This window comes from Marmota flaviventris, chromosome 2, assembly GCF_047511675.1.
Source record: "Marmota flaviventris isolate mMarFla1 chromosome 2, mMarFla1.hap1, whole genome shotgun sequence".
Lineage (NCBI taxonomy): Eukaryota > Metazoa > Chordata > Mammalia > Rodentia > Sciuridae > Marmota > Marmota flaviventris.
The window spans coordinates 203302701-203438752 of NC_092499.1; the positions used below are offsets into that span (position 1 = coordinate 203302701).

The following is a 136052-nucleotide window of genomic DNA, read 5'->3' on the forward strand; positions in this document are numbered from 1 at the left end:
AAGAGCAAGGAAAGGTGCCCTTCTGCACTCACAAAGGGAATATGATTTAGTCTTCAGAACTGAATCCCTTTCTCCCTTCTGATCCAACACAAGGCCTTGAGCATGCTAAGCACACACTCTACCACTGTGTAACCCCTAGACTCTGAATCAAAGTTTTCTTTTTGAATTCACCCAGTGGATGCTTCTTTGTTACAGGAACCTCACACACCACATATCTGGGCTGTTGCTCTGAGCATGTCAGGAGCCTTGTGTCCATCACTGGGTGCCATTCATCAAGAGTGCCTACCTGATGCCTCTTGTCCCAGGTGCCCTGGGGTTGACCAGCAGCCCCTCCAGGAAGGGATACCACTGCCCCCTGGTGGTACCAGAGCCAGGCTGTTGGGCTGGACACCCCTTCCTCCCAGACCTAGTACTGTTGGCACTTGAGAACAGGTTTATTTCTGATTTTTTGTTAGAATATAAAAAAAGTGAATGAAAAACAAGGAAGACAATACAGGAGCACAGGGTGGGCAAGACAGGAGGGGAAAAGGCAGAGATGGGCCTTCTGGCTGAAGACTGATAGCACAAGGTTTGGGGGGATACTCAGGGCAGCCAGACATGACAAGGAGGCTCCCTGTGGGTGCAGACACATGGGATGGGAGGCACCAGGCCAGTTGCCCAAATTCACTCAGGACCTGCAGTGACCAATCCTGAGTCCTGAGGCCAGCTCAGGTCACAGAGAGAGGACTGGAGGCTTAGCCTCAACTGTCCCTGAGATTTTCAGAGTCCCCGTGGTTGTGGGAAGGGGCAGAGGAGCAAGAGGTTGTGGGCTGCTCTCACTGTCCCTCTGCCGGGCAGCACCAGCCCCAGACTACCCAGGGAAGGGTTGCTTAGGCGTCTGGCAGCAGAGGTGGAGCACAGCCCTCAGGACAGTCTCTCCTATGAATCCAGGTTTCCTTGGGAAAGCAGCAAGTGCGATGGTTTCTTGAAGATGTTCTCTTAAGTGCAAATACACAGAGGCGATGCTTAATACCAGACTTTCCCAAAAGTGGGCCCAGAGCACACTGACTCCAGCAGGCTCAGGGCGAGGAGTTGCTTGCACAGGGCTGCTGTCCTCACTGTTCTGTGCTCTGTCTTTGGGGCTGAGGCAACCAGGGCCTCTCAGACTCAGTGCTCATAAATAGATACAGGTTTGGCCAGGGTGGCGATAGAATTAGCGAGGTGCTCTGCATGGGTCCCTGCCTGGCCATGCTGATGACTGTTACTCTGGACATAGGTTGCCTGCTGGGTTCTGGCAGGGGCAGGGAGAAACACAAGTCAAAGGGAGCCAAGGCAGTTTGTCCCACAGTGTGGCTGGCCTGGCAATGCTGTGAGGATATGGAACTGGACAAGTGAGCAGAGATGCATGACTCAGGCAAAGGGGGACAGTCACACAGTAAAGGGAACATAAATAAAAGACTCCCTGGGAGTCTTGGGGTCATTTGAACCCCACTCTGGCTCCAGGCAGCTGCCCCACATGTTGCCAGCAGTGCCAGGGAGTGGGCTCATGTCCCAGGAGGAGGGGTCACAGATAAGCAGCCCAGGCCATGGCCTGGCTGCCCAACCACAGGTGCTTGAAGGTGGAGATCTGTCCACTAGGCTGGACTTGGCCACCATGGTATCCTGTGGGGTTCGAGAGGGTCTGTGGGGCCAGCTTGTCCTCATCCTTGGCCGTAGGCTCTGGTCACAGTGCTGGGGTCTGGTTCAAGCCTTGGCAGCAGCTAGGATATGTTTCCAAAGGAAGCTGTAGGATGCATGGAAGTAAGGGAGAGGCAGGTCCCTGCCACATCCCAGGATGGCCCTTACTAGGGCTCCCAAGCACCCTCCTGCAGTCAAGCCACTTACCTGAACTCTCAGTGCCCCCCCATGCTGGCTCCTCCCACTGACCTTGGCTGAGCAGCTGCAGGCTCCGACCCTCCTCTCGCACCTGCAGGCGGAGCACCTGTTGCAGCACCTCTTGCCTCTGGGCCTCCTGCACCAGCCCCATCCTCTGTAGCTTCTCTGCATTTAGCCGCAGAAGAGCTCGGCCTGGGGGAGGGAAGAGGGTCCAACAGAGGCTATCAGAGGCTGAGGCAGATCACAAGTTCCTGGTCAGCCGGGATAACTTAGCCAGACTTTGTCTCACAATAAAAAATAAAAAGGGCTGGGATGTAGCTCAGTGGTAGGGCATTTTAGGGCTCAATTCCCAGTACCAAAGACAAAGACACACACAGACACAGAATGAAAGGAAAAGAAAGAAAGAAAGGGCACAGGGAGTCTCAGAGAAAGATTCAGAGAGAATTAGAGGGAGAGGCAGAGAGAGAATCATGATAAGCAGCAGATGGAGGCCAAGTGGAAGATGCCAGAAGACAGTGCAGGTACAGAGACTCCGAGGACCCCAGGGAAGGTTGCCTCAGAGGAGCACCGATAGGTGGAGAAACAACTGCAGACTGTAGGCACTTGGTAGGGAAGGAGGCTCTTTGGGCATCCATCTCCTGTCCTGTCCAGACTCCACCGTACCAGTGATGGCATGATGGGAGAAGGCCTCGACGTAGACGAGGTAGTTGTGGGGACAGTGTTTCTTAAGCCACTTGCAGACGTCCTGCTGGCTCCAGAGGACCACAGGCCGCGTCAGGCCACTCAGCGAGGGGCTTGTGTGGTACAGGCCATAGTGGTCAGAGTACAGCCGGCCCTGTAGGGGAAGTGGGTGGCAGATAGAAGGAGCGTGGCAGAGCAGGGAAGGCAGGGACTGAGGTGGGTGGGGTAGGTGGGTGGGTACCTGGGGGGTCTCTGTGCCAGGCTGCTGCAGGAGTTTGATTGGCCTGCTGCTGGAAGCCCTCTGGCTACGGGAATCATGCCATGTGAGGCTGGTGCCTGGCGTCCGAGGCAGGTGGCAGGGGATGCTTTCGGCTGACACTGTGTGCTCCAGGAGAGTCCGGCAGAAGCTGAAGTGAGCAGTGGCTGTGTGCAGGGGTGCCTGGTCAGAGTGGTCAGGAGCAGGACCAAAGGCTCTTTCCCCAAGAGCCACTTCCTTGCCTAACCTATTTCCCCTCTACCAAAGAAGGAGCCAATTCTCAAGGAGGACAAATCAAGTCCCCAAAGGCAGAAGAATATGTGCAAAATAAGGATCCTCCTCCCTAGCCCCAAGATGGAGAGCTGAGAATACTGCTTCCCTTGCAAGCCTGCAGCCCTCACACTGACAGTCAGGATGGGTTCTGCTATATTGGAGGACATGCCTCCCAGGGAGCCTGAGACCTATAACCAGGTGAGGGGCGATCCCAGGACCACCTTGACCTTATGCACACAAGCCTCATACATGTCACACTAGACCAGCATACACACAGGACATATCTTTGAGGAAAAAGCCTGGCTCCTGTGTCATTGGAGGCACTCTGTGGAGAAGTCTGGTTAAGGTTCCTGCCTGCCCATCGCCACTGAAGGCACCCAGTTTATACAGCCATATCTGGCATTTGAGGCTTGTCCCCTGCCTGGCTGAGCTCACCAACTATGACTCATGGTCAAAAAGGCCTGAACTGGGAAAGCTGGCAACTGGGACTCCCAGGTTTTCCTGCTCTGCTGCTTCCACAGGGCCCAACCAGGACAACAGTGTGACTGGCAGGTGCTCACCAGAAATGGCTGGTCAGCACAGCCCTCTTCCCACACCAACTTTGACACATCCTATGTTTTACTGTTACAACCACCTCTGGGGTCACTGCTGACAGAAGTCTGGGGAGGGTGACTGGTCTTGATAGGACCTCTCCCACCTGGGGTGGGATCCCTAAGGCACATGAGGGGCTCCATAAATGTGGCAAATGGTGTCTTGGGGAGGGGAGAAAGGAAGGTGGGCTCAGGCTCTCCTAAATCTCTGCACACATCCAGGCCCTGGGTGGGCAGGCAGAATGAGATTCCCAGGGCCCACCCCAAGGTGTAGCATGAGATCCTCTTTCCTTGATAGCCATCCCCTCTACACTGGGGCAGGGTTTGGTGGTGTCAAGGAGATATAAGTAATGGGTGTACCCATTCTACTGAAACCTTGGTAAGACTCCTGAGGCTTAGCTTCTTCCTCCCCCATTTTTGGAATTTTGAACTGGACCCTTGGTGACTTTTAATTTGAGGTCTAAGGTCAGACAGCGGGTGTGTGGCTACTGCCCCAAAGTGATGTCTAGTACATGGGGAAAGATTGATTCTGAACCTGCACCTTCCAGGAGGCAGGCCAGGTCGTCTCAGGTTTCCACAGGGCCTTTGCCCTAGGGTAGGAGCAGCTCTGGGGAACCAGTCCAACGCCTCTGCCGGCACTGCACCTGCCCGGCCAGCGGAGCCCCGCCCATTTCCTGCCGGCAGTACAGAAGGATGGGTTCCTCCCTGCCCCAACATCAATTCCAAAAGGAAATCTGAGGTTGTGATCTCAACCCCTTGTCGACCCCACTGCCAGGGCTGGGGAGGGTTTTCTATGCATTCGGAAGGAAGGGGTGACCCCAGTGTGCCTCCAGCATGGACACAGAAGCCCTGGCCTGTCATCCCCCGCCCCAAGCCAAAGGCGCGCTGATATCGAAGGCCTGAGGTTGGCCAACCAATCCCCCGCGGCGCAGGACAAAGGCCACCGCACCCCGTTAGGTCAGGTCGCCCCCCCCCACCCCCCGCGTAGTTGCCGATGCTGGAAGCCCGCAGGGTCCAGCCCCCCACCCCCTTGCCACTTGGTCCCATGTCCCGCAGCCCCGCGACATTCCTGCTTCCCAGTCCAGCCCGGGCTCACCGTCCACATCGCGGCGCTCCCCTAAGCCAGCGCGCACAGCCCCGGCGCGGCCTCGCGGGGGGCTCAGCTTGGACCTCAGCTCGGTGAACATGGGGCCGGCGGGTGCCGGGCCCGCGCACACGCCCCTCACTGAGTGCAGGGCGGCCAGTGTGACCGGCGGGTAACGCGCGTCGCCGTCCCACCCCGCCCCGCCCGCGCCGGCCCCGCGCCCGAGCCGGTCCCTGTGGCCGGCGAGTCTGCGCGGCGAGGCACCTGCTGCCGAGCCCAGTGCGCCGGGCGCGCTCCGGGAGCTCGGAGGTGTGTCGGCGGCGCGCGGGCTGTTTTTGCGGAGGGTGTCGGCCAGGGTAAAGGGCTTCCGTTCTCACCTGGGCACTGACCACCTGCTGAAGGTCCTCTGAGGCAGGCAAGCGAAGAGCTGTGGGTCTCCTATGTGTTGGGGGATTCAGGACCCCCTACCTACTCTTGGTGTTTTCTACCCGCGGAGGTCCTGGCCAAGGAGAGACGAACACTTCGCGCTCTCCAATCTCGTGAATTGGCTGCCCAGCCTCGGTACTAGGGAGTAAAATCAGGGTCAAGCTCCCTACCACTGGATTACACCCCAGCCCTTTTAATACTTGGATTTTGTTTTTGGACTGGGGAGGTAGTTCAGGGGTTCAGGTTGTCCTGGAACTGATGATCCTCCTTCTGCCTATGAGTAGCTGGAATTACAAGGGGTGCACTACCGCCCTAGGCTACTGACTTTCTTTAGCGGGGCACACTCAGAGGTTTCTCCCTCAAATGCGCTCTTGCTTCCCCAGAGAAGCCAGGTTGACCCTTACCCCAATCACATCTGTAGACTCCCTTGTGGCTCTCCTCTTCCCTGTGTAACCAATTTCTGAATCTGGCTCTGAACTCTATAACCGAAAATGGGGTTGGCTGGGGAGGTTAGAGAGGAGCTCCAAGGACTGACAGTCAGGGCTGAAGTGTTTGCTCTAGAACCGCACTGAGAAGGGCTAACTGTGTTTGCCAGGTCCAGCAAAAGGCCAGGTTGCCACCAGCAGTTTTTGCCTGTTGTGCCCAAGAGCCTGGGTGCTCTCCCCAGGTGTTGGTAGGGTTGGCGTCTCGTAGCAGGGGCAGAATTGCACTGGATAGGCAAAAATGTGTGCAGAGGAGTGGAGTGCATCAATCCAAGGCAAGGGCATAGAGGAGTCCACACGTTTGTGACGCCAGCCTACACACAGGGAGAGGTGCATTCACTTCTTTTCCTCAGCCTTGCAGGAGCGCGGACGTTCAGGCCACACCGGGCCGGGCAGGACCACAGGGGACGGTGCCCTAGGGGGGCCCAGGATCCGGACGCGAAGCGCGCCCGCTGTTCCCCACCAGCTCTGCACAGCAGGACAGGTGCGACGGGATCTGCGAGGGGCAGGACGGCCCCAGGGACCGGCCCCGGCCCTGCACTCACAGGACGCGGAGCGTCTGCGGTCCCTGATCGCTCCGGGCCGCCCACGCCGCCACCGCGCCACAGGCAGGCTCTCGCGAGCCCGCGCCCGCCGCAGGCGCGCCCCGCAACGCAACCGGAAGCGCTGCGGCATGGACTTCCGCCCGAGAGTCAGGAGGGCGGGGCCGCGCGCTCTGCTTCCGGGGCGCCGGTGACGTGACGGACGCGACGCTTCCTGCGGCAGCGACCGAGACGTCTGCCGTGTTTCGCGCCCGGAGGCTGCTTTTTTGCTCTGCTCCGCCGCGGGCACCTCCGCTGCCATGAACAAGAAGAAGAAGCCGTTCCTGGGCATGCCTGCGCCCCTCGGCTACGTGCCGGGGCTGGGCCGGGGGTGAGGCCTGGGGCGGGGCGTGGGGCGCGGGAGGGGGTCCCGGAGGAGGACCGTGCTGGCTGCCCGCGTTTCTCCCTGGACGCAGGACGCGGAAGATACACCGAAAATAAATTAGGGTCCGCCGCCAGTCTGCAGCCTGCTGGACCGTCTGGTTTAATCCGTGTAGGTCGCAGACCTGGCCGTGAGCCTAGCCTGCCACTAGGAGCTGTGACTTGAGACTTAACCACCCCGGGCCCTGAGCCCTCGTTTTGCTGTCTAAAGTGGGTATTGACGGCATGCAAGTCAACCCTGAGGAGTAGATAAGGTCCTGATGTGAAGTAGGAGCACGTTAGCCCTTTCTTGCTTTGAGCACGACTGATCTTTTCTATTTAGTATTGGTCCCTTTAGGTTGTCTGTTCAGTCTCAGCTCCTGGGGGCAGGCGGGCTGGTGCCTGGGTGACCCATGCCTGCCTCACAGATGACCACCGTTACTTATTGGATAAATAAGCAGTTCTTAGAGTTCTTCTTGGTTATCTGAAGCAAAAAGTGGGTCTCATTTGGTAGTGGTGTCAGAAACTGCCCCAGGGGCACACAGAACACAGATGTGTCACCATTTTTCAGAGGGCCAGCAGTTTATCAGAGGAAGTTTGATGCTTATATAACTAAGTGTATGAAGAGGAACAGATTTAGAACGTGGGGATTCCAGAGATTAGAAAAAGGTAGATTTGAATGTATCAGATGTGGCAGGACTAGAAGAGAAACTGGCATTTTGTGTATAGGCAGTTAAAGGGTTAAAAATGGAAGGATCAAAGGAAAACCAGGGGACAGCAAGGAGTCCAAAGTGAGTGAAATGGAGCTGTAGGAGGTCAAAGAGGCCTGTAGGCTTCAGAGAGCCGGTGATACCAAAGAATGCCTCAGTCAGAACTGTGTTTGGGGAAGAATCATCTGGTAGAGCAATACAAAGATTAGGAGTAGGTATGGCCAGCTGGTTTGCCAGTTGTGGTGTAATTTGAGGAGGGGGGATTTGGAGGTAGCATCAGTAGTACTTGAGGGTCGGTGGGGTGGAGAAGGCTGAAGAGGGAGGTTAAGATGATGTTTTGATGCCTGGGACTACACTGCTGCTATTAACAGCTGAGAGTAGCTGCAGGGTCCAGAGAGGGCCTTGGTTTGACCTAGTTGGATGGGGGTGCTCAGCAGGCTGTTGGAAATGTGAGGCTGGGACTTGGGAGGAATGAGATCTGAGACCTGGTAATTCACATGGAGGAGAAAGGGACAAACCTTGGGGTGATGGTGGGGGTTGGGGTGGAAACATAAGGCAAGCAGAGAAGATCAGTGGTGCTCAGCATGGTTAGAAAGCATGGTTTACTGCCAGCAGAATGTTTGGAAATTCTCAGAGGTGTTAGAAAAAGAGATGTTACTATAGGACCATCTAGGTAATGGGCATCTTCCTGCAGTGCCACTGGTTTCACCACCCGGTCAGACATTGGGCCGGCCCGGGATGCAAATGATCCTGTGGATGATCGCCATGCACCACCAGGCAAGAGAACAGTGGGGGACCAGATGAAGAAAAACCAGGCTGCTGATGATGATGATGAAGATCTGAATGACACCAACTATGATGAGGTGACTTTTGTGGGGCTTCTGTGCTGCCTTCCACCAGTCAGAAGGGCTGACTGGCTTCCATGATGAGGTGCTCTGATTCATAGATTCCTTTAACTGTGTGAGAAGGGAACAGTAAAAACAGACATGAGCCTCTTTTTCATCTTTTCAGTAGAGATGTACTTACAAATGTCTGAATGTCCTATTGGTACATTGCCCTGCTGGTCATTAATGATGGTATTGGTGTTTACTTGATCTGGCTTCAGTGCCTGCCCCTTAGCTCGTGGTTCAGTTGAGTTTTTCTAGATGGCTTCTAATAAATGATGTCTTTCCTCCTACGAAAATATTTTTTTTTAAGATGGATGTGATTTTTTTTTTTATACCTTTATTTTGTTTGTTTATTTTTATGTGGTGCTGAGGATTGAACCCAGTGCCTTGCACATGCTAGGCGAGCACTCTACCACTGAGCCATAGCTCCAGCTCCTAGGAAAATAATTTTTATGGAACTTTAACTTTGAAACCAGTCTTTTCTTTTTTCCTCCTTCCTTCCCTTCTTTCCTTCCTTCTCCAGGGGTGCTCTACCACTAAGCAACATTCCTAACCCTTTTTATTTTTTTGAGATAAGGTTTTACTAAGTTGCCAAGGCTGGCCTTGACCTTGTGATACTCCTGCCTTAGCCTCTTGTGTCACTGAGATTATAGGAGTGTACTACTGTGCTTGGCAGAAATAATTTTAAACTTTTAGGTTCTTGCTAAAATAGTACCAAGAGAAGTAAAAAAAAAAAAAAAGTTCCTAAAACTCTTCACTAAGCTCCTTTTCGTCCATGTTCCATTATCTTAATACAGCTACTGAGACCTGGAAATTAATGTTGGCCCCATAGTGCTCACTCATCTACAGCTCTTGTTTGAATTGTACGCTGTTTCCATAAATGTCCTTTTCCTGGCATGGGACCCGTTCCAGGATTCCCCATCACATTTAGTCTTTTTAGTCTCTTCCAGCTAGACCAGCTCCTCTGTCTCTCACGCCCTTGGCACTTGAAGAGTATTGATCAGTTGGCTATAGACTGGCTCTCAATTTGGGATTGTCCTATAAAAAGCAGTTGGCAAGTAATTTACATCTGGAAAGTCCTTTGAGTTGGTGGGATTATGCTCAAGGGAGCACTGACTCTTTTAATGTATTGTTTGGTTCTTAGTTTAATGGCTATGCTGGGAGCCTCTTTTCCAGTGGGCCCTATGAGAAAGATGATGAGGAAGCAGATGCTATTTATGCAGCTCTGGATAAAAGGATGGATGAAAGAAGAAAAGAAAGAAGGTAAATTAATGCTGTTTTTATCTGACAGAATAAGTTTTGCACTGACTTTAGACTAAGAGAAGAGTTGTAGGATTAGTATGTATCAGCTTAGCTTCAAGGCAGCATGGGTCTTGGTCTGGGGGCTACAGTGAAACTTAAGAACTCTATAGCCTGAATACCTCTCAAATCAGAATTTGGGGTATTACTTTGACTAGACATTAGAGTTATCCATGAAATGGAGAGTGATGTTGATTAATCCATGTTAAATAATTTGAAAATTAATATACAGATTTTATGGTAGTTGTGGTTTGAAAACTTGTTCCACATGTCAGTGTTGTATGTGGCTATAGGGTTGGGAGTAATTTAACCAAGTTGGGCTGGTGGGAGGGGCAGACATCAGGAAGTCTATGAGAAGCAGGCTTTGGATATAGGTTCCTATGGTGACAACTCAGGCAAGCTCTGTCCTTGGTACCTGTTGGAGAGGAGACTTTCTCTGCAGGCCTCTGAGGTGGGTGTTCTGCATCTCTGTTGTTGATGTTACTTCAGTGTGCCAATTGATGTGGCAGCTTTCTGAATCCTTTGTCCTTATTCTGGGGAACTTAGTGAAGTAAACATAAGATGCTACAATGTATAAAAAGGCATTATATTGGTTTGCAAGTTTCTAATTTATTGTAATAGGAAGTTACATGTTTTACCTGTGTTTGGTGGTACATGCCAGTAATCCTAGGTGCATGGGAGGCTGAGGCAGGAGGATCATAAATTCAGGGCTAGCCTGGGCAACTTAATGAGACCTTGTCTCAAATTAAAAATGATTGGGGGTGTAGCTCAGCGGTAGAGTGTTTGCCTAGCTTGGGTTCAATACCTAGTGCAAGGGTAAAAAACAAACAAACACCCCCAAATTTCTCATTATAGAGGATTAGAAAAATGAGATGAAGTATGTTTCTTTATAAGCCCAGAAAGTAACTATTAATACTTTTTTTTTCTCTTTCTATTGCTTTTTGTTTTTGATGGTGCTGGGGATCAAAACCAGGGGTTTGCACATGCTAGGCAAGCACTCTGCCACTAAGCTGCACCCCTTGCCTTTTTTGTTGTTTTTCTTTCTTTCTCTCTCTTCTTTTCCCCCCAGTACTGGTGATGGAACCCAGGGCATCACACATGCAAGGCAGATCTCTACTGTTGAACCACATCCTTAGCCCTTTTAAAATTTTTGTTTTGGGATAGGACCTCACTAAGTTGCCTAGGCAGGGCAACTAGCTTTTGGGCTGGTCTCGAACTTGTATTCCTACTGCCTTAGCCTCCTGAGTAGCCAGGATTACAGGGTTCTGCCACCATGCCCTGCTCCTTCAGTCCATTTATCAGATTACATATAAATTCCTACCAATTTATGTTCCTACCAAAGGATGTTTTCCTTTTTCTTTATAGAGGAAAATTTAAATCTCATTTTAAAAAGTTGTAGCTAGTTGGTTCATATCAACTCCTGGTAGATTGATTTGGTTTGTCTAAGCTTAGTTCTAAATGATCCATAGCCCTGTGTCCCTGAAAAAGTTACGTGGATGGTGATACAAACCATCTGACCTGGCAGATGGGGCGAGATAAGTTGAAGGCTTTATATATATAGGGACCTCTCATAGTGTTTCAGTTTTGCTTCTGAGTTGAACATTCATAGGCTGGCCTTAGGGAATTTGTGAATTTTAAAGCAGTGAATATACTTGTGTTCAAATGGAAGAATTTATAGATGGTTGCCCTCTAAAAAGGTTTGACTCATGATTTTCAACATTACAGATGATATGAAAGCAGTATGCATTCAACAGAAACTGTACTTTGAATTTTGATCTTTTCTAGAGCTAGCGATAGGTGGCAAGATACTTCCTTGCGATGCTGAGCAGCTCCTGGTTATCCATGCAATCTAAGGAACGATGCCTAGCGCTCTGTGGTGTGTTCTGCAAAGCTCATGTGTTCAGTAGAGTAGGGGTATTACACACTTTTTTTTTTTTTTTTGCATAGGCAGGTTTATTTAGGAAGGTAGATAGACTTTCAAGGGAGAGTGCGGGCTATCTTGAGAATGAGAAGCATCCATTTACATGGATTTTTGACTTGGGAAATTTTCAGCTTGTGATGGGTTTATTGCTACAGAACTCCATTGTAACTCAAGCAACTGTATATCAAAGTAAGATAACTTCTTTTTATTTTATCAAATTTTTGCCTATTTTCATTTGGTAGATAGTTGAATTATTATGTATATAAATGTTTCCATAGTTGCCTTAATATGCACTTGACTAAGCAGCTTAGTATGAAAGTATTCTTTTTTGGTGATTTAATTAGGTATATAACTAGCCAGCTTTGTTTTGGAATGGACACAGTGTTTCTTTCTTTCTTTCTTTCTTTTTTGAGGTGGGGTGCCAGAGATTGAACTCAGGGGCATGAGTTCAATCTTTAGTTCAACCCCTAACCCGCATCCTAAGCCCTATTTTGTATTTTATTTATTTAGAGACAGGGTCTCACTGAGTTGCTTTTGCTGAGGTTGGCTTTGAACTTGTGATCCTCCTGTCTCAGCCTCCCAAGCTGCTGGGATTACAGACATGGGTCCCTAATATTTCTAATGCAGGTACATATTTTATTTCATAGAGAGCAAAGGGAGAAAGAAGAAATTGAGAAGTACCGGATGGAACGCCCTAAAATTCAGCAGCAGTTTTCAGATCTCAAAGTAAGCAGATGGTGTGGCATGCTGTTTCTTTCTTCTTTTTTTTTTTTGTAGTGCTGGGAATTGAACCCAGGGCCTCATGTCTGATCTAGGTAAGCTCTCTGCCATAGCCACACCACATCCTCCACCCCTTTTTTGGTAATAGTCTTGTTACGTTGCCCAGACTGATCTCTTTAACTCCTCTCAGCCTCCTGCGTGCTGGGGCTTCAGGTGCTTTGCCTGGCTGGTGTGTTTCTGATATACGTAGCCTGAGCAAAGGGCCTGGCTGCTTTGCTGTGGAGTTGATGAGATTTTACTAACTGTGCTTTACTTAATTGCTTAGAAGGTTTGTACTTTAGTACATTTAATTATGTGTATGTTTAAAAAACAAAACACCTTTCCTTCACCTATTGCAAAAGGTGGGAACAGTAAACTTATTTTTGTGTAATTTTAACTTCATTTGAATGTAAGATTTTCTTTTTAAAAAAATTATTTTTAGTTGTAGATGGACACAATACCTTTTTTTTTTTTTTTTAATTTTTAGTTGTTGGTGGGCCTTTATTTTATTTATTTGTATGTGATGCTGAGAATCGAACCCAGTGCATCACACATGCTAGGCAAGCACGCTACCACTGAGCTACAACCCCAGCCCCAACAATACCTTTATTTTATTATTCATTTTGTGTGGTGCTGAGTATCTGCCACTGAGCCACAACCCCAGCCCTGTAAGTAAGGTTTTCTAAACTGTGCCTGTTGGGCTCCCCACTGCCTCCCAGTATTGGGGATCAAACCCAGGGGTGCTCTAACACTAAGCTACATCCTAGCCCCTTTCTTATTTTGAGGCAGGGTCTCCCTAAGTTACCCAGGCTGGCCTGGAACTTTTGATTTTTTTACCTCAGCCTCCTGAGTTGCTGGGATTATAGGTGTGCACCAGTGTACCTATGCTTTGATAGAATAATTTATATTTTAATTCCATAGAACAGATCCAATAAATGGATTTCTCTTAAGTGCAGTAGAAGGCCATTTCTGCATCAAAGTCCTCTCTAAGGCCTGCTGCTCTGCAGGTTGTAGGAAGGTGAGTGTAGCCCTACCTGAGCCATGAACTTCTGTTGATGATTCATGCTTTGGACTGTGTTTCCAGAGGAAGCTGGCAGAGGTCACAGAGGAAGAGTGGCTAAGCATCCCAGAAGTTGGTGATGCAAGAAACAAACGCCAACGGAATCCACGTTATGAGAAGCTGACCCCTGTTCCTGATAGTTTCTTTGCAAAGCATTTACAGACTGGGGAAAATCATACTTCTGTGGATCCCCGGCAAACTGTGAGCATCTGAAAAGAAGGCAAATGGGGCTCTGGGGTCTGGACAGGTCAGGTGGGATCAATGGGTTGAGTGTGTGTGCAGCTCAGTAGTTGTGCTGTGGCTGAGTCTGCACAGCTGGGCCTGTGAGCCCCTGTGGGACTATTTCAGGGAAGATGAAGTTCACATGAAAGTGCAAACCAGTGTTTTATCCTTTACCTTCCAGCAATTTGGGGGTCTGAACACGCCATACCCAGGTGGACTGAACACTCCATACCCAGGTGGGATGACCCCAGGACTGATGACGCCAGGCACAGGTGAGCTGGACATGAGGAAGATTGGCCAAGCAAGGAACACCCTGATGGACATGAGGCTGAGCCAGGTGAGTGGCCCTGGGTGTTTTTCTATGGATAACTTTGAAAATCTTGTTACCTGATTATAAAGCTATTAAGATTGTTTTAAAAACCCAGCTGGGGCTGGGGCTCAGTGGTAGAGTGCTTGCCTCACATATTTGAGGCACTGGGTTTGCTCCTCAGCACCACATAAAAATAAATAAATAAAGGTATTGTGTCCATCTATGACTAAAACATAAATTTTTAAAAAAGATATTTAAAAATGTATGTTATTTAAACAAACAAACCCAACAAGACCAGGCACAGTGAGACCCTGTCTCAAAATAAAAAGGGCTAGGGATGTAGTTCAGTGGTAGAGCACCCCTGGGTTCAATCCCCAGTACCAAAAAGGAAAAGAAAAAAGTAAAGAGTCTTTTTTCTGTTACAAAAATAGATAGAATTCTGTGTTCAGTTGAGGACTGCGTGTACCTATAGTCCAGGCAAGCACAGTGCACCCAGGGCCGCATCCAAAGGGCCAGACCTATGTGACATTGCCTGCCATCCTCTTCCACTCTGGACCTAGGGCCAACTGAGATGATGAGGGTGCTTGTGACAAGCAATATGTCTCAATTGATAGAGCTTAATGTCTTTCTCTCTTTTTTTCTGTGGTGCTGGGGATGGAACCCAGGGCCTCGTGAATGCTAGGCAAGTGTTCTACCACTGAGCTACACCCCCAGACCTGTCTTTTCTTTTTATTTAAAAATTAAATGTTTTCTTTCTGTATTTCACTAAATTGCCACCCAGCTCTAAAGTGAATGGGCACTCCACTCTAGAGACTACTGGGTGCTGGACCTAGTGCAGTAGGGAACCCTTTCTGGTTCTGAAACACACATTAAAAACCCCGAAGGGAAATGTTTCAGATTTGTTTATGGTGAAATTCAGAATTTTTGCATAATGGAAAACACTGTAAAGTCAACAAAAGACCCAGTAAACTAGGAGAAATAATCATGCATATGAAAACCAGTTTCAGGGGCTGAGGCTGTAGCTCAGCGGTAAAGTGCTTACCTCACATGTGTGAGGCACTGGGTTTGATTCTCAGCACCACATAAAAAAATAAAGATAGTATGTGTGTTCATCTTCAACTCAATAAATACTTTAAAAACATAAAAGATTAAAAAAAAAAAAGAAAACCATTTGCAGTTGGGTGCAGTGGCACACGCCTGTGATCCAATGGCTTGGGAGGCTGAGGCAGGAGGAATCACAACTTCAAAGCTAGCTTCTGCAACTTAGCAAGACCCTAAGCAACTTAGTGAGACCCTGTCTCTAAAAATATACAAAGGGTTGGAGATGTGGCTCAGTGGTTGAGTGCCCTTGGGTTCAATCCTTGGTACCAATAAAAAAAAAAAAAAAACAGTTTCAGAGTGATGTGTATAATCTTCCATTTGTGTTTGGAGAATCACGTGTGAATATTTCACAAACTTCAAAAAAAATTCCAAGCTAGGTAGGTGGTTCATACCTGTAATCCCAGCAGCTCAGGAGAATCCCAGTGACCTCTGTAGACTGAGACAGGAGGATTGTGAGTTTAAGGCCAGCCTTAGCAACTTAGTGAGACCCTAAGCAACTTAGCAAGACCCCATCTCAAATTAAAAAATTAAAAGCTCAGGGCCTGGGGATGTGGCTCAAGCGGTAACGCGCTCGCCTGGCATGCGTGCAGCCCGGGTTCGATCCTCAGCACCACATACAAACAAAGATGTTGTGTCCGCCGAAAACTAAAAAATAAATATTAAAAAAAATTCTCTCACTCTCTCTTACAAAAAAAAAAAAGAGAGAGAGAGAAATACCTACATTGTTGTGGGCTTCCCTTAAAAAAAAAAAAAAATTAAAAGCGGGTACTAAAACCCAAACCGAACCTTGCAATCACCAATCTTTTTTGATTTCTGGGTTTCGCTCCTTATTGGTTCTTTTTTTTTTTTTTTTTGGTACTGGGAATTAAACTCAGGGGTACTCAACCACTGCGCCACATCCCCAACCTATTTTGTATTTTATTTAGAGACAGGGTTTCACTGAATTACTTAGCGCCTCACTTTTGCTGAGGCTGGCTGACTTTGAACTTGTGATCCTCCTATATCAGTCTCCCTAGCCTCTGGGATTACAGGTGTGTGCCACTGCTCCCAGCCATTCTTTTTTTTTTTTGAGATAACTATCCCAGGGTTTTTTTTTTTTTTTTTTTTTTAAATATCTTTATTTATTTATTTTTTTTAAAGAGAGAGAGAGAAAGAATTTTAATTTTTTTTTTTTTTTTTAGTTTTCAGCAGATACAACATCTTTCTTTGTATGTGGTGCTGAGGATCGTACCCGGGCCGCACGCATGCCAGGCGAGCGCAATCGTGCTACCGCTTGAGCCACATCCCCAGCCCCTTAATATCTTTATTTTTATGTGGTGCTAAGGGTGGAACCCAGGGCCTCATACCTGCGAGGCAAGCGCTCTACCACTGAGCTACAGCCCCAGCCTTACTCCTAGCCATTTTTAATGTGTCTTTTCCATGTAGAAAAAATTCATCATCACAAATTGTCATCTGAATTAATGTTATTTTCCTCTTTTCATGACTCCCCACTGGGTCAGGGCTCTTGGTAGGACTTGTTCCAGGGGCCCTATGAGCATTTGTTCTGCATGGGCCTGGTTGCGTCCAGCTGATTTTTTTGCTTGTCCTGTGTTGCAGGTGTCTGATTCAGTGAGTGGACAGACTGTTGTGGACCCTAAAGGCTATCTGACGGATCTCAACTCCATGATCCCCACCCATGGCGGGGATATCAAGTGAGTGATGTGCAGAGTTGGTCATTTGGGATGGGAACTCCTGTTGCTTAGAATGTTTTAAGGTTTGTTTTTTGGTTTTTTTTTTGACAATATGCAGTCAAAATATGGGATAGATGTTCTAAGAAATGACATAGTTTGGTTTTCCTTTTAAAGTATATATTTTCCATTTGAGTGGGTGTGTTAAGTGTTTTACACATATCATTCAAAGTCAGTGCCTTGGCTGAGCCAGAAAGTGGTTTTTGATGTTCAGAATTATCTGCATGGACGTTAAACAGGCTTGGAGTAGTGCTGTTGGGAATTTTGGTTGGCTTGCATTGCTGAGTCGATTGCTTAGTACATTGTGACATAGACACTTTCTTCCTGGTCTTGGGTGCTCCCCTGGCAGTGTGGCTCAGTACTGCATTTTTGCTCTCAACAGTGACATCAAGAAGGCACGACTGCTCCTCAAGTCTGTTCGGGAGACGAACCCTCATCACCCGCCAGCCTGGATTGCGTCAGCCCGCCTGGAGGAAGTGACTGGGAAGCTACAAGTCGCTCGGAACCTCATCATGAAGGGAACAGAGATGTGCCCCAAGGTGAAGCCCATTGTAGGGTATTTTCCTGGACAGCGTCAAGATTGCTACCCCTGAGGGACTGTGTATGTGTCTGTACCATGCAGGATACCTATAGGAGTAGACTGAAGCTAGCAAGTCCTTTTCCTTAAGTACAGAGGGTAAGGCAGCTTAGGGGAGGGTGTTGGCTTCTCTGGTTTCTACATGGAGTGAAGCTGATCCCCTTTCCCTTTAATGGCAGGTAAGAGTGAAACTGGGTAGTTTGTTGTGCCACATGATGTAAACAACCTAAGGACGATGCTAACACTTAGGAGAATATTAGAGTATGCTAGTGCTTTTTTTTGGTACTGGTGATTGAACTCGGGCACTTGAACACTGAGCCACATCCCCAGGCCTATAATATATTTGTTTTAGAGACAGGGTCTCACTGAGTTGCTTGTGCCTTGCTTTTGCTGAGACTGGCTTTGAACTCGTGATCCTTCTGCCTCAGCTTCCTGAGCTGCTGGTATTACAGGCTTGCTCCACCACGTGTCTAGCTTGGGTTTTTTTTTTTTTTTTCCCCCTGGTTCTGTGATTGAACGCAGGGACACTTGACCACTGAGCCACATCCCCAGCCTTTTTTGTATTTTGTTTAGAGACAGGGTCTCCCTGAGTTGCTTAGGGCCTCAATAAGTTGCTGAGGCTGGCTTTGAAATTGTATTCCTCCTACCTCAGCCTCCCGAGTTGCTGGGATTACAGGTGGACTCCTGGACAGTGCTTGCATTTTTGAAGGTGGAATGACCAGACAAGCTTAAAAAGTTTTATGAAAGGGGTTTGGGTTGTGGCTCAGGGGTAGAGCGCTTGCCTAGCATGCTTGAGGCACTGAGTTTGATCCTCAACACCACATAAATGCAAAATAAAGATATTGTGTCTACTTAAAACTAAAAAAAAAAAAAAAAAGGTTTCATGAAGCCCTATTGAGTGCCATGTACTTTATTGTGCAGACTGATAGTGAAAAAGGATCCAAGGGGACTTACCCAAGAATCAGGCACAAATTTCCATCAGATACAGTCTCTGCTTTGTGGGGTAACCCTGCAGAATGTAATTATACTCTTTTTGAGAAGTGTTGTTGCACATGTCTTTCGTTAGACATGTGGCAGCCATGTTTCTATGCCTTGGTGTTGCAGGGAGAGTCCTGGTGTAGGTGTGTGTGGCCAAGCTGACTGATCGAATATGTGCCCCGAGTACCTACTGCTCCACTGTGGCTCCCAGTCTGCACATGCCCTCACTGCTTTTTTTTCTTTTTCCTACCCCAGAGTGAAGATGTCTGGCTAGAAGCAGCCAGGTTGCAGCCGGGGGACACAGCCAAGGCTGTGGTGGCCCAAGCTGTCCGCCATCTCCCACAGTCTGTCAGGATCTACATCAGAGCTGCAGAGCTGGAAACAGACATTCGAGCAAAGAAGCGGGTTCTTCGGAAAGGTGAGCCTCCCTTGGGTAAGGGCAAAGCCTCCTTTAGAGGGCCCTCTGGTCTCTGCGTCCCTATAAGATGTATAGCTTCCATAGTCAGTGTCCCTACTTCCCCTCCATGGTCCCTGTGCCCTATAGGAGGTGTCCCCATGGTCTGTCCTCTACAAGAGGTATCCCTGTGGTTTTCATCCCAAGGTGGAGCTGTGCTTTCTTGACTCCTGGTACTCTGCTCCTTGGCCCAGGATGTTTAGTGTAGTTTTATTTTTATCTTTTTTGGCTAAGGTTTATGCTGAGAGTAAGGAGCTGCTGATATTTGCCAAGCTTTTTCCTAGCTGGATTGCCTCTGCTCTTGGTTTCCTCCAGCGCATAAGCTGGCCAGTCTGTCCTCCAGATACTCTTCATCTTCCAGATGAGGACACTGTGTTCCAGACCCCCTCGGGGGCTCTGGAGGCTGGATGGGGTGCCTGTGGGAAGGACTGTGCTGTGCTAGGGTGAGGAGTGCCTGTGGGTAGGATGTAGCTTGGTGTAAGTCTGAGCTGACTGCGTGGTCTACCCGAGTTTGCAGTTATGGCGCTCCTTCCTGCGTGGATCAGGCTGTGCCTCAGGCTCCTGGAAGGTGGCCTTTGTTGGCAGCTTATATGATGCTCATCACTGGGAATTCATGAAAGGAGCACTCTTGCTCCCTCTACCAAGGCTTCTCCTACCACCACATTTTTTTTTTTTTTTTTTTTGTACCAGGGATTGAACTCGGGAGCACTTAACAACTGAGTCACATCCCCAGCCTTGTTTTGTATTTTATTTAGAGACAGGGTCTCTCTGAGTTGCTTAGTGCTTCACTGCATACTTTTTTATTGATGCATTATTGTTGTACATCGTGATGAGACTTGTTACATTTTTGAACATGCATACCATATAACAATATAATTTGGCCAATTTCACTCCGAGTACTTGCCCCCTTCCCCTTGGTCCCTTTCCTCTGCTGATGTGCTTTTGATTTTCATGAGATCTGCCCCCAACTTCTTTTTCTTTTTTCTTTCTAGTTTCTATGTGAGAGAAAGCATAGGACCCTTGACCTTCTGAGTTTGACTTCTTTTGCTTAACATAATGGTCTCTAGTCCTAAACATTTTCCCGCAAATGGCATAATTTTGTTTTTCTTTATGGCTGAATAAAATTCCACTGTGTATATGCTACATTTTCTTTATTTATTCAGCCAGTGATAGATACCTAGGCTGGTTCCATATTTTGGCTATTGTGAATTGTTCTGCTACAAACATGGGTATGCATGTTTCACTGTAGTAAGATGACTTTAATTCTTCAGGGTAAATACTGAGGAGTGGGTCATATTATGGTTCCATGCCTACTCTTTTGAGGAACCTCCATATTGATTTAATAGTAGTTGTACTAGTTTACAATCTCACCAATGGTGTAAAAGTGTCCCTTTTTCTCCACATCTTCTCCAGCATTTATTATTGTTTGTATTTTTTTTTTTTTTGCTTAATATTTGTTTTTTTTTTTGGTACTGGGGATTGAATCCCAGGAGTGCTTAACCACTGGGCCACATCCTCAGCCCCTTTAAAAAAATTTTATTTTTAGTTGTTAGATGGACACAATACCTCTATTTTATTTATTTATATGTGGTGCTGAGGATCAAACCCGGTGCTCACACATGTTAGGTGAGCACTCTACCGCTGAGCCATAACCTCAGTCCTCCCCAGCCCCTTTTTATATTTTATTTTGAGGCAAGGTCTAGCTGAGTTGCTCAGTGCCTCACTAAGTTGCTGAAGTTGTCTTTGAACTCACAGTCTTCCTACCTCAGCCTCCTGAGTCGCTGGGATTACAGGCATGTGCTACCATGCCTGGCTTATTATTTGTATTCTTTTTTTTTTTTTGTGGCGCTGGGGATTGAACCCAGGGCCTTGTGCAAGCACTCTGCCAACTGAGCTACATCCCCAGCCCCTTATTATTTGTATTCTTGACGGCTGCCATTCTGCCTCATGTGAGATGAAATCTCAGGGTAGTTTTGATTTGCATTTCCCTAATTACTAATGATGTTGAACATTTTTTCATGTATTTTTTTTGCCATTTATATTTCTTTTGAGAAATGTCCATTTAATTCATTTCCCTATTTATTAATTGGATTATTTGATTTTTTATATAAATTTTTGAGTTTTCATATATTCTAGATGTTAGTCTTCTGTCAGAACAGTAATAAGCAAAGATTTTATCCAATCTGTATGTTCTCTGTTAATATTCCTAATTATTTTCTTTGCTGTGCAGAAGCTTTTTAATTTGATGCCATTCCATTTATTAACTCCTGGCATTATTTCCTGAGCTTTAGGGGTCTTATTAAGAAAGTTATTATACTTGTGTGTTGGGAGTGTTGACCCTACATTTTCTTGTAAGAGTTGCATAGTTTCTGGTCTAGTTCCAAGGTCTTTGATCCATTTTGGGTTGGTTTTGTGCGTGGTGAGTGAAAAGGACTCAGTTTCATTCTTCTATATATGGATAACCAGTTTTCCCAGCACCACTGGTTATAAAGACTATCTTTTCTCCAGTGTATGTCTTTGGCACCTTTATCAAGGATCAGATGACTATCTGTGGGTTTGTCTGTATCTTCTCTTCTGTACCTCTCCTCTACATGTCTGTTTTTATGCCAGAACCATGCAGTTTTTGTTTCAGTAGCTCTGTAGTATAATTTGATGTCAGGTGTTGTGATGCCTCTAGCTTTGCTTTTTTGGCTTGAATTTGCTTTGGCTACCTCCACCAGACCTTATAGTCCATGCCTACCTGCCTGTCTTCTTTCTTTCTTCCTTTCTGTACTAGGGATGGAACTCAGGGCCTAATATATGCTAGGTAAGTGTTCTGCCATTGAGCTACATCCCCAATTCTTTTTATTTTGAAGCAGGGTCATACTAAGTTGTCCAGGCTGGCCTCAAACTTGCCATCTTCCTGCCTCAACCTCTTGAGTAACGTGGATTGCAGGCGTGTGCCACCGTGCTGCACCGTGCTGTGTAGGTGTCTTGTTCTGCCTGTATTTAGTCTAGGTGCAGTTGAGTCTGTCTTGCTCTCCATTTTCAGATGTGAATTTGAAGGAGAATCAGAGATGTCTTAGGACTGTGTGCTGATAGGTCTGTGCAGGCAAGGGCTTTTGGGTGGGACATCCCTTATCTAACATGTGTAGTCTTCGCCCTCTTACTGTCTGCTGTATGTGTCTTCTATATCCTAGTTCTCCCTGAGTATGTGACTTGTGCATTCCAGCATGTTTCCTGTTGGGTCTCATGGTCTATTTTCTTGTGTGTAATGCTTAGAGCCTGTCTTAAAATAAGGCCAAGAGCAAAAAGTTAACACTGTCTTCAACTTCTTGTCTATTTCAGCCAGGAAAATAGTTCTTTGATGAAAAGTACATTAAGTGCTGGATAATTAGTGTTATTTATTTAGGAAAACTCTTACTGAATATCCCCTTCCAGTCTGATGAGGGTCACAGATGTGTTTTTAGTCACTCCCTGTTCACCACCAGATTACCTGGATGATGCCATCCCATTTCTGGTTGGCTTCAGATCTAAAAGGGGAGTGTGTTCATGGAGATGAGACCTGAGGAGGAGTGTTGGGGATTGTGGAGGGATTGCCTTTCTAGGGTCCTCTTGGGCCTTGCAGGGAGGGGCCTTCTGGCTCTGCTCACTTAGACAGTTGCTGCACCAGAGTGAAGGAGCTTCAGATCACCAGGTTTGCCGTTGCTGCTTCTCCCTGGTCCTGGTCCTGGCTGGCCCCTTCTCCTGGAGAGTTTCTGAAAACAGCATACTTTATCTGAGGTAACTACAGCAGAGCCCAGAGCTGCTGCACTGAATTGTTGGTGAGCTTTTAAGACAGGTCCCACTAACGAGCTCGGCAGTGAAAGGGAGGTGACTGCCACTGCACTAGTGCTTTAGGACCGTAGTCTTTTATTTGGAGAACAACAGTTTTAGTTTCTGGGCTGAGACAAGAGGATGCTGAATAACTTTGGGCATGTGGGTGACTTCCAAGTTTAGTGTCTTCCATCTGGGAAAAGAGGGTTGTCAGAATCAGAAGAGGTGTTGTGGCCTGTGAGTCCTTTGGTCAAGTGGGTGTCCAGTGAGCACAGTGCCCTGGAGGGGTCAGACCATTAGTTGTCTTCCTTTAGCTCCCTAAGACAAGTCCAGCCCTGGTGTGAGGGAATCACTGTCACAGCCAGTTAATGTGGTGATGGAAGTGAGACCACAGGCTCAGGTCTGCAAAGCAGGCAGCCTCTGGTGGCTTCACTGATGTGGCCTGAGAGCACAGGAATAGCACAGCCCTCAGTACACTGGGTGTCCTCCCTTAGGGTCAGATGGCCACGGGATGGGAGGTTCCGTTGGCCACTGTGTGGTCATATCTTTTTTAAAAAATATTTATTTTTTAGTTGTAGTTAGACACAATACCTTTATTTTGTTTATTTATTTTTATGTGGTGCTGAGGATTGAACCCAGGGCCTTGCACATGCTAGGCAAGCTCTCTTACCACTGAGCCACAACCCCAGCCCATGTGGTCATATCTTCATATTCAGAATGCTTTTCCATTTCTGGCCCACTCGTGGTGTGTGGCTTCATCACCTGGGCCGACTGCACTCAGTGTTTCACATGCTGCTGCTGCGTCAGGCTTCTGTGGGGTAGTCTTAGCTTGTGGAGGTATTTAGCCTAGGAGCCCTGTGAAGAACTGAGTTGTTCAGCGGGGATTGGTCTTAGCAGCTCCTGTGGATTGCTCTTGAACCCCTGATGAAAGGTGCTGGTTTTCCCAGAGGTTGGAGACATGGGGTCTTGGGATTGTCACACCTCCTCTAGGTGAAGTTAGGGACTCCACAGTTCAGTCCCACCAGGATGCCCTGTTCTTGAACGTGGAATGGTGAAGTCTGGAGTCAGGAGTGGTGACACTTGTGTGTACGTCCAATGACTTTGGAGGCTGAGGCAGGAGGATGGTAAGTGTGAGGCTAGCCTGGGTAACTTAGACACTGTGTCATAGTAAAAAGAGCTGGTGGTGTAACTTAGTAGTAGAGCATCCCCGGCCCAGTCTCCAGCATCCCCTCCCACCCACACACAGGGAGAGGTAGTTAGTGTATAGGCAGCCTTCCCTTGTGTGGAGAATCCTTTTGTGCCGCCTGCTGGAGGTAGGACTTCCTTCTTCTTCCGTTCCGCTGTGCCTGGCTGAGTGCTGTGCCTACAGAGGTGACCCAGACTTTGCCTCCAGCAAGTCTGCATCTGAGCTGGTTTTGCCTGTTCTGGCCACTGTAGTCCTATTAACTTTTTTTGAGGGGGTGGGTGGGTACAAGGGATTGAACTCGGGGGCACCTGACCACTGAATCATATCCCCAGCCCTCTTTTGTATTTTATTCGAGACAGGGTCTCACTGAATTGTTTAGCGCCTCACTAAATTGCTGAGGCTGGCTTTGAACTCACTGTCTTCCTGCCTGTGCCTCCTGAGCTGCTGGGATTATAGGGGTGCGCCACCGCACCCAGCCCTCTCATTAACTTTTATACCTAGAAATACTAAACCGAGACTCAGGACCTTCTAGACCTTAGACATGATCTCCCAGTGAATCGTGGCATCTTGGTTTCCCCCTGGGAATCAAGGATGGTGTATGAAGAAACCAGAGAGACGGTGGAGCTGTGGCCATGTGCCTGGTTAGCACCTCCTGCCTTGGGATGAGGCTTCTGACAGCTGGTGCACAGGGTGGAAGTGGGATTCAGGGCCTCGGGAGCTGTGCAGGCAGCACTGTGCCTTTGAGACTGGTGTTCTGCTATGTGGCTGGCATCTGTGCACAGGCATACACTGCATCTGATAGTGTTGGGGCCTGGCTTTGGGGAGTTTTTCTTAGTGTTCCTGCTGTTCAGGAGGATTGGCTGCCACCCTAAATAGGAGACTGTGCCCTACAGGAGTCAGTCAGGGTTGTTTGGTGCCAGTGTACCATACAGAATCCTATAAACCTCAGGGCTTTTTCTTTCTTAGTTCCCAAAGCTGCAAGTATGGGCCAAGGGAGGCAGATGATTGAGCAGCCCCAGTTATGGGCAGTGTCATTCTGTGGCTTAGGCAGCTTAACAGTGCTGTACCTGCCTTTGGTCCACTCCTGTCTCTTTCTTTCCATTTTACCTGATGAGGCCACTGCCACATCCACCCAGCCTTGAGGCTTGGTCTACAGGTAACACTGAGTTCATGGTGAGGGTGTTTTCTGGTCACCTCATGCCCCTTAATCATATGCTTGCTGCTCACCAGGGCTGCTTCCTTCAGCAGGACAGCAGGCGTTTGCGGGAGGGCAAGGCTTTCTTCCCCTGGAAGAGTGCTTAGGCTCTCCTGTTAGCCTTCCCAGAGGCTAGCATAGTCAAGTGCTGTTGGGTCTCTGGGGTTGGAAGATCGTGTGCCTGCTGAGCTGTCTGTTGCTTTAGGCCCACCACACCAAGAGCCTGGGTGATGGGGAACTAGGTAGAAGGTTACTCTGAGATGGCCCAGTGCAGGGCTAGGGCCTGGGGCCTGAATGTCATCTTCCATGTCCATAATAGGTTCTGTGAAAGAAGCAGCTGAGTTTCATCATATAAGAGGTGTTTCAGTGTATCCCAGACCACAGGACCCTGCAAAATTCCCCTTGGAGTGGGTCCTTGGGGTTTGTGGGGTATGTTGCTCTGCTACCTCCAGGGCCTGTACATCTCAGGTGCATGCTGCTGCTTGCTTGTTGGGTCTAGTCAGCATGGCAAAGTCCACACAGGAACTGGTGTGTGTGCTGTGGAGCAGACTGGTCTGCTTGGCTGTGTGGGCCTCACAGGTACTTACAGGGGCAAAACTCTGGCTCCTTAGACTTGGGAGAGCACCTGTTGCCACTAGTGAGTGGGCTCAGAGTGGGTTCTCTGGGTTTGTCCAGTTCTCCAGATGGCACCAATGTCATGTGAGAAGGTTTGTGGGTCTGCGTATTCTGCAATATTAAATTTATGTCTGTTTTCAGCAAGGAGGGCCCATGAGTTTACAGGAAAGAAGATACTCTCAGGGCGTCCTTGGAAGCATTCTGGTTTCCGAAGTCCTGAGTTGTATTCTGTCTGGGCTGACTGGGGCTCAGATTTCCGCCTTGAGGTGGAGCTCTGTTTCTGCTCTAGCCTCTGGGCTTTTGGGGAACAGTGTCTGAAGAGAGGGTCCTGCTACCTGCAACAGACTGGAGGCTCCTAGAAGGCTCCGTTCCCCTCCCTGGTGTTGCTCAGTTCCTTCTCAAAGCTGAGTCACAGTGGGTGGAGCTGCAGAGTGCCCTGTGTTCTTACAGTTAATGCCCAAGCTGCCCTAGCATGTGCACAGCCTCCCGGGGGGGGGGGGGGGGGTTCTATTTTCTGTGATATCTGTTTGCTCATCACAACCTGCCCAGGAAGTCCTTTCTCATGGAGGATGGTGGTTGCCTTCTCTGTATGCAGGGTTTTTTTTTTTTTTTTTGCTTTTTTTTAAATAGTGCTGGGGAGTCTAACTCAGGGCTTTGTATATACTTGATAAGTGCTCTATCACTGAGCTACATCCCCAGTCCCTGCAATTTGCTTTTTTTTGGTACTGGGGATTGAACTCAGGGGCACTTGACCACTGAGTCACATCCCCATCCCTATCCCTTTTTCCCTTTTCTTTCTTTTTTTTTTTTTTTTTTTTTTGCATTTTATTTAGAGACAGGGTCTTACTGAGTTGCTTAACCTTTTGCTTTTTTGCTGAGGCTGGCTTTGAACGCATGATTCTCTTGTCTCAGCCTCTCGAGTGGCTGGGATTACAGGCATATGCCTGGCTGGAATTTGCTTTTTTTTATATATTAATTAATTTATTTTTAGTTGTAGTTGGATATAAAACCTTTATATGTGGTGCTGAGGATCGACCCCAGGGCCTCGCACGTGCTAGGTGAATGCTCTTCTGCTGAGCCACAAACCCAGCTCTGCAATTTGCTTTTTAATGCTGATTTCCAATGTCCAAGAAGCATGAACCTTGTGGTGTGGTCTGTGCCACCTGCTATTCTAATAAACATACACTTGGCCCTTATAGAACAAACCCTAGGTTTTAGCACGTTCCTCTAAAAAGTGAAGGCATGTTTTACAGTCAGAGTACCATGCTACTTCTGAGTCATAACAACATAACAGTAATAATTTATTGTCTCATTCAGTGTCCACAGTGCTAAAATTTTCCACATGTCAATACATGCCACAGGCACACACACACACACAGTAGGTGTGAATCAGGCCTGAGTGGCGCCTTTGAATGACGTGTCCTTTCTAGGTTGGTGTCTGGCTTTTCCTGTGGGTTCCGCTCACTTCAGCCATGAGGCTTAATGTGGATCTGTCATTTCTTGAGACTTCTTGAAATCAGGAGGTACATTTGGAGGCTCTGCAGAATTAAGCTTGATTTTCCCCCTCTGCCTTCCTTTGTAAAAAGTGTTGGAGTGCATCAGGAAACATTCAGGCCCTCTGTTCCTGTTGACAGGTGAGATGGTCCAATAGCTGAGTGTCCTTCCTGAAGCTCTTCACAGTCATTGGGCTCCTGCTTTGAGCAGCAATTGACAGGTGCCTGTGCCCATTAGGTCATGAGGGTGTGCACAGTGGTGATAGTACAGCTCTCCTACTGTTTTTTTTTGGCGGGGAAGGGGTACCCAGGATTAAACTCAGGGGCACTTGACCACTGAGCCACTTCTCCAGCCCTGTTTTGTATTTCATTTAGAGATAGGGTCTCACTGAGTTACTTAGTGCCTAGCTTTTGCTGAGGCTGGCTTTGAATTCACCATCCTCCTTCCTCAGGCTCCCGAGCCTCTGGGATTATAGGTGTGGGCCACCATGCCTGGCTCTCCTACTGGTTTTGATTGTATTTTTAGAAGTATTCCAAAGAGAACTTCTATCAGTATTGTTTACTCTGAGTTTATTCAAGAAAGAATAGGTGCTGAATTTGTTCTTTTTGTTTGCTAGCTTTCAGAATAACCAGTGGCTCTCCAAGATGACTGGGAAATTTGTTCATTTTCTAAAGATTTAAAATCAGGGTGTGTGTGTGGTGTGTGTGTGTGTGTGTGTGTGTGTGAGAGAGAGAGAGAGAGAGAGTTTGTTTGTTTGCTGGGAATAGAAGACAGGGCCTCATATACTAGGCAACTGCTCTGCCACCGAGCCACATCCTCAGCCATTTTATTTAATTTTGAGACAGGTTCTCACAACTTGCCCAGGCTAGTCATGAACTCAAGTTCCTTCTGCTCAGCCTCCCGAGTAGCTTGGACCTTAGGACCTTAGGACCGCAGCGGTGCCTGAATAATGGTCTCTTTTTTTTTTTTTAAGCATTGTTGTATTTCATGGGTCTGAGTAGCACTTTAGCACTGCTCTGAGCTCCTGCACATTGCCTGTCATGCTGAGCACTTGAATAATACTGCAATTTGACAGTGATCCCTTATCCTTGATGTCACTTTCCCTGGCTTAAGTCACCCACATGGTCAACTATGGCCCAAAAATATAAATAGAAAATTCCAGAAATAAATAGTTTATTGGTTTTGAGTTGCTTCATTAATGGTGTGACTTAATCACATGCTTTCCTGCCTGGGACAGCATTCGTTCCCCTGTCCAGCCTCCAGTGTTCCAACTGTGTATCCCGCCTACTTGTTTGCTACTTAGTTATCATCAGGGCCTGCTGCATATTATTGCAGAGGTTACAGTTGGGTATGGTGCTGTCCACAGTTTCAGGTATTCGTTGTGGTCTTAGACTGTGGCTCACAAGTGTACAGGTGTCAGCTGTGTTCTCAGTGACCTTCAGAGTATCCCGTCTTTATCCTATACGTTGTTTTATTTTGCTCTTGATTTTTTTTTTCCCTCTTGTTTTAAAGTTCCATGACTTTTGTTTTAAGGGAAAATGTGATTCTAAGGTCTTTCTGAGGCTAGTTGTTTTTTGATTTTTTAACATTGTTTTTAAGCAAGTAAGGTGTGCCATCTGTGGTTCTCCCAAATGCTCCTGTGCCCTGTCAAGATGTAGGCATTGCCTCCCCCACCAGGTCTATAGACTGTCCTGGCTTACTGCCTCATCTCTAGCAGCCACTCTTCTTTATTTTTTTGATACCAGGGATTGAACCCAGGGGCACTTATCTGCTGAATCACACCCCCAGCCTTTTTAAATTATTATTTTTTTTTTTAAAGAAAGAGTGAGAGAGAGGGAAAGAGAGAGAGAGAATTTTAATATTTATTTTTTAGTATTTGGTGGACACAACATCTTTGTCTGTATGTGGTGCTGAGGATCGAACCCGGGCCGCATGCGTGCCAGGCAAGCGTGCTACCGCTTGAGCCACATCCCCAGCCCCTTAAATTATTTTATTTAGAGACAGGGTCTTGCTGAGTTGCTTAGCACCTCACTGTTGCTGAGGCTGGCTTTGAACTCGCTATCCCCCTGGCTCAGCTTCCCAAGCTGTAGGTGTGGGCCAGTGTACCCAGCGCAGCCAGCCTTCTGACACCTACCACCAGGACCAGTTCCACCTGTGCTCATCGTCATTGCAAGTGGGGCCTACTGGTGTCGCTGCCCTAGTACTGGCTAGCATGTTGTTGAGGTTCATTCTTCCTCCTGTGTCCTGACTCCTGCCAGTGTGACCAGTGCCTTTGATTACTCCCTTGCTTTCTGGGGTGCTCAGGTGCTCTATTTGTCTTGTGACCTGACTTGGCTGAGATCTGTAGCCCTTGGCTGTGACCAGGGGAGTTCAGCTTTTGCTGGAAGCAGCATGCTTCTGCATGAACCCCTTGCTTTTGTTTCCCCTTTCTGTGACCTGCTTTCGTGTTTGCCTTTCCCAGCCCTTGAGCATGTTCCAAACTCGGTTCGCTTGTGGAAAGCGGCTGTTGAACTGGAAGAGCCAGAAGATGCTAGGATCATGCTCAGCCGAGCTGTAGAGTGCTGCCCCACCAGTGTGGAGGTAAGTGTGCTGGGCTCAGGAAGACCCAAGCCTTTCAGTGTCTGCAGCAACCCACAAGGAGCAAGGTCTCACCTGGGCTCTGATTTCTGGCGTAGAAGGCAGGGTGAAACCCAGTTTCGTTGCACAGCTGCCAGGCAGGGTGGTAGGTGGCTTCAGTTAGGCATATGCTGACAGAAGTGCAGAGCAGGAGTGGGTGCATGAATTGGGGAATGGGCATGCAGAACTAAATCTTTGCTCACCCCAGACCACTACAGAAAATTGCACTGGGCACTCTTTCAGGGATATTACTTCTAATGCACCTCAGAGTTTATAGGTGGGAACTGAAGGGTGGCAGGTATGCAAAGCAGTGTGCTGTTCTGCCAGCCCCTCGTGGCTCATCTCCTCACCTCATGGCTGGTGGGGTTTCTTTAGTTGAAGCATTGCAATTCACAGCATTCTGTGCAGTGATTTTTGTCTTGGTTTTATGATATCCAGTATGTCTTTAATTATTCTAAGGGACATTGTGAAATTCTGCAATTAATCTTATTTTATTGACATAAAAATAAATAGAGCCCATACACATTTTGGGATGGAGTGATGCAGAATTAACAGATCTAGGATGAGAATTCCAGAAGGCTGAGCAGCCATCTCTCCTCCAACCCACCCTACTCACCAACTGCCCCACCATCTGATGTCAGGCTGACATACTCTATACATTTATCCAGGGCTTAGGACCTCTGATCAAGAGTGCCATCAACTTTTCGTGTACCAGTCGCTGAGTCAGAAGCACAACCAAATGGTCAATTGATGAGAAATGTTGCTGTAAACATTTTCTGGGCTCTTGTTTAAATGGTCCTTAAAGATTTTTTTCCCCCTCAATAGTAGGGATTGAACCCAGGGTCTTGCACATGCTAGGCAAATGATCTTCCACTGAGCTGCATCCCCATCCCTTTGAAAATTTTTGTTCTGAGTCAAGATCTCACCAACTTGCTCAAGCTGGTCTCCTGCCTTGGCCTCCCAGGTAGCTGAGATTGCAGGCATCTGCCAGTGTGCCCAGTTTAGTTTTGAGAAAGCAGGTGCTATGGGGTCCTTGAAGTTGGCTTATCCCAGGTCTGGAGGGTAGTGCTCCATGCTAGTGGCTGTCAGCATACTGTCCTCTTTCTGATATCCTCTCTAGCTCTGGCTTGCTCTCGCGAGGCTGGAGACTTATGAAAATGCCCGCAAGGTCTTAAACAAAGCACGGGAGAACATTCCTACAGACCGGCACATCTGGATCACAGCTGCCAAGCTTGAGGAGGCCAATGGGAACACACAAATGGTGGAGAAGATCATCGACCGAGCCATCACCTCACTGCGGGCCAATGGTGTAGAGATCAACCGTGAGCAGTGGATTCAGGTAGGCTACCCTGTGTCCTGTGTTCACATGAAAGCAGATGTGTTCCCCAGGCTGAGGCCTCACATAGGGTAGGGGATGTTCCACTTACCTGTAGACTTGGGGCTGGAGAATCCTCTGAAGCTCATGTAGATCACCCCTAGGGCGTGGTCTTCCGTTGTCCCCTCCAAGGAGCCACAAGCAAATGAGGCTTCTGCTGTTTGGCTCTACTGAGCAGAAGTGCTTTGTAATGGCCCTGTACCCTAACTCCCCAGAGCCGTGTCCTGTCAGGAGGGCCCTTCTGTGCTGGAAAGTGCTCACACTGCTTTGTAGCCTGCCTTCTGTGCCACAGGCAAATGGCTACTCACTGGTCATCTGTAGCCGGCTGCTGCTCCAGATGCTCAAGAGTGTGCTATTCCTTTCCTCTGTGAGACTCCTGGGGAGATTGTGTCAACTCTGCCCCAATGTGTTCCTAGGTCTCATGACCCTCCTCTCACTCAGCACCTGTCCTTTGTTTCATAGGATGTTATTCGGCCATGTGGCTCCTTTCTGTGTTTGGCAGTTTTATGGGGAGAGGTATTAGGTGTTGAACCTGGACCCTTACTCTTGCTAGGCAAGCACTTTACCACTGAGCCACATCCCCAGGTCTTTTTGAGACAATTGTTAAGTTGTCCAGGCTGATCAGGAACTCATGACCCTCCTGCCTCAGCCTCCAAAGTAGATGGGACTACTTGTGCCCCTTTCCTTGAGGCCTTGTTACTTTTTTTTTTTTTTCTAAGATGCAGGGTTGGGGTTATGGCTCAATGGTATTGTGCTTACCTAGCATGTCAAAGCCCTGGGTTCAATCCCCAGCACTGCAAAAAAAAAAAAAAAAAAAAAAAGAAAGAAAGAAAGAAAAAGAAAAACTCAGGTGCAAGACCTCAGATTGTATGCCTCTCTGAACTTAACCCTTCAGCCCAGGCTCCTTTGGTCCTGCAACCTTGTTGCTGCTGTTTCTGAGACTTTTCTGTGCTTCTCTGTGTGCAGGTCTCCAGCAGGTGTAATTTTCTCCTGCCTGCATTTAATGTTTGTTTAGTGTAGGTCTGCCTACGGAAATTTTTTCTGCTTTTGTGTGTCTGGAAACAGTCTTTATTGCACCTTTGTCTTTGAAGGATATTCATGGTTGGTGTAGAAGTCAGGGTGATACCTCTTTCTCCAGTGCTTCAAGGATGCATCTCACTGTCTTCTCAGCTACACTATTCCAGTGAGCAGTGTGTTGTTGTCTTGTTTTGAATTCTGGCAGTGTTTAAGATTTTTTCCATCTGATTTTGATTGTGACAGGCCTTAGTGTAGTGTTCTTCATGTTTCTTATGCTTGAAGTTCATCAAGCATTTCCCAGATTAAGGTATGATTAATATTGGATAAAATTCACTCTTTTACAGTGTATAAATCAAGTCAGCTGTGGTGGCACATCTCTAATCTTGTGAGAAATAGAAAGTTTGGTGGTCCATTTTCAGAATATAGCATTTAACTTTAGTTGGATCTAGTTATAACCATTTTAATTACTAGTCCTTATCTTTGTTATCCCAATTTTAAAATTAGCTAATCATGTAGATTGTACCTACCCCTGAGCTCCTCCAAACAGCACTGTGTCGGGGATGAAAGCTGCCCACCAGGTTCCATTCACGCTCTTCTAGCAGGAGTAAATGCCTTGCCCACCCACTTTCAAGTGTCTGATTTCTTTTTTTTTGGGCGGGGAGGGGGTAGGAGCACCAGGGATTGAATTTAGGGGCACGTTACCACTGAGCCACATCCCTAGCCCTATTTTGTATTTTAATTTAGAGAGAAGGTCTCACTGAGTTGCTTGGCACCTTTTTTGCTGAGGCTGGCTTTGAACTCACAATCTTCCTGTCTCAGCCTCCCAAGCCACTGGGATTACAGGCATGTACCCTATGCCCAGCACATGTCTGATTTCTTGTGACACCTTGGTATTTCTAACAATCCCAGTGACTCAGGTGACTGAGGCAGAAGGACCACAAGTTCAAGGGAAGCCTGGGGGACTTAGTAAGACCCTGTATCAAAATAAAATAAGAAAGGTGGTGGGGCTTGTAGCTTAGTGGTAGAGTACTTGCCTAGCATGAGTGATTTCCAGCACCCAAAAAAAGGGGGGTGGGGAGCACTGTGGTAGAATGCCCCTGGGTTCAATTCACAGCACCACAAAATAAATAAAGTATACTGTTGGGCAGTTTTTAGTATGTTCCTGGCTTTTCAGCCCTCACTGTAATCTTGATATTCTCCTGTTACTAGTGAGGAGATGCTGTGCCCATCAGCCAGCCATCCCCGATTCCCTGCCCTCCCTAAGCAAGCTCTTTTTTTTCCTTTGAAGACTTGGTTTTCTACCTTTTCCCTTTCTACTTTCCTCTCTCTGGAAATTAGAGGTAAATGGAGTATACAGTGTATGGTCTTCTGAAACTTGGCTTTCACTTGGTATGGGACTTCCATGTTGTACTATAGATGTACTGAAATCGTTTACCTTTTATCTTATTATTATTTTTATTTTTTATAACCAAAGATTGAACCCAGAAGTGCTTAACCACTGAGCTACATCCCCAGCCCTTTATTTTTTGCTTAGAGACAGGTTCTCGTTAAGTTGCTTAGTGTCTTACTAAGTTGCTGAGGCTGGCTTTGAACTTGTGATTCTCCTACCTCGGCCTCCTAAGCTATTGGGATTACAGGCATGTGCCACTGCACCCAGCTCTTTCACCTTTAAAATTTTTACCTTTTTAAATTGGATTGTTTCAGTTGTTACTGTTGTCTGCTGTTTTATTACTATGTTGTATCGAGTGGTTTTTTTTTTTTTTTGAGGGTGGGTATCAGGGATTGAATTCAGGGACACTTGACTACTGAACCACATCCCCAGCCTTATTTTGTATTTTATTTAGAGACAGGGTCTCACTGAGTTGCTTGGCATCTCACTTTTGCTGAGGCTGGCTTTGAACTCACAATCTTCCTGTTTCAGGCTCCCAAGCCGCTTGGATTACAGGTGTGCACCATCGTGGTGCTGGGGATTGAACCCAGGGCCTTGTGAATGCTAGGCAAGTGCTTACCACTGAGCCACATTGAAGCCCTAAGTTCTTTATGTATATTCTGGATATAAATCCCTTATCAGATAGATGATATACAAATGCTTTCTCACATTCTGTGTGTTGTCTTTTCACTTTCTTGACTATATTGCATATAGCATAAATGTTTTTAATTTTGCTTGTTAAAATTATACATCAAATTGATCTTCTTTTTGTGATCATGCTTCAGGTGTCATATCAGAATTTTACCCTGACTCAGTGCTGTTAACATTTGCTCCTGTATTTTTTGAAGTTTCATTGTTTAGGACTGTGGCTGTTTTTTTTTTTTTTTTAAATCTTTATTTTATTTTATTTATTTTTATGTGTGATGCTGAGGATGGAACCCAGGGCCTGGCACATGCTAGGCGAGCTCTCTATCACTGAGCCACAACCCCAGCCCCAGGGGCTGGTTTTAAGTTAGTGCTTGCACATGATATGAGGTGGGGACTCACCTCATTCTTTGGTGTGTGCACATCTAGTTGTCCCAGCACCACTGATTCTTCTTACCCCTCTGAATGGTCTTGGCATGCTTGTTGAAAATCTGTGGATCGTCATTGTGAGGGTTCGTTCTGGACTTGGATCTTCTATGCTGGTCTGCATGTCTTTCTGCAGTTCCACACTGTTCTGACAAATGCAGCTGTATCTGTTTTGAAGTTGGGAAGTGTTAGTCCTGTCTTCTCCTTTTCCAAACAGTTTTGACTATGCTTACTTCTTTGTAAGTAAATTCTATATGAATTTTAGGATCTGCCAAAAAAACAGCTGGCATTTTGATAGGGCATCGATTCAATTTGATCAATTTGAGGAATGTTGTCATCTTAATATTTAGTTGTCTTATCTGTGTGGGTGAGATATCTTCTATTTTTTTAGAAGATATCTTTAAAATTTTTCAGCAGTGTTTCAGTATGCAAATCTTGCACTTCTTTTGTTAAACTCATTTCTAAGTGTTTTACTTTTGTTGCAGTACTGGGTATTAAGCCCAGGTCTTTGTGTGTGCCAACTCCACCCCTGAGCCCTATTTTATTATTTTTGGTTGCTATTTTAAGTGGAATTATTTTTAAGTTGTTGATAATGTGTGTGCATGTGCACCATACTGATAGTTTAAAGCAGGGGCACTTTACCACTGAGCAACATACTCAACCTCTTTTTTTTTTTTTTTTTTCTTAATTTTGAGACAGAGTCTCACTAAGTTGCTTAGGGCTTCACTAAGTTGCTGAGACTAAAAAAACTTGAACTTGCAATCCTCCTGCCTCAACCTCTCATCTTGCTGGGATTATAGGCATGCACCACCATGCCCAGCCCCAGTTCTCCCTCCCCCCTCCCCTCTCTCCCTTTCTTTCTTTCTAACTCAGGGGTACTCAATCACTGAGCCATATCCCCAAGCCTTTATTATATTTTATTTAGAGATAGGGTCTCACTGAGTTTCTTAGGGCCTGGCTAAATTGCCGAGGCCGGCTTTGAACTCATGATCCTCCTACCTTAGTCTCCCAAGCTGCTGGGATTATAGGTGTGTGCCACCGAACCCGTCTAGTTTCTCTATTTCTTTAAGATCACTTACCTTTTTTTTCGATAGTGTCTAACCTGCTCTTTATTTCTTAAGGTGTATTTTTCATCTTGGATCTTTTGGTGTCCATTTCTAGAAATTTAGTTTTAGTCTTTTCTTTCATGTCTCTGCCTGATTCTGGACACATGGAGCGTAGTCACAGTGCATGTTTCAGCATCCTTGTCTGCTGCTTCTGACAGCTGTCATATGGCTTAGTTTTGATGGATCTTCCCCTTCTTGTTGTGGAATTACGCACGCCTGGTTTGTTGCTAAATATTGTGAGGCTGACCTTGCTGGACCCTAGACATATTTACGTTTCTTTAAATACTCTAGAGCTTGGTGTTGGAGTGCAGCTTTATCACTGGGAGTGACTTCGATTCTTCAGGTTTTGCTTTTACGTGTTGTAATTCAGGACCCAAGGGGTATTTAGCCTTGGGCTGACTGCCCCACCAAGCCTGGCCCTCTCTGTGTCTTCTCCCAGTGCTTTATGCCTCTTGAGATATTTTAGTGTGGCTGGGTACAGTAGGCACTGGTTGGGGCCCTGTGTGTGGTCCCAGGGTTGCTCTTGTTAATCCTTCCAGTGGTTCTTTTTGGATGGTGGTGCCCTGGTTAGACTCATGGGTTCTCCCTACAGGGCAGAGCTCTGGGATTCTGCTGTGTATCCTAATATTTGGTACTGGATGCTCTGTCCTCCCTGTTTTCCCTGGACTCTCCACCACCTCTGCTCAGGGAGTCCCTTTGATCTGTGGCCTAGAAATTCCCAGACAGTGGGCTTGGGCACCATGCAGCACCCTCAGCCTTTTCCTGTGTCTCAGTCCTCACCACGTGTGGCTCCAGCCACTGCTTCTATGTTTTGTCCTGGTTGTCTGCTTGTGTTGGGAGAGGGTCTACCTACGCTAACAGTTGCGGTGCTTTCCCAGCCCCAGGGCACCATGAGGGCTGGTTCTGGCCCTCCTGAGGGCTCACTCTGCCAGTTCTGTGAGGTCCTCATTGCAGTCCTGGTGGTGGTGGTACATGGAGCCGAGCCAAGCCAGGGTTCCCCAGTCCCCCTCTGGTGCACTTCCTTGGCCAACAGTGAGTCCCATTTGCTCTACTAGCTTGCATTCTCCACCTGGCTGAGAAGAATGCTATATAAGGTGAGGGAGAACCCTGAGCCTGTGCCAGGGTGCAGGGAAACTTGGCTTGAGCTTGGCTGTGCATGTCCTACTCTCCTCACTGGCTGCCTTTCCTACCCAGTCATTTTGGGTCGCTGTGTTTCCACAGTGCCCTGCAGGGAGTGCTGTGACATCCAGGTGACTTGCCTCCTGAGCAGTGGTCACCATTACCAACTTCCTACTATGTGCCAGACTTTAATTGCTTGTTGTATTGTGATATCTCCTTCAAGTGCAGCTTCTAGGCACCATACTCCTAAAAATCTTAGAGATGCCACTTATGGTCATCCCTGACCTGAGCCAGGGGGCTTTCTTTCACAAATGCTGTGTGCTCCCTTCTCTTCCTTGGTTTTTCTTTTTGTCTTGCTGGACCTTCCTCCACCACCTTTGTTGGTTTCCCTTTTCTTTTCAGTTTATAATAAGTGCTGGCAGTTTAGTCCTTAGCCCTTTTGTAGACTTTTCTGTGCTTGCCCATTGCTTGGAATGTTGTTTAGTGCCAGGAACCCTCAGGTGTGCTGTCACCTGTCAGGGTACATGTGGGGGTGACTCCTGCGGCTTTCTACTTGCAAGCCATGTTGTGAAAGTGTGCTGTGCACACAGGGACATGCTTGTTAGGTGGACCCCTGGAAGTGGAGGTGCAGGTCAAGTGCATATGCTTTATTTTGATGGAGGGTGTGAAGTTGCTAGCTGTAGAGGTCATTGTGTGTGCGGAGTAGTGTGAGGTATGTACCTGCATTCACCAAGTGAGCCAGCCAGCACACACCTCAGTGTTACTCATCCCAAAAAGATGCTAAAATTCTCATCAGAGTGAGAATGGTCAGGCATGGTGGCACATGCCTGTAATCCCAGTGGCTCAGGAGGCTGAGGCAGGAAGATCCTAAGTTTAAAGCCAGCCTTGGCAACTTGGTGAGGCCCTAAGCAATTCAGCGAGACCCTGTCTCCAAAAAAATATAAAAGAGGTCTGGGGATATGGCTCAGTGATAAGTGCCCCTGGGTTCAATCCCCAGTAGTTAAAAAAAAAAAAAAAAAGTAAGATTGACTTTGGATTTCTTTTCCAGTTGTTTAAATTTGTTTTCGTTTTTATTTTTTGGTGTCTATGTCCTTTGCAGTGTTTCTTTATTGAATCAAGGGATTTTTTTCTTTTTCTTTTTTTGTGGTACTAGGGATTGAGCCTAGGGGTGCTCTGACACTGAGCTACATCCTCAGCCAGCACCTACATCTTGAGTTGCAGCCTTTTTTAATGTGACAGGGTTTCACTGTGTTGCTGCATCAATGTTCTGTTTTTTAATTAATATGAAGGTACTTATTTTATCATCTCAAATCTTCAGTCATCATTTTTGTGTCTCCTGCTATGAAGCTTGGTTGGTTTCTTTCTGCACATCCTAAGATCTGCTTTCTTTGGGCTGGGGTTGTGGCTCAGCGCTAGAGGGCTAGCCTTACACGTGCGATCCTCGGCACCACATAAAAACAAATAAAAGAGGGCTGGGGATGTGGCTCAAGCGGTAGCGCGATGCGAGCGGCCCAGGTTTGATCCTCAGCACCACATACAACAAAGATGTTGTTTCTGCCGAAAACTAAAAGAAAAAAAAAAAGATTAAAAATTAAAATTCTCTCTCTCTCTCTCTCTCTTTAAAAAAAAAAAAAAATAAATAAATAAAAGAAAAATAAGGGCTTGTGTCCAACTACAACTAAAAAATAAATATTAAAAAAAAAAAAAAAAAAAGATTTGCTTTCCTGAAGCAGGAGTTCTTTTCTGATGTTGGTCTACCTGGTAGAAGGCTCTGTGATTGGTTGCCCCTGCCCCCTGGGTGTTCTGTCACACCCCCTATGCACCTGGCTCCCTGCCAGTCATATTTGCCTGGCTGGGTCAAAACATTTCCTTCTTTTGCCTTGAGTTCCAGCCCAACAAATACAGTTATTTTGAACTTGTCTTTCACTCTTCCTACTTTGAAAGTTTCCTTAGTATAGGAAACCTATAGCCACTGAATGGCCTAATATAATTGCTTGTGCATAGTAAGTGCTCACTTAAAGTTCATTGCATGGATGAGTATGCTTGCATTCAGTCATTTCGGTATTTATTTATTTTTTAAATATTTTTTATTAGTTCTAATTAGTTGCTCATGGCATTTGAATGCATTTTGACACATTGTACATACATGAAGTATAGCTTCTCATTTGTCTGGTTGTACATGATATAGAGTTACACAGATGTATGTAATCATATATGCACACAGGGTAATAATTTCCAATTCATTCTACTATCATTCCTACCTCCACACCTCATTCAGTATTTATTGTATGGTAGGTGGCAAGGACAGGTGCTTAGGAAACAGGGCAGACGTGGTGTTTAGTCCGAGCCCTGAGCTATGCCTTGTGACACCACCGCCCAGCAATAACGTGCTCCTTTTCAGGCGATTTGACTTCAAAATTCAAAAAACAGAATTTCTGTGTCTTTTTCAGGATGCTGAGGAGTGCGACAGGGCAGGGAGCGTGGCCACCTGCCAGGCAGTCATGCGCGCTGTGATTGGAATCGGGATCGAGGAAGAAGATCGGAAGCACACCTGGATGGAAGACGCTGACAGTGTGAGTGTGGCCTGCAGGTGTTTGTACAAGACCTGGAGCCTCTGAGAGTGACATCAGGCCCTAGCACTAGTAGGCAGTTCTAAAAGTCTTTTTGACATTCTCATCGTAAATGTAGTTGCAGTTGAACGGAAGGATTTCCTGTGAACCTGAATTTCTGTGAAGAGCGTTTTTGTGTGTATGGGTGGGAGGCACTGGGGATTGAACCCAAGGGCCCTCTACCATCGAGCAACATCCCCAGCCCTTTTTATTTTGGGATAGGGTCTCATTGATTTGCTGCCTGGCCTGGAATTTGCATCCACCTGCCTCAGACTCCTGAGTTGCTGGGATCACAGGTGAAGAGCTAATGAGGCTAAGTGGCTAAGGAACCCAGTGTGTCACCTAGTGTCACACAGCAGGTGGCAGCATGTTGGCTGCAGTGCCCTTAGCTGACTACCTCAGTGACATCAGGTGCTTCCCATTCCCTGGTTTCTGCTGCATGTTTCATTTCAAAACATTCCAAATACAGAGTTTTGCCTCCTTTGGGATTATTTTCCTCAGAACAAGTTTCCAGAAGAAAGATCATAGGGCCAAATTGATAAGCGTGTTTAAGGCCAGCCTTAGCAAGACCCTGTCTCAGAATAAAATAAAAAGTGGTAGAGCATCCCTGGGTTTAATTCTCAGTAGTAACAAAAAAAAAAAAAAAAAAAAAAAATATATATATATATATATATATATATATATATATATATATATATATATATATATATATATATATATAAAGTATTAATACAGACATGGCCCTCTGTTTTTAGCTTTTCATTCGGAAATAATAATATCAGATGTACTTTAATGTTGCAAAACTGCAAAGAGTTCTTCCATGCCCCTCGCCTCACTCCCCCAAGTTACCACTCTGCCAGTGTGCCTTGATGTCCTCATTCAGGGGCACACGCCTGCACTGTGCTGCCGCTCCTGAACTGCTAGGGAAGCTTGTGCAGACTTGCAGTCCTTTGCTCCTCAACACTGTGGCACAGCACAGCATGTGTGCTGTTGCCTACCCTATAGACCTGGCTCATATCTCACCAGGCAAAAGAAAGAGGCAACTATGTTCTGCTTAGAACTGTTCAGGGCCATGTGCTCAGGCCAGTCTGGACCAGGCCTGGTCTGTCTGTGTGTTTCAAGTCTGAATCTTGATTACAGGCTGCAGTGTCATAGGTCCTTCTTTGACCTGGGTCTCTGCACTATTTGCTCATGGCTGGGTTGAGGTCCTGTGCCTGGCAGGGTCTCCTTGTGCTCACTGACCAGCTGGTTCAGGGCATGGTGCCAGGTCTCTCCTCTCTGTGGCTGCTCTTTTTTCCTTTGGGACTAGTAAGCATTTGTGAGGAGAAACCTTGAGACTGTGTGAATACCCTGTTCTCCCCAGACTTTGACCCATTATTTTCAGGAGCTGATAATGGCAATTTTGGCCAAATCATTTGTTTCTATGTAGTGTTTGCCAGATAATCAATTTGGCTGGGTGTGAGTTGGCGGGAGAGGACAGTTCTGGGGATTGAATTCAGGGTGACTCTTCCACTGAGCTATACCCCCTACTTCTTTAAAACACATTTTTATTTTGAGAGTGTCTAAGTTGCCCAGGCTGGCCTGGAACTTGAGATCCTCCTGCCTTAGCTTCCCCGGTTACTGGGATCACAGGTGTGTGCCACAGCCCAGGCAAATAATTGGTTTCCTTAATACTATTTGTTGTACATGTTGTGAGCTGCTGCTATGTAGTCATGGAGAGCAGCTTCCCACACTTTGCTATGTGAGTGCTTATCCCTTTCCATCTGGGCAGGCTAAGGACTTTTCCCCAGCCTGTGGGGTCATGCTCCAAGGCCAGCATCTCTGAAGCCTCTGAGCCTGTATTTTCAGGTCCCAGTGTGGCATGACCCAGAGCACAGGCACTGGCTTGTTGACCTGCATATGGAAGTTGAAACCTAGGTTAGTGGTGATGGTCTTTCAGAAGATTTTTTATCATGTTGGAGCTGTGGTTGCAGGTCAGTGATAGGGCGTGTGCATGTACCAAGCATTGCCTTTGATCCCAGCACCAAATAAATAAATAAATAAAGTATAAAGACTAATTTAAGGGCTGGGGATGTGGCTCAAGCGGTAGCGCGCTTGCCTGGCATGTGTGCGGCCCGGGTTCGATCCTCAGCACCACATACAAACAAAGATGTTGTGTCCGCCGAAAACTAAAAAATAAATATTAAAAAAAAAGACTAATTTAATCCGAGCACAATGCCTGTAATCAAAGTGACCCAGGAGGCTGAGGCAGGAGGATTGCAAGTTCCAAGGCTGGCAGTAATTTAGTGCCAAAATAAATTAGAAAGGGCTGGGGATGTAGTTCAGTGGTTAAGCATCCCTATGTTCAAAAAAAGACTAATTTAACAAACTTTTGTAGTCTCTGTATTGAGTGAAAATTCCTTGGTTAAATGAAAGAATCCAGTACCTGGTGTCCAGCCCTCTTTATTCTGGACATAGAGTCATAATGCTTTCCCCCTTTATCCTTCTCCTTATGGCTTTTGACCACTTCAGAGGCCCTTGGTGGATGTCACTGCAGGTGATGCCTATCTTGACTAGAGTAAGTACAGTTACTTTTCAACACTTTGTGATGTAAGAGTCAGAACTGAAGTTTCTCTTGTACTAGAAGTAGGGAGTGTTCTCTAGTGTCCTCCCCACCCTGGGACTGGCTCATCCACCCCAAGACCCTGGACACCTAATTGATCCTGTGGGGTGTCCCAGCTGTTCTGCAGACAGTTGTAAGATCAGACAAGGAGCCGGGCACAGTGGCACATGCCTGTAATCCCAGCGGCTGGAGAGGCTGAGGCAGGAGGATCGCGAGTTTAAAGCCAGCCTTAGCAGTGGTGAGGTACTAAGCAATTCAGTGAGACCCTGTCTCTAAATAAAATACAAAATAGGGCTGGGGATGTGGCTCACTTGTTGAGTACTCCTGACTTCAATCCCCGGTACCTCTCACACCCCCTCCCCGCCAAGATCAGACAAGGTGGTGGAGGATGTGAAAGCCTTGTCACTGGCCCCATCTGCTTTGGACAGCAGTCACAGGGGAGACAGGGGAGACAGGCTTGCTCTGTCCATGTCTGACACAGCATGCAAGGCAGGTCTCTCCCTGATTTCTGTGGAGGTTGAGTCAGAGGGAGACTCCATGACAGAGGAGGTCACATCTGCTCCTTGTCCCCTCCCATTTCCACACACTGAGTGTCCTTTCTCTGGAAGGGCAGCTGTCCATCTGGGAAGGGATCTTGTATGGCCAGGTACCTCCCCTGTGGCATTTTGGCATTCATGGCTGAAAAACTTTGTCCTTGTCCCTTCTCCCTAGTGGCCTTTTACTCACCTCCAGATTTTAATCCCTTCTTGGTACAAGGGTTCCTTGGATGTCTGCATGGTATGGAAGGCAGTGATTTCTCTTGGGGATGGTTCCCGTGGTCCTGTGTGCAGTTGCTAGAGGACAGATGTCTGCGCCTGTGCAGTGAGTCTGGTTGTCACGGCCACAGCGGCAGATGCATTCAGCTGGCTGCTGGGTACTCTGTCACTGCAGGTGATGGCTAGGGTCTCACTCAGTTCTGTTGTTTGAATCTACCCAAGAAAGAAAAGCTCCTGAGCGTGGGAATACCTGGAAGCAGGCTGCACAGTGGTTCTGTTGGAGTGGGAGCTTTCCTTCCTCTTCCCTCTCATCGTTGTCTTCAGGTTTTCAGTGTCACTTTTATAAAGGAAAATATTTACCTTAATCTTAAAAAAGGAAACTAATGCTGGCGATGTGCAGCTATGGCGCGTGCGTGTGCCACATGGTGACTGGTGCCCTCATAGGCAGCTCCCAGCTGGCTTCAGCGCTAGTGTCCATCTCTGCTGTCCCTCTCAGATCACATTTCTGACTAGTTGGCCTGCTATGGACTTTCTAGCAGATGTCATCTAGAATCTGGAGAATCATGGGGGCTGGGCAGGTGTCAGCACCCTCATGTCCATCTCTCTGTTCTAGTGTGTGGCCCACAATGCCCTGGAGTGCGCACGGGCCATCTACGCCTACGCCCTGCAAGTGTTCCCCAGCAAAAAGAGCGTATGGCTGCGAGCTGCATACTTCGAGAAAAACCATGGCACCAGGTACGAGGTGATCCACCTGCCCCTGGCACTGACTGAACCCCTGGCTCCTCTCTGTATGGCACTGGAGACCCAGGAGTGCTTCCTTTTGGGTGAGGGGCCTGATGGGGGTGGTGTGTGTGACGAGGACAGGAGCTTTATGGGACTTTGCAGTTGGACTGATTTTTATGGTTCCGTCTGAAATAGGATCATAGAGTTGAGAAACCAAGGCTTGGAGGAGGCTTGTCCTGAGGTGCTGTCTGGGAGCTGAAGCCAGCACCGTTGGTGCAGCAGTGGTGCAGCTGTGTCTCGTCCACGCAGGCTGTTTTCACTTAAGCTGTGCTGGCTCTGGGTTTGGGCTGGTTTGTGCTCAGAGGAGGTCCTTGACAATTTTCTTTAATTGTACTCTTTAATTAAAAAAACCTTTTGGGTCTGCCTTATTGCCTGGAAGTGCTGATTAAATTAGGCATCGCAGTTTCTTGTTTTAAATGGGGTAGTGCCCCAGGGCATCAGGCTCCTGTCCCCAGGGACCCTCCATCCATCTCTTCCTGGGGCCTCTGCCCCGGTGCTGGGGTTGTGCTTGGCTGCCTCAGTAAAGTTGCAATGCAAGGGCTCAGCCCTTGTTTCTTCTCTGTTCTGGCATTGTTGAGTGTCAGTCTCTTCAGGGCCCTTTCCTGTACTGCTGGAGCTCCCTCCCAGCACTGCCAGCTGTTTTGGTGTTTCAGAGTTAACCCCTTCAGGGCCATGGGACATTTTGAAATGATCCTGATGACTCACATTGTAGGTCACCTGGGCAGGGTAGTTGTGGGCTGAGACCTCTTGGCCCCCATGGCCTGAGCATACACAGCTGCCCGCTTGGTGCTCAGGTGCACTTGGTCCTCCAGGTCCAATGGGCTTCAGGGGCTTTTTCCAGGGTGTCCAATCAGAAGGATGGGAGGGCAGTGATGCTGGGGTGGGAGTTCTAGTGGGGCATGGCCTTGCCCTCAGGCCTCACACAGTGTGGCTTTGTATGTTTACTGTGACCTGCTGCTGAACCCCGCAGGGGTCATTGGTAAAGGGGATGTGACCCAGAGGCAGCAGACCAAGGAGAGGTACTCAGTGCTAGAAGTGTTCTTGTTCAGGAGGCACCTAAAAATCACTTTTTTGTAATAAGGCCAGAAGAGTAGACTCTTGTCAGTGAATCCAGCGTGTCCTCCTGTTCGAGGTGAAAGGCCTTCCCTGTCACCTGACAGGGAGTTATCACTGCCTCCAGGCCACACACTGTAAAAGGCCCTGCTGTTCAAACAATGCATGCTTTGTGGAGCCCTCTTCAGTAGTTGGATTTAGAACCTTTATAGAGAGGAAAGATTTCCCCACACTCTCCCCGTTGTAAACTCTGGTAAATCATTTATAGTGCCGAACTTTGGAGTAGTAACTGTCTTTTTGCTGCCCGTGCTGTGTCTGTGAGTGCCTATGTGCTCTGGTTTATGGCCCTGGCTCTGGTGATCCTGATCTCTGTCTTTCAGGGAGTCTCTGGAGGCGCTCCTGCAGAGAGCCGTGGCCCACTGCCCCAAGGCCGAGGTACTGTGGCTTATGGGCGCCAAGTCCAAATGGCTGGCAGGGGATGTGCCTGCAGCGCGGAGCATCTTGGCCTTGGCCTTTCAGGTATGTGAGGGGTCACCTGTGTGGCAGACCCCAACCTCTGCTGGCTGGTGCCTGAGTACTTCCCATGTATGTGTTTTGGGATGGACAGGCCATGATCTAGATGCCCTGAGGGGCCCTGTGAGCGTGAAGCCCAACTGGGGAACTCTTACCTCCTGTCCCTATTACTCAGTGTGACCACAGGTTGATGTTTCAGATCCTAGAACACAGGGTCACATATGGGCTCTGTGGAAGCCCCAAGGCCCCATCTGAGGGGAACCCTGTTGAAATTTCTGCTCTTGCCAGTCTGACCATCCAGCTGCCGTGTGGTGTGCAGTATTTTTAAGTATGTTTTTATTTTTGTTGTCATGTATAACATCCTAGTGACAACAGGGTATTAGATGGTTTTACAGCACACTTCTTAGTAAACCATGGAGTACCATGAAAATGCCATGCACTCTTGCAGCCCAGGCTGCCCCCAAAAAGTGTGTCCTTCCACCAGAGGGCCTGGCTGGGTTAACACTTATCCCAGCTGCCTCCTGGAGAGAACGCAAAAGAGGCAGTGTCCTCCCTACCACCTGGTGACTACTGCCCACCACCTCACACTGTTGCATGCCAGAAGCCCCAAGGTGGCTTTCCTTGCCTGTCTTGGGGGCTGCTTGTCAGGTGTCACTTGACTCTTGCTGGTTAGACTTTGTCTGGCTACCAGCTCTAAGGACACATCGAAGTCACAGTTTGCATGTCCATTAGACTCTGGATTGTTGGGGGGCCCTCTCCACGCAACTCAAGGCACCCTGCACCTCTGTCTGCTCACGTGAACACACTAGGGCAACAGAAAGAAGGAAAAGTAAGGTCATGTGTAGTAGGTTCACACATGCAGAATGTGAATGACCTACTCAAGAGTGTGAGAGGGCTGTGAAGGATTCGGGTGGATCCTGGATGTGCCTCTGAAGCCTTTAGCATTGCTTCAGTGCTGTGGGGCCTTCCTCTGCACAGAATAAAGGTGGAGCATGTGCTTTCAGGTGAGCTCAGTTCTTGCCTGGAGTCTACTGCCCTTGCCTTGCCTGGGAAGGGCTTGGACCTACCAGTCCTGCAGCAGAGCAAGGCCTGGCCCCATCCCAGGCCGTCTTTAATTATGTGTGCACCAGCCCTGCCACTGGTTCTGAACCCATCTTGACATGCTGTGCTTGCCCCATAGGCCAACCCCAATAGTGAGGAGATCTGGCTGGCGGCTGTGAAGCTGGAGTCTGAGAACAACGAGTATGAGCGGGCCCGCAGGCTGTTGGCCAAGGCGCGGAGCAGTGCACCTACGGCCCGTGTGCGTAGTGATGGGCAGGCAGGGTGGGGCCATTGGGATGCTGCATGTGCAGGCATGGACCTGGCACCTGGCTTGCATGTCAGTGAAGAGGGAGAGGAGGAGAGCCCAGGCTGCAGCCCAGTCCTGTGTAGCTATGCTTCTTAACTCCCCTGCTGTGACTCAGTTTACAAGGCACATCACATCCCTCAGGATAGATATAGAGGGATGAGCCACAGTGTGCAGGGAGTGTCCCGGGAGTGTCTTCACTGTGACTCACACATGTCTGCTCACAGGTGTTCATGAAGTCTGTGAAGCTGGAGTGGGTGCTAGGGAACATTGCAGCTGCCCAGGAGCTCTGTGAGGAAGCCCTGAAGCACTACGAGGACTTCCCCAAGCTGTGGATGATGAAAGGGCAGATCGAGGAGCAGGGAGAGCTGATGGAGAAGGCTCGGGAGGCCTACAACCAGGGGGTGAGCCTCTGCTGGGACACCTGGGCTGCAGCTGGCCTGCCTCATGGAGCCAGCACCTGATACTGGCTGTCGCCCCCACCTCCAGGGAGAATTGGAGGGCTGGTGGTCAGTGACTCACTCAGGCCCCAGTTGGTGGGATTGTAGGCTCAGGACCAAGCACTGGTCCGCGCTCTGAATTTAGTGCTTTTACCTCTGCAGAGCTACACACCCTGTGCCCAGGACCTGTGGGGTGTAGTGCACAGAACATGTAGTACATGTGCCCCCGTGTGCATAACACAACCACAAGTGTAGAACACATGCTCTGAACACACCTGTACATCTCCCACACACCCCATACACGTGTATGTCTGTAACCCTCAGCATGTCTATAGAACCCTCGGGGAGCGTGAGGTGCCATCTCTGGACACAGCTGTGAGGTTCTGTCAGGTGGAGCACGCCTCTGCTATTTTGCAGTCCTTCCCGGACACCGTCTGAGCGTCTCTCTTGCTTGGTTTGTTGGCCACAGTTGAAAAAGTGCCCTCATTCCACACCCCTGTGGCTCTTGCTCTCCCGGCTGGAGGAGAAGATTGGGCAGCTGACCCGAGCTCGGGCCATTTTGGAGAAGTCTCGCCTGAAGAACCCCAAAAATCCTGGGCTGTGGTGAGTGTTGGCTGTTGACCAGCTTGCCCTTTAGAGGGCTGTTCTCACAGTGGGCCTAGACAGCAGGACCGGCCTATGGGTGCTGTTCAACGTGCTCTGATAGAGGGTGCCCAGGGAGCCAGGGGTTAGTGATGGGCTGGGGAGTGGAGCTGAGCAAGCACACTGCACAGAAGAGGGGACACAGGCAAGGGTTTGCCAGGGGAAGGGTGGTGTCCTGTCTGGAGAGCTGCAGGGCTCTGCTCAGTGTGAGAAACCTGAAAGGACCCAGGGTGGGCACACACTCCCTAGTCTTTGTCCTATCCTGCATCTTCACTTCATCTGGAGCAGTGGGAATCCAGGGCTCGGCAGGGACAGCCACCTCTTGTGGATGAGCTCTGCCCTGCAGCTGATTCTGTTCCTGAGCCTCCAGGGGCCAGCAGGGGTTTGTGCTGCAGGTAGATGGGGCTTGGATGTCCCTGGGCTTGTCTCTTCAGGTTGGAGTCTGTGCGGCTGGAGTATCGAGCAGGGCTGAAGAACATTGCCAACACACTCATGGCCAAGGCGCTGCAGGAGTGCCCCAGTTCTGGTAAGGGGCTCCTGGCTGGCTCTCGGGGCCTGTATATGGCTTACTTTGTTCAAGTTTCTCTGGACTTGGTAATTAAGATGTTTGGACTGAATTCCCAGTCTCAACATGGAAGAGTTTGATTTCATGTTCTGAAGTGCTGCCGTTTATTTTTCTTTCAGGATTTAACTTACTGTTGGGTGCGGTGGTGCATGCCTGTGATCCCATAGACACAGGAGCTGAGACAGGAGAATCACAAGTTTGAGTCTCAATACAATCAAAGGAGGGCTAGGATTCAGTGGTAGAGCACCCCTGGGTTCAAGCAAAAAAGATTTTAACTTTTATCATTTTACTCCAAGCATATAAGGAATACATATGCGGCATAAAGAAATTTGGAGCTGGGTCTGGTAGCACATGCCTGTCATCGTAGCAGCCTAGGAGGCTGCAACAGGAGGATTGAAAGTTCAGAGCCAGCCTGGGCTACTTAGTGAGGACCTAAGGACTTAGCAAGACCCTGTTTGAAAAAATAAAAAGGGCTAGGGCTGTGGCTTAGCAGTAAAGTATCCCTGGGTTCAATCCCCAGTACCAAGAAAAAAAAAAAAAAAAAGAAATTTGGAGCTAAAAGGAGAAACTAGAAATCACCTCCAGGTCCACTAGTCTAATCAGGAATCCCTACTCTTACTTGTTTGTAGGATTACAACCTCTATGATGGTGTACAACTAAAGTCATATTGGGTATTGAGTATTTTACCTTTTTTTTTTTCTTTTTCTGGTGATGATGCTGGAATCAGACTCGGGGTCTAGCACATGCTAGGCAAATGCTCTACCACTGAGCTACACCCCAACCACTTTGTAATTTTAAGATAGGGTCTCACTAAGTTGCTGAGGCTGGCCTGAAATTTGTGATCCTCCTGCCTCAGCCTCCAAGTAGCTGGGATTATAGGCATACGCCACTGCACCTGGCCTGTTTTACCTTTATAAAGCTGAAAGTTTTGTGAGAATTTTTGGTTCTTGTTGAATGTTCAAGAATGCAAATTTCGGTAACATACCCTCAGTTCTTGGTCATTTGTTGGTTGCTTAGGTCATCTTTAGTTTTTGTTGTTGTTGTTATTTTTCCCTTGTGGTACTGGGAACTGAACCCAGGGGTGCTCTACCACTGGGCTCCATCCTAGCCCTTTTTGTTTAAGTTTTTTAATTTTAACGTTTTTAGTTGTAGTTGAACTCAATACCTTTATTTTATTTATTTATTTTCTATGTGGCTCTGAGGATCAAACCAGCGTCTCGCACATGCTAGATGAGCCTTCTACCTCTGAGCCACAATCCCAGCCCTCCTGTGTGAACCTTTACTAGGATTTTTGATTGTCTTGTTATAATAAACCCTTAGGTGTGCAGTTGCAGAGTCTGCAGGACTGGAGTCTTGGCAGTGGTTGATGCTTCTGGCCATCTCCCCCTGCGGGTAGAGGGGTGTCCAGGCTGCTGCTGTGCAGGGTGGCTGTGGCAGATGGAAGCTCAGCCTTTGTGGCTGGCCCTGAGGGCCCTCACGTGGCCTGTGTGGGGCAGGCAGATGTGCTTCTGTAACCACAGGCAAGGCTGAGGCGTCTCTCTCTCAAACTTCAGGGATTCTGTGGTCAGAAGCCGTCTTCCTGGAGGCAAGGCCCCAGAGGAAGACCAAGAGTGTGGACGCCCTGAAGAAGTGTGAGCATGACCCCCATGTGCTGCTGGCTGTGGCCAAGTGAGTGGGTGTCCTTTTGGGTTACTGGCCTTGGGTGCCAGTGGGGCCTTGGCGGCGCGGCTGCCTCTCCCTAGCTGTGCCAAATGAGCAGGCAGCAGGGTGGGCCATCCTGGTCCTCAGCTGGGAAGCTTTTGCTTCTGTCTTCTGGGGCAGTGTGTCTCCTGGCAGAGTCCCACAGCGTGCACTGTCCAGTCACCTGGACTTCTGTCCAGGTCAGTCCTTCTCCTGGGCCTTCTGGTTGCTTGAGTTCTCCTGCAGTCCCGGGTGTCCTGTGGGCTGTACTGCATGTGGCCTGAGTCACTCAGCAGAGACACATCTGCTAGCGTTGGTCCACCCTTTGGCTTAAGGGGCTTCATTATGTCAGAGCAAGAAATCGTGCACTTGTGGCTCTATGGTCCTGGGATCAACCCCAGTCCAGTCTGCAAGCCTAAGAGCGTGGAGGTGACTGACTAGAGACAACCTCTCAGAGCACATGGTCTTCAGGGGAAGAAGGAGTCAGGGAGGGACCTCAACACGTGGTCGACGCTGGTATGTGGTGCTAGGTCAGAGGCTGCGCCTGGGAGGCGACTGGAACCTGAAGGACCTCAGGATGATGGCACCAGGTTTTGGTCAGAATGTGCTGTGCCTTGAGAGCCATCCTGACCCCACAGGCGCTCTGCTTCCTTCTAGAAAGGATTGGGCTGGGTGTGGCAGAAAGGCCAGCAGGTGACTGTGCAGATGGGACTGAAGAGGGTCTTCAGGGAGGATTATAGCTGCCCCAGGGAGGTGTTTTGTGTTCTCCAACCCTGGTTTGTTTTTTTTGGTTCTGGGGATCCAAGAGCCTTGTATATGCAAGGCAAGCACTCTACCAACTGAGCTATATCCCCAGCCTTCTTCAACCCTGTAGTGATGCTTAGAGGCAGAGCCTTCTTGGGACTGGCCTTTACTCTGCTCCAGGTGGCAACGGTCTCCAGGGTCTGATGTGGCGGCCCTTTACCTGTGCCCCTCTTCAGCTCCTGGGCCCCTGCTGACAACGGAGGCTTCTCAAAGCCTGGCTAGTACCTGCCTGGGCTTCCTCCTCCCAGAGTGACTTATATGTGGCCCTCAGATAGGGCAGCCATAAAAACCTTATAAAGGCTTTGCTAAAGTAAATAAGTCACTCCTTGCTGTTCTGATATCTGAGTTTGCACTCTTTAAATCACAGTTTATCTAACACCAAGCAATTAAGAGTGCCACACGGCTTAAAAAACAATCAGGTTATCAATGTGAAGTCACTCCGTATGGTACCTGAAACTGGCCCAGACGGTAGTGGAGTGGAGGCCACTGTGCTGGCAGCTGCTTGGTGCCTGTGTTGTGGGGTGCTAAGCTGAGGGGTGGTGGGAGCAGCCCCGAGTCCTGGGCCTGCCAGAGTGCCCACCGTCTAGCATGCCCTGCACCAGTGGGAAGGAGGAGGATGCTCATGAAGACCCTGATCTGGCTTTTGAGGATCCACATGTGTGGACCCTGTTCGGCCTGGCTCTTGGTGTCTGCATGCCTGGCAGACACAGCAGCCACTGTGCTGTAGTCCTGGGGCTGGGAGCTACAGCCCCAGCAGGAGTCTGGAAGCCTGCCTTCATAGTATTTGCTTAGTTTGCTGCCTGGAGCTGGACAGGCAGCAGATATCCGTCTGAGATGACAGTTTTCCCAGTCATCCTGACACTTCTTCTTTGTTTGACCTGGAGGAAAGGAAGTTTTCAAGAGTTGGGAGTGTTGAAGGAGCAGTGTGATTAGATGCTTCAGGACAGTTGTGGTTGATGACCCAGATGCTGCCTAGGCAGTCCAGGACCACTGCTCAGGCCTTCCCACGGCATATGCCAATGTGGGTGCAGATGGGTAGGGGAGCCTGGGGTCACACTGCCAGTCACTGCCTGCGCTGGGGTGTACCCTCCCTCTGAGTCCTCCTGCCCTCCTGCCACAGGCTCTTCTGGAGTGAGCGGAAGATCACCAAGGCTCGGGAGTGGTTCCACCGCACGGTGAAGATTGACTCCGACCTGGGGGACGCTTGGGCCTTCTTCTACAAGTTCGAGCTGCAGCATGGCACTGAGGTGAGGCCACACAAGCCCACCAGTGTGCCATGCCTTCTTGTCTGTCCCCAACCTTCTGGTACTATAGGGAGCTCCGCCAGCACCCCTCAGTCCTGGGTCTGGAGAATAGGGTTGGGGCACAGTGATTAACTGATCACAGTTGTTTTCTTATTATAGCCTGAAATTTATTTGCTTGGTTCATTTTAAGTGGTCTGTTATTTTGTTTTGTTTTGGTTCTGGGGATTAAGCCCAAGGGCAGTTTACCACAGAGCTACATTCCCCATTCTTTATTTTTTATTTTGAGATATGTTGCTGAGAGTCTTGCTAAGTTGCTGAGGTTGGCCTGGAACTTGGTCTTCCCACCCCATCATAGGCATGTGCCACTAAGATTGGCCCTGTTAGCATATTTTGAGTTGTTTAGTGATTGATGGGGTTTGGAGTCTCCTTAGAAATGAGACTGGAATTGGTTTGTCCTCTTGGGCCTAATCCAGGGGTGGTATTCCAGGGGAGCCTAGACAGCAGCCCCTCCCCAGCCAAGCCTTATCAGAGGCATATCCATGGGGTAGTCACCAGGGTGTCCTGGGGTCTTCCCCAGAGGTAGCAGGCAGACTGCTTTGAATCTAGTGAGTGCCTTATTCAGACAGTGGACCAGGAGCCTGACTTAGGTCGGCACACAACCACGTTGGCTGGGTCTGGGCTTCTAACAGTGGGGAGAGGCTGTCTTGAGGGGCCCAGCTGAAGGCTCACCCTGCTTATCCTGGAGCCACATGGGTACCTGCCCTGCCCACAAGCTGGGACCAAGTCTGCAAAGGGGGTAGGTGTTGGACAGGCAAGGCTTGAGACGTCCCAGGAGAAGCCATGCCTGAGTGCTTTGTGGTCCCTTCTGCAGGAGCAGCAGGAGGAGGTGAGGAAGCGCTGTGAAAACGCAGAGCCCCGGCATGGGGAGCTGTGGTGCACCGTGTCCAAGGACATCGCCAACTGGCAGAGGAAGATTGGAGAGATCCTGGTGCTGGTGGCTGCCCGCATCAAGAACACCTTCTGATGACCCAGTCTGGGGCAGGGGTGGGACCATAGGTGGCTCATGGATATACATGGGCAGGGTTGACTCTCTGCCCAACGTTCATTAAAGATCTTCATGTCGTGGGTAAGGGTGGGACCTGCTGTCTTGTGCTTTTGCAGCCCCACCAGCCTCCCACACAGGTACGGGGTGGTCCTAGTTCTTCTGGTTGGGGCAAGGCCTCTTGCAGACACCTGTATCCTACAGAGGAAGCATAGTGGGGTGCCAGGGCTTGTTGAGGTTTTGTGGAGAAGGTAGTGGAGTCAAGACTCTGGAAAAAGTGGAGACACTCGGTCACCAGTCTGTAGCACAGGTTGGAGGCCACATAGGGACTGAGCTGTGAGTAGGGGAAAACACTTACAGGAGCCCCCATGGTCACATCCATATGGTCAGAGACTTTCCCAGCTGGGGCCTCCTGGAGTGCTGAGTGTACCCAGCAGAACCTGCCTGTGCCCAGGCCTCTCCGTGCTGGCCAGGCCCTGTGGAGATGTCCCCCATAGGAGCTTGTCTTGCTTTTGCTAGTTCATGATTAGCAGTTTTATCCTGAAGCACTGTGCCTGTCCTCATTGTTAGATGGAATTTTGTATTGCAGAGACATGACTTCTTTCAGCCTTTCTGCTCTGTGGGGATAAAAAAAATTCTTGGACCTTGAATCTATGTGTGTGTGTGTGTGTGCGCATTCAGTTGAGAAATAGCTCTCAGGAGTGGTGTGTAGCCCATGCCAGGTGGCTGGCTAGAGAAAATGGCTGTTCTGGAGGGCAATGGACAGTCTTCCACATTGGCCCAGCAAGAAGATAAAGTGCCTCTGGGGATGGTGAAGGACAGCCTCTGACACCTACTTCCTGTAGAACAGCTGTTCTCCAGTCTTAAGTGGTGCACCCCAGGGGGCTCCACATCTCTTGTGCCTGTAGCAAGGCCTGCAGTGGTAGTCACAACACAGCTCAGCCTTCCTGCAGACAGGGCCCTGCTGGCTTGGGGTGCCTCTCCCCCTCCTCCCAGGTGAGAACAGGGAGCCCTAAGGAGTGCTGGCCACAGGACCTCAGCTTCAACTGTGGGCATCTGGGGTGGATGAGGCCGTGCTGTGGAAGCCATGGGCCCAACTCGAAGATAGCAGGCAGGGACCATCTTCAGCATCTTCAGGGTGGAACCAGAGATGCTGGTTGTTTGGTACCAGGTAGTCATATGGATGTGCCAGCTGACCTGTGACCTGTGAAGTTGTGGTCAGTTGTTGCTGCCCTGTCCTGAGGGGTGGCCACAGAGCTTCTTCTTGTCTTGCTGGGAACTTCAGAAGCAGCCTTGGATTCACTGTAAGCAGCCTCCTTTATTGGTGGGAAGGGGCAAGGTGGCCTCTACTTTGAGTGGCCTGTCCCTTTGGTTCCTCCGGGGAAGAGTGATTGGCATGAAACTACATACAAGGCCCTTGGAAGGTTCCAGAACACCTGCATGTCCCGAGGTGCATCTTCTCATCTGCAAGGGGATGGCTTTCTCGCGTGTCACCAGCTTCCCTCCCTGGGAGGCTTAATGTACCTTTTCTTCAGCTGAAGGTTTTTAGCCCAGACTGAAGGTAAGCCATGTTCCAGAGGCAGAGCAGCAGCCCCTGCCCATGAGAGGCCCCTTCAGTCCAGGAGGAGCAGGCTGGGCCAGCAGCATGGGAGTCTGGGAAATCCCAGATCTTGACCTGCGAGGGCAGGACTTCCTGGGAGTTGGTACAGGGGCTTGTAGTCATGGGGCAGGGAGTTGAGTCCTGCACATCAGATTCTGTCAGCCAGTTCCTGGGAGGGGCAGCACTTGGTGACCACTGAGGGGGACCCCAGTCAGCCTTGCCCACAGCTGGGCCCTGCTCACTAAGCACCCTCACTCCTTGACGAAGTGCAAAGTCTCCCTGGGGCTGACAACTCCCTGTGGGTCAAACCAATACCCTCAGTCTCTGAGCACCCTGGCCTGCGGGACAGGCCACAGTGGGCTCCAGGGCCAGACTGACTGAAGCAGCGGGGTAGAGGCTGGGAGAGGGAGGGGCAGGTTGGCTGTGGGCCTCTCTTTCCCTCCGCCTGTCTCCTCCCTCCTCTGCTGGAGGAGCCAACTTCAAAAGCCTCTCCGCCTGCCCTGCAGCAAGGCAGTCCTGTCCAGGGAGCCCCGTAGGCTGGTGTTGGACCTGGAGCAACTGCCAAGTGCCAGCTGCATTTACCACCATAGACCCAGGACCATGTGCGTGGTCGGCTGGAGGGAGTGAGGGAGGGCAAGACCCTGATTGACCAATGGTGAGCAGCTGGGCATGGGGGTGGCTGGTGTAGGCGGGGGGGGGGGGGGGGGCTGGAGTGCGCATTGGCCCTGGAAGAAGCCACTAGTGGTTCCCAGCAGCTCACAGCATTGGGACCAGCTTTTGAGTGCATGCACCACAGCCTTCCTGGAACCCTTTCTTCCCATGCTAGGCTAAGCCTGCAACTCCCTGGGTAGCCAGCCTGTCCTTCCAGCACTTCCCACTGGCCTGTCCTGAATTGGATGTGCTGCACTGTGACTGCAGTCCATAGAAGGTTTAAGCCCTCAAACAGTTGACCATGGTGTGTGGTGGGCCTCAGGAAAGGGCACAGTGAACTGTCTGCTCTTCTGATTCCTGCTTGGTGCTGTGTATAGGAGCCCCCCCCCCCCCCCCCCCCCGCTTTAGATGAAGTTTGGGTACATGCAGTCAGACTCCCCTGCTGGGGCTGGGAAGCAGAGTCGAGTCCTGTGGTCCGGCTGGGTTCACATGATTAATTTTCCAGCCCGGGTCGGCTGTCTTGACTCTAGCCCTGACTCTAGCCTGAGGGCCTGGGAACCGTGGATTGTCTTCTTTTTTTTTTTTTAATTTTTTATTGTTGGCTGTTCAAAACATTACATAGTTCTTGATATATCATATTTCACAATTTGATTCAAGTGGGTTATGAGCTCCCATTTTTACCCCATATACAGATTGCAGAATCACGTCAGTTACACATCCATTGATTTACATATTGCCATACTAGTGTCTGTTGTATTCTGCTGTCTTGAGAAGAGGGGAGGATTGTCTTCTTGATGCTTGGGTTTCCCCTGAGAGCCAGTTCCCACCCCCACCCCTGTTCTGGGTAGGAAGGGACCTGTTGGCTGACTGCTTGCAGTATGATATGGTGGTTCCCTTTCTCTCCATCATCTTTGGGGGTTTCTCTAGCCTTTCCCTTTCCAATGAGGTGTAGTTTGCAGCTCTGAGTCTGCCTCTCTCTAGGTTGACTTGGGGTGTGCGTGTGAGGACCCTAGTTCTCATGGCTCTGTGAGCTGGTTAAAGCACAGCCATGGGTAGAGGGTGGGAGCCACCCCGTCACACAGGGCAGAGTGGTTCTACTCCACCCTCTGGGATGGCAGAGCTTCAAGTGGTGCCTATTCTGTGGGCATCCAGAGGGGATGAGGTGGGGGACTTGGCAAGAGGAAAGCCTGATCCAAGTGGTAGATTGTAGCTGGTGGATATGGTCCTGACCCTGGCCAGGAGTGAGGCTGTGCCCCTGCTGTGCAGAGCCCCTAGACCCTGCCCTCCAGCCTTGCAGGGGGTCCATCATCGTCTATCTTTCCCAGATAACCACAGCGTCTGGCCCTGTTTTGGAATAGCTCCTTTATTTTCTTGGTCCTTCAGGGATCAGTGGAAGGTGCCCCACCCCACCCCACATATACCCCAAGGTCTTTGCACAGAGCTGTCTGGTTTGCAGGCCTGTCTAGTTTCTCCATCCTTGAGACAGGGACTTATCCTTTCAGACCTGTGTCCAGAGGCTTTGTTGGACAATGACATCTGTTTTATACCAGCTCAGATTGGGGCAGGGGTACATCTTCTCTGGTAGCCCAAAGTGCCTAAAAGGATGCCCCTTGTACTGGAAGGCACTCCATAGGCTCACATCCCAAGCCCAGACCTGGTGTCCCCTCCAGGTGCCCTCCAAGCCCACACTCTGCGCCCTCCTGCTGGCACTGCTGTGGTTGGTTCCTGACTGGGCTAGGCCCAGTGCCTGCAGCGTCCCAGAGGTGCTCCGCCACTATCGCGCAGTCATCTTCGAGGATCTGCAGGCGGCAGTGAGAAAGTTGGGGCCAGAGCCAGGCTCTGGATACCACCATCTCCTTGAGAAAAACCTAACTGGAATGGGCGGAGGGCGGAGACGACCTAGTGTCTCCTGCGGTGCCCAGAAGGTATGGAGTAGGTGTACCCCATCCACCTTCCCTCGCCCACCTACACCTTCCCTCGGGACCTCCCCTAGGACTCCCTGGCCCCAGCTTTCCTTCCCTCCCCAGGAGCACAGTATCCTTCTGTCTATCGAGTCCCTGGGCCAGACTCTGCGCCGGGCAGTGACTGGGGGCCGCCGTGGTTCCCTGGAGAAAGCTGCATGGACTGTGGCCCTACGCACCGAGGCGGTGATGAGGCGCCACTGCTGGAAGCCTCGCCAGGTGTGTGTCCCTAGTGCATGCCCCTCCCCGCCACAGAGCTGCCCTTCGGTCCATGGCTCTCCCAGCTGGAGGCTCACTTCCGGCCCACTGGGCGGGCGCATGGTCAGGGTGCCTTCACTGAGCATGGGTCTTGGACAGCAGAGCCGGCGGCCCAGGATGCGTCCTGTCAGGCGCCGCGGTGGTCGGAGGCGGCTCCTGCTACGTGCCCTGGACACCGTCGCCACCTGCTGGGAGAAACTCTTCGCGCTACGCGCCACGGCCACCGGGGAATCCTAGTCGGCCCGCCCTGCCCCCCGACCCAGCAAAAAACTTGGGGATCCGCGGCGGAATCAGGGAACAAGCCTCGTTTGATTGATGTCCCGATGGCAGCCTCTTCTGCTCTCTCAACCAGCCCGCCCTCTCCGAGGGCCCGGGACTTGGAGAAGCGAGCCATGGCGGGTCCCGGAGGTGGCCCGCCCTCAAGCACCGAGCGAGGCCTCAATAAATGGAGTTGGTGCTACGGGTCTGAGTCTTTCGCTGGTCAGGCTGTGGGGCCCTGGGCCACCCATGGTATGCTCCTCCGTGGCAGGGCCAAGGGATTTGAGCTTCCCTCCACACCTGGGCGCGGGCGGCAGGGGGCGCGCGCGGGGCACTGGACATGGCTCCCTGTGAGCCGAGCTGCTGGGTGGGGCACTTGCAGCCCGTTGGGGGCTGTAAAACGTCAAATATCCGTCCTGCTCCTTTCTGGACCGGAGGCGGGAGGTGGAAATGGAGGGGAGGGGAAGCTAAGCTTGGTGAGTTTGGAGCAAAACAACCGGATAAAGGAAACAGGTCTGAAGGGAAACCAGCACTGCCGCCCCTGGCCGCGAGCTTGGCCAGGCCATTTCCTGCGGCCTCAGGGGGGTGGTCACTGCGGGGGGCCTCCAGAGACTGCCCCAGCCCTGTCCGCGGGACCCGCCTGGCTGGTCCCTAGTACCGCCCCTAGCCCATGGGAAAGAGAGGTAATGCCCATGGGCTGGGCACCTGCCTTTGCTCTGGAACAGGAGGAATGGAGGCAGGCCTTGCCCTGTGCCTGTAGGACATGAAGAGACTGGCCTTGGTGAGGCAATCAGCCACGAATCCCATCCCCACCAGCTCCCCATCACACACATTGGGTCTTCCAAAGGGAGCTGTTGTCCCTGCTTCATGGGTGGGGAAGCTGGGGCCCAAATCACACAGGAACTGTAAGAGCTGGCTCTACCCCACCAAAGCACTGTGGACAGGGGGCGGGGCTTCCTGGACTTCAGATTCAGACCTGTTAACAGTCTTCCAGGCCACCTCTGAGCACAAGTACAGAACAGTCCAGACCTGCTTTCTGCATTGTGTGCTCCATGGGGGGTGGTGTGGGCAAGTGCTAGAGGTGTTGAGGTGGGGATGCCAGGCATGGCCCAAGTGCTGGAACCTACCTGGGGCTTCCTGCACCTTAGATGGGAGCCTACAAAGACCCAGGCCTGTGTGTAGATGGGTGCCAGACATGAAGGGGTAATGAAGGAGAAGACATGAAGAAGACCCTGGGATCCCAGGACATGGAGGAAAGCCTCCTCTTGCATTGGGGATGATAGCGGGGAAGTGGAGGGAGTTCAGCAGCATGAACCTGGGCTGAATGTGACTCCCTTCAGTGACCTCTGCTTTACATACTCAAGTGTGGCCAAGTCCAGGTGGGGAGAAAAAGTTCCAGTTTGTTGGAGCATAGGGTGTAGTGCAGCATGACCAGGGCAGTTAAGTGGGGGTTTGGAGAAGGTCAGTAGGAACTGGGAGGTGTGTCTGGGCTGGGTGCAGGGACAGGATGAACAGGCTTAACCAGGGCTCTCTTGGACCCATTTTCCCCACCCTGGGGAAAGCAAGAGCACTGCTGTAATAAACAGCTGGGAGTCAGCTCTGAGTGTTCCACCATTGCTTCTACCTGCCCACAGTGACCCCCTGTTCAGAGCAATCTGGCTGGGAAGGTGGGTGGGCAGCAGGGCAGCTCCCCGCCCTTGTGACTGAGGAAAGATGAAACAAACCACAGTGTTCTGGGGGCTGGCTGGAGGACAGGCAGAAACCTCAGAGTTTTGGGGACACAGGTTGATGCCTGAGTTCTTGGGCCAATGGGAGAGAAGCCCAGTCCCATAGTTCCTCTGTAAGGGGGTATGCCAGCATCAACCTGGGGGAGAGGGGCTTCAATCCACTGTAGGTCTTTTTCTTTTAGAGCAAGACCAGGTGCACAGCCACACCAAGACTCAGAGCTGCCAAGACATGGAGACCAGAGGAGAAGCTGGGTGCCTGCTTAGACCCTGAGAAGCTGAGCTCTTCAATCTCACCATGGGGACCCCAGGGGCAGCTTCCCTGTATTCTGTTTGTAGCTCTGAGAGGACAGGTCATGTTGTCCTCACTCTCATCTGGCACAGACCAGCAGCAGGAGCTCTTCCACAGACATTTGCTGGCTGGAATTAACCAGAACCAGCCCAGAGACGCAGGGACTCAACCATGTATGGGGCTGGAGCCTGCATACAGTCTTGCTCTGTCTCATGCATGCCTTCTCAAGGCTCAGCTGTTTCCAGGGATGTAGGAGGTATGGCCCCGAAGGAGGGGGCTGTGCCAGGGTGGCAGATGGGGCCTGCAGGGCACTGGCTAGGATTGTGCAATTTCCTGCAGCCCAGGAGCAAGGCCCCCCATGTGCAGCACTGGGAGGAGGGGGCCTGGCAGGCTTTGAAGGGAGCCTGGGTTCCATGGCCTCCCAGACTGGGAGCCTTTGAAAGAACATCTGGAACTTGGGCAACAGGCAAGCCGGTCTCTGGATTTGCAAAACCAAAAGTTAATCCTGACTTTGCCACTTGTGTGTTCCCCACCCAGCCCCACCTCCCACCTCTACCTCTACCAGGGTGACAGCTGCAGCCTCTTGTGGACTGGGGCAGCACCTTCCCCCCCGCATCCCACTACCCACCACCAAGCCCAGGATTGTTGCTGAGCTGAACAAGGGAGGGATGGGAAAGATGAGGGCTGTCTTCTCTGTGACCCCTTTGCATGGAGACTCAGCCAAGCAGACTCTGGGCAAATAAGCTCTGCTGCATGCCTGGTGTGGGTGCTGAATGGGCTCAGGGCTGCAGCCCAGGCAGGGAGACCAGGGAGGAAACACCTGCTCCCAGACCTGGAGGATGCCTGGCTTTGTGGGCTCTTGGCCCTTTCGTGTGAGTGTGAGTGTGGGGTCCCAAGACCTGCAGGTGTGCAAGGAGGCTGCCTGCTCCAGCTGTGGTGGACTTGGAACAAACAACCCCCACCCCAGGAAGCACATACTCACTGGGGGCCAGTGCCAGGTGCTGAGACCCATTGTCCCTGCCAGTGGCCTTCAGGACCTTGGGGGAGGCCCAGGGAAAGCCGCCATCCTGCCCCTCCCCAGGAAAAGACTCAGTTTTGTAAACACAGAAACAACCATTCCCTCCATTAAAATCCGGAAGAACCAGCAAGCAGGTCGCACCTGCTGTGGGAAGTGAGTCCTTGCTTGGGGGAAATTAAACGGTCGGGCCCTCAGGGGCTGGGGTGGGACACCATGGGGTCAGAGGCGTCTCCTGGGGACATCTCCTGACCGTGTTGACTGGACTCTGCTCCTATCTGCGGAGGGACTTCAGTCCGAAGTGCCCTGGGGGACTCGTTGACATCAGTGTCCACCTTGTCGCTCCCTGACCCCCGCATGGCCTAGTTGTGGCGCTGGGGAGAGGCCGCCAAGGCTCCCTGCCAAACGAATAGCCCTGTCCTTGGGCTGCCCCAGGCGCCCCCTGCCCGGCGTGAGGCCAGGGGTCGAGGCTGCGGCCCGAGATAAGCACCGCTTCCTGCACTCGCTCCCAGCGCCGCCGCGCGACGCTTCCTGTTTTCTCACGCTGGCGGAGGGGTCGTGGGAGACGGGGCGCGCCGAGAGGCGGGGTCCCAGGGAAGGGACACCCCGGGAGAGCCGCGCTAAGGGGTGCGCCGTGCCCTCTTGCCTACCCTGAGCACATGCTGGGCCCCGAACCCCTCCCAGGTTCTCCTCCTGGGCCCTCCTCCGTGGACTGGTTCGCAGCAGGGTTACAACAGCCAGAGGATAAAACCGCGGGCGAATAGGTAAAGTGGCACCACGCAGACTATGAGCAGCGAGAAGGAATGACATTCAGTCGTATGCTACTGCAAGGGCGGTGCCCGCACCTTGATTCCACATACAGCCGCCCCTTATAGGGCACACTTCCAAGACCCCAGGGCTGCCTGAGTCTTCAGCCCAATACTGAGTCCTGTGCACTGCTTTCTCTAGACAGGGACCTATGATAAGGGTTAATTCACAAATTAAGCACATTGAGACCGACAACTGATAATATAGAACAGCTACAACATTGCTATAAGAAAAGTATGTGAATGTCTTCTCTCAAGATACCTCATGCTGTGCTCACCCTCTTCTTGTTAATCTTAAGTAACAAAAAGTGATTGGGTGGATAAGGGGAGTAGTGTGTATGAAATGTCCAGAATGAGCAAATCCATAAGATGAAAAGCAGGTTAGAATTGTTTAGGGGCAGGGCATGGGAAAAATGGAGAATATTGGGTTTCTTATGGGGGTGGGGGTGATGAAAAAGCTCTAAAATGAGGCAGTCATAATGGTTCACAACTCTATGAATATGTCATGTAGGCTGGGCTCAGTGGTGCACACCTATAATCCCAGTGACTTGCAGGGCTGAGGCAGGAGGACTGCAACTTTAAGACCAGCCTCAGAAACCCTGTCTCAAAATAAATAAAAAGGGCTGGGTATGTAGCTCAGTGGTAGAGCACCCTTGGGTTCAATCCCCAGCATCACAAAATAAAATGTGTGTGTAGGTTTTGTAGAACGTAAGTTAAGTGGTTGAGTTTTCTAGTGTCCAGGTGAGTGGAGGAGGAGGAGGACATAGACTCCAAACACACCTGCCCCCCTTGTCTGCCCCAATGTGTATCTTCAGGTGGCATGTGTTGGTGTCCTTAGGGTGCTCAAGGTAATAAGCATGCCTGCTGGGGACAGAAGTGCACCTTATCTTCTCTCAGCACCCCTTTCCTTGTTGAAGAGGTTCGACACTTCATCCAAGTGAGGGAGAGCCTGGTTCTGAACATGGAGAAGGAGAGGGAGATCAGACCCCCCAGGAAGGAGACCTATAGAGCAAGGAGGGAAAGACTAGCCATGGTCTGGGGTCCAGCTGGAGGGTAGCTCCATCCTTGGGGGAGAAGGAAGAGGTGCTGGGAAGAGGGTCCTGCTGGGAGGCCACCCAATGCTGCTGAGGAACCATTGTTGGAGCTGCCCTTGGTAGGCACGATCCTGCTCTCAATGTTACAAGCCCCTAGGACTTGCCCCAAACAGGGCCCCTGACATTGGAGATCTGCGGTCTCCTCACACAGACTGTGGGCTAAACTGCCACCCCATTGGCCTAGAGGGGCGGCCCTTCTGGGGGGGATGAATGTCACTCTGGCCTGCTGCAGCATGTCTGTTCATCACTTCTGTGTGTTTACAGGTGTGGCTGGGGTGAGTTCCTTGGGAGCATGCCCCACCCCAAACAGGGAGGCACTTGGGCACCTTTCAGTGAGTTCAAACAGAGGACAAGCTGAACCCTCTTTCTCCTTCTCCCCCAACTTGTCTGTTTCTGTCCCCTCTGTGTGTCTCTGTCCTGTTTCTGAGTTCTCTGGGCTCTCCAACTGATAGTGGGTGGGGGCCATACTGAGAGTCTGTCCCACTCCCAGGCTGTGTGCTCACACCCCACATCTGACACTAAGCTGTGATGACTCTTAAAGTCCATCTGCACAACCCCTGGTGTATGCCATGGGGGCACTGGGGTAAGACAGGCTCCTTCCCCAGGTAGGGAAAATAGGACCCCTTCTCTAGGCTGAGAAGAACTGGGAGGTCTTGGGGGTATGAGTAATCAGGATCCCCACTGGGGGTGATTGTTATACCCTTCCCTAAAGGAGACCTCATTCAGTGAGAGGCTTTGAAAGGACTTGGGAGGCCCAAGGAGATGGTATGGAAAGTGGGGTCCAGACCTCCTGGGAGGGGCCCAGGGATAGTATGATTGGGGTTCCACAGTTGGAAAGCTTGAGGCTTGATGTCTGGGGATCTTTGGTCATCAACACTGTGCAAGCAGAAGCTGGATAGTTCACTGTGGGGAGCAGGGTGGGCACAGCCTGGGTGGGTGCTGCCTTTCTTTGGGATGTGGGGGTGAGTGGAAACTCCTGCAGGGGCCCTGGGGTGCTGTGTCTGTCCATAGGTGTCAGGCCTGTGCTGGCACTGGGCAAGGGATGCTGTTCTGGGCAGCCAGCCCCTGGGCTTGACAGTTTTAAGAAGCAGATGAGCATGATGGGGTAAGGGCCTGGGGGGTTGCTGGCTTGTCCAACTCACTCCTTTGAGTCACAGTGGGGTTGGGGCACATTAGAGCAGGCTGGGAGGGTGACCTGTGACTGCTGTCAAGGGGCTGCTGCCCTGGACCCATGGGGCTCATCTGAGGTCAGCTCCCTAGGGAGATCAGGAGGACGGCAGGTTGAGGACTCTTGCGGATGATACTCTTCCTGCCCCAACAACCAAGACACAGGTATGCAGAGGGAAGGCCCCGCACTTTATTTGTGGCCCCTGAGCCAGGGTAACCCAGATCCTGGTCCCTCTTTTACAGCAAACCAACATTGTTATTCCTTGTTTTTAAAAGCCCTTGCTACATAGATGCTGGTGATCACTGAAACCCCTTGGAAAAAAAAGTTGAAAAGTTTAATTAAAAATTAAATATATTGTATTATGTATATAAAAAAAGGGAAAGTAAAAAAAAAAATCTGGTTCTAAAAGATACACTGCAGGGAAAGAACTAAGTGCTTTGAAAAGCTGAACCCTGGCAGGGCCAGCCAGGAGGTCCGAGACTCCGGCTCCTGCAACAGCCCCAACTCCTGGGAGAGGCCCTCAGGACCCCCAGAGCCAGGATGGTGGCAGGAAGACAGGCAGCAAGCTGCCAGCGTCCTGAGGCTGTGGCATAGTCAAAACATATATCTGCAAGAAGGAGAGGGCAGCGGCAGCCGGCCATAGGGTCGCAGTGGCAACAGGAGGAAGCGGACAGCGGCTTAGCCAGAGATGCAGGCGCTGTAGTAGACAGCGCTGCTAGCATCTGACAGCGCTGAGATCAGGCTGCTCTCCTCCGGGCAGGTCATGGTGCGTGGACCCAATTTGGCCAGAGCCACGTGGTATGGGAGCGCAGAGGCGTCAGGCCGAGTCCGGCTGCAGTTGAGGTACTGGTCGAACTCGGTGAGGTCCACGTCTGCCCAGAGGTCAGCGGCGGGCCCCAGTGGCTCAGCTCCCTCCAACGGTGGAGCCTCCGGCGGCGGCGACAACGGGCTGGGGTATGGGCCCGGCGTGCCCAGGGCACCGTAGTAGAGGCCAGCGAGGGGTGTGGCGGGCGGCGCGGTCCTGAGCGCCTCGGCCAGGGGAGCCCCAAAGCAGCTGCTGGGGTCCCGGGCCAACTCCGGGGCATAGGGCGCACGGAAGGCCCGCAGCGTGCAGTCTTCTGGCACCGCAGGCGGCGGAAAGAAGGCGGCCTCGCCGGGCTCCAGGCCGTCCAGCGGTGAGCGCTCGGGTGTGGGCAGCCCCAGGCCGTCGAACTCGGCACCCAGTGGGGGCAGCTCGCGGAAGGCTCGCGCCGAGCCAGGCGCCACCGGGAAGGGCTCAGGAGGCGGCGGCGGCGGCGGCGGCGCCAAGCCTGGGAGCAGGAGGCCAGGTTCCAGCCTTCGGGCCTTGCGCGCCTGCTTTTTCCGTCGGGGTCGGTACTTGTAGTTGGGATGGTCGCGCAAATGCTGCACGCGCAGCCTTTCGGCTTCCTCCACGAAGGGCCGCTTCTCTGCTGCGTTCAGCTCCTTCCACGCTTTGCCTGCGGGCCGCGCACACAGGTGAGTGGACGGCCGTCGGGTGCACGGCCCATCGGACCCTGCGTGCCACCTGGGCAAGCTGCGAGGGTATGACTCGGACCCCTCTGCCCGGGCCCGAATCTCCAGCGCCCCAGCCCAAGTCCCCCAGCCCTCCTACTCCCTCCCCTCCCCTGCTCCGCAGCTTACCCAGCATCTTGCTGAGCACCGCGTTGTGCAGGTCCGGGTTCTGCTGAGCCAGCCGCTTGCGCTCGTCCTTCGCCCACACCATGAAGGCGTTCATGGGCCGCCGGATGCGCGACTCGTCGGCAGTCTGGCGTTCCCCGCGGCCGGCCGGGTCGAGGCCATAGCGCCCCGGCTCGGGGCTGCGTGGCGGACTGCGTGGCGGGCTGGGTGGCGAAGCGGGCGCTGCGGGCACGACGGGCGCGGTGGGGAGACCGCGCGGCTCAGCGGCGGCCCCGGGGCCCGGGGCCCATGCACAGTCGCGGCGGGCGGGCGGGTCGTCTGCGCCGTAGCCGGGCGGCGATCTCTGCATTCCAGCTGGGCGCGGCCTGGGCAGAACGCAGCGCGGAAGCGCAGAGGAAGGATGGTGGGCACTGTGGGGCAGGACGCGGAGGACAGACCTGCAGCGGGCGGGCAACGGTGGGGATGTTGGTGGCCTTGTGCCGGGCGGGCGCCCAGATATAGCGGCGAGGGGCCAATCGGCTGCGGGTCTGGCAGGCTGGGGCGGGGCAGGCTGGGTCCAGGGCCGCCCCCTCCCCCGGGGGCTCCCTTTCTTCTTGGGCTGGGCCGGATCCCGCCAAGGCCTCCCCTGAGCAGAGCCCCCCACCCCCCCGCGCTGTCTCTGAAGGAGAGACCCCCAGTAGGAGAAGGCCGCTGGTTTGGGCTGGGGTTTGGAAGGAGGGAGTCCTCATGAGGTTGTAAGGCTTTCGGAGCCGAGCTGCCGCCGCCCCACCCACGGAGAAAGACCCCCAGGCAGTATCTGGGGGAGTGGGCAGTGCCATGAGGTTGCGTTGGAAAGAGGCAGATTTATTTTAGCACAAAGTTCTTGGGAGGCCGCCTTCCCTAGTCAATCACCGTGGGAAAAGCGCCTGTGTTTTGAGGTGTTCCTTTCCCCACAACCCTCCAGCGCATGCAATTGGAATTCAGCATTGGGGACTTTCAACTCCAAGCCTGTCCCAGGGATTAGAGGAGAAGATGGGCCTATTTTTCCCTCCTTCACTTCCAAACCCTCCACTGTGGAGCAAGGCTAACCCTACAGGGACCCCAAGAAGCAGGGAGTCTGGGTGTGCAGGGACCCTGGCCGCATTCCCACTCTCCAACTCTTGCATGGTGGAGCTGGAACCCATGGCATCTAGCTCCCCTGCTCTGCAGAGGCCAGCAGGACAGACAGAGCAAGGAGGCTGGACCAGGTGGGGCCAGGGAGGCAGGGGAGCACTGGGTCTTCTTTGAGGTCTCCCCCCTGGGGCCCGCAAGCCTATGGGGGCGGTTTCAGAAGAACCTCCAGCTTCACTAATGTTCCCTGTGTCCATTGATGCACATCAGGAAGGGATTGAGCTCCAGAAGCTGCTGGCTGTCATCCAGGGAACTTCTCCCTTCTTCTGAGAAAACTGAGTATGGTTCCTTCCTTCCTTCCTTCCTTCCTTCCTTCCTTCCTTCCTTCCTTCCACCAGGGATTGAACCCAGGGGCATTTAACCACTGAGCCACATCTCCAGACATTTTTAAAATTTTTATTTAGATACAGGGTCTTGCTAAATTGCTGAGGCTGGCCTTGAACTTGTGATCCTCCTGCCTCAGCCTCCTGAGCCTCTGGGATTACAGGATGGCTACCACACCTGGCTCCAAGTATGGTTCTATTGGAGAAGGTGGACTGTTGTGGGCAGCCCAGCTGGGGTCAGGATCTCCATCCTAGCATCCACCTGGATGTTCTACACCTCCCCTTATCATGCCAGAGTACCCCTCCCCCTGAGCACCATGATTTGAGGCCACAGATGTCAGGCACTCCAGGCATGTGTAGTCTCTGGTGGTTTCCTAGACCACATGCAGTATCTCCTGAGGAATGGGGTAGGTCCTGTATGAATCCCTAGTGGCTGTTCCTGAGCTGCCCCCAGGGCACTCCTGTCCCAGGGAGAGGCTGGAACCCCAAGGGTCTTTCAGCCTGAGGACTGTCCCATGTCCATCATCCCTGCCTCACAGATTGTCACGTAGGCCAATAAAAGACTGGGTTTCCCAGGCTGCTTCCTAGATCTCCCCAGTCCATCACTGGCCCTAGTACCTCCTGCATGAGGAGCAGTTGGGGCCCCAGGAGGGGGGCTTCTGGCATTTCTCACGAGATAGGCGGTGGTGGTGGGCATGGAGGTGGACCAATCCACAGGGCTCTACAGTGGTGCCAACTCTCTTGGCCAGGTCTCATTGCGGGTAGGTGGACTGGGCAGCCAGTAGGGGGCATAGTGGAGGATGGAAAGCTTTTCTAGTACTCCAGGTTGGGGAATGGGTCCAAAGAGTCAGGGCCACCCTGGTCTCCCACTGGGAAGTGCTGGACAGAGGCTCTCTCTACCCAGAGCTGGTGCAGCCTGGGGTCACCAGGGAAGGCTGGGGTTGCCAGGGCTTGACTCAGCAGGGGCAGTGAGTGGTCTGCAGTGATGGTCCCTGGGGCTCCTGAAGACGGCCTCCAGGGTCCTTTGTAGTAGGCCCCCCCAACACTGGGTGGATTTAGAGTTCCCTTGGGGCTCTGCCAGACACTCTGCAGCCCCTAAGGACCCAGAGTCATCCAAGTGCTCTGAACATAGTGGCCTGCTGTGTCCGGCATTACCTCATCACCCCCTCCTCCACCCTGCACATGTCCCTCCAGTAGTCACCTCCCCTGGCGCCAGCCAGTGACCTTCTTGGCTGAGCTGTGAGACTCAGGTGTCCGGCTGTCATGTCCTGTGAGCTGGGCTCGGGGAGCCTGGTAGGGTGCTACCTTCCTTCTGCAGGGTCAGGCTGCCCTCTCTGTGCTGCCTGGCAGGGGTGAGGATGGCAGCCCCGCCCACTGTCCAGATGGGACAATAATGGGGGAGGGCACTGCCGTCAGCTGGGTGGCCCTGACCCTGGAACCTCAGGGTTGGAGGGCCTCCCCAGGGCTGTAGGAGGGCTGGTGTAGGTGTGGCTGGCTGTGCTGGGGGAGTGGCATCTGGTGGAGAGACTGCTGTCTGTGTGTGGTCTGCGTGATGCCTATCCGCCTGGCTGTGGGGTGAGGTGGACCCCAGTGCTGGAGGCTACCCAGGGTCTGGGGAGCCAGACAAGCTGGACTCTCCCATAAGAAGATGAAGACTTGTGGGTTGAAGACCAAGGGTCCTGCTGAGGAAAATATGGCCCTCAATTCCCTGAGCTGCGATCCTAGCTCTGTCCAAATGAAGGCACATTTATCTTTAGAGCCCACCTCAGCCTGGCCTGGCCAGGTTTGCTGCTGCCCACCCTAATGGGAACCCTTTTTCTAGCCCCAGCCCACAGAAATGGGGAACGAGGGGCAACATTTCTCTGCAAGTGTGGAGCCAAGGTAGACACCGAGTGGACCCTGTCCTCCCTGTCCTTTACCTGCGCCTCTCCCTCAGTCTGGGCTGGATCCTGGCTGCTGGGAAGCCTGCAGAGGATGCTGGGTACTCCCTTCAGTGGTTCTGGGTGGGGGATCAGCTCAGCTCTGGGCTGGGGGTAAGGGACCTCCCAGGCGCTGCCTGGGCACAGACCTCCCAGGCTCCCACCAGCCGGGCCCTGGCTGATTCAGGAACAGTGAGGCTGGGACCAATTAGACTTCCACTCCCAAAGGATGGGGTGGGTCCCTGTTGGATGGGGCTCCAGGTGGAGAGTGCCTCTGGTCCTCTGATACCTTGGCTTTGGAGCCAGCTGCCCAGTTTAGACCCTATCCACCTCTGCCTTTCTGGGCTCCAGGTCCAGCCTCCAGAGGATGCAGCAGGGAGAATGTGAGAATGGGGTCATCCTTGACCTCTCTCCTGTGGTCAGGGCCTGCTGTCTCAGAACCAGTGGGTGTGTGTGACTCTGCCAGTGACAGGTCTGGGTCAGGTGGACACTCAGCCTTTTCTGAGGACAGTGTGACTTTCTGCTCTGTGCCTTGCTTTCAGTCCTGGAAGGGCAAGTGAGGCAGGCAGAAGCAGCCTGGGCACACCTGGCATGAGGGTGCAAACAGACCCAAGTGGGTACAAATGCTTTAAAAGGCTGGGTTTGGGATCAGGGTTCAGTGCACAATTCACCACATTAAGTGGACTCAGTTGCATAAGTGCTAGATGGTGGTGTGGGCACTGGGATGTGCTTGTGGGGTGTTGGACTGGTGGGGCAGTGAGGGTATGGTTATGTGGGGCCTGCTAGTGCGCGAGACCAGTGGGTGCTGTTGTAGTCTAAGGAGTGACACTCAGACTGTTGTGTGGGGTGCATCTTACCTACCCTGGGTGCTCCAGGGCAAGCCAGACAGGGTGGGGACTTTTCTGTGTTGCGGGGCACAGGCTGTGTTGGAGTGTCCGTGTCTGTCTTTTCATGAGGTGGGGGTGTGAAAGCCAAAGGCAGCCTGGAACATGTCCTATGGAGTGAGTGAGCAGGTCACAAGCAGCAGGGTGCGTCCAGGGTCCCGGTGATGTCTGAAGACTGCTCCAGAGTTTGGGGTGTTGTGCTGTGGAGGGCATGCAGGTGCGGAGGGTGCTATCCCAGCTTGTGCCCACTTCCAGGGGTGTCCCATGCTGCGCACGCCTGGGGGGGGTGCTGCTGGGCAACCCTCCAGGGGTGTTCTGCCCTGGGGGCTGCATGGATGTGTGTGTCCTCCTGAGTGTTGCCGCGTGCTGTGTGGGCCTCCCCAGCAAGGCGGCTCCGCAGGGGCTCCGTGGGAACCAGCCTGGACTGGGCTGCTCCGGGTTTCCGTGGCAACTGTAGGGCGGGGCCAGGAAACCCACTCAGGAAGGAAGGCTGGCCGGCCTCAGTGCGGCGGAGCAGGGAGTGGAGGGCCGCCTGGGCTGAGCCGGCGCCAGACCTTCTGCCCAGCGCCCAGGCCCCTGCTGGTGGCTGCTGGCTTCACCCTGGCTTTGCCCCAAGCCTCCTGTGGCCCCCTGTGCGTCTGCGACTGCATTTATTGGGCTCTGTGTCCAGGACCTGTCTGTGGGCATTGCTGGTCCTGTACCCGTATGTGCCCTGGTCTGTTTGGTGTTTTTTGTGGGGGCATAGGTGGGCTGGTTCCCCTGGGTCCCTGGAGGGCAGTGTCCAACCTGACTGCCCTGCCTTCCCCTGCCAGACTGGGAGATGGGAGAAAGGGAGGCCAGGAACAGAGAGGAAGAACACTGCCTTATAGCCAGTGGACACCTGGAATCTGTTTGTCTCTCTGTGGCTGGTCCTGGCTTTGTAAATGGCTTTGGTGGAAAACCAGCAGGGCTGCACGTGGGCCCAGGGGACTGCCCACCCTCTTTGGTCACAGACAGGAATGGCTGTGTCCACTTCTTGGGGACTGAGTACCAGCTGGTACCAGGCCATACTCTAAGAGGTAGGAATTTGGTAGACAACAAAAAGACCCAACTCCCTGCTTGGGAATATTTTATTCTAGTGTGGAGAGACAGAAAATCAACAGAACCCTAAACATCACAATTTAGGGTGTCAGGCCTGAGGAGGGCTGTGTTGGGGTGACAAGTTTGTCTTTTCATGAGGTGACTTTTGAGCCAATGTCTGAAAACCTGAAGGGAATGTGTGAAGGAGACGTAGGAGCCTGCAGAGGCCCTGGGGAAGGGGCTGCAGTGTGCAAAGGCGGGGAGTACAGAGGGCCAGGGCCCAGCGGGGTCTGGGAGGGTCTTGCCAGTTTCTCTGAATGAGCCTTGGGGACTTGAGGGTTTGAGCAGAGGGTGTGATCTGACAGCTTCCCACAGCCTCAGCACAGCTGAAAGGCCAGGGGCTCTGCTCCTGTAGGGGGCCTGGCCATGGCTGCCCTCACCCAGGGCCATGCTCTGGCTGGCCCAGGAGTCTCACTGGTCTCTGCAGGAGGGCAGGGCAGGCTGCCTCAGGACTCCTTGGGTTTGCTGCAGGGACTCAGACCTCCATGCTTCACCCATTGCCCCTGACCCTGTGGCCGTCTAGGGCCCCTGGGGAGGAGGAGGGTGGAGTGGCCGCCGGGCTGGCGGGCTGGCAAGGCAGGAGGGCGGCATTTCTGGGAATTGTGTGGGGGAAGTGCATTGTTAGAGTGAGCCTGCTGCAGGCAGCCAGGGCTGACACTGGCCTCTGGGGGATGCCTCTTGCCTCCCCCAATGCTGTCTCTGGGGGAGGGAGCTGGGCCCTTGGCCAGGTTATGGGCTGGCTGGGGACTTTCCAAGAGATACTGTCCTGAGCTGGTGATTCTTCCCATTCTGCAGACTGGGAGACTGAGGCCAGATGGCTAGGACCTGCATCAGCAAAGCCAGCAGCAGCAGGGGTGGGAGACGAGCTGCATGTCAGTTCTGGTCTCTGTCCTGTTTGACTTCAGAGGCTAGCATCCAAGGGAGGCTTATGTGGGATTGGCTGGGATCACAGCTCCATAGAGCCCTGTGGCAGAGACCTTGAAGCCCCACAGTAGGCTGGAGGGTCTTATGGATTGGAATACAGCCCCTACTCCAGGGTAACAGAGGGGTAGGGCTCCTGAGGCTGCATCATCCCCCCCACTTCCTGGTGATGGGAAATAAAGGGGGGCTCCATGTGAGTTTGGCAGTAGGAGCCTTCCCACCACCGCCCTGCCTCAGTCAAGAGGGGAAGCACTGTGCTGGTCACTGGGGTCATGGCCGGCTTTGGGGGAGGCAGCGGAGGAGGTGGGGGGACACAAATAGAAAAATAAATGGCCTGAGCTTCCGCTGTTTCCTGGCCTGAGGAGGGGGAGGGGTAGGCTGGGGGCCAAATGTGCTGCAGACCTGGTAGGGTAGACCCTGGGGGATATTCCTAGACCTCCTCAGGGCCATGGCCACCCCTTAGAACTCCAAGCTGGGATATCTCCCCCTTAGAGGCCCCAGGATAGTGCTGGTTGCCCACCAAGGGGTCCTGAGGGTAGACCTAGGTGTGTCTCTCTTGAAAAGCACCAAGTATGAAAGATACCTTGCAGGAAGGGGCAGAATCCCTAAGGAAGCTGGGGGCTCAGCCTCAGGGAGTAGGGGGCAGGTGTGGACCTCTGCAGGGGCTCCTGGTGGGGTGAATCTGAGTCTGGGCATCATGGGAAGTGGAGTGGGGGGCCTCCTGTGGTGGCTGGGCTGGGAGGGTAAGCCAGGCTCCTACCAGGAACACTCTACCTGTGTGACACGTTGTTCTTGTCCTGGTTCCTAGGTTCTGGCAACCTGGGTAGTGTGACATCCCTCCCCTCCCCCTGTGCTGAGTTAAGGTGAGGCCTAGGGAACACAGGGCCCTGTTGGGGCAAACATCCCCAGGAGAATCCTCCTGTCCTGATGTCATACCTGGTTGTGGCTTCCTGAGGGCCTGGAGGTTCTAGGGGCCCAGGAAGTTTTGGGGGTAATATGCTCCAGAAAAGAAGTTTCCCAGATTGATGAGGCCCAGCCCAGGGGGGCCTCTGAGCAAGGGCATAGAGGTTAGGACCACAGAAGGGGCCTGGGAACAGGGATTCTAAGACTGGGATTAGGAGTGTTGGAGTTGGTCGGTGCCACAACCTTATAAGCAAGAGCCATTCAGGATGGGCCACATTCTCATCCTGGTTGCTTAGTGGTCCTGTCTGGACAGTGTGACTCCTGCTGGGAGCTTGCTGGACCTCCCTAGGGAAGGATGAAATGTCCAGGCCCGTCTGTGGCTCGTTCCTGCCACCTACAGGCTGTTGCTGCTCATATCATGGGCCACTTCCAGCCTCAGTGGGACCCACCCAGATGGAAGCCTCTAACACCCCATCTGCCTGGTCTACTCCTTCCTTTCCTCACCTGTTCCTGCTGTGGGCCAGGCTATCATGCTTCTCAGCCTGTACCCTGATGCAGCCCACAGGCTGGACCCACTCAGGAGACACCTCCTGCACAGAGACCCAGCCTCCCAGCCTTCTTCCTCAAGGGCTATACCAAGGGAGCCCAGGGGAGACCCCCTAGATATGGCAGACTCCTTTGAGCCATCTCATATGGCCCTACTGCAGCCCAAGGAGGGACGCTATCTGGCCTCTTCTGGAGGAGGGAAGTGAGCCCAAGACTTGCAGCCCAGCACCGCACTCTGCTCAGCAAGCAGCCCTGGTGCTTGGCTGGAAGCTCCTCAGTTCCCTGTCCTTGTGTTGGTGCCATGCAAAACGACAGTATCTGAGTGAAACGCACGGGACTGTAAAGGAAACTGATCGATCGTATCAGCACACAGCTATGAAGCATCTCCCCACAACTGTCACCCTTAAAACTCAAGTGCTGATTTCCTGACTCACTGAAGGGCAAGGTTCACTCCTGGGTGAAGTGACCATTGGGGTTCCCAGCAACAGTACACAGAGCATGTGGGGGTGACGTGATGATGCATCCTGGTAGTCAGAGGTTCCCTCAGCTTGGGTATGGGCTTCCTTCAGGTGGCCTTCAAATCAATTCTGTCCTGAGAAACCTGTGTCTCCAAGGGCTGGCTGGGCAGTGTTCATGGACCTGACACCATGGATGGCGGGGAGCCAACTGTGCAGCCCTCACAGCCTGGAGCTCTGAAGCCATTCTTCTGGGGTTCTCGCACAAGGGTAGCCCCAGAACTGGTTTTATGGGATCCTGACAGCTCGTTGGTATGGTTGGTATCAGCTCTTCAGAAGGTGGTTGAAGAGTATGTGGTTCCAGCCTCTCTTGGAGCTCATGGTGTGGCTGGACACTTAGCCTTCACTCCTGCACACAGGATACTGGCCACAGAGGATTAGCTTGGTTAGGCTGGGCTGAAAAATAGACCTGGCTCACAAAAAGGGGCAAAATCAGTCCATGTGGAAGCTGGGACGGCTGTGTTCACCCATCATGGGGTGCATTTGTAAACACTGTTACCTATAAGGAATCCCATGCTTTTTCCTCGTGATAAAGGTGACTCTCAGGCTGGGATTGAGGCTCAGCGGTAGAGCGCTCACCTAGCATGTGCGGAGGCCCTGGGTTCAATTCTCAGCACCACATAAAAATAAGTAAATTAAATAAAGGTATTGTGTCCAACTACAAGTAAAAAATAAATATTAAAGAAGATGAATCTCATAACTGACCATGACCATGTTTCCATTTGCACAATAACTCCTGGGAGTTCAATCATATCTAATTAATGACACTGAGAGCCCAGGGCTGGTCAGCCCAGGGTGTCTGGTCAGCCCAACCTGCCACCTGGCCTCATGGTTCTTTGGCTTTAATTTCAGTAACAGTAGGCCCCATAAGAATATAGTCACCAGTCCCTTGGCCTGCACTCTCCCCCAGATTTGTGCCCCTCCAGTACACCACCCAGCATCTGCATCCTGAGCAGGTGGAAGGCAGTGGTGGAGATGCTGGCCCTGTGCCTCTTCTCTCTCTGACCTGGCATCCTCTGGCTGAGGGCAATCTGTCCCTTCCTGGAAACCTCCGTGGCAATGCCACGAGAGCTAACCGCCCTGTTCTGTTCCCAGTATGAGTCAGTGCACATCATCCTGACAGTAGTGCTGTGAGGGGACTCTATAGTCCCAAGTCACAGGTGGGGGGACTGAGGAAAAAGCAGTCAGTGTGCAGAGCTTGGGATCTGTGCCCTGGAAGGCTGACTTCGGAGGCTGGACTTGTCCTCACAGCCTCTCCAGGATTCCAGGGCGTCTTCCTCAAGGGGCCGGCATCCTTCCAGGCCCCACTTCTGGCTACTGCCCCTCACACCGCCCAATGCCCGCAGGCTTCTTGGTGGAGGAACCTCTACCAGAGGCATGAACAATTCAAACTATGCCCTAGGACGACGAGTGCAGGGGTCAGCGGAGCCACAGGACAGGGAAAAGGGAACCAGGAGAACATCTGGAAAGTGGGAGCGACAGGGAACAAACGTAAAGAAGTCATCGTGGCCGGCCCAGCGCCTCCTCCTTCCCTAGCCCCTCCCCGTCCCGCCCGTCGCCCCTCCTCCTCCCCTAGTTCCTCCCTGCCCCGCCCACGCCTCCTGCTCCCCTAGTCCCGTCCCACCCCGCCCGCGCCTCCTACTCCCCTAGCCCTTCCCCTCCTTGCCCGTCGCTCCTCCTCCTTCCCTAGTCCCTCCCCGCCCCGCCCACGCCTCCTCCTCCTAGCTCCTCCCGCCCCGCCCGTCGCTCCTCCTTCTCACCTTAGTCCCTCGCCGCCCGTTGCCCTGCTCCCTGTTCGCCGCTCCTCTTTTCATCCTAGCCCCGCCCCCACTCCGCTCCGCCCTGACTGCCCCGCCCCTCCCTCCTCCCACTCCTTCCCCGCCCCGCCCTCTCGTCCTCTGCGCAGGGTATTGTGGGCTGGGTCATCCGCTGGAGGCCTTGTCAGGACTACTTTTCCCAGGAAGCTGTGTGCGCCGCTGGAGCTTCTGGGAGTTGTAGTCCGTGGGGCGGGGACTCCGCATCTCATCATGCAGTGCGCAGCCGCCGATCGGGGGGTTTGGGCCGAGGGTCGCGGCGGCTGCGGCCCTGGTCCGGCCGGGCTGGGTTGCTGAGCTGAGCAGGGTGCTGGCCCCAAGGCGATGATGGGCAAGGAGGAGGAAATTGCGCGGATCGCCCGGAGGTTGGACAAGATGGTGACCAGAAAGAGCGCGGTGAGGGGCGCGGGCCGCCAGGACCCCGGGTCCCGAATCCCGCCGAGACCCCATCGTGCCCACCGCAGGCGGGACGAGATGTCGCCCTGGCCGAGACCCCCGCCCCGGGCCCGCCCTCCACCTCGTCCCCGGACCACCGCTCTGGATTAGACGCCGCCCCGCCCTGCCGGCCCTCCGGCCCGAAGGCGGCGGGAGGCGTTCCTGCCCTGGCCCGGCTTCTCCTTGTCTGTCACAACCCTTAAGAACGAGGTTCCTCTAATAAATTCTCTCCCTCCCTTAGCCGGGCCTCAGCCAGCAGCCAGCCGGTGTGGGCAGGTGGTGGAGAGCGGAGTAGGGCCGGCTCTGCCCCTGCAGCCAGACCGCTTGACTGCGGATGCTGAGCCTCAGAGGAGGCGTGCGAGGCGTGCGAGGCCTCCAGGGTCCAGCCCAGCTTCATACGTTGGCAACCCGTGCAGCCTCCAGGGAGCATCCTTTGCGCATCCTGCATCCTGCCTGGCTCGGGTGGGGAGGGGTCTGGAAGGAGCCCGCCAGCGCACTGAATGGGACCGCGCCCCCACGGGACAACTCCGGGTGGTGAAGGCGGCTGAGTCACGGGCTTTTCAGGCCTGTGTAGCCTGCCCAGGGCTGTGACTTCAGTGTGGGTCCGGGTAGCTATTTGGAACAAGCAGGGTTGGGCCTGGGCTCCCGTTGGCCATGGTCGGGCCTAGGGTGTACACCAGGAAGGGGGCAGGCTCCCACACATTTGTTTAAGCTGGAAACAACCCCTCCAAGACTGTGCTTACTTATCTCTGGGTTATGGTGGGCAGCAGAGAGGGAGTGAATAATGACCTGCTGACCGTAGAAAGGTGTTTTGTTCCTTGAAGGAACCCTAAGTGGGAGGGGGCTGAGATGGGGGAATGTGAGGGGAGGTAGATGGGCTTGATGGGGGAGAGAGGACCACTGGCAGGAGGACCTGGTGGCCTCCTGGCACTTTGTTGGACAAGGGCTGGTGGTCATGAACTGAACCTTGATGGTGACCTGCCCCTGAGCAGTCTGTCCCTCTGTTTTCTGACAATGGCAGATGCTTCTGATGGCAACACATGAGCTGGCAGGAGGGGTGACAAGGCATGGATGGCTGGTGGAAGCACAGCATGAGAGGATGCAGAGGAGGGGCCTCCCGGGTTCTTGCAGCACTTGAGAGGACCCTTGGGGACTTGTGGCTTTAGTGTGGTTTTTATGACTCTCTGGAGCTGTGTCACCTGGTGCACATGGCTGCAGGGGAGGACTGCCTTTGCCTCTGGGGGATCACCTGTCCTCCCAGAGGTCACCTCAGGGCTGGTCTTTGCAGGGCCAGAGGGGTAGGATCTACCTTGGTGGGGTAAACAGGGGGTGCCTTAGCATAGAAGTCACACATACTAGGGCAGGCCAGCTTCTCTACCTGAGTGGCTGGGTGGGTTGTCTTGGCCCCCTTGTAGTGTGGGGAGACACAATGTGAGCATACAGCAGGATAAAGTGATGTGGTTTGTGGAGGACAGCAAGGCAGGGGCAGGGTAGGGTATTACATGAGGTGAGTCCTAAGTAGGAGAAGGTGTTTGAACAAAGCTGGGGGGCATGAAATCTGTCAATGTGCTGGGGAGGGTATTGGGCAGAGCATCTTCAGGAGCAAGGGTCCTGGGGTGGCACCCTTAGGGAATATGGAGGAGCTCGTCTGCTGTGGAAGTATGATGAAGATTTTAAGGAAATAAAGATCTTGGGCAGGGATGGAGCAGAGGAGGGAGACCAGGGGATTTGTTGCAAGGTCCAGAGGAGGGATGGGGGCTGTCCTGGGGCGATACATGAGGAGTGGGACTATGAGCCTTGTGGGTGCTAGTTGTGGTGTAACCAGAGTGAGGGTTCCCTAAGGGTTTGGCCTGCTGAGCACTATAAGGAGTGGCTATCCTACCCACCAGGGCCTGGATGGGACAGGGGGCCAAGGAACTTGGGGTATACCTTCATCTGGGTGTGTTCCTTACTACTGGGAAGGAGCTGTGGCCTTTCTACTCTTCTTGTTTGGTCAATGACCTGATGTTGAGTGAGGTCAGGGAGGTCATTGCCAGGGATATGGTTGGGAAGCCATGTTACCTGTGAGGAGTGAGACTACAAAGCCCTTCCTTCTCCTACCCTGAGATAGGGGCAATAAAGCCCCCCTGACATGGGGCAGAAACTCTCTTGGTGCAGAGCTCTGAGCATCTCCTGGTGGAATAATTATGGTTTCTTTCTGATCTCCAAATTGTTACTGCCTTGTGTCTTCCCTCATGGGCAGGAGGTAAGATTGTCTGCTGAGGTCTAAAGTTCCTTTATGAAGGTCCTTTCTCCTTCCAGGAGGGAGCCATGGACCTGCTGCGGGAGCTGAAGGCCATGCCTATCACTCTACACCTGCTCCAGGTAGGCCCTGCCTGCTGCAGCCCAGCACAGTTCCAGGAATAGTCATGCCGCTGGCATGTGGCAGGGCTTCCTATGCCTACCCCCACCCTAGGGTTTGGTTGGCACAAACACCAGTTTTGAGGAGAGGGTTCCTGCCTTTCTCTAATGCTTGATGAGGCAGGGAGGGTACATCTCAGAATAACTCACTCTGTCCTGAGTTCCAAATGGGACAAGAGCCACTAAGAGAGGTGTCTACTTCCTCATGACTTATCCCCAGACCCTGCCTTATGGAAGCCACCAAGGGTCTGCTAAGAGGGTTTGACTCCTGGGATGGGTCTCCACTATCTCCCAACCTAGGCCACTTGCCTTGCAGTCCACCCGTGTTGGGATGTCTGTCAACGCCCTGCGGAAACAGAGCTCGGACGAGGAGGTCATTGCGCTGGCCAAGTCCCTCATCAAGTCCTGGAAGAAGCTCCTGGGTGTGGGTCAGGCCACATGCTGGTTCAGGGGACACTTGGCCTCTTGCTGGCTGTGCTACCCTGAGCTGGCCTCCTGGAAGTGGGCTACAGGAAGTCTGGAGCCAAGCTCAGGGTGGAAGTGGACCAATGGGTGCCCATCAGTGATGGGTGGGATAGTCTGTAGGGCATGACTATTGGAACAAAGGTGTGTGTTGGGGAGTGATTTCCATATAGAACAGGTAGAGAGCAGAGTCCAGTGCAGAACCTGGACTGAACATTGAGGACATCCAGGAGCCCTAGAAAGAGGGAGTTGGGCTGTTTTAGATCACACAGAGGAGAAGGGTAAGGCCAGGATGCTCCAGGTTCCCAGTGATGGAGGAGGAGGAGATGGAGCTACCACTAGAGAAAGTTGGGTTGAGGGAAGATGGTCTCCTCCTGGGGACAGGATGCCTGGGCGGCACAGATCCCCCATGGGGTAGGGAGGTAGCCTTGTTTCTGGACCTGGGAAGGACCAAGCCTCTCCTGAGTTCTGTCCACACCCTTGAGAGACGATCATCATCTCTTGAGACTTTCCAGTTGTGTGGCCTTTGGGAGTACCATATTCATGTCCTAGTCCCCAAGGCAGGCCCTGGATGGGCAGGAGGGGGCCCTGGAGGGGCCTCACAGTGAGCTGCTTGAGTGGGGGAATGTGAGGGGAGGTAGATGGGCTTGATGGGGGAGAGAGGACCACTGGCAGGAGGACCTGGTGGCCTCCTGGCACTTTGTTGGACAAGGGCTGGTGGTGATGGACTGAACCTTGATGGTGGCCTGCCCCTGAGCAGTCTGTCCCTCTCTTTTCTGACAATGGCAGATGCTTCTGATGCCAAAACCAGGAACCGGGGGAAGGGCACACCTCTGCCCACATCATCCTCAAAGGATGGCTCAGAGGCCATGGATCCCAGGTAGCATACCTGAATTCAGGTGTACACCCTCCTGCCTCAGCAGAAAAAGGGTGCTGATGCTCATGTGCTTAGGCACTGCACTGAAGAAGGGGCTTTCTCTAAGGATGTTTGTCAGCCTCATGCTGGGCACTGTGTCTCACAGCTGAGACTCCCTGCCCCAGCCATCTGAGGTGGGTGGCCATGTCTTCCCAGATGTCAATGAGACCCCTGACATACATCTTCCTCAGCAGAGAGCTGCTGCACATCTGATCCTCTGTAGGAACCCTCTGCCTGCTTCCTCAAGACCCTGTCCTGGTCTAGTTCTCACTGGCCTGCTCTGGATGTCCCCTTCAGCCTGAGGCTGGAACCCCTTCTACAAGATCCTGCTCAGAATCAGAAGCAGGGTGTCTGATTCCCCTCTCCTGTCCTGAAAGTATATGTGGCCATCACTGTCCCCAGGAGGGAAGTCAGGCCCCTGTTGCTATGGAGACTGGGAATTCTGCTGGTGACAGGCTGTGGTTGAGGGTCGCTTTGCCCTTGACCAGTCTGGGCAGTAAGTGAATGGAGGCTGGGCCCTGGTCAGGACAGGCTGAACTTTGGGCAGCTCCTGCGTCATCTTTCCTCCAGGCAGCTATAGGTCACTCCCTGTCCTTGGTTTGCCATCAACAGAGGGAGGTATTTGTAAAGTGGCCCATGGTTGGGTCCTCTGCAAGGGGAACATTTTAGAGGTGTCAGGAAATCCCCAGCTCATTTTGAGCAGCTGGGGATGCTGCACAGATCATTCTGGGAGAAGAATCCAGCATTCTGTCCCCATTTGGGGCGTGAGCCCTGATCACTAGGGACTTTACAGTCTACTTTTCCCTCTGGGGAGCTGGGCAGGCTGCATGGGCATTGACTGAAGATAGGCCATTGCCAGGGCCTGTCAGGGTACAGCAGACTGGCTTTGAAGGTGGGGACAGTGCCATGACATTTACTTTCCTGGGGACCAGCATCCTACTAGGGTGCCTGTGGCCTTAAGTCTAACCCTGTCTCTCCAGCCGCAAGAGGCCGGAGCTGCCCAGGATGCTGTCCACCCCAAGGATTACCACGTTTCCCCCAGTGCCTGTTACCTGTGATGCTGTGCGCAACAAGTGCCGGGAGATGCTGACCGCTGCCCTGCAAACAGACCGTGAGTGCCTGGCAGGCCCTGGCTGGATATGCACCCAGACTCACAGGGTGGCCTGCCCCTGCCTGCTGTAGAGGCCTGCTTCAGGGATGTGGCTCTCTTCCCCCAATCTGTTGTGACCCTGGAGGAGGCAGGAGGTGTTTGGGGTTACCAGGGAACCTGGATCCTGGGCAGTGACCCCAGGGATGTGAGTGTATCTCCTCGCTGCCAGGGTTTGGTGCAGGCAGAAAAGCAAGTGGGTGGCAAGTGAGGGCTCCCTCTTGCAGATGACCATGCGGCTGTTGGTGCAGACTGTGAGCGACTGTCGGCCCAGATTGAGGAATATATCCTTTGTGCAGGGATTTTGGGGCCCAGGGCTTCTGGTGGTCTATAGGCTACTGGCCCCAGGTCCTCTTGGTGGCTGGGGGATACCATTGCTGGGCTGCCCTGTGCCTCTCTGGATCATGGGGTGGCTAGCCCTGGGAGGGCCCTCCCTGGAGGAGCCAAGAGGCTGGCATGGCCTGCTGGTGGGGCCTAGATCTCAGTTAGGAATGTGTCTGGGGGAGGTGCAGCACTGTGGCCCCTCAGCTCCTCACCAGGCCTGGGTGGGTGGAGTGCTCCTGTGTAGCTGGGCAGAACATCCCCACATGGCCCCCAGCAGGGCAGGTGGAGCACAGTGGCCTCATGGGTCCTTAAATGCCTGCACGCATCTTCCGGGATGTGGGAAACACAGACATGAAGTACAAGAACCGTGTGCGCAGTCGCATTGCCAACCTGAAGGATGCCAAGAACCCTGACCTCCGGCGGAATGTGCTGTGTGGTGCCATAACCCCCCAGCAGATTGCGGTGATGACCTCGGAGGTGAGCCCCACTGCAGGGGCTGGGGGCTGCTTCTGTGGGGCTGCAGGCTGAGTGCTTGGCCCCTCACCCCAGGAGATGGCCAGTGATGAGCTGAAGGAGATCCGCAAGGCCATGACCAAGGAGGCCATCCGCGAGCACCAGATGGCACGCACAGGTGGCACTCAGACAGACCTGTTCACCTGTGGCAAGTGCAGGAAGAAGAACTGTACCTACACGCAGGCGAGTGGCTGCCACTTCCTGAGCCCATGTCTTTGGGCATTCATACTCTCCTTGGAGCCCACACCTGTCACCGCCTGGCTGGGTGGGGGCTGCTCTCATGCCTGGACTTAGGCCAGGGCAGAGGCCCAAGTGTGGATTTCTCCTGCATTTTCAGGGCCCTCATTTCCCCAGGACTCCCAGCCTAGTAAGTAGTGTCCCACTTGATCTGGGGTACAGAAGCTGGAGGGCTGTCCTGCCTAGTACAGGAGACATGAGGATGTCAGTGCAGGCAGGATCCTGACCCTGCTGTGGAAATGGATGCCCAAGTGTCTGGGGAGACAAGTGACGGTGGGAGCTTGGGAAGAAGGTGGAGGTTATAAGTCTTTGTCTGGTGAGGCTGCGGAGGCCAGTGAGAACTGCTGTTTCCCTGTGGAAACAAGGCCCCAGCCCTGCAAGGGGCCTTGGTCTGTGCAGGGCTGTCTTGGTTTCCCATGGTCCTGTGGGATGAGGCTTGCCCTTGTGCCTCCTGGAAGGTGGCTATGGTCACTGGCATCCCTGCTCGTCACCCCAATATGGGGTCCCTCCTATTCTCAGCTGACAGTCTTAGCTTTGCTAGGCCCTTCGAACCCATACAAGGACTTCCCCATTGGTGGCTCATGTACCAACAGGCTCAGCTCTGGAAGACTGGGCATTCTCAGATCAGGTCACCCAGGCTGCCCCAGGGGCTGAGGCCAGCACTGCTTAGGTCAAGGGACACCCTTGGCAGAGATTGGTGGTGACCCTGGGCTCCACCTGCCCTACAGGTACAGACCCGCAGCTCTGATGAGCCCATGACCACCTTTGTTGTTTGCAATGAATGTGGAAACCGCTGGAAGGTAGGTGGGTGGGCTCAGGACAACCCCCAACCCTATTCTCTGTAAGTGGGTACCTTGGCTTATGTAGGGTCTGTGGCGTGAACCAGGGATGGCCATGCCCAGCCTGCCTCCTAGTCATTTCAGGGATGGTGGGGGCGGGTGGAGACCCCAGCCCTGGCGGTCCTGAAACCATGGCTTGGTCGCCTCACTGCTTCCCTGCAGTTCTGCTGAGCACTTGTGCAGTTGCGCTATAGCCCCAGGTCCTGGCCAATGCTGCCCCTCCTGCATTCTTGGTGGACACAGCTTCTCTGGAGACCCCCAGTAGACGGCATGCCCTGCCCCAGCTGCCTGGTGTGCACCTGTCTGCCCTTTGCCCTGTTATTAAATGTCTTGTTTGCCATCCTTGGGCCTTGCTCCTGGTGGGCTATACACAGGCTTCAACTGAGCCTATCTGTTTCTTCTCTGCTGCTGTGGACAGGCAACTCTTGGGCTTAGCCCTAGCAGGGCAGCTCCTGAGGCAAGAGCTTAGGCGACTTTTGGAGAGATCACCTGTGACACGAGGCCAGGATGATGGGGTGGCGCTGCCTCTCCTGAGTGTGCCATGGGGCAGGCCCTACCGACTTGGCTGTGAGGGCAGGTGGGGAAGGGGCTTTGTATACACACAGACAACCTGGGGTCCATGTGAGGGGTCAGACTGACCTGCTCAGCACCCACCCACGGGACGGGCAGCCAGGGCTCAGCCCCCTCTTTAGGACAGCCTGCCTCATCCTGCCTCCACTGGGGGAGACAGAATGCAGTTTGCCCCAAGGGAATGGGGTCCCAGCCCTTGGCCAATTCCTGCTTGAAGTCACTGAAGCTCCCAGAAATTCAGAGGAATGAGATGATGCCTTATGGGGCCTATGATGAAGACAACATTGTGACAGCACCAAGGGACTCTTGGGAAGGTTGCCTCCTTAGTGGCCACCCCTCTGGGAGGTATGATACCTACCAGGGACTCCTGCAGTCTGTGTCAGCTCAAGCCTGATCCTGCTTCAGGACTCAGGAGGCAGACACCAGGTCTGGAGCCCACCTGGGTGAGGCTGAGTTCAGCTTCCAGAGGCCCCTGCTGTGGGGAGGGTCTGGGAACAGTCAAGGATGATCCCTCATTTTCCTGTCTCCCCCCACAAAGTGGGCATAAATATAGGCTTCTGTTTCAACTACACCTTCAAGAATAAGATCTCATTTTGGGGGTGTAGGAATGGAGATAAATATGAAAACTTTTTTTTTTTCTTTCTTGGTAAAACATACAGTAAGGAGATGTTTCCAGGATTAGAGTTCATGAATATGTAAAATATATTCAGGTCCTGTCACTTGAATCTGGTTCTGGGTCTGGTTCTGCAGTGCAGACAGCTCAAGTAGGAGGGTCTCCTGCTACCAACAAGAGACATGTCCTGGGCAGCAGCAGGCTGGTGAGGGGTGGAGTCACGGGTGTGGCACTTCCCCCTGGGCCTGGGCTGCTTCCAGGGCTGGAGATCCTGGGCCAGCCATGTGGGGGCCACTAGTGTGAGCCCTGAGTCTGCCCACCAGAGGGTGGAGTTCCTGAGCCCTTTGGAGCCTAGGCCTCTGAAGAGGACTGTGGGGACCCCCGGAGCAGCAGGGTGCGGTAGGCTGGGGAGCTGAGGAAGCGTGGGTACGAGTCCCGGTGCATGAGCGTGTAGATCTGCAGCTGCGCGTCGTCAAATGTGTGCGCTGACGGCTCCTGCATCTTCCTGTTGATGCCCTCCCGCACTCGGGAGTCCAGGCTCACCTGTGGGACGGGGCACCGAGGTCAGAGGCACCCTCCCCAGGCCACCCCAACCCGTGCCAGCAGCTGGCGCACCTCCTTGGGGGACAGGATGGACACGTAGTCCTCATAGATGAGCCGCGCCTTCTCATCCACCACGTGCTGGTTAGCCTCTGCCTTCAGCTCCTCGCAGGCCAGCCAGAAGAGCATGTTCTCCTCGCTGTACTCTGTCCGCAGGAAGGCGCGGAACACACTGCGGCCCGCGGGGCTGTGCATCAGCTTGTCGAAGGACTGCGCCCAGCTCTGTACCTCCTCAGGGCTTGGGGGGGTGCTGAAGGCAGGGACGGAGCACATTAGGCCTGTCCCCTCCTGCCCCTTGACACAGATGCCCCTGGCGGCAGAACTCACCAGGCATCACAGCTGGGGAGGGGCTGCAGCTTGCTCTCCTGTGAGGCCTGCCATGCTTGCCGCCGCTCTTGGTTCCTGGCAGCAGAGAGGAAGGTGGCTCTGCCCTGGGCACCTGGGATTTCCACAGGTGCTGCCATAGCCTCATGTGGCCTTGGCATGTGAGCAAGCATGATCGGTGCCTGGCACATGTGTAGGGAGCATGGTCCTGAGCATTGGATCTTTCCACACGTTCTGGGGCCCTTACTGAATCCACTTATACAGGCTGATGTCCTGGCCATAGTACCCAGTACTTCTTCCTGGTCAGTAGTTTGACCATCTGTGCTTCTGTGGCTCCTCAGCTTCTCCCCTTCCCTGGCTTAATGGGCAGGATCTAGGGCTTCTCAGCCTGACCTGTTTGTCTCTTTCTGAAGAGGCTACTCACAGGCCCACACTGCAGGCCTGATATCAATAATTGGAACTGCTGGTTGATGCAGGGTCAGAACCTTCAGTCTGTGTGTTTACATCTGTCTGGTCCTGGATCCTGACCCTGGCTCCAAGGGAAACTTGTTCTGTCAGTGCTGGCCCCAAGTCTATGCCCAGCCAACTGCTGTGTTGGGGGACAGACATCTAAAGCCCAAAGGTCTAGATACACTGCGTTCCTGCCACATCCTGTTTCTCAGTAGACACAGTCCCCACCCTGTCCTGTCCCTTGAATTCATGGCTGAGCCCCTTGCCTGGGCTCAGGCCTCGTTATCACTGTTTAGTAGACTCCACTGGGTCCCCGACCCTGAGGAGGGCCAGGCTTCTGCAAGGCCCATGACCCTCCGCTTCCCTACATACCTAAGGGAATCCTGTCACCACCTGGAGGCTTCACTGCTTCCCTCGTGCAGATACCTTATGTGCTAGGACCGCTGTTCCCTCAGCTGGGTCTCTGCTCAAATGTGCCCTATTGCAGGGTCTGGGCCTCTTGTGTTCCTCTGGGCTCCTAGGGTGTTGCCTGGGCTGGCTCACAGAGGCACTGATGGGCGTGTGCAGAACGCTCCCGTGTGCATGCAGCAGGCCTGGTCCTTGCACATGGGGAGCCCTCAGTACACCAGGCACAGGAGTCACATAAAGTCCTCCAGGGGGAGTGGGTGCCGGCCACCAGGGCCCAGCAGTCCTGGGACAGGACAATGCTTTGAGGTAGAAAGGGCCAACTGCCCACAGGTGATGCCATGGAGCCACCCGTGAGTCCCTAGAGTCCCTGGGTTTGGCCCCTCTCAGTGAACTATGCCCCCCAGGCCCACATACCAGGAGCAGCTGCAGCAGCAACACCAGCACAAACAGCAGGGGTTGCGGCTGGGGGCCGCCGGGGGGACCACATCATGGCTGGACATTGGGGGGGGCCTGTCCGCCTCCTCTGGCCCTGTGTGCTGGGAAAGATGGGGCTGCCTCAGCCTCTAGGACAGAGCCCACTGGACCCGGCATCTGGCTATGCTCCCAAGGGCATGACCCTAGGCCCCCAGATACCCTAGAGATTCTCCCAGCTCCTCTCCCTGCTTGCCCCCGACCCTCCCTGGGGCAGAGGTGAGGAGGAAGTGGCTTACCTGCTTCTCAGCCTCATGCGGGGTGGGCATGGGTAGGTGGAGGGGACTGCCCAGGCTCTGTGGTGCCAACTCCAGGACCTTCACCACAGCCTGGGGGGGAAAGGGGTCAAGCTCACTAAGCACCTATGACTCTGGCCCTTGCCTATTCTCTAGGTCCTAGAAGAGATGTCCCTTCCAGAGTTTTTGCGTCCAGCCTTAGTTTACACTAGGGCCAGGGGGCAGACCCAGGTCAGTGAGGAAGGGGCTGCAGCAACCTTCGGCTTCTCACTCTAGACTGGGCCCCAAATGAGGCACCCACAGGAGGTTCCAGGACACCCCCATCTGCTCAGTCCCTGGGAAGCCGGAAGCCTGGGTTCCTCTTTCTTGGTTTCCGGCTCCTAGCCCCTCCCAAGGAGGCTGGGGCTTGAGGCTGGTGTATGGTATGTGGGGGTGTCAGACACTTGGACCTACTTCTTACCCCTAGGGTCTTTTTGCTAGACTATGGGGTTAGAGTGTGGGCAGAGGTGCTCCCCACCAAAAGGGACCCAGAGAACTCTGACTACTCACCTGGGACTTGGCCAGAGGGGCAGCTAGGCCTGCAGCATTGAGGACGTGAGTGGGACTTGAGGAAGGACTTCCTGAGGGTGTGGGGAGTGGAGCATGCACTGGTGAGGAGGAACGTATATGGGGAAACAAGGTTCCTTGGTCCTCAATGCCTCTTACACCTTCCCTCCAACACTGTGGGCTCCCCTTCCCTCCCTGCCCAACACCTCCAGAAACTGCAGGGTGTTCGAGTCAGGGAAGGAGGCGGGGGTAGCTCCCCAGCTGGAGCCTCAGTGTCCCTGGACCACCAGTGGGATGTACAGGGAGCTCATCCCCCTCACTAAAGCCAAATGCAATCCCAGTGTCTCCAGGGACAGTGGAGCAAGGTGGCCAGGAGGAAGTTTTGAAAGCCTTACCCCCATTTGCCTGTGCCCACCTGTGTTCAGGTCAGGGCCTGCAAGGCCTCCAGCTCTTCATATCCACCACCCTCCCTTTTAGTGGCCATGAGGCTCAGAATCCATCCCACTTAATTTTCTCATTACTTTCTATCCACCTTCTGCTCCTCCCCCAGGCTGTGGCCTTTTAATCCTGTTTCTGCCTGTTTTGGCCTCTTTGTGCCTTCCAGGGCCCTGTATGTGCTGACAAGAGGGGACAATACCTGAGAGCTACACACTTAGGGGGCCTTGGCCCCTCACTATCCGCCTGGCTTCCTCTGAGATCCTAGTCCCATGGGCTCCCTCGAGCTGATAGGGACACAGAATAGTTGCAGCAGGGCTCCTCCAGGGGCCAAATTTCTAGGGAAAGGAAGGGGCACAGCCACTGGAAGTCTGGTGGCACCCAGAGCTCTCTCTTCCTCCTCCAGATTCTCCCTGCAGATGTCCTCAGAGGCACCACTCAGAGTGGGGCAGAAGGGGGTGTCTGTGGTGTTCAGCCTGGGTGCTGGGGACCTGGTTTGGTGCAGAGGTGGGAGCAAGCCCTTTCCTCCCAGGCAGACACTGGACCTGGCTCCCTCAGCAACCCAGTTGGAACCACACATATCCCCAGAATGCCCACAGGGCCCTGGACCACTGCCTTTCCTTCTTGTGGGGCACACGGTCTGAATCAGGGTCTTCTGGCCTCTCATCCTGGCATTGGGGGCCTCCTCCCTCTTCCCCAGCCCCCCAGGCTTTGATCCCCAAGCCTGGGCTGGGAGAGGCCAGGCAGGCACAAGTCTGGTCTCTGGGGACAGAGGATCCCTAGGGAGTGGCTGCTGTTCTGCTCCACAGAAGGAAGAAGAACGTCTGCAGCCAGCCCAGGCCAAAAAAAGAATTAAAAAGTGACAATCTCAGAAAACAATGTCGTAACCTTTGGGAGGGGGCTAACAGAGCCCCATACTTTGCCTAGTACCTTTCCTATCTGCTGCTAGCCCAACTGGCCTCCAACAAGGCAGGCCGGGCCTCGCAGCCCCTAGTGACCCTCACTCCCCACCCACCTCCCTTGCCTAGCTTCTGCCGGTGGGGTCGTCTGGAGGAACCTATCTCCTCCTCTGGGCCCCTTCATCCAGCCTCTGACGCCCCCACCCTCCCTTAAATTAAAGAAGTCTCCATGGCGCCCCACTCACCGGCGACCCAAAGGCGGGTGGGGGCCGGAGGGCCGGATTCGGTCTGGCCCCACCCTGGCTGTCGAAGGGGCGTGCTCTGCTGTAGTGGGGACTCAAGTCAGACGGCAGGAGGTACTCCTGCGGCGTTCCAGGAGGGAGGCTGGCGCGGAGCCCCGCTTGGCTAGGGCCGGGGGGGCGCAGCGCCTCCCCTGCGGCTTGCCCAGCGGAGGGCTGCTGGACCCAACGGGTGGGGCAGACGAGGACTGGGTGTCGTGTCGTGTCCCGCCCTGCCCCTCCCCACCAGGCTCGGGGGGGCGGGAGACGCGGAAACCTGGGTTCTTCCGGCCCCCACCTTTGAGCAATCACTTCCCCCGGCTCTGAACTGCAGAAAAAGGGGAACTCTCCTGCGATGCCCCCTCCCCCACGCGCGGGGGCTGGGCTCGGGTCTCACTGCAGCCCAGGTCCACGTGCGCGAGAAAGGGCAGTGCCCGGCGCCCGCTCTGAGGCTCCTGCCCGCTCCCCCACAGCCTGCCCGCCGTCCTGCGCTGCGCGCGCACCCACCGCCGCGCTCCCGCGCTTCCCCGCCTCTGCCGCCGGTGCGCTCAGAAGTCCGGCGGGCCGCGGGGAGGGGGCGCAGGAGCAGTGCGCAGGCGCCTGGCGGCACTTCCCCAAAGCCAGGGGCCGGGACTTCCTTGAGCGGGTAGGCGCTGGCCCGCCCAGCTCGCTGCGCCCCGCCCAGGGCCCCGTGCCCCATCCGCCCGCACCGTGGAGCTGAGTGGCCCGGGCCTTGAGGCGCGTGGAACGCGGCCGCAGCCGGCACCCCACTTTGCTTAGCGTGGCCCTTCTGGCCTTTTCATTCATGCGGGCATCCAGCGCAGGGCAGGAGAGCCTGGGCCCTATGTGTGCCTTGGTCGCTGGGAGTACTCCTGTCCTGCTTGGCCAACCCCTCGCCTGAATCTCTTGTAAAATGGGGTCAAGAGCCTGTCACCTTTGGTGGAACTTCTCAAGAAAGGAGATTCCTGTACTGCAGGATGGGTGCCGGGGTGCAAGTTCTTGCATCCAGTGTGAATACAATGTTTGATAGGGTCTGGCTGAGTCCCTCCCTGTTTCTCCTTCAAGCTGCCCCAAGATATACTAAAGTTTAAAGCCCCACTGTCCCCTTTGCCACCAATGCCTGTCCCTTTGGCCAACTCTTCTGGCCCTTTTATAAGTGAGTACAGATGTGGGTTATTTGTTATCCCAGCATGCTTTGGCCCTGAGTCAGATTAGCCCTTACCCTGCTCTGGAAATGGTCTGCGGAATGTCTTTGGTCTCCCTGGGCTGCCAGGCTCCTGCCCTGCCCAGTGTAGGTAGGCAACCTGGCCAGCTCCAGGTGTTGGGGTCCTCTGCACAAATGCCTTCTAATTGCACAAGTAGTTGTGTAGAACTCTGAGAAGCAAACTGGAGACTTCACAAAAGCTCTTCATTCCATTGGAAGTATCTGGGGTCCTCTGAATGCCAGGCAGTGAGCCAGATACACCAGCTTGGACCTAATGGCTGGTATCGGAGATAGGGGGTGGGAAGCAGACAAGAAATGGGTGGGTGAGAGGTGGGAGGGCTGAGGGCAGGGCACTGCATAGTGCTCACGCCTGGCTGAGCTGAGAACAGCTGGGTGGCCATGCTGCCTGCAGTGCTGTGTGCCCAGGGCCTGGTGATTTAACAGAACTATGCTCTGGATGTCCTGTTAATGGGCTAGTAAAAACAGGACAGAGGCAAGGAAGCCGATTTGGATGGAAGCAGCTGTTGCTTTAGCCTAGACACCAGTTTTGAGGGGAAGGTACAGGTGAGGACCAGCAGGCCCCAAAGAGATGTCCAGCACCTGGTGAAGGCCACCTAACTGGCTGATCCCGAAGTGGTTGTCATTGCCTTTCCACTGTAGGGAAATGCAGGTGTGGGGAGCTGACAGTGTGGGTGGGGGTCCAAATACTTTCCACCCTCTCATGTTACTTTGTATCCCCTCTTCCTCCATGTCCTCTGACCCCTCAGGCCTGCTCTCCACTCCCTTGGCCTGCACAGAGCATCCCCTTAAGTGAGGGAGGAGCCCAACAGTGAGGGAGGGCATGTGGTGATGGGGGTGGGACTTAAAGCCAGGACCCTCTGCTCCAGACCCCCTCACAGACCACAGTACATTGGGCCTTAGCCTGCAGGCTTTGCTCCCCTGTACAGCTTCTGCTGGTAGAAGTGTCTTCTTCCCTAGTTGCCTCTGCAGACCCAGCTCTTCTCAGGCATGAGGATCAAGGGGGCCTGGCACAGAGCTGTCTCTGGCCCCTTTCTTGCAGGTTTTCTTAGGGTGCAAGGCTTTGTCTCTGGTCCTCACATGCCTCTACACTTGTCATTTTGGGCACTGCCCTGAGTCCCTGAGTAGCCCCATGGTGCTCATCTTAAACATGAAGGCATGAAGGGCAGAGAAGTGATGAAATGATGCATGACTTTATTAACCAGACAAGATCCTCCTAGTCACTCAGTACATCCCTAGAGGCAAAATCCTGGCATACAAACTGCAGGGAGCTTGACTGGAGGATCCCAGGGCTGGCTGTCATCCCGAGACACAGATTGTCTTCTGAGGCCACGTCCCTATTTATTTGCCCCTGCCCAAGCCCACCATCTTCCTGCTCCCCTTTGTCCTTCCTCCTGCCTGACTCCTCCCCCTTCTCTTTGCTCTTCCTAGGAGGCCTGCTGACTTGTGAGCTCTGCAGAATGTGGGCATGGGTCAAGGCCCAGGGCAGCAAAGACCCAGAATAGGTGAAGGATAAGGTGCTGAGGGGATATTGGACACAGGTCCCCATGGGGCTAGGGATTGACTGCCAGTGAGCAGAATTCCTTGCAGAACCTTAGCTCTGACCTCTGCCTTCCCTCCAGATCTGTTCTCTGCTCCAGGCAGAGCCAGTGGGAGCCCCCTGGTATCTTCTGGTTCCTTATAGCTCCCAACTCTGTGTAGTCCTCTGGGCAGGAGGGACAGGGGAGAGGAGACCAAGAGGAGCCCCACGTTCTGCAGAACCCATCAAGGATACAAGTAAGAGCTGTCCAGAAACTGGGCAGAGGTCTTATAGGACTTGGGCTTGTTTGTCAAAATGGGCTGGGGTGGTTTCCTTACTGTGCTTGGTGTGTGTGTGTGTGTGTGGGGGGGGGGTCTGGGGGAAGGAAGCAGGGTGTATGTGGGGGTACTGTTCAGGGTGAGAGAAGGCTAGAGGGTAGATTTTCTGTTCCAGAAGGTAGGACGCCCTGGGGGTATCTTCCACAGTCTCTGGGCATGGCTGGCTTTGGTTTGTGGTCACTCACCCTTGCAGAATGCAACCCTCCATGGGATGACCAGCACTGAAGGCAGCCCTGGTTGATGGGGTGCTGGTGTTGAGACAGGCTCTTTCTCTTCCCCTCCAGTCTGGGGGCCTCTCATGTCTGCCACCATGGCACTGGTTGCCTGATGGGGGCAGGCTGGGATTGGGGGATCTGAATATTCCCTTACTTTGACTCCTGCCAACTCACATCTTACTTGTTTTGGGGGGCCCACTCCTATACCATGATGTCTAACTGCAAATGTTGGGGAGAGACAGCATTTATATTCGCCCCTTCCCTGTGGGGGTCCAGAAAGACCAGAGAGCCCTCAGAGAAGAACTTTATGTAAGGAGAGGGTGTGGGGACACACTTGGGTCACTGTCACCGTGGGAAGATGCTGCCATCCACCGCCTCCTCCAGAATGGTCTCCACACGCCTCCGCTGCAAGGAGAGGGGCTGTGGTCGGTGTGGGAGGAGGCGAGGGGTCCTCCCACCCACCCAGGGCTTGCCAGAACCTCTTGTCGATCCAGGGGATCCGGAATCCGTGTGGGTTTCAGCTGTGGCGGCAGGAATGTCTCCAGTCTGATGGCGGCGCGCGCTGAGCCCTGCCGCTGGATCAGGAGCGCAATTTCCTCTGCCTGCGGGCCAAAGCCGGCTGAGCGGCGGCGCGCCTCAGCTGTACCCACCCTCTGCCCACTCCTGCGAGAGGGTGGTCTTCCCTATGGGTGGTGCCCCCGCCCTTGATTCCAGGCCCACCCGCATTCGGGTGTAGCGCAGTCGCAGGGCGCGGACTCGCCCGCGAGCCTCCGCGGCCTTGAGGACGCCCAGCAGCCGGTTCCAGCGCTCGGTGGGTAGCTCGCACTGCGTCCAGGTGCGGGGGTCGGGCACGAGGTACTCCAGCTCTACCGACTCGCGCGGAAAGATGGAGGCGGCTGCACCCACGTCCTCGAGCAGGTCACCGAAAAGCAGGTGGCGGTGTCGCTGCGTGGGGCTCATGGCGGCCAGCCCCTCCAGCGTCAGGGTCCAGCCTGGCTTGGTCGCGGGCACCCGCTTGGCGCGCTCCTCACGAGGCCCGCTTCCTGACGCGCTCTTCCCCACCTGCTCACTCGAGCACTTCCCTGCGGGCGGCGGCATCCGCTGGCCTGAGGAGGGAAAGGGACACCCCGTTTGCTGTCCAACCTTAAACCGGTCCCACCGCGCGGTCCAGCTTTTTCCCCCCGCTGGATTTGTCGCGGCAGACTTCACTGCCCAACCTTTGGCCTTTTTGAACACAGGTCGTGGCCAAGGCGCTCAGCCGGGTGGTTGACCCACTGCCTCCGGCAGCCAGCGAGGACTTCCTGATCCATTCAGTTTTAGAAACTGCCCTTTCTGCCCACCGAAGGATTGAACTGAGAAAATGCCCCAACCAGGCCATCTCAGGCCTACCCAGGGATAGAGACCACAAGGGACTTCCCTGGGTGAGGCCTATTGACCCCCATTTCTGCGGTCACCTGTCAGCATCCCACTAGAACTCGGGGACTGGTCTTGTCTGTCCTGTCCTGTCCCGGCCCCAGGAGCAGTGGTTTGGGGGTGACCAGCCAGGCCGAGATGGGTGTGCTTGTGTGCCTCCAGGTTCGTGCATGTCTGTGTAGGTATACATTTTTTTGTGGCGGGTATCTTTGTAGCTCTGTGTGTGTATGGCTGCATGTGTGTGGATGGAGGCTCTGAGCCGACTGCTTTAGGGCAGTCGCCATCATCTTGGCTTGACTCCTGCTGGGCCGAGGCAAGGGGAGCAGAGCTCAGAGAAGAGGGGAAAGCCCAGCGTCCTTCTGGTCCCAGTCGCCCCATCTCACCCTCGGGCCAGATCCTGGCTCACCGTGGGTCAGGAGCAGAGCCAGGGACCGCCGGCCCGCCCCCAAATTTCAGAGTTTCCCACCCGCGCCCACTCGCCCGAACTTCCCGGTTCTCTGTGGGAATCTTCGGTGCTTGTTGATGCGGTTGCCCGGCAACCCGAGCCCTGCCCCACCTCCAACTGGGTGGGTGGGTGGGTGGGGGGCGGCCCCTCAGGCTGAAGTGACCTCTGTGCTGTACATACTGACGCACCATTTTGGGGGCCACGGACTCACCATCTGGGCGCGGGAGAGGGCTTTGGGCCTAACTGCAACCATACTTTTAAGGCTGAGATCCTTTCCCATCAGTGCTCATCAGGCACTGGGACAGAATTCAGGGCCCCTCATCCTACCCCTGGGTGATTGGTCCTAGATTTTTGGTGGCGTTCTTTTTTTTTTTTTTTTTTTTTGTCTTTTTTGGAACTGGGGATCGAACCCAGTGCTTTGCGAATGCAAGGCAGATGCTTTGCCACTGAGCTGCATACCAGCCCGGTCCTAGATTTTCATAATCTATTTGTCATTTATTAATTTTATGATACAATGACAATTTTAGTTTCTCAGTTTATTAATTCTGTAATGATTCATGCACATATCAGGTATTCACATACTCATTCCACAGTTTAGTTAGACTAAGATTAGTGCAGATTTAATCATAGTGTGTTCCTGTCTGCATTGCTTCCCAATCCTATCATACCTGTTCCTAGGTAGGCAGATGGTACCTTCTGGAGTTCAGAGCCAGAACTCTACAGGTGCAGCTTCCTGGCTGAGGTGCCGGTCACTGAGCATCCCAGGGCCTTCCTGATGCTGACCCCCTCCTGTGTGTGCCTGGGCATCAGCACTGTGGGGGAAGGCACTGCACAGAGGGGGTGGGGAGGTTTTACCGTGGTCCTTCTTCTGGGATGTGGGCACAGGGAGCTGGAGAGAGTTCTGTCCTGTCAGAAGGGACTTGTAGCTTTCTCTTGGTATAAATAAGAAGCATTGATGCAGGGAGGGGGGGAGGAGGAGCAGGAGGACTCCCTGCCCCTGCACTGGGGCTGGGCGCCAGGGCTGGCACCAGGGAGGCATGGAGGTGGGTGCGCCCTTTGCAGATGCTGTGTTCATTCTGGCACCAACTCTGCCCAGATGCAGGTGACGTCCCACATGGCCCTGTTGGCTCCACTGCGACTTGTGGGCACGTGCTCCTTTCATGGGTGACATTCATGTCTGGGCCATCCCTGATTTCCTTGCATGCCTTGTTTTGCCTGTGTATGACATGTGCACATAACATGTCCCCTGATGAGCTTTGTGTGACTCGTATGTTCTGGTCAGGCCCAGGCTCTGCCTGCACCCCTCTTGAGGGCTCACTGAGTTCTGGTCAGGGTAAGAGAAGTCTGCCATTTCTTCTGCACTGCCAGTCCCCCTTTGTGGGAAGGTAGTCTGCATCTCATCCTGGTCACCAACCATCAGATGACAAGCCTGTCCTCCCACCTGTGATCGTATCTATGAGGGGCCAAGAGGCCTCCTTTGTCTGGCCTTTGTGCCAGCCTCCATGGAGACTTCCACAGGTGTCCACTGAGATCGCTCACAGGCCTGCCTGCAGCACTGCAGCAGTTGGTGTGGAGGCCCTGTGGTGGGCTGAGGGATCCAGGGCTGGGGTCAGGGGCAAGGCAGGACTGGAGCCCCCTGCCCCATATGGGTGTGGCAGCCCCAGGGACATGTGAGATAATCAGACTGGTGTGTCCTGTGGCTCTGCTCTGCCGACCCTCACAGTACCTACAGCATCCCCTTCTCCAGGACAGGATCTGGGCTGGGAGGCAGCAAAGGCCATTAGGAAATGAGGCTCTGAAGATGGGCAGACAGGAAGGGGCAGCTGGAGTGGGAACTCTGGGCTCACCTAGGGAAGGAGCTGCAGGAATCTGAGCCTCCCCTGGCCCAGAGGTCTGGGGTCAGACCCTGAGGTCTGGGGTCAGCCTTGTCTGGAGAGTGTGTGTGAGAGTGTGTGTCTCCTGGGTGTTAGAGAGCCTCGGCTGGTGTTTGCCTGTTCCCGTGGGCGTCTGTGCTTTCTCTGAGTCTGCCAACATGCCTGTGTACACCTTGTAATGGTTTGCATGTATGTGGCTCTGGTGTGCATCCCTAAGCATGTACCTGTGTCTCTGTGTATTTATCCCGTGCTTGTCTAGGTATCTGTGTACATGTTTGCTGGTATGTGTTCCCCAAATGTCACATGTATTCCTGAGTCTCAGCTGCAGTGGAGATGCAGAGACAATCCTGGGGGACAGCTGGGGATGCTGAGTCCTGGGGCGTCTGATTGCTCTGGCCTCTCCTGATTTGACAGGTATCCTAGCAACACTGTTGTCAGTTGCCTAGCAACCAGATCCCCATCCTTGGAAAAGAAGCAGGGTCTGGCTGTGTGGGGGGAGGTCTAGCTCTCCTTTACATCCTGTGTAGGAAGAACAACCCCATGACTGTTCAGTGCAGGGGTCACCCACATGGCCTTGACTTGTAACCTTTCATTTCAGTGTGCTTATGACCTCTGTGCTGGCAAGGAGGCAGATCCATGGGAGTGATTCAGCTGTGTGAATGCCAGGGCCCTTCTCTGGGGCCCAACTGTGGAGATGCCCTTGGTGTGGCTCCATGTGACAAGCAGACCTGGGCTTTCCCAGCCTGCCAGGTGGACAGGGGTCTTTACACCTCTGAGGTTTCACATTCTCATCTGCTGGAGAGATGTGCGTGGCAGCAGCCGTGTGTGCTGGGGAATGGGCTTGTTTGTTCAGGCATGGCGTATGGTAGGCACAAGCAGCACACAGTAGGTGTGGTTGCAGTGCTGGGTTCAGCACCCTTCTGCTTGTTTACAGCAAGGCTCTGAGAACTGGCTGGGCCGGACATTGCTGTCTGCCTGCCCACTGGGCTCTGCCGACTGTGGAGCCTGGCTGAGGGGTGCTGTTCTAGGCAGGGAGGCCATCCAAGGCTGGTCTGGACCAGGCTGTCCAAGGCTGTGACTGCATGTGTTGGGGGCCCACGTCTGCCTGAGTGGGTCTGTCTGTAGGGTTCTCCCTGAGTTCCTGTTCCTGGGACTCTGTTGTCTGAGCCTGCGTCCTCATATGTGTCTGAGTTCTGGTCTGTGTCTGCATCTGTGTCTGTGCACATCCATGTCATGTGTCCTGGCCTGTGTGTGGGTCTGTTGGGTCTGTGGGTCCCTCTCTTTATGTGTGCCCTGATCTCATGTCTGTTTCCATGTGGTATGGGGCCCAGGTGGCCCTGGGCAGCCGTCCTCCTTCCATAGACCCCTCCTCCAGCCTGCGCAGCCCCTCCTGCTCTGGAGCAGCAGCCTCCTCCCCCTCCCCCTCCCCCAGCTCCTGGCTGCCGCACTTGCTGCACTCGCCACTGCGTCTAGTCTGGCGTCTGCTGAGAAGCAGCAGCTACGCTGCAGCCCCATCCAGACCCTGCGCTGAGGCAAGGAGCGAGCCGCCTAGCCCCACTCTGCTTCAGCCTCTCCATCCATCTGCCCAGGGCTGGGGTCTCCTCAGTCCCCATTCCCAAAGAAGTCGTGGAGATAGGGCCTGAGGTGCTAGAGGTAAGTGGGGGGCCCTGCTCTGCAGGGCTGGGAGGGGCAGGAGAAGGCTGTGCCCGGGTGTTCCTGGGCATGTCTCAGGGGCGCTAGTGTCTGTTCTGTGTGTGCATGAGGGTGGTTTGGGCATTTTTGTGTTCATATGTGTGCATCACATCACCTTTGAACATACGTGGCTGTGTTCCCGAGTCCCTGTGGGTGGATGTGTGTCCTTGTGTAACCATCTCCATGCAGTCCACGTTTGAGTCTGTCAACCAAATGCGAGGTACCTTTGTGGGCATGAGTGTCTCTGTGTTCTGTGTCCCTCTCTTGCATACACCCTTGTGTCTCCATGTGTGTCTGTGTGTAAGCACAGGCTGTATCCTCACGTGTGTGCTTTGTCCTGCATGTGTGCTTTGGTGTCTGCAGCCAGCCCCGGGGTCTGCATGCCTGTTTGGGCTGCACCTGCTGTGCTCTGCGTCCTGTGTGGGTGTGTGCCTTGCCACATGGTCACTTGTTTCTGTGCCCTGTCCCAGGTCCTATACAGACTGATTTTTCAGGGCAGCAGAATGGAGTCGCTTTTTCCTGCCCCACTCTGGGAGGTCCTCTACAGCAGCCACCTTCAGGGCAACCTGTCCCTCCTGAGTTCCAACCACAGTGTGATGCCCCCCCACCTGCTGCTCAATGCCAGCCGTGGCTCTTTCCTGCCCCTTGGGCTCAAGGTCACCATCGTGGGGCTTTACCTGGCCGTGTGCATCGGGGGGCTGCTGGGGAATTGCCTCGTCATGTACGTCATCCTCAGGTAGGTGGGGCCCATTTCTCTGTGAGTCCCATACAGCTGCAGATGGGAGACTGAGGCAGGAGGCTGTTTGGGACGGACCTGAGCAGATGGGGCTATCTTGCTGCTTCCATTAAGTTCCTTTTCTCCCTGTCCAGGGAGCGGGATCTATCCTGAGGCCCTGGATGCTTAGTCCTTTCCCCAGCCTGTCCGTCCAGGTAGTGACGTCACCTCCCTAGACCCTGGTCTGAGCTGTGCTGAGCTGACTGTGAGTGACCTCGTGGGCTCCATAGCGGCCCTAGGAGTTGGCCCTCCTCAGGGCTTGCCAACCTCTCCCACAGGGACAGGCCTCCCTGAGGCCCCTCTCCTCTGAGCCTGGATCTGCTGGTGCTCAGAGATGGGAGAGCTTGGGGACCAGAGGAGATGCTAGTGCCAGGTGGTTAGGGTGGTGGCACAGCTGGGTGGCCATGGGGGCACTGTGGGGGCACTGTGGGGCTGCACTGTGAGGTGGGTAAGGAGCCCTTCACGTGGCACATGCCCTGGGCACATGTGGCAGAAGGGGAGGGATTTCTGGGCTGGGGAGATGAGGGACCCTGTGTTCCTCTGGGTGGGAGAGAGTCGAGTGCACTGCAGACAGTGAGTGGGGTCTTGAAAGGAGCCTTGGGAGACTTGAGCAGGAAAACAAGAAACCAGTGAGTTTTTACTGGCTCAGGGTGTTCTCTCTGACCCAGAAAGAGGTGATTCTGAAGAAATGCTCAGGGCTCTGAAGCAAGCGTCCCTCCATAGGGCCTCGCAGGCTCCCAGGAAGCTGCTGGGTAGCAGTGGTGTTGGTGGAGGCAGAACAGGACAGTGGAGTGTCCAGTCCCTGACTCCCCAACTGTCCTCTGAGCATCCCTGACAAACCCCATTTCTCTGTGAGCCTTGTTTCTCCATCCAGAAAGTGGGAAGGACAGGCCACATAGCCACGTGTATGTGTATGGTGTGTGTGTGTGTGTGAGAGAGAGAGAGAGAGAGAGAGAGAGAGAGAGAGAGAGAGAGAGATGCATGGTTGGATAAGGGGAAGAGCAGCTTTGCCCTTCACAGTACTGACCTCTAGGGAGGACCCTAGGGAGGGTCCTGCCTGACCCACAGGCCTCTGTGGCCAGAAGTGCAGCTGCCTGGGGGCAGCCATGTACCCTGACCACCTTCCTGCTAACAGCACCTCCCTGTGTCTCCTTGTACTGGGCATCACAGCCACTTCCTGGATTATAGTAGACATGGAGGCCTTCTTGACCACCAGTGTCCTCAGAAAGACCCATGCTGAGGAGCTGCCATGTCCACACCACTCAATTGGTGGCACAGAGTGCGTTTTGAGCCACCAGACTGGGGTGGCTTCTAGGAGTTAAAACACCTGGTTCCAAGCCCCACTCGCTTTTTATCAGCTCTAAGGCCCTAACAAGTTTCATAGACTCGGTATGGTGGCACATGGCTGTAATCCCAACTCAGGAGGCTGAGGCAGGAGGATTGTGAGTTGGAGGCCAACCTGGACAACTTAGTGAGACCCTGTCTTGAAAAATAAAGGGCTGGGATGCAGCTCAGTGATAGAGTACCCCTAGATTAACTCACCAGTACCATGAAAAAAAAAAAAAGGAAAAAGAAAGCAAGCTACTTAGGGCATCTGAGCTTTAGTTCTCTCCCCCATACAGCGGCAATCCAGTAGCATCTCTGTGAATCTTAGATGAGATAACATCCGTGGAGGAGCTTGACACAGGGAGGTACCATCATTGTCACTGCTGTTCGCATTGAGGTTGCAACTCGGCCTCTTTGTGCTTATTCTTTTTCTTTTGGTACCAGGAATTGAAACCAGGGCAGTTAACTTGTGAGCCATATCCCAAACCCTTTTTAATATTTTATTTAGAAACAGGATCTCTCTGAGATTCCTAGGGCCTTTCCACGTTTCTGAAGCTGCCTCTGAGCTCAGCGTCCCCCTGCCTCACCTTCTTGAGCTGCGGGATCGAGGCACGCACCACTGCACTGGCCGTCTTTGTGCTGCTGCTTTCCTTTCCCCCCAATATTTTTCAGTAGTAGATGGACACGATACCTTTATTTTGTTCATTTATTTTTATGTGGTGCTGAGACTCAGACCCAGGCCTCACACGTGCCAGGCGAGTGCTCCACCCCAGCCCCCATCTTTGTGCTTATTCTTAATCTCTAATAAACAGAACGGAACCCCAGGTTATTTTATGGCAACTAAATCGACGTGGAATATCGTCACCTCTGGTGCTTTAACTGCCACCACCACCACCACCATCCTTACCATCATCATTATCACTATCAACACCAACACCACCCTCATATCTCCACTGTCACTGTCATCACCATGATCATCGTCACCACCATCACCACCATTACCATCATCACCACCATCGCGGCCCCCATAACCATTCTCCCCACCACTATCACAACCACTTATTAATTCAACAAGTATTTATTACTAATTTGCCATTTTTGCAGCTCTGTTCCAGGTGCTTGGATACAATTGGACCCTATGAGCACCCCTCCTGTCCCTGTCACCACTTCCTGTTTCCATTGCTAGACAGTAGTATGGACTAGGAGGTCTTTGATGTGATTTCACATACTTTGGAGCTCTTACAAACCTCTGGTAGCTGAAGGGTCAGGAGTTGAGTCCATGAGGAATCTTGAGGGAAACTCAGGGGAAAGGACAGGGTCTTTCTCTTATGATTCCGACCCCGTTGCCGTGCAGTCAGGCATGTGCTCTGGCACCCCACAGTCTTTAAGGTCTGGAGCTCTCTGTAGGTGTCAGAATCCCTTTCTGAAGCTGCCTCTGAACTCAGCGTCACCCTGTTAGAATGTTTGTTTCCACGCTTCATTCCCCAGACTGGCTCAGTGGGCCCTAGGGTTGGGTCCAGGACCAAGTCCTTGCCTTTCCTGCCAGGTCTAGTCTAAGTGGCCAAAGGAACCTTTCTTCTCCCTGTCCTCTCTTCAGGCACACCAAGATGAAGACAGCTACCAACATATACATTTTTAACCTGGCTCTGGCAGACACCCTGGTCCTACTGACACTGCCCTTCCAGGGCACAGACATCCTACTGGGCTTCTGGCCATTTGGGAATGCCCTGTGCAAGACCGTCATTGCCATTGACTACTACAACATGTTCACCAGCACCTTCACCCTGACGGCCATGAGTGTAGACCGCTACGTAGCCATCTGCCACCCGATCCGTGCCCTTGATGTCCGGACGTCCAGCAAGGCTCAGGCTGTCAATGTGGCCATATGGGCCCTGGCCTCTGTGGTTGGCGTCCCTGTTGCCATCATGGGCTCAGCACAGGTGGAGGATGAAGGTCAGTGGGTGGCCCTCCTCTCTGTACCAGGTTCCCCATGGTTCCCAGCAGCCCCTCCTGATCTCGTTTTTCTCCCTGCAGAGATCGAGTGTCTGGTGGAGATCCCTGCCCCCCAGGACTACTGGGGCCCCGTGTTTGCTGTCTGCATCTTTCTCTTCTCCTTCATCATTCCCGTGCTCATCATCTCTGTCTGCTATAGCCTCATGATCCGGCGGCTGCGTGGTGTTCGTCTGCTCTCGGGCTCCCGAGAGAAGGACCGGAACCTGCGGCGAATCACCCGGCTGGTGCTGGTGGTGGTGGCTGTATTTGTGGGCTGCTGGACGCCTGTGCAGGTCTTTGTTCTGGTTCAAGGGCTGGGTGTCCAGCCAGGCAGTGAGACGGCTGTGGCCATCCTGCGCTTCTGCACAGCCCTGGGCTATGTCAACAGTTGTCTCAACCCCATCCTCTATGCCTTCCTGGATGAGAACTTCAAGGCCTGCTTCCGCAAGTTCTGCTGTGCATCCGCCTTGCATCGGGAGATGCAGGTATCTGACCGAGTGCGGAGCATCGCCAAGGATGTGGCCCTTGCTTGCAAGACTTCTGAGACAGTGCCGCGGCCCGCATGACTAGGCGTGGACCTGCCTATGGTGCCCGTCAGCCCACAGAGCCCATCCACGCCCAACACGGAGCTCACACAGGTCACTGCTCTGTAGGCTGATCCCAAGCGTCTGGAGCTGTAGATGGCTTTTCCCTTTGGCCCATGATACTCAGTCCCAGAGGAGGACCTGAATGACATCATGGGGCAGTGGACTGTGGCTGCCTCTCCCGCTGTAGCCTCTATAAGACTAAACTGCACTCCTGGTGCGGGGCCAGAGGGGATGCAAGGACACTGCCTGCAAATGTCCACTGCTCTGTGGACACCTTTGAGAGGAGCTGCTGCTCAGCAGCCATGCTCCTGTGACTCCTCCTCAACCTCTCCCATGCTGAGTCAGCGGAGCCTTGATACTGCAGGTGGGCTCATGCCCAGGTGTAGCCGCGGCTCTGTAGTCACCTGCACCCCGCATGCTGTGTGCTATTTGTGTGGCAGGGCTCTGACTGCCTCTGACCTTGCAGTGTCTACTCAGGGCCACTGGACTGTCTTGGTGTTGCCCAGGAGTGTAGTGGGCAGCATTTCTCTGTGGAGGGACTGACCCTGAGCCCAGGGCTTCCACCTGGAACACTTTCTGACTCCATCTGAGCAGCCAGGGCTACCCTAGGAGGGTATGCAGCAAGCTGTCAGCCTTGGCTGGAGGCTTCATGTGGGTCCTGGCCCAGTCACTTTCTCAATGTTCTTGTGCTACAATGTACAGCTTGTGGATTGGACCTGCCTCAGTGCTGCCGCTCTCTGCTCTTCCCGATGGTGGCTCTGCCCTGGGCCTGACTCCCACTTCCCTTTCTGAGGCGAACAGGAGGCCTGACCCCAGCAGTTTTTCAGGGGCTCTTGCCCTCCAGAAGCCTGATGTGCACTGTTGTGCACAGACTGTGCAGCCAGTGCTGCCTCTGCAGGTGTGGGAGGTGGCTCAGGGAGGGGTGCTGCAGGACCACCGTGGGTGGCTCTATGGCTTGCGAAGCATGGGCCCTGTGTGTTTAGTCAGAACAGCATGCTCAGCCCTGAGGGCCCTACCACCTTCTGGGGAGTTCTCCCAGTCTCCTTTGCTTGAAGTTGGGTCAGTGGCTGTGCAGATGGAAGGGGCCTGAGGCCTGGGGAGGTATGGCTGGGCTGGGTTTTGCTTTGCATACCCATTGCTCACTGTTTAGTCGCAGGCCTCAGAGTGTCTCTGGGTAAGGCCTGAGCCTGCTGCCAGATGTGAGGTTGGCCTCACAAGCAGAGCTGCTGTGCAAGGTTTGCTTGGGCTAACCTGCAAGGACTCTGAGCTTTGGGAACTCTGTCCCTTGGGGAAACCCTGCTGTGATCACCCAGAGAATCAGGCAGCTTTGCGAACACTCTTCCTGCAGGTGAATTTTTGAAACACCTGCAACATTGAAAAGAGGCTCTTCTTCCCCAGACCTTGGTCAGTCTTGGGCTGGTTCTTCCTGCCCTGGGGAGCCTTGGCTGCAGGGCTGTTCCTGGGGAGACCCGGGCACACTCTGTGAGGCCTTTGGCAGGAGCCACCTGGCTATAGTGCTTTCTTACCAAGGCTGAGAACTTTGACTCTGTGCTGTTGTAATGCCACCTGTGACATTACCTGTGTATTTATGCCTGTGACCAGTGTCATTCCTTGTGTGTGTAGCCAGCCCTGAACCTGTGTCCTGTTTCAGACTCTTCCACCAGGGGGTGCTGTGGCCCATGACAGACCAAGGCAAGGCCTGGCGGCCCTGTGGTCGCGAGGGTCATGAAGGAGGGCACGATAAACCTGCTCTCTGACTGGATGCCCTCCTTAGAACAGGTGTTTCTGACTCCATCCACATGGGGACTGGTGTCGAGCTTAGCACATGAGCGGGAGAGGGCTGTGGGGCTGATGAGTCCTCTGGCCTCTGTGAAGCTCACAGGTCAGCCCTGTCCCTAGGAAGTTGACCTGGTGAGAGGAAACTAGTTCCTGATGTGTTTCAGGGCTTCCCTTTGATACAAATAGTGCACCTGGCGCCCTGGGCTATGGTTGATGCCCCTCCTCCCAGGGCTGCAGGAGTCTCTTCACCCCATTTTATGTGCCGACCCTCACCTCTGCTCAGTTCCCCTTCTGTGAGCAGAAACATGCAGAGCAGCCTCTCGAGTGGCCCTGCACCCTGAACCATATACTCACCTCTTGACTCCCGAGTTGACTGGCAGAGAGGACCCTGTCAGAGAGACTTGACGGCACACTGGTGGGCTCAGGGTTTCCAGGGTGGGCAGGTGGGCTGATACTATTTTGTGCAAGTTTTCATGATGGACAGCCTCGGGCGGTGTAGCAGGCACTGTGGACTGGCAGCTTGTGCACCACAGTTGAGTTCTCATAGTTCCACAGGCTGAAAGCCCATGGACAGGGTGCTGGACTCATCAGGTTCCAGTAAGAGCTGACCTCCTCATTGTGACATGACGGAAAGAGGGCTCCAGAGCTTGGTTGTCCCATTCATAAGGATGCTAGCAGCACCACAGGGTTCCACTTTCACAGCCTGCTCACCTCCCAAAGATTCACCTCCTGACACCAACACGTCTAGGACTACAGCATACGAACTTGGGAGTTAGAGTTCTCACACATTGCTGTTCAACAGAAGTCCAGCATCAAGGGAAATGTGGGAGGAAGAGGCCCTGCCAAGGGACAGCGTTTTAATGCCCAGGAGATGGTGTGGTCCTGCTGGAGGGGCTCGTGTGAGGGGTCCTGGGCTGCTGCCCCACCCTTCTGGTGGGGCATATGTCCTGGGCAAGCACCCACCCGGGGTCTGCCAGGAGCCTGGCTAGCAGGGTGAGGCCACAGGGGGAGGCTGAGGCTCCATGGCTCTCTAGGACTGTGCCCTTCCCAAGGTCCACCCAGCCCCACAGCACCCCTGCCTGCACCTTTATCCTGTCCCTGGATGGGGACAAATCCAGCTTCCATGAGCCTTGTTTTTTTTCTTTTGTGCAAAGGGAGACATAGAACCATCCCGGTGGGGCTGTGGGTAGGGCTGGTGTGTATGTGGGGCTCAGTCAGGAAAGCCTGGGCACAAGAGTTGTTTCAGACTATTCCACCAGGGGGTGCTGTGGTCACATGGCAGACCAAGGCAAGGCCTTGAGGCCCTGAGGTCATGAGGGCAGTGAGATTTGGGCACTTCCCCCCCCCCCCCCCCCCCCGGGGTGAGGCTCTCCCTGGGACCAAGAGCCAGAATGTGGGGGTTTGGAGGAGTGAGCTGTTCAGGGTGGCCCCCCTACCCAATAGTAGGAGTCTCTGGTGGGAGGACTAGGCTGGCTTGGGCAGGACCCTGATAAGTCTGTCTTTGGTATCACTGGGCCCTGGCTGTGTCTGTCTCTTGGTCCCCATGGTGCTCCCAAGGAGCTGAGGAGGGAAGGGGAGGCAGCTCCCTTTGTTGGGCTGTGGATGGGGGCAGGAGCCATAAACAAAATGTGATGGGGCCTGTTCTTGTACGTGGCCCTCCCCAAGCCTGGCAGCTCTCCAGGACGCCTGCCTCCTGCTCTTCGCACCCACTCACCCCCTCCTCCAGGCTCATTATTCAGTGCTGTGCTCCTGGTTCTGCTGCCACAGCAAGATGCAGCCTCCGCCTGGGTCCTGAGGAGTTCTCGGGCCTAGGAACAGCGTGCTTGAAGTGGTAATTAGGCTGTTTGCGAGGTGTGACAGCCCAGGCACAGCTCGTTCTCTCTGTGGAGTGGTGGGTGTGGATGGTGGTTAAGAAGCACCCTCAGCCCCTCAGGGCGAGGGGCTGGAGCTGCTTAGGCTGAGAGCAGTGACTCTTCACTAGGCCTCAGTTGCCCCACGGGTGGCTGGGAGCCGAGGAAGCTGGCATCTCTGTCTCCGTCGGTGTCTGTTCCCATGGTGGTGACGCTGCTCCACTGCGCATGCGGGCATGTCAATCATTTAAGGAGTGTTCAGCTAAACACTGTAACATGAGGTTTCTTAATCTTAACCTTACCCTAGCCATCCTATCCCCCTCCAAGACTGAGGCAAGATGTGCAGCATTCAGTTTCAGACCCGGGAAGTCTTTAGTGCTGTCCTAACTCTTCCAGGCACCATCGGAGGAAGGCATGGCTCCCCAAAGGGGACACCCCCACCCTGAGCAGGAGCAATTGTCTCGTGGGAGCTGATGGCTCCCGCACAGGACCACAGGTCTGATAAGATACACGTCCTGAGCAGCAAGCAGAAATTGATCAGGACTTCTCTGGAGCCATCTTGCCAAATCAGAACTGAAATCACTATGGGCCAGACCACAGCCTGTCCAGGACTGCTTAATCACGCAGGCCTCTTGCCCTGGCCCCAGTTCTTCCTCCATTTAAATCTAAAGCTTCTGTCAGCATCTGTTAGACAGGCTTGGGATGCTGGATCTCACTTTGCCTTCCCAATGTGACCACAGTGATTAAAATCTCCTGCTTTTCACCATGACCTTTTCTGTTTGGTTTTTGGGTGAGTGGCCAAAATCGGACAGGCCTGTAGCCCAGGACCCCAGGAACATTCCTATCTAGTATACAGCATATGCCAGAGACGGTGACAAGTGACTTCTGAGAAGACTTAAGAGATGTCCAGGCTTCCTATTGGAGCTCCAGGATCAACTCCCTGGGGGACTGGGGCCAGCTTGGAGGCCCTCAGTCTGTGGAGGGTCCATGCATATCCTCAGCCCCTATGCAGCCTCCAGAGGACCTGAGTCCACCGCGTCCCGACTGGACAAGGGAGACAGAGCCAGAACCACCCAGAGAGGCCACTCCTGCTTCCTGACAGCGAGCAGCAAAAACAACATTGATTTTTTTTTGTAGCTCTGGGTTTTGCAGAAACAGCAATAGGTCTCACATGCAATGTTGGGCTAGGGAAGATGCCAGGTAGAGATTACAGTTAAGTTGTTGTTTGGGGCTCATGGAGGCAGGGAGGGGACAGTGAGGTGGGCTGGCACTGTTCTGGACTTAGGTCCAGTGGGGGAGGGGGCACCTTCTCTGGGGTGCCTCGGAAGTGGTGAGGGCTGAAACCTACCGCATGATGCTCCATGCCGTAAGGCCAAGAGCCAGGGTGCCCAGAGTGACTAGTCTTTGGGCAGTCATGGCCTCTGGACCCCTGAACTGTGTGTGCATCCCTACCCTGGAGGGAGATCCAGCACCCAGCTCTGGACCCAGGCCCACCCAGGAGAAGGGAGTTTTGGATACCTGCTCCTCCAAGGGCCTACAGCCTCTAGACTGTGGGGGTCCAGAGGGCGTGGTGCTGCAGCAGGTCACCAGGGCCTCCAGAGGGCGTGGGCCTCCTGGTGGATGTCCCTGGGCTTCAGGCCAAGGTGGATTTTTGTGGCTTCCTTTGATGTCCTTGTCCTCAGCCTTGGCAGCAACGCTTGGCTGTGCTGCCCGAGGTGCCCACAGTATGGTCACATCATAGTCCCATTTGGGTGGAGCCTAGGAGAACACGGTGCTGGCTCCAGGACAAACTCATAGTTCAGGGTCCTTCCCCTACCGATTGCGGTTCTCAGGTTCCTGGGTTCCAGAGAGGACATGGATGGGACCATCTGGGGGCCATCTGCTGGTCCCTCCTGTGTGTGTGACCGGGCTTGGGTGCCTTCTGCTGGGACCGGAGTCTCTGCTTCTGTCCGTGCAGGGCTGTCCAGAAGCATGGTCTTTCTGTGGTTGTCTGTGCAGGGTTGGTGTCTTCTGTATGGAGAGCACAGGGGCATGATGGGAACAGTATGGACACCCCTGGCTGGGGTGCTGCATCTGGGAGGAGAGGGAAGGGCTGGGCACCAAGGCCCTCAGCACAGGAATGTGGTACGGAAATTCTTGCGGAAGCCGTGGTCCAGGAAGGCGTACAAGAAGGGATTGAGGCATGAGTTGGCGTAGCTGAGGCTGGTGATGGCGTAGGAGATGCCGATGACCACGGATGTCTGGGGCATGTCGGTGGTCAGGGCCACCACGGAGGCCAGGTGGAAGGGCGTCCAGCAGAGGAGGCAAACAGCCAGCACCGTGAGGACCAGGGCAGTCACTTTCCGCTTGGCCTTGCCCAGAGCCTTGGTGCCAGAGCGGAGTCTCACGGCCCGCAGCCTGCGCAGCAGGTCCACGTAGAGCCCACAGATGGTGCACACAGGCAGCACGAAGCCCAGCACCAAGGTGTAGATGCGACTGGCCTGGAACCAGGCCCGCTCTGGCTTTGGGAAGCTCAGCCCACAGCTGGGCACCTGCAGCTCATTGCTGTATACGCCAGCAAAGGAGAAGAAGGGCAGAACCAGGACAGCGACAGCGACCCAGACACACAGGCTGGCAACCTTTGCCACCCGCGGGGTGCGCCGGGGCACGCGGCGGGACCGCACGGTGGCCAGGACCACCAGGTAGCGGTCCACGCTCATCAGGGCCAGAAAGTAGATGCTGGAGAAGATGTTGCAGTGGTCGATGGCCAGCACGAGCTTGCAGAGCAGCTCCCCGAACGGCCAGCGCTGCAGCAGGTGCTCTGCGATGTTGGCAGGCAGCACCAGCACGAAGAGCCCGTCTGCGACGGCCAGGTTCAGGACAAGCACGTGGGTCACGGTCTTCATCTTGGGTGCCCTCAGGATCACCAGGATGACTGCCGCATTGCCGGCTATCCCCACGACACAGATCACGGTGTACACCGCTGGCAGCAGCACGTAGAGTGCCCATAGCGGCTGGGGGAAAGTGGTGTTGGGCTGGGTGCCGTTGTCCTGGGAGAGGCTGGTGCCCACTGTGGCAGCAGAGAAGGAACTCCCACTGCCATTGACCTCTGTGTGCCTGGCTGACTGCATTGTCTTGGGGCTGGAGGCAGGTTCTGGGCAGGGGTCTCCTTGGGCTGGATTCTGGGAAATAAATAGCCAGAAACTTTGGGTTCTGGCCACCAGAACAGTGGCCACCTCAAGTTCTCTGGCAGAGGGTGCCACCACTCCACCAGGCCAAGAACACTTGGGAGTCATTCTGTCCATCCTGGTCCTGAGGCAGGCAAGAACCTATTGGGTGAGGGGTCTCCTCTGGGATGGCAGGCACATTGGGCAGCTCAGCAACCTTCCCTAGACCCTGCTCCTGCTCTGCGAGGTCAGCCCCACCACCCTCTTGGGAGGCAGATGCTTGGAGCTGTTCCCAGCAGCCCCCACTCTGCCCAAGCACAGTCCACAATTAGAGTGGTCAGGACTGTTGTCCTTTGGCAAATGCACTTCCCAGGGGCATCCCTAGCTGCCTTCAAATCCCAAGTACCAAAGTATCAGAACAAAGCACTTTCCTGCAGAAGTTCCCAGCCTGCACCCTCTCTTCCTCCCTACCACTACTGCAGACCCTGCCAGACTTCTCTCCACTCACCTGTCAGGTGCCTGGGGCCAGAAGTTGGTGACCTTCAGGCTCTGAGTGGCAGCAGAGCTCAGATAGCCTTGGGAGGGAGAAGGGAGGTGGTTGTCCCCTGACAGACTTCCGGCAGGGGTCCTGGTCAGCCCTCACCAGCTGGGAGGGGGATTCCAGGACCTGCCTGCTTGCTGCCGGTTTCCTAGCTAGGCTCTCCTCCCTGTGGCAATGCTGATGCGCAGGCAGGGAGGGAGGGAGGCGGGTCTCTCTTGCTGACGCTGTGAGCCCCAGGAGGCAGCCCCCCCACAGTGCCGTGGTGCCTTGCAATCAACCCATCCAGGGCCTCCTTGGCGCTCACTCGGCTAGGGACTCCCAAGGGGCTAGCTAAGCAGCATGTGCGTCTGAGTCTGTGCGTGCAAGTGTGTGTTGGGAGGGTGGGCCATGCAGGGGCCTCTGGCATTGAGAGCATCTGTGGGTCACCATGGGCCTGGAAAGCCTTACCTGTGTACATGGGTGTCTTATGCCTGATCCTGGGTGTGCACGACATGTGGCACATGCATGTGGGTCCCTGTCATGTGCACAGGGGTTTCTGTGGGTGACTCTACACGGTGTCCGAGGGGGTCTGGGTGTCTTTGGCCTAATGTAGGGCCTGGGGACCATATGTCCTCATGTTGAAACCTGTTGGCTGCAGGCAACACAGCTTCTTTGTGTCTTTTATGTATGGAGCAGAAGCTGGCAGGCCCTGAGATGGTGGAAGGGAGGTCTGCTTCCCTGCCGGCTCCTGTCCACTCACTGGCTCAGTGGCTCATGCAGCGGTGGCAAGTGTGGCACTCTCTCTGGGCTGATCCTTAGGTCCTTCCCTTCTCCCCACCTTTGGCTCCTGGAGCTAGATGTGCCCAGACTCACTCAGCCTAGTGGTGAACAGCAGGGCACTCTGGCAGAGCAGGCTTGGGTGGTAGCCTCAGGAGGTTCCTCGGTGTGGCTGGCTGCAGGAGGCCTGTGGCTGCCCATCAGAGTAGTGGCCACTGCCCTCTGGGTTGCAGCTCATGGTTTCTTCTGCAAGTCGCTCCATCGTTTCTGCTTGTGCTTGTGTCCCCTTGTGGTCTGGACAGGAGCCTGGGAAGTAGCCCTGAGTGCCTGGAAGTTGCAAGGCCTGAGGCCACGTCCACAGGCGCTGCAGATGGGCCCCTAGCTCCCTGCCACGTGCCATGTGGAAATGGAGTCCAAAGGGGGCCTGGCTGGCAGCAGGGCCCGGGGCTGGGCCCAGAGGGATCATCCCCAGGAAAAGCCTAAAGACCATGATTTTGGGGTATTAGGTGGTCTGTTCAAAGCTCCTGAAAACCAGAGACAGGACAGAGAAAGGGGCAGCCTGTAAGTGGTGGCCGTGTCCTCCTTGGCTGTGGGGGGGGCACAGGCATTGCCAAGGGCATGGGCTTGGCCAGGCAGTGAGGGTCTTGGCTGGGGTGAGGGATTGACCCCACCTCAGCGCAACGGAGGCGTGCATGGTGGGGGCACGTGCTCTCCTGGAGTGGGGCTGGGGCTGACCATGCTGGGCCTGCTCCGGGGTGCTGCTGGTCCCCCCAGCATCAGAGCCAGTGTTGCCTTGAGCACCAGCCTGGGTGGACTTCTGGGCACCCTCTTGCTCCTTGTCTCTCTACACACACCAGAGGCACTGTTCTTTCTCCAGAGCTGCTGCTCTAGACTGCCTGCCCCCCAGCCCCACAGGGGAATAGCCTACTACCAGAGGGCAGTTCTTAGGGTTCAGACTCCCCCTCAGGGCTTCCCACCATGCCCCTGCTTCGTCTAAAGCAATCCTACTCGTGTTTGGCTCAGCCAGAGCCCCTTCCACACCCTCTCTCTGCCTTCCAACTTGTCCTAGTCAGACCCTCACCAAGGCCATCACATCCAAATCGGGGGGACAATGGGAAGGACAGGCATGGGGAGGGAGGTGATGGGAAGGAAGAAGGGGGTTGGGAGGGAGGTGCTCTGCACATTCCACAATATATCAGGGTTTTTTATTCTATAATGTTGTGCCTAGCCTCGAGCTACTCCATTCTCAGTGCAAATGCTAAGGCAGAATGGCCTGTGACTTGTTTGGCTATCAGATGACCACCAGACTTTGGACATGCCTGTGACTTGTTTGGCTAACAGATGACCACCAGACTTTGGACATGCCTGTGACTTGTTTGGCTAACAGATGACCACCAGACTTTGGACATGCCTGTGACTTGTTTGGCTATCAGATGACCACCAGAAGTTGGACATGCAGAAGTCATGGGAAGAGAAACTCCCATGCTCAGCACAATCACAAGGCTTTAACCAATAGATAAATCAATCACACTAGAAAAAAGTGACCACTTGAACTTGCAGAATGAAAACAGAAGCACAAGCTGGGTGCGGTGGCCAAGCCGGTAATCCCTGTGGCTTGGGAGGCTGAGGCAGGAGGATCGTGAGTTCAAAACCAGCCTCAGCAACTTAGTGAGGCACTTGGCAACTCAGTGAGACCCCATCTCTAAGTAAAATATAAAAAAGATCTGGGGATATGGCTCAGTGGTTAAGGGCCCCTGGGTTCAATCCCTGGTACCAACCCCCCCCCCCCAAAAAAAAAAAAAAACCCCAGAAGCAACTGCATGCAAGGGTGTACCAACCCAGAGCAGAGAAACCAGGTATCCTGGTGAGTTTGTGGGTCTCGCCGGGTGTGATCCTCACCTGAAACACCAGAAAGGAGAGGTGCCCTGGTAGTGGCACAAGCCCTGCCAGACCACCCAGTGGTAAGAAACGCCCCTGCTGCGTGACACTCTACATCTGGGTTGGTTCAGCATCTTTCTGACCACCGCAGTGGCTCTTCTGCATTTGATCTTCTCTCTGGGTGCAGCCTTCTACACCCTAGGGCCACCTTGACCCTGTCTTAGCCTTTCTGTAACCTGCATCACTGTGTAAGGTGTGGTGTGTCTTGAGTGTCATAGATATTAGTAATTAGTGTTGGAATAAAAGAACCTATGATTGTCCAACTGAAGGCCATGAAGTAACCCAGGAATACTCAGTGAATTTCAGAGTGGGAAAGTGGTACAGCCTGTGACTTTACTGTTATTCAATGAAGCTGACACCGTGGAAAGGCACAAATGTCTGGTTTGTATTAATGGCTAGCATGCTCACAGGAGGAGGGGTGGGATTGAGGGGCAGAACGGGTTTGGGAGGCCCAGGGGTGCCAGGGGTGAGTGCTAGGCACTCAGGCCCATTGGGCTGGGGAGGCCCAGGGTCCCAGGGAGGCGCTGTAAGTGCTGGTCATCTGGCCTGAGGCCATGTGTGCAGGGCTCCAGCTGCCTCCTCCCCTTCCAAGAGCTCCAGGGCCACTCTGTGTCCCTCAGCTCCTACCCTGAGGCGCAGGGAACAGCTTTCTTCTGGGTGGGGCAATTAGAGGTCAGGGGTGGAGGCAGCCCTGTGCTAGGTCCATGGGTGGGGTGGGGCAAGGCTGGGTATGTCTAGGTGTTGGGGGTGGAGGGAGGGGACAGGGCCGGTGGCCTGCACTGGGGTGTTGTGTGTGGGGTTTTCACAGGGGCCAGGAGGAGAAGCAGCCTAGGTTTAGGACCAGCCACAGCAAGACCTGGAGAAGGTGCGGAGGCAGTGCCCGGGGGGGAAGTGAGGAGTCCAAGGGAGGTGGAGCCCCCTGCCTGGTGTTCAGCTCAGGGGTTCTGGGGGCAGGTAGCTGAGCAGGCTGGGGATGGCAGACAGGTGACAGGTCAGGAGGGAGGGGGGTTGGCCTAGGAGGACACCAAGACCTCCCCTTAGCCCCTGAGTCTCCTCTGGTGAGCGGGGGGAGAAGATTTGACTCCCCTTGCCACCCTGCAGGGTCATGTAGGTGGCAGATCCCCAGCTCAGAGAACTTGGCTGCGAAACTGTGACTCAAGTGCACAAACAGGAAGGAGCTGATTGCTCCCCAGGGCCCAGGCCCATCTTAGCCTCACTACTGGGATTGTAGAAGTCAGTCACTGAAGTGCTCCCAGTCCCTGCCCCCAGAGGCCCCATCCAAACAGAAGCGGTGGGAGGTAGTACGCCCACAGCTCCAGGGGCCATCTTCCACACCTGCTTGGCAGGAGCCCAGGCCCCAAACCCAAACAGACCCTGGGACACCTGTCCTTGCCCAGGGATTCCCAGCAGCTTCCAAACTTGCCCGGTGCTCAGTCCCAGGGGGCTTCACCAAGGGCTCTGTGTCCTTCCTGGGGCATGTCTCTGAGGGTCTTGGTGCACAGGAAGGGGTGGTAAGCACTGCTGAAGATGTAGAGTCCTCCTTGGATAGGAGGGGTCTGGGGGGTCTCACTGTCCCTAGCTGGGGGGCAGTTGTAGTCACTTGTCAGTGGAGGCAAAATGGGCAGGAAGTATGCAGGTGCCTTCAAGTCTCCAGAGAAAGGGGCTCCCAGGCATGTCAGTGTGTGCAAACACACATGGTACTGGTTCGCTGCTCCTGATACTGCAGGGCGGGGAACCCCAAGCTCCCAAGATGGGCCCAGAACATCCAAGAGCCAAAGCTGGACCCCAGCCTCTTTCTGTTTGGTGATTCCTGACAAAGGGCAGGCAGGGCTGATTTGTGCTTGATGCCCCAAGGCTCTCACTCCCTCACTAGTTCGTATAGAGCTCTGACCCTGCGGGCAGTCCCCATAGGCTCATGCCCTCACTTGGCTGGATTGTGGTCCTGGGTGTATGGGCAATGCTCTGGGGTGCTCCAGTAGCCAGACTGGTGGACTTTAGACTAGGCTATCCGTGGGCTGATGACTTGGGATTGAGAAGGCTGGGGAGGCTTGCTGGTCTCTGGTACCCCCAGGATAGGGAGAACCGACATGGCTTGGTGGCTGAAGGGCAGGTGTGACAGGCTCCATAGGGTTAGGGAGCTCTTGGCCTCATCCATTTCCTCTGCTCTCCACTTGCTTGGCCCCAACCTCCAGCTCAAAGGGCAGACACTGACCTGAGCCTGTGCAGGAGCTTCAGCTGCCTGGGAGGACAATGGATGCCACTGTCCCAAACAGCAGGCACACCTGTACACGTCACCCTCCTGCACACCATGTTTGCATGAACTTCTCCAGATCAACTGGAACAGAGAAAGGTCTGTTTCCCTGGATGCTGAGAGCCACGACCGAGTCTGTATGGCCCCTGGCATTTTGCCAACAGTATTGATTGACAGGCGAGGCATTACTATCCGCCTCTGCCGCTACTTTTGAGTTCTCGCACTATTTTGGAGTTCTCCTGGGGATTTCCGGGGATTCCCCGAGAGTTCCCATTGGTTGGGGAAGTGCAGGAGGAGGGATTTCCGGGAGAGATATTTCCGGCTGGGGGTTCCTGGACGAGCCGCGTGGCGTTCGGGAGGATTCCCCGGGAGCTGTGTGAAGTGTTTTCCTGCAGTTCAAAAATAAAGTTTGTTCCTGCTTCAGTGGCTGGTGATTTGTGCCCAGCCAGACTGCGGCATTTGGCAGCCCGTGCGGGGAACGTCTGAAGCTTGGGGGTAAGTGAAATTGCTTGCCCCTAAGGGAAGGCGAGAGAATGGGTGACCATTTTAAAAAACAATGTGTTCTTGTTTTGATTTGTTTTGTGTTTGTTTCAAGCTGCCTATCCCTAGAATTTTCTCAGGCAGATTGGGAAAATGGTTGGCTCAAGGTTTGAAGTTGTTCACCCCTGAGGAAGAGATAGAAATAGACCACAGATGCACATATCAAGAAAATAGGAAAATTGATAGAACGATTTTTTGTTCCGTTTTTGTTTCATTCTGTTTCGGTTTTGTTTTGTGTTATCTTATTGGGTTGCGTTATCTTTATAACAGATTAGAAATTAGTAAAAAACAAACTGAAAGAGTGTTAAGTAAATTGTTAGAGGTTCAGACCATGGAGAAAGACATTTTAGATCAAGCAAAAGAGAAGGTCTCTCAAGGTAGTCAGACAGAGGAAGAAAATTTAAAGGAAGAAAGCTTAGAGGAGAAACAGCTACAACAGGAGGCTGCTACTAACACCGTTCTATCACCAGAGGGCGTAATTCAACCAACAGCTCCCCCTATGGAGATAGCTGAGTGGCCCTCAAACCCCGTAGTTGATAGATGGGATCCTGAGACAGGACCTCAAAGATTAGCATGCCCTGTACTTGAGCAGGCAGGAGGGCAGCAAATTCACTGTGCTTTAGATTTCAAAACAGTGAAGCAGTTAAAGGAGGCTGTAACAACCTATGGTCCTCAAGCACCGTTCACTGTAAGCATGGTCGAATCCATTACCAACTTGGACATGACGCCAGCAGATTGGGCTAACATGTGTCGATCTGTGCTAAATGGAGGACAATATTTGTTATGGAAGGTTGCCAGTGAGGAATTTTGCAGGGAGACAGCTAGGCAAAATGCAGCAGCCGGTTACCCTCAAAGAAATCTAGATATGTTGTTAGGAAAAGGACCTTATGAGGGTCAACGGCAACAAATTGAATATGATCCTGGCGTATACACACAAATTGCTGTAGATGCGGTTAGGGCATGGAAAACTTTACAGGGGCATGAGATTTACAAGGTTAATTATCTAAGGTAATACAAGGAACTAATGAACCTTATGCTGACTTTGTAGATAGGCTTACTCAAGCAGCTTCCAGAATTTTTGGGGATACAGAACAGGCAATGCCATTTATAAAACAACTGGCTTATGACCAAGCAAATCGTTGCTGCAGAGAGGTCATTAGACCATGGAGACATGAAGATTTAAACACATGTATTAAATTATGTAGAGACATTAATGAACAAGGGCAAGTCTTAGCAGCAGTACAACAGGCTTTAGATGCCAGGCCAAAAACATGCTATAATTGTGATCAAACAGGACATTTTAAAAGGAGTTGCCCCATAGGAGGAGGGTTTAACAAAGCTAGGTATCAAAGGAATAGAATACCGGGTATTTGCCCACGATGCCGTAGAGGGAAACATTGGGCTAATGAATGCCATTCTCAAACCACCATAGAGGGTATTCTGTTATCAAAAAACAGACAAGGACCAAGTGTTTACCCACAATATTGTGGAGAAAGGCATCGGGCTCCATTGTCAAAAAACGGACGGGGGGCCCAATGCTCCGGGGCCCATGACCACAAATGTATGGGGCACTGGAGGAACCCAGAAACACCATGGAGGAACCCAGCAACACCATCAGGATAGCGCCCAGGACACATTGTCCATCAGATCTCTCATCAGACGAACCAGAGGGAGCGCAGGGTTGGACATCTGAGCCTCCGCCAGAGCAGTACTAACTCCAGAGATGGGAGTTCAAATCATTCCCACAGGAGTAAAAGGACCTCTTCCCCAAGGAACAGTAGGCTTATTGTTAGGACACAGTTCTTCTACGCTAAAAGGACTTATGATAGTCCCAGGGTAATTGATCCTGATTATGAAGGTGAAATAAAAATTATAGCTAGTTCTCCAAAGGGTATATCAGTAATTTCACCAGGAGATAGAATAGCACAGTTATTAATAATACCCAGCCTACATGATAAATTTTCCAGTAGTACTATAGAAAGAGGTTCCAGGGGATTAGGCTCCACAGGTGTAGATTGGGCTATGCTGTCTTTAAATTTAGATTCTCGCCCCATGCTAAAACTAAATATTCAAGGACATGAATTTAATGGGCTACTGGATACAGGTGCAGACCTTAGCATCATATCTCATCAAGAATGGCCAAAACATTGGCTGTTACAACAAGCCACTCAAACGCTTCGAGGCCTAGGAGTGGCAACTAATCCCCATAGAAGTGCAATGGTATTAGATTGGAAGGATCCTGAAGGATGTGAAGGAACTATACAGCCATATGTATTGGATCATCTTCCTATAAATTTATGGGGACGAGATGTCCTAGATCAATTAGGTTTGATATTAACAAATAACATCAATCCAAATGCACCCACTATTAGGGCTAGACAAGGTTTCAGGAAAGAAAAAAGATTAGGAGAACAAGGCATAGCAGCACCAATTCAAATAGATCAGGGAATAAATAGACATGGACTGGGTTTTCAGAAGGGGTCACTGAGGCAATAAAAATTACTTGGAAATCAGATAGACCAGTATGGGTTCCTCAGTGGCCCCTGACTAAAGAAAAGATACAAGCAGCCCATGACCTGGTCAAACAACAATTAGTGGAGGGACATATACAACCTTCCGTATCTCCTTACAATACTCCCATTTTTGTCATTAAAAAGAAATCTGGTAAATGGAGATTATTGCAAGATTTAAGAGCCATTAATAATGAGATGGTTATTATGGGACCTGCTCAATCGGGGATTCCTCAATTGTCTGCTTTGCCAAAAACCTGGTACGTTTTAGCTATAGATATTAAAGATTGTTTTTTTTTTCAATTCCAATTCATCCTGAGGATAGTCCATATTTTGCATTTACTATCCCTGCACTGAATCATGAAGGTCCTGATCAGAGATATGAATGGAAAGTACTCCCTCAAGGGATGGCTAACAGCCCAACTATGTGTCAAATTTATGTTAACAAAGCAATCCAGCCACTTAGAAATCAAAATCCTAAACTACAAATATTTCACTATATGGATGATGTATTGTTAGCACACAAAGATAAAAACACATTGCTAGAATGTTATGCCACACTTACAAATTTATTAAAAAATTATAATCTAGAGATAGCAATAGATAAAGTACAATTAAATTTTCCAATTAATTATTTAGGAGTTCTATTATCCTCAACCATGGTCCGTCCACCAAAAATTCAAATACGAGTAGATCAACTCAAATCACTTAACGACTTTCAAAAGTTATTAGGAGACATAAATTGGATAAGGCCTTATCTAGGCATACCAACAGGAGAGTTGGGACCTTTATTTGATATCCTAAAAGGTCCATCAGATCCAAATTCACCCTGCATGTTAACGCCTGAAGCAAGAAAGGCATTAAAAATTATTGAAACATATATGGAAAATATGCATTTGGATAGAATTGATATAACTTTGCCTTTATTATTTATTGTAATACCAACAAAAAATATTCCTACAGGAGTATTTTGGCAAGAAGGTCCATTATTGTGGATACATTTATCTTATTCTCCTAACACTATTCTTACTAGGTATCCTGAGGCTGTAGGACAATTAATACTCAAAGGAATAAAAGCAGCAAAGGGAGTGTTTGGAATTTCTCCCAATAAAATTATTACTCCATATACTATGGATCAAATTGATGAGTTAGCTAATGAGTTAAATACTTGGGCAATAATCATGTGTAAATCTAATGTTTCATTTGATAATCACTTACCATCTAATCCTTTGTTGTCTTTTTGGTCTTCGCATCCTGTAGTTTTTCCAAAAATGACAAGAAAAACCCCTATCATGAATGCTCCAAATGTATTCACTGATGGGTCAAATAATGGTACAGCAGCAGTAGTTACCCCTGATCAAACTTTTACATTTTTAGTACCCAAACAATCAGCTCAAAAGGTAGAGCTTAATGCAGTTTTACAAGCTTTTGTGATGTTTAAAGATTCTGTATTTAATTTATTTTCTGATAGTCAGTATATAGTTAATGCTACAGTATCCCTTGAAGATGCTGGCAGGATTTCCCCTTCCTCTACTGTTTTCTCTTTGTTTTCTGCTATACAAAGTCTAATCTGTGACAGAAAAGATCCATTATTTATAGGACATATCAGAGCACATACAGGATTGCCTGGAGCCCTTAGTTTAGGCAACAATTTAGCAGATAAAACTGCACATGACATACATATTTTCTCTACACTAGAAGAAGCTACACATTTTCATAAAAGGTTCCATGTCAATGCTAATACTTTACAAAAGCGTTTTAAAATAACTAAGGAACAAGCTAGACAAATAATAAAACAATGTCAAAATTGTGTGACCTTTTTACCACAAGTTAATCTTGGAGTCAATCCTAGAGGGCTGATACCTAACCATATTTGGCAGATGGACGTCACACACTTGCCACAATTTGGAAAATTAAAATATTTGCATGTTACAGTTGATACTTCTTCCGGATTTTTGATGGGCTCCCTTCATTCCGGAGAAAAAACTAAAGATGTTATAGCTCATTGCTTACAAAATTTTGCCACTGTGGGCGTTCCAAAACAGTTAAAAACAGATAATGGTCCTGGTTGTACTTCTACCTCTTTTAAACAATTTTGCTCATCATTTGGCATGACTCATATAACAGGAATCCCATAAAATCCTCAGGGACAAGGCATAGTTGAAAGAGCTCATCAAACTATTAAAATGTACTTATTAAAGCAAAAAGAGGGAATTGGAAAGGGGTATATATCACCCAAGGATAAACTTAAAATAACCCTTTTTACTCTAAACTTTTAAAATTTGGATTCCTCAGGGCTTAGTGCTGCGGAAAGGCATATGTGTCCAAAAAATGTACATAAGCCTAAGGTACTTTGGAAGGATATTCTAACAGGACAATGGAAAGGTCCTGACCCAGTGATTGTCTGGAGTCGGGGTTCTGTTTGTGTTTTTCCACAGGGAGAACAGCAGCCGATTTGGATTCCAGAGAGATTAACTAAAACAATTTCTACAGATCGAAAAGAAGATGATTTGACTCAAATCCATAACAGCTGATATCCAGAACTCCAGCTTGGCCATTCTTACATCTGTGACAGTGATTAACCAGGATGCTTTTTTCAGTATTTATTTTATTATTTGCCTTTTCCCACATCATAAAGTTCTATTTTATTTTTGAGCTCATACAGACCTAGGTTAATGTTTTTCTGATCAGTTTTATTTTTTGACTGTGGAGTTTTTAAGCATTGCAATGGAGATTTCACCTAGGTAAAGCTACAAGGCCTTTACTATTGTCTTATGTGTTGTATGTTATGTGTGCACACTTCTGTTTTGTGTTGTATGTCTGTATGTGCATATGTCCATATATCATATATGAGGAGCGCTCATGAATAAATGGATCCGAATTTTTTTATTCACGTGATTTTAATGGTTTAATTTAGATTGGGTAAACAGCTGTTGAAAATTGTTTTAATATGTGAACAAATAAGGAGGTTAACAGATCTGTTTGTTTACTTTCACCTTTCCTTCTCATTATATTTAATAATTCTGTTCAGGATAATGTAAATTGTTCAAAAAATTGTTTTCTTAGTGCCTGTTGGAATGTTACATAATTTTTTTCTTAGCATCATTGCCAGAATTCCTATCTTCATCCCAGTGCCGGTGAAGACAAAGATAAAACCAAACTACAGCTTCTTCGATAGTTATCACAACAAACTGTAAAAACTGATGCATCAATGAATAATAACTCAACAAGTGATGCTCAATTAAGAAGTCGATTTACCTTGGGAGGAAATGGACATATTGACAGATTCCTCTGCTTTGAATTGCTTGCAGAACTTGCCTGGACTATGTATCACTTGTATGCATTGTGAACTATCTGTTGGTACAGCGAATTGTGGTAGTGCTGGAGTATTTTTGCTGATGGTGTCACCGGTGGTACAATTTTTCAAAGGAGCCCTCAATTGGCTTAGTGTCATGGCATTTTGCATCCTCCTCCCTTCTACTAGTGATGGTCTAAAATTTGGGGGCCAACAGAGGTGAGGCAAAGAACCTCACCCCCCCACAGGTGCAAAGGCCTATCCACAAGTATGGCTGTATGCTGGACCGGTAGTCAGTGACGGGTATGATCCAATTGCAGTGGTACCAACCTAAGACAGGAGGCTGACGCCTAGAGGTCAGTTCATCCGATGACGGGTAAGGACCATATGTTGAATTGGACTGCCTAACAGGCACGGTCCCTAAGCCACATTGCTTGTTGTTTAATTAAACAAAAAGGGGGAGATGCTGAGAGCCACGGCCGAGTCTGTATGGCCCCTGGCATTTTGCCAACAGTATTGATTGACAGGCGAGGCATTACTATCCGCCTCTGCCTCAACTTTTGAGTTCTCGCACTATTTTAGAGTTCTCGTGGGGATTTCCGGGGATTCCCTGAGAGTTCCCATTGGTTGGGGAAGTGCAGGAGGAGGGATTTCCGGGAGAGATATTTCCGGCTGGGGGTTCCTGGACGAGCCGCGTGGTGTTCGGGAGGATTCCCCGGGAGCTGTGTGAAGTGTTTTCCTGCAGTTCAAAAATAAAGTTTGTTCCTGCTTCAGTGGCTCGTGATTTGTGCCCAGCCAGACTGCGGCACCTGGACAAGGGCTCGGGTAGGGCAGATGCTGGGCACGGGGGCAGGGCACTGGTGATCCCTGGTCCCACACTTGCTCCCTGTGCCCCACGCACACTGGTTCATGCCTGTGGCCAGGGCAGCTCACTGTGCAGCATATGTCTCCCACCTTTGCTGGCACAGTTGCCTCTGCTTAGGTCCACACTCAGCACTCACCGTACAGTCCCGCCCTCCCAGGGGCACAGCTCCTGCTTGTGTGCCTCATGGACGTGTCCTGAGGTTCTCCCACAGATTCCAAGCCTGGGGACTCCTTTTCCCTGGGAGCCTCTCCCTGACACTGTCCTCTGCGTGTGCCCTGGCTGATGAGCTTTAGGAAGGGTGCTGGGTGGTCAGGAGGGGCCAGCTCCGTTCACTACACATGCTTTTCTGTGGCCCCTGTGGCCCCTATGGCCGCGTCCAGAGGTCCTGCTGTGGTGAAATCTCAGGCAGTCAATGGAGTGGGGGAGATAGGAGGGGACCCGTGGGTTTTGAGGATCCTGCAGAACCTGATGCTCGGAAAGGTCTGGGGAGCTGTCATCAGGCTGTTCTGGGGCTAGGCTACTGGGGCAGCTGAGGGAGGGTGTAGGCCAGGGAGGCTGCACACTGACCTCTGCTCAGGGTGGGCATTTTCTGGTACGAGCCAAGACTTGGGGAGGCACTCTCTGCCGGTGAGTACCTCTGCTCCTGTGTACCTCTGTGGCCTGGGTAGCAGACATCAATGTCCCCACTGTGTGTGAGGCCCTAGGCCTGATTTTGGATGTCTACACTGGGCTGGGACCTGGCTGGTGTAGGGGTGATGCTTCTGTCAAGGGCTTGCTTAAAGGAGACTCTTACCACCCTGGCCAAAGCCGGGGGAGGCACTGAGGCTGGGACTCCCAGGCCCAGCTGAGAACTGCAGATACACCAGCTCAGACCCTTTGGGGAGGCAGTGGTGGTCTCTGCTTCCAGAGCTGGAGTGGGGCCTTCGCCTGAGGGACGGGGGTGAAGGGTATGTGAGTGAGGCCTCTGGTCTGGGAAGCAAAGGAACCTGTGGGGGCCTCAGTTTCTTCATTTGTCCTGGTCCTTTTGGCCATGTGCCCCACAGGACACGTGTCTTCTGTGCACCACCCTTCATGGAGTCCTGGTGAGTCCTGGATCCCCCCTGTTCCTTTCCCAGTGTGCTCAGCCCAGGGTCTCAGGGAGGGAGGGACTACTTGTGTATGTCATATGGCGTCTCAGATGGTTTCCCTCCTTCATCTCTAGGGACAGAAGGTGGAGGGAAGTAGTGCCATGTGCTTCCTTGTCCTAGAGGAAGAACTGGCAAAAGCAGCTTTTCTAGGTCTTGAGGTTGCGTAGCAGCACCCAGCTGAAGCTGGGTGGACATAATGTGATGGCCATGTGTGGGCCATGTGTGGGACCACCTGGGTGATTCTGGGCTGTTGCTGTGGTGCTAGTGAAGTGTGGCACAGGTGTGCCTGGTGCAGGTGAGCTGTGGCGCAGGTGAGGTGTGGCACAGGTGTGCCTGGTGCAGGTGAGGTGTGGCGCAGGTGAGGTGTGGCACAGGTGTGCCTGGTGCAGGTGAGGTGTGGCACAGGTGAGGTGTGGCACAGGTGTGCCTGGTGCAGGTGAGGTGTGGCACAGGCGAGGAGTGGTGCAGGTGAGGTATGACACAGTTGCGCCTGGTGCAGATGAGGTGTGGCACAGGTGTGCCTGGTGCAGGTGAGCTGTGGCACAGGTGAAGAGTGGTGCAGATGCAGGTAGTGTTGTCACATGCTTGCTGGTCCTAGAGCCACAGGACATTGGCTTAGCTTCCCGGGAGCTGGCACAGCAGCTGGCCCTGGTTCCAGCCTGGCTCCCTGGAGATACTGAGCCTGTGGCTACCCCGGGGAAGGGTGTGTCATTCCACCAGAGGACAGGTTGTGTACCACCAGATGACCTTTCCTGTCTGTGGATACTGTCACACCTCTGCCTCTCAGTGGAGGTGAGCAGAACCCTCCCAGACTCAGGACACTGGAGACGTGGGCAGAGCTCTTTGCCCCTCCACCCCACACACTGTGGGCAGGTGGAGTGTGCAGTGCTGCTGTGGTCTGCCAGCCATGGCTCTTCTGTGGGAACGTGAAGAGCCTGATGGACTCATGCTGGTCAGGGTGCTGTCACGGTCTGCCCTGTGGGGCAGACCAGGTGGTGGTCAGGAGTACAGGTGTCATACCAGCTTTCTCCTTGCTGTGTTCCTGGAGTGAGTTACTCAGCTTCTCTGAGCCCTCATCTCCTTATTTGAGGTAATTTTCCTGCCTTAGCAAAGTACAGGGGTTGAAGGGCACTGGCTGAGGGCTCACTCAGTGTTTGCATGCTGCTAGAAGGAGGTGCCCTTGCCCCTGCTGCTCTGGACCTAGTCTGGGTTTCAGCCTGGAGGGAACACTGATCTCACATCTGCTGTGAGTAGTTCAGGATGCTGGGGGTGCTTCTTGCAGGTGTGTGTGGGGGTTTCTTAGCCTATGCAGGCAGTTGGGAGACCAGGTGGCCAGCTGTGGCCGAGGTGTGGGGCTCTGCCATGGAGTGGAAGCACCTCACAGTCCCCTCTTCCAGGAGGTCCTCCTGGACGAGCTCTGTCCCTCAGAGAGGCAGCATTTTCCCCAGGGCTGAGCAGATGAGCACAGTCCCTTCTGGCTCTAGACTGAGCAGGTTTTGTGCAATGCAGACCAACCCTGACCCCCAGTGGCCAGTTCCAAGTTCTGGTGCAGAGGAGTTGGAATAGCCAGGGACATGTCCTGTCCCAGACCCTTGGGCGCTTCCTAAAGAATAGCCTGACCCATTCAAGGGAGACTCCTGGGTACAGCTTCAGGTGTGGATACAGCATGCACTGGTGGGTGGTCATGGGAGTGGGTGGGCACCGTGTCCTTGAGGGCCTCCAAGGAACTCCATTCTGGTGTTGATAGGCCCAAGCATATGACGTGCTCTTTATCACACTAGAGATTATAATGTGGTGGTTCCAACTCTGGAGGGATCAGGGCAGGGTTCCTGGGAAGGCGGTCTCTGGAGCCCAGCTGCTCAGGAAGATCAGGGGTGCTTGGGGAGGGCAGGGGAGTCACAGTGGGAATGCAGCACATGAGGCTGGTGGGGGCCTAGTGTTCAGGGCACGGGTCAGGGAGGTGGATTGTGAGGAAGTGGACAGTGGGGACCCCAGAGGATTTTAAGCAGAGATGTGGCATGGCCATATGTGTATTTCAAAATAAGCATTCTGACTGCTGGAGGGAAGGTGGACAGAGCAGGTGGCCAGTCAAAAGTGCAGCTTCTGAGGCCTCAATACAGTGAAGAGGTGGGGTGATCAGAGCCTGGGTAGAGACTGGACACTTGGAGTGTTATTTGGAGGGAATGATGGATGTCAACACAAAAGGGGTGGGAATGGTTAGCTCTGAGGGTGGGATGTCTGGGTCGAAGTCACACATCTGCTAATTGGCAGCTGTATAATGTTGACTAGGCCCTTTCTCTTCTTGGAACCTCAATTTCACATCTGCACAATGGGGAAAACAAAACTTTGCTTTTTTGAGATACTTGTGGGTCAGAGTGCCTTGGAAACTAAGAAACAGGATCTATCCATCCATTCGTCTAATGACTCATCCATTTACGTATCCACCAGCCTACCCATCTATCCACCCATCTATCCATCAGCCCATTCATTCACCTACCAATCTGTTCACCCGTCCATCAATTCACCCACCCATTACAGTTTGAATATAAGGTGTCTCCCAAAAGCTCTTGGGTTAATGCAGGAATGTTCAGAGGTGAAATCAGAAGATTATGAGAGCTGTAGCCTAATCAGTAGACTAATCATTTGATGGATTCATAATTTGAATGGACTAGCTGGGTGGTACTAAAGGCAGGAGTGGGTTACTGGGGGCGTGTCTCTGGGGTTTATATTCTGCCCCTGGCTCCTTGTAGGGTTGCTCTGCTTCCTGGCCACCATCTTCTATCTGCAGTGCCTTCTACCATGGTGTGTGGCCCCACTCAGGCTCAGAGTGGTGGAACTGGCTGACCAAGAATCAAGACCTTTGAGTCTGTGAGCCCCAAATAAACTTTTCCTCGGAGTTATTCTGGTCAAGTGTTGGATTACTGTGACAAAAACGAACACAGTCATGCATCCATCCACCCATATATCTATCTCCTCAGCCATCCATCATCCATCAATTTATATATCCATTCACCCACCCACCCACACATCCATCTACCGACCCAGGCATTCATCCTCTCTGCCCATAAACTCATCCACCCACACATCTCTTCACCCATCCACCTGACTTGGGGCCCTGGAGCTCCAGATGGAGGAATGGGCATGCTCATCTGTCAGCAATGGTCGATGGAAGCTGAAGTCAGCACTTGGGGATGCTTGCTGTGGACTCAAGCTGGAAGGGCAGCAGGGTCTGGGAAAGACAACCCTTTTTTGGGTGTGTTGAGGCTAGGTGTGGTGAGCTCCAGATGGTGTAGCCTCTGTTGGCAGATGTGGCCTGGAGATCCAGGAGTGATGAATGCTCTGGGGCTGGTGAGTACGTTGTTGTGGAGAGAGAGAGATGTGAGGAGAACAGGAGGTGGAGGCAGAACCTGGGGGGAGAGGGGCACTCCGAGGAGTGTGGGAAGAGCAACCCAGGGGATCCAGAAGAGGCTGGTGGGCACCTGTGTCTGGGCTTGGGGCAGAGTGCAGAAATGTGGATAGAGGGGCACCAAGGCCAGCTCAGGCAAACTGGTGGGTAAGGTGGGCATGAAGAGAAGGCGTGGAACCTGGGGAGGGCTCTGCCTCTAGTTGGCAGAAAGAGCCATGAAGCACACACTTGGCAGAGCTGTCCTTGAGCTGGTTTAAGGGCAGCACACTGATCCTGCAGCTGGCTTGATTAAGTTAACTTATACCCCAAAGTAGTATGACAGCCCCAGAATTCAATGCAGCAGTTCATTCTCATCTTGCCTGCAGTTTGTAAAAGAATGAAGTCAATTCCGCAGAACACATTAAGATGAGGGTGAATGTACGCGGATTTCAACAGTGGGCAAATATCTGCAATGGTCGACCTTCAACTTCTGTTAGAACCTTGTGTGAAGATACATAAGGAATGTTAATGTTCCTAGTCTCCCTGGACGTACAGTAGAATCACCTGAGCCATTTTGAGAAGCCATGAAGGGGCTGGGGATGTGGCTCAGTGGTGGAGCACTTGCCTGGCATGTACAAGGCCTGGGTTCAATCCTCAGCACCACCCACAGAGAAGCTGCAGCACTGGGCCTCACCACCCTGCCCCAGGCTCTGGAAGGCTTGGCCCAGGAGGAGCCTGGGCGTCCATTCTTGAGCTCCACCTGTTGTGTTGCTAGCCTTGTTTGGGGGCAGAAGCTTCCATTGTCATGGCTGGAGTCCTCTGCACTTGAGGAGCCTCCCACTGGGATTCTCCATCCTTGGGGGCGGCAACACAGGGAGAGCTTGGTGAAGGTTTGGGACTCTCTTCCTGGGTAACAGCACAGACGTCCTCATTCAGGTTGAGGGCATTCTCGGATCCCTGAGGCCCCTCTGACCCAGCTCCCCTGGGTTTCTTTTGCAATTTCATCAAAATTGGATCAAATTTCCACTTGCTTTTTTTTTTTTATATTTATTTATTTTTAAAATTTTTATTTATTTATTTTTTTTTTAGTTTTCGGCAGACACAACATCTTTGTTTGTATGTGGTGCTGAGGATCGAACCCGGGCCGCACGCATGCCAGGCGAGCGCGCTACCGCTTGAGCCACATCCCCAGCCCCAATATTTATTTTTTAGTTGTAGTTGGACATAACACCTTTATTTATTTACATGTGGTGCTGAGGATCTAACCCAGGCCTTCGCATGTACCAGGCGAGCGCTCTACCGCTGAGCCACAACCCCAGCCCCTCTACTTGCTTTTAACTTAATCACTGTCCACATGCTGCATACTTTTGAGAGTCTGCGAAGCCTGAATCCACTGTTGCACCGCAGTCAGGACCCTGTATTATGGACCTAGGTGCGAGGCTCAAACCCTGACCCCCACACACCCTGGAGAACCTGCATCCCACTCGGTGCCTCTGTCTCCACATCTGAGAAGTGTGGCCCCACAGGGTATGTGCAGACTGATGCATTTGTTCTGTGAGATGAGCCAAGAGAAAGCTGCTGTCTCCAGTCCCAGGGGAGCCCACCAGGAGCCCTGGGTCCCCTGCATCCACCTGGAGCAGCTCCTTCCTCCCCTGGGACAGACTCTAACTCTAGCCACCTCTGGTGGCAGCTGGAGCAGCAGGGCTGATGTGGCAGGCCCTTTCCCGCTACTGTGTCTTGTCGCGTGGTGGGCAGATGAAGCAGGAGTGGGCCAGAGTGACCTTGTGGTGGGATGAGGGGCTCATAGACCTCTTTGTATCCTTTTTTATAAAAAATATTTTTTAAAATGTTGATGAATCGGGCTGGGGATGTGGCTCAAGCAGTGGTGCGCTCGCCTGGCATGCGTGTGGCCCAGGTTCGATCCTCAGCACCACATACAAACAAAGATGTTGTGTCCGCCGAAAACTAAAAAAAAAAAAAAAAAAAAAAATTAAAAATACACACTCTCTCTCTCTTAAAAAATGTTAATGGATCTTTACTTTATTCATTTATTTATATGTGGAGCTGGGAATCAAACCCAGTACCTCACACATGCCAGGCAAGTGCTCTGCCACTGAGCCACAACCACAGCCCTCTCCTTGTATTCTTTTTACTCTTTTGTTTGAAATTTTATGTCAGGAAAAATTACAAAGAAATTTGAAGTGTCAAAAAAAAAAAAAAAAAGATTGGATGTTGTATCAGCTCACCCAGACTTTCTATCTTTCACTGTCTTTGAACTATTCTCTGTAATTTAGAAAACTGAGTAATACTAATAATTCTTGTTCATGGAAACACAAAGGATTTTAGCCCTGCAAAATGCAATTGGTGATCATGCTGTGGGACTGACCAATGTTGTGTCCGTTTACCAGTCCTTCCCGGTGTTCCTGATTATGCACACATGGGTCTGTGGTTTCACTCTCCTCTGCTCAGTTACGGCACTCCCTGTTGGTCAATCCCAGGGGCAGGTGGGAGGGCTTAGGCCTGGGCCCAGTGGAGGCCAAAGAGAAGAGCTGATGTGGGCCTATGAGCTGGTCTGGTCAAGGCTGTGATCTCCCGCTCTGGCTCCAGGGCTGTGTGGACCTCCGCATCTGGAGGTCTTGCAGTGGACACAGGGTGCCGGGGTGGATGGAGTGGGGCCTGTGGGGATGGGGAGTGAAAGGAAGGTTGTTGATGTGCATGGAGACCCACAGGCTATTCCTCATCCATCTAGTTAGTCAGCAGACACTGGTGAACCCTTCTCCATCCTAAGGCCCTGGACTCAGACCCGTGGCCATTTTGCAGGACCACCTGTTATGTGCTCACCTCTTGTGTCTACCTTCGTGAGCTCACGATGGTCTCCTAACCTAGAGGCTGGGGTTTGGTGAGTTAAGTTGCCAGCTCACAATCTGTAGAGAATCTGGAATCGCCTCACTGCAGGGCTCAAGTGCCCTCCTCCCAGTTGTGCTGCAGCCCTGGGAAGTGAAGGAAGTGAAGGTTGGGCTGTCTCCACTCAGGGGAGCTCATCCTCCCCTGGGTGGGTGGGAGCTCATGGGCTCAACAGGACAGTTGAGCAGTTTGTTCTGCGCTAGAGGCACCATCCTTTGACATATCCATCCGCCCACCCATCAATTCACTCACCATGCATCCACCCTGGAGAATCACTGGCAGAGTCTGCTTTGGAAGAGGAAGGAGAGAGAGTCTGATGTCCTCAGGCAATCATAGCAGCAATCAAGAACCCGTTTAAGAAGAATTGAGCTTGCATCTGGTGCTGCTTCCTTGTTTTTCTGACTTTTATTCCATCCAAGCCTCCAACCTATTGGATGGTGCTGACTGTGCTTAGGAAGGATCTCCACTTCAGTTTGCTATCCCACATGCTTATCATTCCTAGACATACCCTCTTTGACACATCCAGAAGCCTCTTAATCTTTGGCATCTCTTAATCTAATTAAATTGACAATTCAAATTAACCATTACACCCATCCATCCACCATCCATCCACCTGTGCATCAATCCATCCATTTATCTACATCCATCCACCATGCATCCACCATCTATCCACTCGTCTATCTACTCATCTGTCTATCCACCCATCCATCCATCCATCCTTCCACTCATCTATCCACTATCCATCCATCAATCCATCCATCCATTCACTTATTCACTATCCATCCATCCATTCACCCATCCATCCATCCACCTGTCCATCCATGCATCCATCTATTTATCCATCCATCCATCTATCCATCCATCCATCCACCCATCCATCTGTCCATCCATTCACCCACCTATCCACTTGTTCATCTACTCACCCATCCATCAACCTGTGCATAAATCCATCCATCCATCCATCCACTCACCCACCTATCCACTATTCATCCATCCACCCATTCACCCACTCACTCATCCATCTATCCATCCACCCATCCATCCATCCACCCATACATCCATCCACCCATTCATCTACCTACCCATCTATCTACCACCATCCATCCATTCAGTACATTTGTATTCAGTGCTTGCCCCAAAGTTAGGATGCTCCTTGATAAAAAAATTTAACATAAAAACTGGGCTTGGTGGCACATGCCTGTGATTCCGGCACTTGGGAGACTGAGGCAGGAGGATAACAAGTTTGGGACCAGTCTGGACAACACTGTCTCAAAATAAAAAATGAAAAAGGCTGGGGATGTGGCTTAGTGTGGGAAACCCTTGTTCAATCCCTGGTATTTAAAAAAATCAATATAAAAACAACATTAAACTACAAAAGCAGTGTAAGAAAGTCCAAAAACATTGTGTTTCCCCTGGGATGATGACTGAATGCTTTTGAAAAAATGACATTCTTTTTTTTTAAAGAATTTTTAATATTTTTTAGTTTTCGGCAGACACGACATCTTTGTTTGTATGTGGTGCTGAGGATCGAACCCGGGCCGCACGCATGCCAGGAGAGCGTGCCACTGCTTGAGCCACATCCCCAGCCCCCCAAAATGACATTCTTAAAAAAGGAATTACTCTTGGTGCCCTGCTTTGATGGACTTGTGACACTTGCTCTGATGTAGAAATTCAGTCCCTAGGCAGGATGAAAAGGGGAGCTGATGCCCAGGTGAGGGGTGTGGCTGCCACCCTCTGCCCAGGAGCAGGGTATGGGCAGTGTGCAATGTGGTGTACAGACAGGGTAGGGAGCCCCGAGGTCTATTAGCTCCTCCTGGGCATCTGGCAGAAGGGAAGGGACCTGTTCAGGAGGGCATAGAGTCAGTGGACATAGGTCCAGGTGGGTACTGGTAAGGGTCAGTGTACCTACTCTGGACAGGTCAGGGATCAGGGTCCATAGCAGGCCCCCAGCAAAACTTGAGCTCCTGGTTCTGAGGGTGGAGACTGCTGTGCTGCTGGTGGGCTGACTCTGGGGAGTCTGCGAGGCCTGGGTACATGTTGTAGGGCTGGAAGGGCAGGCAGTGTAGTGTCAAGGAGGCCCTCCTGTGAGGCGGACCTGGCTGCTGCTGCTTGTTCAGCCTTGTGCCCACTATCCTGGCTGACACACTGACACCTCTGCTGTGTGTCTTGTACCTGATGTGGCCCAGCTGATCAGCAACTGACCCCCTGTGTCCAGGTCAAGGAGCAAACTGTGATCCCAGGCACTTGCCCCAAACCCAGGGAGCTGAGGGCAGATAGAGAGGTGCCTTCCCTCCTCCTGTAGGACTGGGCTGGGCCTGGGCCTGGAACCCTGGCTCCCTGTGCCAGCCTGGTCCTGATTTTCTTGTGGTTTCCTGGGAAAGCAGGCTCTCCATTTCACAGGCAAGTTCCTTCTGAGCCCTTGAAGTCCTGGAAGTGGAAACCATGCGTGCTCCACCACACTCCAGTGTGATGAGCCCTATGACATCTATCAAGCCTTTAATAAAATCCCTGCTCAGAGCTGCTGCCTCATGAATGTGGAGTTGGAATTTAAATTAAAATGTTGTTTTGTAGTCTGGAGGCTTTACCTGGGAGGACATTAAAGGGACAGCTCTCCTTTGCCTGTGTTTGAGCTGCCTGCTGCTCCAGCGTCAGTGTCAGGGAGGGTTGGTAGGAAGTAAAGCCAAGCCTGGAGGAGAGCAGAGCAGCTCCTTCAAGCTCCACCTGAGAGCTCAGGGCACAGAGTTGTTCCAGGGAAGGAGTGAGGAGGGGGCAGTTGAGAGGGCTCCTTGTCCAGGGCCTTCTTGTTTCCTTTCTTTTTCCGGCTGGAGCTCATCATGGACTTGGCCCTCCTGTGAATGGAGGCAGAGCTCTTAAGGACCATCAGATGTTTTGGGCTGTGGGTCTGACTTCAGTGTCTGGATGGGCTTCTCTTTAGAATTCAGAATGTTGGGATTAGAGAGGGGTAATGGCCTTGCTGAACTCTGCCCAGAGGATGTCCTGTGCCACTGGCACCAGAGTCCTCAGGCTCCATGGGCCCCACTTCTAGAACCTCTGTTCCCCTGCTGGGGCCTGCTTGGAACCCAAAGCTGGGCCCAGGACTTGGCTGCATGAAGAGGCAGTGGCTGTCCCCAACTCCTGAGGTTGTCCCCACCTCAGGTCCTGGAGAAGTTCAGGCAGAGGGGAGGCAGGTGCTTCTGAGGTCAAGTATAGCCCCTGGGTCCAGAGCACTTTCTTATAAGCAGGCACAGTCCTTGAACTCACAAAGCTCAACATCCAGCAGGAATCGGCTGGGAAAGGAAAGAAGAAGGTAGGAAAGGGAGAGCAAGGGCCTGGGGTGGGCCAGCCAGCACTCTCCCACATGGGAGCATGTGGTGAGCCGCTTCTGCCGTTTCTGCAGACTATGGTCGCCATTACGAGATGGCGCTGGCTCCGCTGTGGTATGTGACAAACAACTCCTTATCTGAGAGAGTTGGCACATGATTTTTCATCACCCTGTGAGAGAGTTCCACGCGGCAGCTTTGCATTGGGGCTTGGGATGCTTTATTAAGGCTGGGAGGGCATCCGAGAAGAGGAAGAAGAAGAAAGAATAATAAATATCAAGGGCCCGAATAAAACTACTGAGAGAAGATTTCGGAGTTGCGTCTTCCTTGCGGGCAAGGGGTCGCGACAAGTGGTGCTGAGACCCGGGAACCAGAACTTTCAGCAGTCAGGGGTGGTGCACCGGTTAGTCCCAGGTAAGTGGGATCCGCGACCAAAGCGGGGTTAGTCCCAGGTGAATGGGATCCGCGACCAAAGCGGGGCAGCTCCTCTGTAAACACAGAGAGAGCCTTACATTTTATTGCAGCTGCACTGTGTACTTTTGCTTCTACTTTCGCTTTTGTTTTTTGTGCTTCTTTTGTTGTTGTGTCATGGGTGCCGCATCTTCAAGTCCGCTTCTCCTGGCCCTAGATGGCCTGTTACGTTCCAAGGGCCTGGAAGTGAAACATAGTACTTTACAGAGATTTTTACAGAAGATAGATATCGCTGCACCGTGGTTTGCATTTTCGGGCAGCCTTACTGTACCTAGTTGGGATAAATTAGGCAAAGATCTTGATTTTGCATCTGAGCAGGGAATATTAGAGGGTGGGGTGATACCCCTTTGGAAAATGGTCCGTAGTTGCCTTACAGATGGTAAATGCCAAGAAGCTGTGAGTGAGGGTCAGGCCGTTCTTGAACAACTACATGAGGAAAAATCTGAAGGATCACATAGTGAAGTGGCAGAGAGTATCAAAAGTAACAGTAGTGAGAAGGCAAAAGAGCCTGAAGATAAAAATAGGAGAAGGCTCTACCCAGACTTGACCGAATTCAAAACATCTGAGGACACAAGCGGCTCAGAGTGTTCTGAGGACCTTGATATATTGTTGCAACAACTACATAAGATAAAAGTAAAAAAGAAGAAAAAGGAGACACAAGGCGCGCATGCCTACTGTAAGAAGGGGGAGGGATCTAATATTGGTCAACAAAACTCTGAGGAGGAGGAGGTTGAAAATTTAGAAGAAGATATGATGCCTGTTGCCCCACCCCCGTATGTGGGGGGGAGCCAAGGTTCCGGGAGGTCTTTTCATGTGCAAGTTTGGAGGACAGTTAATACAGATATGGGACTTGCATACCCTGTATTTCAGGACAATAACAGGGGAAGATATCATGAGCCTTTAGACTTTAAGATAGTTAAAACCTTGGCAGAATCTGTCCGCACTTATGGCATAGATGCCGCTTTCACTCTCACTCAAGTGGAGGGACTTACTAGATTTTGCATGACTCCCTCAGATTGGGCTAGTCTGGTGCGCGCTTGTGTCTCCCCAGGCAAATACTTGGACTGGAGAGCATTTATGCTAGAGGGCACGGTAGAGCAGGCTGCACAAAATCATGCAGTGGGACGCCCTGCCTGGGATAAGGATATGCTTTTTATCTAATGCTACATTACCTTCCGCAGCAGTCTGTCTCCAATCTCCGTTCCTGTTTCTTTTGGCTAATGTTACATTACAGGGGATGCTTAATTGTTCTAATGTTACTTGCTACTTGTCTGAGTGTTGGAATGGCTCCTGGACTATGGCAGTGATTATGAAAATTCCAACCTTTGTCCCGATCCCGGTTACTGCAGATCCAGAATCCTTTCCTATTGTTGAATTGATTAGAACCCGTAGAGATTTTGGAATTACGGCAGCTATAGTGACAGCTGTGGCAGTGTCTGCTGCTGCAGCGGTTACGGCCGGAGTGGCCATGGCCAGTCAAGTACAAACTGCTGCCACTACTAATCAGGTTATTCAACAAACATCCACTGTACTTGAATCTCAAAGTAGAATTAATCAACACATTTTATCTGGGATTTTGGCTGCTAATCAAAGGATAGATCTGCTTCAAGCTCAAGTTGAGGAATTGTCTGACCTAGTACATTTGGGTTGTATTGATCAACGTGCACATTTATGTATAACCTCTGTCAGATTTTATGATTCCAGAAATGCCTCCCGCATCATCGGGGAATATCTATCCGGAACCTGGTCCTTGGCAGCAGAAAACTTGATCCAGTCTCAACTAACTCAGATTGCTGTCTTGAACAATACCCGTGTCGAACCAGTGACTTTGGGTCAATTCACCGATTGGATATCTTCTGCTTTTTCCTTCTTCAAAGAGTGGGTGGGGGTAGGCATTTTTGGTGCAATGTGTTGCTTCGGTATGTTCCTTTGTTTGTGGTTTCTCTGTCGCCTTAAAACTCGCCATGCACAAGAAAAGGCTATGATCATACAAGCTCTTGCAGCTTTAGAAAATGGCAACTCACCTCAAGTCTGGCTTGCGCATCTTAAACAGTAAACCTTTGTCATGGTCGTTGCACCCCAAGTTATTATAACATTGCACTGGGATCGACATGACTTTCCTTGTTATTCTCTTAGTGTTGGAAAGCCCTTGCACTCTGCTGGTCTTGCTGCCATTGCACGCAGATGGGTTTCCACACTAGTGCTTTACTATCGCTTTAAAGTCCGTGCCTTTCTTTCAGGGTGCTGTCAACTTGTTTGTCATTTATGCAGCCACAGTTCAGCCTCAGCTATCCCCCTTCGTCCACCATCGTCACGATACAGGATGCGAGGCAAGGCACTGCACTTGAGTGATCCTTGACGTGGACCTCAAGGAGAGCATGTCCTATTGCATGCGGGTTAGACGCGTCCACGCCCCGCCCCACGAAAAAAGGCGTCGGCTGATATGGCCTCGGATCTGGGGAAGGGCCCTCCTTAGGACTGAGCCATACTATGCAGCCACTTCTGCACAGTGGGATAGGACCTCTACTCTCGCCTGTATTGTTTTAATAAAACAGAAAGGGGGAACTGTGGTGAGCCGCTTCTGCCGTTTCTGCAGACTATGGTCGCCATTACGAGATGGCGCTGGCTCCGCTGTGGTATGTGACAAACAACTCCTTATCTGAGAGAGTTGGCACATGATTTTTCATCACCCTGTGAGAGAGTTCCACGCGGCAGCTTTGCATTGGGGCTTGGGATGCTTTATTAAGGCTGGGAGGGCATCCGAGAAGAGGAAGAAGAAGAAAGAATAATAAATATCAAGGGCCCGAATAAAACTACTGAGAGAAGATTTCGGAGTTGCGTCTTCCTTGCGGGCAAGGGGTCGCGACAGGAGCAGGGCAAAGCAGGGGCGTGAGCAGGTGCAGACCTCCCTCCTCCCAGCCCCTGCACAGCACCTCCTGTCTGTCAGCCAAGCCCTGCCCTTGGACTTCCCAGCAGGAGTCGGCTGTTGATATTGGCAGAGGCCTTTCTTGGCCTCCAACACATCACAGTTGAGACCCGTCTGGGCCCGTGTCCTCCTCCTCCTCCCTCTTCACCCTCTGCACTTCCAGGCAGCCTGCTGGGCAAGGGAGATGGCACACATGGTACAATCTGTGGCTTATGCCATGTGGCTGGCTGCCTTGAGGGGCATGCAGAGACACCAGAGCCCTGAGAGGTGCTTTTCTTCCCTCATTTTCCAAGCCAGCAACGCCACCCTAACCCATCTGTGATGGAAAGGAGTTCTGAAGTGTGAAGCAGCAGATTGCTGGGGCTGTGTCAGGGATGGGCAGATCCCAGAAGAGGCTGAGCCCACCAGGAGCAGGGAGGCAGCTGTCCAGGGGGCAGGGCTCTGGGAGCAGGTGCAGGTTCAGGGGTGAAGGTGCAAAGGTCATAACTGAAGTAGGGAAGAGCTGGATGTGGACCGGCTGGGGCTAGCTTCCAAGAAACGGGGAAAAGTGCTCGCAAATAAACGGGAAAACCAAAACGGGCAGAGAAACGGCAGGAACTTTTCTGGGGACTGCTGTGTTCTGTGTCCTTTCCCAAGAGGTGGTCCTATAGGAGCTGGGCTGCATCTGGAAAGTGGGAGACC

General features: G+C 52.6%; 9 protein-coding genes across 28 annotated transcripts; 4 read left to right on the plus strand and 5 right to left on the minus strand.

Moving 5' to 3' along the window:
- Positions 1–415: 415 nt before the first annotated feature.
- Positions 416–4956, minus strand: Samd10 (sterile alpha motif domain containing 10). Of its 2 annotated transcripts, none has more exons than XM_027954374.2 (5): positions 4751–4956; positions 2777–2958; positions 2518–2689; positions 1946–2046; positions 416–1762 (listed from the first exon to the last, which is right to left on the minus strand). In XM_027954374.2, exons 1-5 carry the CDS (start codon positions 4839–4841, stop codon positions 1703–1705), a joined length of 606 nt encoding a protein of 201 aa, XP_027810175.2. In that variant the 5' UTR covers positions 4842–4956; the 3' UTR covers positions 416–1702. The 2 variants fall into 2 exon arrangements, with proteins under 2 accessions (XP_027810175.2, XP_027810173.1); XM_027954372.2 differs by having other exon boundaries at positions 1906–2046; positions 4751–4953.
- A 104-nt stretch (positions 4957–5060) lies between these two features.
- Positions 5061–53337, plus strand: Prpf6 (pre-mRNA processing factor 6). The gene is made up of 22 exons (XM_027954357.2): positions 5061–5153; positions 6000–6558; positions 7992–8160; positions 9329–9447; positions 12052–12130; positions 13248–13424; positions 13627–13782; positions 16453–16547; positions 16966–17122; positions 18394–18556; positions 29339–29457; positions 30614–30832; positions 39061–39183; positions 43190–43311; positions 44793–44931; positions 46106–46225; positions 46498–46674; positions 47180–47313; positions 47787–47878; positions 49471–49585; positions 51522–51648; positions 52517–53337. The coding sequence occupies exons 2-22, from the start codon at positions 6488–6490 to the stop codon at positions 52667–52669; spliced, it is 2826 nt and encodes a 941-aa protein (XP_027810158.1). The 5' UTR covers positions 5061–5153; positions 6000–6487; the 3' UTR covers positions 52670–53337.
- Positions 53338–53424: 87 nt separating this feature from the next.
- Positions 53425–57617, plus strand: C2H20orf204 (chromosome 2 C20orf204 homolog). 4 transcript variants are annotated; one of them, XM_027954361.3, is made up of 4 exons: positions 53425–54942; positions 56609–56863; positions 56966–57118; positions 57257–57617. In XM_027954361.3, the coding sequence occupies exons 1-4, from the start codon at positions 54940–54942 to the stop codon at positions 57392–57394; spliced, it is 549 nt and encodes a 182-aa protein (XP_027810162.1). In that variant the 5' UTR covers positions 53425–54939; the 3' UTR covers positions 57395–57617. The 4 variants fall into 4 exon arrangements, with proteins under 4 accessions (XP_027810162.1, XP_027810163.1, XP_027810159.1 ...); XM_027954362.2 differs by lacking the exon at positions 53425–54942 and adding an exon at positions 54981–55242; XM_027954358.2 differs by lacking the exon at positions 53425–54942 and having other exon boundaries at positions 55583–56863.
- A 6064-nt stretch (positions 57618–63681) lies between these two features.
- On the minus strand, positions 63682–65653 carry Sox18 (SRY-box transcription factor 18). The gene is made up of 2 exons (XM_027954375.2): positions 65177–65653; positions 63682–64992 (listed from the first exon to the last, which is right to left on the minus strand). Exons 1-2 carry the CDS (start codon positions 65520–65522, stop codon positions 64193–64195), a joined length of 1146 nt encoding a protein of 381 aa, XP_027810176.2. The 5' UTR covers positions 65523–65653; the 3' UTR covers positions 63682–64192.
- A 9785-nt stretch (positions 65654–75438) lies between these two features.
- Positions 75439–82924, plus strand: Tcea2 (transcription elongation factor A2). Of its 5 annotated transcripts, none has more exons than XM_071609104.1 (11): positions 75440–75662; positions 78003–78065; positions 78418–78529; positions 79353–79443; positions 80460–80590; positions 80854–80910; positions 81273–81427; positions 81500–81646; positions 81801–81830; positions 82429–82500; positions 82702–82924. In XM_071609104.1, exons 1-11 carry the CDS (start codon positions 75591–75593, stop codon positions 82708–82710), a joined length of 939 nt encoding a protein of 312 aa, XP_071465205.1. In that variant the 5' UTR covers positions 75440–75590; the 3' UTR covers positions 82711–82924. The 5 variants fall into 5 exon arrangements, with proteins under 5 accessions (XP_071465207.1, XP_071465205.1, XP_071465206.1 ...); XM_071609105.1 differs by having other exon boundaries at positions 75441–75662; positions 78418–78523; XM_071609106.1 differs by lacking the exon at positions 80854–80910 and having other exon boundaries at positions 75439–75662; positions 81300–81427.
- A 793-nt stretch (positions 82925–83717) lies between these two features.
- On the minus strand, positions 83718–88847 carry Rgs19 (regulator of G protein signaling 19). 9 transcript variants are annotated; one of them, XM_027954256.2, is made up of 7 exons: positions 88337–88847; positions 86761–86858; positions 86215–86304; positions 85919–86033; positions 84650–84761; positions 84338–84572; positions 83718–84265 (listed from the first exon to the last, which is right to left on the minus strand). In XM_027954256.2, exons 3-7 carry the CDS (start codon positions 86242–86244, stop codon positions 84074–84076), a joined length of 684 nt encoding a protein of 227 aa, XP_027810057.2. In that variant the 5' UTR covers positions 86245–86304; positions 86761–86858; positions 88337–88847; the 3' UTR covers positions 83718–84073. The 9 variants fall into 9 exon arrangements, with proteins under 9 accessions (XP_027810057.2, XP_027810059.2, XP_027810061.1 ...); XM_027954258.2 differs by having other exon boundaries at positions 85919–86040; positions 88337–88843; XM_027954260.2 differs by having other exon boundaries at positions 84650–84724; positions 88337–88836.
- Positions 88848–91955: 3108 nt separating this feature from the next.
- Positions 91956–92761, minus strand: Lkaaear1 (LKAAEAR motif containing 1). Its single transcript, XM_071607447.1, has 3 exons — positions 92384–92761; positions 92143–92265; positions 91956–92068 (listed from the first exon to the last, which is right to left on the minus strand). The coding sequence occupies exons 1-3, from the start codon at positions 92759–92761 to the stop codon at positions 92009–92011; spliced, it is 561 nt and encodes a 186-aa protein (XP_071463548.1). The 3' UTR covers positions 91956–92008.
- A 316-nt stretch (positions 92762–93077) lies between these two features.
- On the plus strand, positions 93078–103356 carry Oprl1 (opioid related nociceptin receptor 1). 4 transcript variants are annotated; one of them, XM_071609108.1, is made up of 4 exons: positions 93078–93084; positions 97582–97823; positions 100786–101141; positions 101223–103356. In XM_071609108.1, exons 2-4 carry the CDS (start codon positions 97591–97593, stop codon positions 101744–101746), a joined length of 1113 nt encoding a protein of 370 aa, XP_071465209.1. In that variant the 5' UTR covers positions 93078–93084; positions 97582–97590; the 3' UTR covers positions 101747–103356. The 4 variants fall into 4 exon arrangements, with proteins under 4 accessions (XP_071465209.1, XP_027810165.1, XP_027810164.2 ...); XM_027954364.2 differs by lacking the exon at positions 93078–93084 and adding an exon at positions 95210–97048 and having other exon boundaries at positions 97558–97823; XM_027954363.2 differs by lacking the exon at positions 93078–93084 and having other exon boundaries at positions 97117–97823.
- A 4148-nt stretch (positions 103357–107504) lies between these two features.
- On the minus strand, positions 107505–108506 carry Npbwr2 (neuropeptides B and W receptor 2). The gene has a single exon (XM_027954123.2). It carries the CDS (start codon positions 108504–108506, stop codon positions 107505–107507), a length of 1002 nt encoding a protein of 333 aa, XP_027809924.2.
- Between the last annotated feature and the right edge of the window lie 27546 nt (positions 108507–136052).

Coding starts and splice junctions, on each gene's coding strand:
- Samd10 (XM_027954372.2), bottom strand. CDS start 4,841: ATGTTCACCGAGCTGAGGTCCAAGCTGAGCCCCCCGCGAGGCCGCGCC. Junction 2,959..4,750: donor GGAGCGCCGCGATGTGGACG/GTGAGCCCGGGC, acceptor CCCTGCACACAG/CCACTGCTCACTTCAGCTTC. Junction 2,047..2,517: donor CTCCCATCATGCCATCACTG/GTACGGTGGAGT, acceptor TCCCTCCCCCAG/GCCGAGCTCTTCTGCGGCTA.
- Prpf6 (XM_027954357.2), top strand. CDS start 6,488: ATGAACAAGAAGAAGAAGCCGTTCCTGGGCATGCCTGCGCCCCTCGGC. Junction 6,559..7,991: donor GTGCCGGGGCTGGGCCGGGG/GTGAGGCCTGGG, acceptor ATCTTCCTGCAG/TGCCACTGGTTTCACCACCC. Junction 47,879..49,470: donor GCAGGAGTGCCCCAGTTCTG/GTAAGGGGCTCC, acceptor CTCAAACTTCAG/GGATTCTGTGGTCAGAAGCC.
- C2H20orf204 (XM_027954358.2), top strand. CDS start 56,468: ATGACATCTGTTTTATACCAGCTCAGATTGGGGCAGGGGTACATCTTC. Junction 56,864..56,965: donor TCTCCTGCGGTGCCCAGAAG/GTATGGAGTAGG, acceptor TTCCCTCCCCAG/GAGCACAGTATCCTTCTGTC. Junction 57,119..57,256: donor ACTGCTGGAAGCCTCGCCAG/GTGTGTGTCCCT, acceptor GGTCTTGGACAG/CAGAGCCGGCGGCCCAGGAT.
- Sox18 (XM_027954375.2), bottom strand. CDS start 65,522: ATGCAGAGATCGCCGCCCGGCTACGGCGCAGACGACCCGCCCGCCCGC. Junction 64,993..65,176: donor GGTGCTCAGCAAGATGCTGG/GTAAGCTGCGGA, acceptor CGCGGCCCGCAG/GCAAAGCGTGGAAGGAGCTG.
- Tcea2 (XM_071609104.1), top strand. CDS start 75,591: ATGATGGGCAAGGAGGAGGAAATTGCGCGGATCGCCCGGAGGTTGGAC. Junction 80,591..80,853: donor CGCTGCCCTGCAAACAGACC/GTGAGTGCCTGG, acceptor TCCCTCTTGCAG/ATGACCATGCGGCTGTTGGT. Junction 81,428..81,499: donor TTGCGGTGATGACCTCGGAG/GTGAGCCCCACT, acceptor CCCTCACCCCAG/GAGATGGCCAGTGATGAGCT.
- Rgs19 (XM_027954255.3), bottom strand. CDS start 84,927: ATGGCCAGGACATCAGCCTGTATAAGTGGATTCAGTAAGGGCCCCAGA. Junction 84,573..84,649: donor CTCCCCAGCTGTGATGCCTG/GTGAGTTCTGCC, acceptor CCCTGCCTTCAG/CACCCCCCCAAGCCCTGAGG. Junction 84,266..84,337: donor CCATCCTGTCCCCCAAGGAG/GTGCGCCAGCTG, acceptor CCCGTCCCACAG/GTGAGCCTGGACTCCCGAGT.
- Lkaaear1 (XM_071607447.1), bottom strand. CDS start 92,761: ATGCCGCCGCCCGCAGGGAAGTGCTCGAGTGAGCAGGTGGGGAAGAGC. Junction 92,266..92,383: donor TGCGCTACACCCGAATGCGG/GTGGGCCTGGAA, acceptor TTTGGCCCGCAG/GCAGAGGAAATTGCGCTCCT. Junction 92,069..92,142: donor ATCCCCTGGATCGACAAGAG/GTTCTGGCAAGC, acceptor CTCTCCTTGCAG/CGGAGGCGTGTGGAGACCAT.
- Oprl1 (XM_027954363.2), top strand. CDS start 97,429: ATGTGTGCTTTGGTGTCTGCAGCCAGCCCCGGGGTCTGCATGCCTGTT. Junction 97,824..100,785: donor GTCATGTACGTCATCCTCAG/GTAGGTGGGGCC, acceptor TCCTCTCTTCAG/GCACACCAAGATGAAGACAG. Junction 101,142..101,222: donor AGCACAGGTGGAGGATGAAG/GTCAGTGGGTGG, acceptor TTCTCCCTGCAG/AGATCGAGTGTCTGGTGGAG.
- Npbwr2 (XM_027954123.2), bottom strand. CDS start 108,506: ATGCAGTCAGCCAGGCACACAGAGGTCAATGGCAGTGGGAGTTCCTTC.